This window comes from Capra hircus, chromosome 20 (assembly GCF_001704415.2).
Source record: "Capra hircus breed San Clemente chromosome 20, ASM170441v1, whole genome shotgun sequence".
Taxonomy (NCBI): Eukaryota; Metazoa; Chordata; class Mammalia; order Artiodactyla; family Bovidae; genus Capra; species Capra hircus.
Window position 1 is genome coordinate 35,063,250 of NC_030827.1, and position 144,179 is coordinate 35,207,428.

Here is a 144,179-nt window from a genome sequence, read left to right on the forward strand (position 1 = left end):
ATCCCCCTTCTCCAGTACTTCCAAAATAGCCTGCCCTTTTCACAAGTTCTGAAGAATGTGAAAATGAGGGGAAAAATTTTTTTCTGATGGGTTGGAGCAAGTAATTCCATCTTAGATTCTATCTTGTTAACAGGTGTGCTTCTTAGATAAAGCACCATGTCCTTCTGGAAGACACTGGAAAGGCCTTAGGGAACGTACCTGGATTCTTCAAAATGACTCACTTCACTTATGAAAAGATGTCAGTTTGTAAATGCATTTTACGATCTGTCCATGTGGAAATACCACACAGTTCATTCTCAGAGGGCAACAGCTATGTCTGTAATTCCGTTTCTAGTCAGTGCAATTCTTTTACTAATTTTGAGTTTCTGCCTCTATAAGAATTATCCACAGACCTTTTTCCTCCAGATTACACAGTTCCTCATGATCCCTCCCAGAGTCTCTGAAAATGAGCACCACTGGAGTTGTCTGTTTGTTGGGTTTTTGTTTTCAACACATCTCAGCCATTTAGCAGTCATGGGCTCCTCACTTGAATAGACAATTGATAAACATACTCTTGGCCAAAACGGTAGGCCCCAAGTTACGAAATGACTCTCCTCTGATTGGACTTTGGTACCCAGGAAGCCCAATTCTAAAGAAATCCTGAGCAAAAACAAACAATAATTGTTCCCCAGTCCTTTGCAAATAAGTGTCTTCCAGGAACTGTCTGGCCATTCCGCTCCGGGAGCTATCTCGCTAGTGCAAATGTCTGCCGGCCAGAGGTTCGCCTTTGCGATATGCATTCTAGAAATAAGTCTCCTGAAAGCGGGGCCCACTCCCAGGTGAGTCACTTTTCTTTCTGTCTCTGGAATTTCCCTGCGGGCTTTGCCATTTCTGGGTCTGCTTCTATAGCAGCAAAGTGGGTAAAACTTTTTCACTCACATTAGGATATGGAACCAGAGAATCTAAACTTAGAAAAAAAATGAGAAAAAGCTCAGGTATGTCTTTCAGAGTTTTTTCAGGAGACCTGCTGCCATTCCCAGGGGTTTCTTTTAAACAAGGTTTTTAAATGTTAAGACTGAGATATTCTTCAAATATTGGACTTAAGAAACACAGCTGGTTTTTACTAGGATATAATAAACCTGGGTTTATCAGTTTCTAGGGGGCTTCCTTGGTGGCTCAGTGGTAAAGAATCCGCCTGCAATGCAGGAAATGCAGGTTTGATCCCTGGGTTGGGAAAATTGCCTGGAGGAGGGCATGGCAACCCACTCCAGTATCCTTGCCTAGAGAATCCCATGGACAGAGAAGCCTGGTGGTCTAGTCCACTGGGTCGCAAACGACTAGCACATACGCATGCATCAGTATCTAGGGTCTGAGAAGTTTAAGGAAATAAATCTCTCCCACACTCTGCCTTCACGTCTAACACTCTCAATAATTGGCTACATCCTGCCTTTGCCTCCACATCAGGCAGAGGTTGGCCAGTTTCCTTCTCTTCCTTGACATTCCAAGAGGTATCCAGAGGCACACATTTTGTCCTTAGGTTTAGGGGAGTGTTTTCTTCCATTCGGGGAGAATCACCATGGTGCAGACCTGTAAGCCAGGCTTCCAGCAAAAACACTTTCTCTTCTTTTGCTCTGATGATAACTGGGAACAGGAAGCCGGTTCCAAGCCAATCCAGAAAACCAACCAAACAAGATGTGCTTATTGACTATCTACGTTGTAATTCAGAATGGTTAGAGAATGCACAGTCCTGTGTCGTCTGATACATCATGATCCCATCTGGTGACAGTATTAAAATATCCCACCCTTGACAATACAGCCTGGGGAAATCAACTACACTGTCCCTCTGCCCAATGTGACTGTGACCTGTATTCAGTTTCCCTCAGTCATATGACTCAATGGCATTGTTCAGTCACTCAGTCATGTCCAACTTTTTGCCACCCCATGAACTATAGCCCACCAGACTCTTCTCTCCATAAGATTCTCCAGGCAAGGATACTGGAGTGGGTTGCCAGTTCCTTCTGCAGGAGATCTTCCTGACCCCTGGAGGGATTAAACTCAGGTCCCCTGCATTGGAAAGTGGATTCCTTACCACTGAGCCACCTGGGAAGCCCATTTGACTCTCAGGTTCACCAAATTCCATGTGGGTGCTGGTGCCCATCTCAAGCACATCACTGCCTGCCTCCCAGCTGCTGTGGAGGCTACAGTTCTGTTGGCCCCATCAGGCATGTGAAGTTTGCTCACACGGCTGCATCTTCCAGGAGGGGACACACAGACATGCTACACAGACCAGCCTGGGCTTGGGTGAAGCGCTTCACCAGGCTTTCCTTTATCCCATCACTACCTCTTCCCACATTATCTAAGAAGCATTATTTGCATTTACTAGACATCAGGTACAAAGGGGTTTGAGGAAGCCAGTTACTGAAAGTTGTTTTAGCCCTCTTGTACTTACCCTGACCCTTTCTTAAGTTAAAAAATAATTTAAACAACCCACATTCCTAGATCATGACTCCTGCTGATCAAGAATGAGAGGCTGTTGGGAAGGCTTCCATGGCTTTGAAGTTTGGATCCCGTAGGTTCTCGTCATGCCCTGCAGTTTCAGAGAGGACCAGAAAGGCCCCTTGGCTGCCCCCCAGCTCTAAGCAGCTGCACCACTGGCTGGGGTTGGGCTGTAGTCACTCTCATTGCTATGCCGTCAGGAGGTTGGTGAGGCTGCCCCGTTCCGAACACTGTGCTCAGCCCTTTGATACAGGGTTGAAGTCAAACAGAGTGTTCAGACCAGTCATGGAGTGAGACACATAGTTCAGCCAAAGAAATGTGTTTGCAAACAATTTTAAAATACAAACTTGATCAGAACAGAGCGGTCCTCTGAAGCCAGACTTTTCAAGCTCAAGTTGAGGTGCCATTACTTGCTTAGTAACAATATAACTCTGGGTAACCTTTCTGAACTGTTACTCAACCTCTCTGTACCTTGGTTCCTTCATCTGTAAGATGGTGTGTGTGTGTGCGTGTGTGTGCGTATGTGCACACGCACGTGTGTGTGTTTATTCAGTCATGTCCAACTCTTTGCAACCCCATGGACTGTAGCCTGCCAGGATCCTCTGTCCATGGGGATTTTCCAGGCAAGAATATTGGAGTGGGTTGCCATGCCCTCCTCCAGGGGATCTTCCTGACCCAGGGACCGAACTTGAATCTCTTATGTCTCCTGCATTGGCAGGCAGGTTCTTTACCACTAGCACCACCTGGGAAGCCCCAGTGAAAATAATGGTTCTTATCTAATAAGGCTCGATGTAGACATTAAATCTCTTTACCTGTAATTGACTTACAATATCTGTGCCCAGCATGCTGTAAGAACTCAATAAATGTGAAGTGTTCCTTCAAGTAATAACCTTGGTATTCCTTTCACTTTGATATGCTTTCTGGTTTAGGAGAGGAGGAGAGGGACTTACAGCCAGTATTCAGGGGAGAGACACTGCAGACACTTTATCTGAAGCGATCGCTATTGCAACTGGTGAACCATTGGGGATTTCAATGATCATTTGTTTGCAAACACAATTGCGCCTATGAGGCTAGGTCATCTCACATCATCTCTTGTGACTCCCAAGGTAGACTAGAAATATTTTTAAAAAGCAAAACAACAAAAACCACTGTACAAGTAGGATAACAGCTCATAATGTGGGTTCCAGAGCCAGGCAGCTTGAGTTTGAGGTTTACAGTTCACTAGCTATGTGACCCTCGGCAAATTCCTTAACTTCTCTAAACCTGTTCCTAGCACCTGCACAAGGGAAATGACACTGTGACCTGCTGTGAGAAAGCCGAGATAACAAACGCAATGTGTCTAGCAAAGTGACCAGCATGCAGAGAGTGTGCTACGAGTCTAGCTATTGTTAGTTTCTTCCGTTTCATTTGTAAATAACAAAATATTTACATGGTTCAAATATCAAAAAAATAACAAATAAACACTGAGAAGTGTTGACTTTTCATGAGATTTGTGTTACATATAAAGTACTTAGAACACACCCTGCCTCACCTCACACTTTCCCAACAGGGAACCACCTTTTTAGTTTCCTGTGTGTCCTTCCAGTATGTCTTTATGTGGATTAAAGCATAGAGCTGACTATAATCTTACTCTCTCCCTTTCTTTCATAAAAGGTATCATATCATATACACTATCATGTACTTTGCTTTTCTTCTTTTACATTTTGCAATATATCCTGGAGACTTTTCTGCATCAGTTGAAAGGAACTTCCTCCTCTCACAAATGATTAATTTTCCATTGTATGGATATAGAGTTCAGAGAACTTGTCTTTTATTGACCAACACTTGGGTTGTTTCCAACTTTGTATTATTAATACAAGCTGTGTTGCAATGAATATCCTTATTCATATAGCATTTTTTAAATGGATAATTGCACCTGAGGATTAATTCTCAGAAGTGATATTAATATATATCACTGGGTCAAAAGGTTTTGCTTCAAGATTTTGCTGAAATTGCCACACAGTCCCATGGGTGGGTATTATTTACGATTTTGTCAGCCAAGTATAAAAGTGCTTGTTTCTCTGAAGCTTTGCTGTAGGCCAAGTTTTATATTTGCAGAACTCATAGGTAAAAAATAGTATCCCTGAATAGAATTAATTTGCCTTTCTCTTCATCAGGCTATACATCTTTTCATATGTTTAAAGGCTATATGTATGAATTGTTTTGTTTTCCATTAACTATGTTCTTTGCCCATTTTTCAATTGAGTCTCTTAGAGATTTCTATGATGGCTTTATATATTAGTCGTCATTTATTTCTGGTATGAATAATAAACATCCTTCCCAGTTTTGTCATTCATCTTTTGGCTATATATGTGGCATGTTTCTAGTAGTCATATTTACTTTATTATTCATTTTTCTAACAGTTATGAAATTCTAGACTGGGAGTTAGGAATCCAGAGAGTAGCTGGGTATGGCAGTTCTGGAGATAAATTGCCTGGATTTGAATCCCAGCTCTGCCACCAAGAAGCTTCTACGTAACCTGAGAATAATTACTCATTGTTACTGTGGCTTAGTTTCTTATCTTTCAAGTATGGTGATACTAGTAGAAAATATCTCATAAGGCTGATATAAAAATTAAATGAGATAATGAATATAAAACTTAGAAGAGATTCTGACATAAACTAAGCACTCACAAAAGTTAGCAATTATCATTCAATTTATTTTAATTAAACTTATCAATCTGGAAAAATACCCAAATACTCATTAATAGAAAATTTAGGCCTGACTGTTAAATTGAAACTATCCAAGGAATTCCCCTGTAGTCCAGTGGGTAGGACTCCGTGCTTTCGCTGCAGGGGTTGTGGGGTTAATCCCTGGTTGGAGAACTAAGATCCCATAGACCATGCAGCACAGCAAAAGAAAAACAAAATAGAAAATATCCCAAATCTCCTTGTTTGGTTGTATCCATCTGTGTTTTTAATATCTATATTTAATACAAGTTAATAGATATTTATTTATGAACTATTCTTGGCCAAGTATGGTCTTTTATTTATTCACTCATTTAATACAGGAGTTATTTTTTGACTTTGCAACATGGGCCGGGTGTTGCTCCGGGAGATATAGTATAATACAGAGCCTGTTACTGAAGTCTCTGCCCTCAGTGAGCTTACAGTCTAGTGAGGAATATCAACAAGTAAATGGCAAGAGCAATTCAGCCAAATTCTCTGAGGCCCACAGTGCTAAAGGCAACACATTCCCTGAGCCTAACCGGTCACTTGTGCACTGGCTCCATTTGCTCCAGCCTCACTAAAAACTGCTCCTTTAATTCTGCCCACTCTTCGACATCAACAGTATCTCCCTTTGTACCAAATCGTTCCCATCAGCTTTCAGACGTGTTGAAACATTTCCTTTAAATGTTGTCTCAGTCCTCAGCCTTACTCCAGACACACCACTCACTTCCAGCCTCATGGTGAGAAATGTCACCTAACCTATATTCTGACAACTCTCAAGTTTATATCTAGGATACAGATCTCTTTCCTGAGCCCAATGTCCAATTACTTAGTCAACATCTCTTCTTGAAAATATCACAAGCACCCCAAACTAAACATGTCCAGAACAGACTTACTGATTTCTCCTCCCATCCCCACCCAACCTGCACCACTACTCATTGAGTCATGCTGTCTGCGTTGTGTGAGCTCAGTCACTCAATCATGTCCTGCTCTTTGCAACCTCATGGACTATAGCCCACCAGGCTCCTCTGTCCATGGAATTTTCCAGGCAAGAATATTGAAGTGGGCTGCCATTTCCTACTCTAAGGGACCTTCCCAACCCAGGGATTGAACTTTCATCTCTTGTGTCTCCTGCATTGGCAGGTAGAGTCTTTATAACTGTGCCACCTGGGAAGCCCTACTCGCTGAGTTACTAAGTCAAAACCTGGGAACCATACTTGATTCCTCCATTAGTGTCATTGCTACATGCAATGTAACTGCATGCCTGGTTGGTATTACCTTTAAAATATGCCTCAAATCTGCCCAGTTCTGACTGTCTCTACTGTGACCACATTAGCTCAAATCACTACCCTTTCTGCCCCGCATCCACTCTTGTCCACTCTGCAGTAGTCAAGTACCCATCCAACAACCAGGGAAATCTTTTGAAAACACAAATCTGAGTGTTGCTACTGTTATCATATTCCTCTAAGGATTCCCATCAAGCTAAGGATCAAATGCAACCTCCTCGCCAAAGCCAACAAGCCATGAGCGGCTCCTGCCTGTTTCTCCAGATGCATCTCACTCTCCTTTGTGGTCACTCTGCTCCATAAGCTGTACCTCCAACATGCCATCTCAGGCCCTTTGCACTTGCTCCTTTAGCACAGAACACTCTTCTTCCAGACCCTCACATACTTTCTCTCTGAATTCATTCAGGTATCAAAACAAATAGCAGCTCCTGTTATCATTTTTTTTCTTTACTGTGTAACAAATCCTTACAAAACAGGAGCTTAAACCAATACCAATTATTTCTTTAGCTCGAATTCGGCGTTGACGTGGCTCAGTTGAGTGGTTGTCGCGGATCTCTCATATGGATGTAGGCAAATGTGGTTGGGGCTGGGGTCATCATGACAACTTCACTCATGTTTGTCGCTTGAGCTGGGAAGACCCAAGCAGCAGGGGGATTGGAGCAATTGATTCTCCTTAGAAATCTCTTGTGTGTGTGTGTGTGTGTGTGTGTACACACGTACTTGTGTACTTTCCACATGGTGGGCTTAGGATAGCTGGCCTCATACATATTGGTAAAAAGGCTCCTAGGGCCAGTGTCTTTAGATAAACCAGCAGACCTTGCATGGGCTTCTCTGCTGCTGCTGCTGCTAAGTCGCTTTAGTAGTGTCCGACTCTGTGCGACCCCACAGATGGCAGCCCACCAGGCTCCCCCATCCCTGGGATTCTCCAGGCAAGAACACTGGAGTGGGTTGCCATTTCCTTCTCCAGTGCGTGAAAGTGAAGTCACTCAGTCATCTCCAACCCTCAGCGACCTCATGGACTGCAGCCCACCAGGTTCCTCCATCCATGGGATTTTCCAGGCAAGAGTACTGGAGTGTGGTGCCATTGCCTTCTCCAACCTAGCCTTAAAAGTCATACAGGCTCACTTCCCCTGTGTTCTACTCATCAAAGGCATTGACAAAGACACCACCAGCTTCAAAAGGGGTCACATAGATCCCATCTTTGATAGTCTTAATATGAAATAAATTGTGAATGCATTTGTAAAGCACCACCATGGACAGAGGAGCCTGGTGGGCTCCAGTCCACAGGGTCACAAAGAGTCAGACATGACGGAGTGGCTGAGCACACACACACACCTTCTCTGAGAGGGTTCAGTCACCACCCTCTGCAAGAAACCCGCACCTCCACCCCAGCCTATGGCACTTTTTGTCCTCTTACCCTGGTTTATGTTCCTTCACAGCTCACATCTCTTAACCAATACTGCACATTGCATTTTTAGGATACTCTTTTATTGTATCTCACCCACTGGGACATAGGCTCCACGATGGTCAAGATGTTATCTTGTGGCCCCAGTCACCAGGACAATTCCTGACACAGAGCAGATCCTCCGTAAATATTACTGAATGTTGGCTCATTCATTGGGAGTACATGCGAGAAGCTCTTAACTAAGACTTGGGAAACCAGGAGATGACCTAAAATTTTCGAGTAGTGACCACTGCCGTTATATTTTTTTCTTCGACCTGATGAACCACAGGATATAAACAAGCTGGAGGATCCATGGGTTAAGAATGCAGTCCTGTTAGTTTATATTTCTTCACTCAAAGGAGCCACATTGTCTTATTTATTGACAAAAGGATTCCTTGCTACAGCAGGCGTTTTCTTGCCTGGGCCCACCACAAAGTGTCCTGGGGTGTGAACTACTCTCCTGAGGTTTTCGTTTTCCAAAGCTGGAAACCTCTCTTCATGGCAGGGAGATGCAGCCAGGTGTACATCAGTGGCTCTTCATTTAATGCATTTCTGGTCCAGATTTAGACCCCCTGCCGAGTTGATGTACATCTCTTTGATCTAGGAAATGACTTTCAAGCTGAGATTGAAACACTTGGAAGTAGGCTTTACTTGATAAACACATTTCATCTAAGAGTCCAGAAGACGCATTATAAATACTTCTCCACTCAGCCTAATAGCTCAGCAGGGTGAAAGGCAGGTGGTAGGGTTTGTACAGACACAGTCTTTATGCTACAAAAGATTGTCTGTCTAGTGAGGTAAAGGGTCTCGGGAGGGGGTACCGGGCACAAAAGGAGCTATCCAAGATTACTCACCTTCTTTCTTAGTATTTATGGAGTGCTTTCATTTCAATAACACATTCCTCTTGCATAATCTGTTATTTCCTCCTAATAATTCTCTCAAGCCCTACCTTTATTTTGCCTCTAAATATCCAGGTATCTGGTACAGTGAAGGCAAAACATTCAGGTGTCACACACTTTTCAGTAATTTTCAGTTTTGTTTAATTTGACAACATTTATATATTGGGTTGGCCAAAAAGTTCATCTAGGTGTGAACTTCATGGCTAACCTGAATATAAGCTTTAAAAATACATCCAGGCAAGAACTAGATTGCCTAATTGCTGACATTTACCTAGAGCTGCTGTATTTAAAAAATAAATATATTCTTATTAACTTAATGTATCTCTAAATGTCTAACAATCATCAGACTATTACATCCATAAACTATGGAATAAGCTATGACTCTTCAGATTATTTCAAAGAGGATCTGAGGTGGGGAGAAAAGATAGCATAAGACAGGAAGTGAAAGTGTAGCTGTGGCTCAGTGGCAAAGAATACACTTGCCAATGCAGGAGACGAGGGGTAGATCCCTAGGTGGGGAAAATCCTCTGGAGAAGGAAATGGCAACCCACTCCAGTATTCTTGCCTGGAGAATCTCACAGACAGAGGAGGCTGGGGAGCTATAGTCCATGGGGTCACAAAAGAGCTGGACATGACTTAGCAATTAAATAACAGCAGGAAAGAGTGGCGAGACAGAGATTCTTAACCCAGTTTTGCTACTCACTGTCAAACTTTGAATAAGCAGAATAATTTTCTGTTTTTAGGTTCCTGTCTGTAAAATATAACTGATAACACCTGTAAAATTTACCCTCAGTGGTAAAACAAAAGTTTGGGTTTTTTTTTTTTGAGAAAATAAGCTTTGGAAATGGTCTTAAAAAAGTAGTGGAAAACATAAAATACTGCTTAATCAAAAAACCTTTATTAAGTGTTTTGGGCTGAACTGTGTCCCTCCAAAATTTATATGCTGAAATTCTAACTCAGTACCTCTAACAGTACGTCTGAATGTGACTGCATTGGGGAGTCGTTAGGGCAGGCCCTAATCCACTATAATTAGTGTCTTTATAAGAAGAGTGACTGTGAACACACAAAGGTACCAAGGAAAGATCAAATGAAGACACAGGAAGGAGACCTTCACCTACAAAGCAAGGAGAGAGGCCTCAGAAGAATTCAACATTTATACAGACACCTATACATTTTATGCAGACACCTATACATTTCTGTTGTTTAAGCCTGTGTACTTTCTTATGGCAGTCCTAGCAAACAAAAAAATACGCTGAGCTTGACATTTAGAGGCGTGTAAGTCCTTCTGAGGCAAGAGTGGGATCTGTGAAGACCTACCCATGGGACCAGGTTGGATCATTCAGAGGATGAATTGAAATCACTGTCTAGGAGGGCAATAAAAGATCAAAGGCAAACATCTGGTGCTCTGTTCTAAGTCCAAAGTGTGAGTCAATTAGTGTGCACATTGTTAATGTGGGGCTGCTATTAATGTGAAGGATGTTAGAGAAACTTCTATAGTCAATGCCAGTATCACAGGAGCAGGGTCCTAGTCACTGATGTGTGACATCGTGAACAGTCTTTCTGGTTGGTCCCCAGTACTGACTGCACTCTAGGATTGCCAAACAAAGGACTGTAAGTCACTCTACAGTACTTGCATTGAGTTTTACCTTCCGTTCATAATCCCCAAGTCTGTACCATACTCTCTGAACTAGTTATTCACTGAAGCTGGTCTCAGTAGCAGGTGAGAAAGAGTAAAGTGTCCTGTTGTTCAGTCTCCCAGTTGTGTCCAACTCTTTGTGCCCCGTAGATTGCAGCATGCCAGGCCTCCCTGTCCCTCACCATCCCCTGAAGTTTGCCCAAGTTCATGTCCATTTTATCTGTGATGCCCTCCAGGCATTTCATCCTCTGATGCCCTCTTCTCCTTCTGCCCTCAATCTTTCCCAGCATCAGGGACTTTTCCAATGAGTCAGCTGTTCACATCAGATGACCAAAATACTGGAGCTTTAGCTTCAGCATCAGCCCTTCCAACAAGTATTCAGGGTTGATTTCCCTTAAGATTGACTAGTTTGGTCTCCTTTCTGTCCAAGGGACTTTCAGGAGTCTTCTCCAGCACCACAATGTGCAGGCATCAATTCTGCGCTCTGCCTTCTTTACCATACTGCTCTCACAACTGTACATGACCACTGGGAAGACCATAGCCTTGACTATATGGACATTTGTCAGCAGAATAATGTCTCCACTTTTCAACATAGTATCTAGGTCTGTCATAGCTTTCCTGTCAAGAAGCAATAGCCTTTGATTTCATGGCTTCAGTCACCATCTGCAGGGATTTTAGAGCCCAAGAAGAGGGAATTTGTCACAACTTCCACCTTCTCCCCTTCTATTTGCTGTGAAGTAGTAGGGCTGGATGCCATGATCTTAGTTGTTCCAATATTTAGTTTTAAGCTGACTCTTTCACTCTCCTCCTTCACCCTCATCAAGAGGCTCCTTAGTTCCTCTTCGCTTTCTGCCATTAGAGTGGTATCATCACATATCTGAGATTGTTGATGTTTCTCCCGCCTATCTTGTTTCCAGCTTATAACTCATCCAGCCTGGCATTTCTCATGATGTGCTCAACATATAGGTTAAACAATCAGAGTGACAGCAGACAGCCCTGTTGTTCTCCTTTCTCAATCTTGAACCAATCAGTTGTTCCACACAGGGTTCTAACTGTTGCTTCTTGACCCGCATACAGGTTTCTCAGGAGACAGGTAAGATAGTCTGGTATTCCCATCTCTTTAAGAGCTTTCCACCATTTGTTATGATCCACACAGTCAAAAACTTTAGCATAGTGAATGAAAAAAAGGTGAATGTTTTTCTGGAATTCCCTTGCTTTCTCTATGATCCAGCAAATGTGGCAACTTGATCCTCTGGTTCCTCTGCCTTTTCTAAACCCAGTTTGGACATCTGAAAGTTCTTGGTTCACATAATGCTGAAGCCTAGCATGCCAGATTTTAAGCATGACCTTGCTAGCATGAAAAATGAGTGCAATTGTCCAATAGTTAGAACATTCTTTAGTACTACCCTTCTTAGGAATTGGGATGGGGATTGACCTTTTCCATACTGTGGCCACTGCTGGGTCTTCCAGATTTGCTGACGTATTGGGTGCATAATGTGTCATACCACTGGTATATTTAGGGTGTTATTTCTAAAACCAAGGAATTAATCTCTTTGGGGAAGACACTGAAACAAAATGCTAACATGATATTCTAAGTAAGTGATAAAGACAAAAAAAGACAGGAACAAATAATCCAGTTGAAGGCAGCAGGCCTAACTAATACTAGAAAGGCTAGATTTGTAGATTACAAAGATCCATAAATACATTAGAAGGTAAAGCCTAGAGTGATTCCTAAAACCAGTGATAAACCAGTGCAGTGACTCAGGTCAGTGGTGATCTCGAGTTTGAGTTATGCAGTGTAATGGACACCCCCCTTACACCCAGATTTCATAGATATCCACCAGATCGTGCCAAGCTGTTTTTCTCAACTTCATGTGAATGTGAGAGTAATCTGGGATACTTTTAAAAAACATTGGTGCCTGAAGCCCATCCTTAGAAAGCTTGATTTAATTAGTGTGGAATGGGGGGTTATAATTTTACACAATTCCTATTTTCACTATTGGAGGATTATGATATGCAATCAGTAGTGAGACCTTCCTGTTTCTCTAGGTCATAAAGGCGCATCTGCCATTGCCTCTTGATTAGGGCTGGTCAGTTCCAGACGAGGATTTAGTTTAATGGAAAAGTTCTCGCAGAGAATTTTTCAGCCATGTGGTCTTAAATAGATGTAAATATTCAAACGTGATGAAATCAGGTTCTTTAAGGAGTTTTGGCAGCTTGTCTTAAATGTTTTTAACCTGTACTTTTAGAAGACTGAAGCTTATCAAGTGTCCTGATTTTCTGAGTGATATAGGCGAAGGTCAGACTTACAAAAATGGTATCTTCAGTCATGAAAGCTGCTGAATGACAAGCAAGTCTTGTAAGAATATAATATAAGTGGTTCACCAGGAGATCAGAGGCTAGAGAAACATAGACCTGAGTCTGTCCTAGACCAAAGATCAAGAACTTTCTTCTTCTTCATGTGCTTATTCATTTATTCATTCATAAAACATTTGCTGAGTACCCATTATGTTCCAGACACTTGATACGCAAGCTGAGCAAGACTGAGAATTTCCTTAGCTCACTGATGTTTTTATCTAGGACATAAATTCTGTTAGTTGGAGGATCATGGTTTCTGTTTTATTTTGTTTGGTTGTTTTGGATACCATTGTATCCTTAAAGCCTAGCAAATAGTTGACAATAAATATTTGATGAATGAATAAAAAAGTGAATAGATAAATTGATTAAGTGAAATATATCATTGCAAGGCACTTATGACACATATAGGGAAGAACAAGATGCTATAAGGATATGTACATGAAAAAGTAAATTACATGAAGGGATAGGGGAAGTTCTCTGAGGAAAAAAATCTATGTTGAAAATAAGATTAGTGCGGTGAATAAGAAACAGTAGATTTAAAAGCCTAAAGATTGTGAGAAAATATGCTTATCTTGGGCCTTTCAAGTTCAGTGTGGCTAGAGGGAAAAGTGGAGTTGAAGAATTAGAAGATGGGCCATGTAGAGTGCTCTAAACTACATGTCTTAGTTTCCTATTACAATTATAGCAAATGATCACATATTAGTGGCTTAAAACAACACAGATTTATTATCTTGCAGTTGTATAGGTCAGACGTCTGAATCGGGTCTCACTGGGCTAAAATCAAGGCTCTGGTGGGGCTAGAATCCTCTCTAGAGGCTCTAGGGGAGAATCTATTTCCCTGCATCTTCCAGCTTCCAGGGGCTGCCTGCATTCCTTAGTGAAACTCCTATCTTCAGACCCAGCAACAGTGGGTGGAGTCCTTCTTCATGCTTTGAATTTTTCCTGCCACTCAGACTGCATATCTCTCTGAACCACTCTTCTGCTTTTAAGAGCTCACATGATTGGAATGGGCTCATCCAGATTAAATACAGAATAATCTCCTCTTAATCGCATGCTCAGAGTATCTTTGTGAAGTAACATATTCACTGATTCTGGGGATTAAGACACAGATATCTTTGGGGGTTGTTACTCTGCCTACCGTATCATGTCAAGAAATTCAGACTTTATTTTCAAAACAGAGAGAAACTACTAAAGAGTTTCAGTAGGGGAATGAATGATCAGCTTCGCATTTTAAAAATTTCTCTCCGGATGATTTCCGGAAACAAGATTAGAAAGAAATTGCTGTCATCTAGGAGAGATCAAATATTTTTGTAGACCAGAAAAATGTCTGGAAAAGATGAAGGGTAGAAGGATTTGAAAGTCATTTACAGTGATAAAGAAAATGTTTTAGTGGTTGATTCTATTTGGGGGATGAGGTTCGATAACACAAATACCACTGTAGTCTCTGGTTAGGGTGATTGCGCAAATGGAGGCACTGTTTACCGAGGCAATAAATACAGAGGAACAACCTTGAGAGAAGTGCTAGGTTTGTTTGGAGAAACATTAAGTTCATGGAATCTTCCCTGTAGCTCAGACGGTAAAGAATCTGCTTGCAATGCAGGAGACCTGGGTTGGATCCCTGGGTAGGGAAGATCATCTGGAGAAGGGAATGGCAATCCACTCAAGTATTCTTGCCTGGAGAATCCCATGGACAGAGGAGCCTGGTGGGCTACAGTCCATGGGGTCACAAAGAGTTGGACACACAGAAAACACACACTCTTAAGTTCATGAGCCATGAAGACATTCACATGTAGATCTCCAATTAGGGGTTATATCCAAGGGTTTAAAATTCAGAAGAGGTTTCTGGGCTGCAGACTTATCTCTGGGTGTCCTTAACATATACATGGACACCAAACCCTTGGGGGAAATGTAGAGAGAAAAAGAAATCCAAGGACAGCAACTTGAGAAAAAACAGCATTTCTGAGACTGCCAAAAGACAAGGAATCTGCCCAGGAGAGTAGGAGAAAAGGACAGAGGGGAAAGAAGCAATGAAAGGGGCCTGGTGTCATTCAGTCCAAGGAAAGAGACTATCTTAAAGAGCAAGAGTGGTCAACCTCATTGATGGCTGTGAAGTGGTCAGTGAGGTAAGGACTGAAGGAGACCAAGGGAGAAGGCCTCTTGGAGTCACTGTCGACTTAGGCAAAAGCAATGACCTTAGGACAGGAGAGTTGAGCTGTGACTGGAAGGGAAGGAACAAAATAGTTCAGTTCAGTCGCTCAGTCATGTCCAACTCTTTGCAACCGCATGAATCGTATAGCACACCAGGCCTCCCTGTCCATTATCAACTCCCGGAGTTCACTCAGACTCACGTCCATTGAGTCCATGATGCCATCCAGCCATCTCATCCTCTGTCGCCCCCTTCTCCTCCTGCCCCCAATCCCTCCCAGCATCAGGGTCTTTTCCAATGAGTCAACTCTTTGCATGAGGTGGCCAAAGTACTGGAGTTTCAGCTTTAGCATCATTCCTTCCAAAGAAATCCCAGGGCTGATCTCCTTCAGAATGGACTGGTTGGATCTCCTTGCAGTCCAAGGGACTCTCAAGAGTCTTCTCCAACACCACAGTTCAGAAGCATCAATTCTTCGGTGCTCAGCCTTCTTCACAGTCCAACTCTCACATCCATACATGACCACAGGAAAAACCATAGCCTTGACTAGAGGGACCTTAGTCAGCAAAATAATGTCTCTGCTTTTGAATATGCTATCTAGGTTGGTCATAGCTTTTCTTCCAATACCAGAGTGCAAACTACTTTTTCCAGAAAGCTGGCCGCAAAAAAATGAGAGAATTTGGGAGGTAGTTAAAAGGAGGAACTGAGACATATTATTATTTTAAAACAGAGAGAAACAGAAATATATCTCTAGGAATTGCTTAAAGTGTCATTGCGAAGGCCAGGAGGAAGTGAGAGTAGCTGAAAGGAAAAGTAAGGTTCAGAAAGAGTATTCTATCTGTTCACTCATTTGTTTACATTTAATGTCGAGGACTTGAATACATTCTACTAGAAATGGAAAGGAGCTGGTAGTGAAGGAGAGTTTTTAATGGAGGAAATAGTTAACAAGGGCTCAAAGAGATGCGGACAACTAGAGCTTTGGAGGAGGGATTGGCCTTACCATCCCTCCAAAATAAAAATTAAAAGCTGCATTATGGAAAGCACAGGTGCCACTTCAGGAAAACAGGGCAGGAAGTTTATAGGATTCTTGTTTCATACCTTCTGTTCTTGGTTTTCTTTCGGCCATTGAATAAGATGGTAATTCAAGGTGATGCTTCAACTGGGAGAGCCTGGAATGGTGAACCAAGACAGAAAGAAAAGTTCAAAGCCAGAAAAGCACAGCTAAGAGTGAGAGGGCAGGTTAAAAGTGCCAAAAAATATACACTGAAATTCAAAAAAGATGAGGAATGAGTCCTGACGTGGAGTGTGATGCTGTAAGTTCAGGACATACAAATCGCAGGGGTGGGAGAGCTTGATTTATGAGGTGCTTGCCACAGGAATGGCTGGGTGGACTGGCTTAAATCTGCAAGGGAACAGGGCAACTTGAAGTTGTGCCAGACTCTCTGAGGGGCACAGAGTGAAAGATTGTTCCTAGCTTCAGTGAGTCTGTACACTATTTGAAAAAATAAGACTAATCAGTGAGAAATTCCTGAGCTGGATGACTTACTAGTTTTCTTCACCTTAGGCCGAAGGTTAAATTATAATGCAATACAAGAATTAAACAAAAAAGTTGAGTTGAAAATACAACACAGCATGTGATCAAGTGTCAAATGAAAGATGGAGTAAAAGGATAAGTACTGAGGTTCAAAAGAGAGAAAGAAGTAAATAAATTAATCTGGTTTGTGAAGACTTCTTGGAAACAAGCACGCATAATGGTCATTATTAACAGGTATGTTTTATTATCTTAGTTACAACCCGGAAGAAAGCCATGGCACACCGTTGCCCATAGACTGCAGGATGAGTTCCTGGAGTGAGTGGTCGAAATGTGACCCTTGCCTCAAACAGATGGTAGGTATTCTTTGCCATTCCCCACTGGTGTCCCCAGATGGCAACGGTATTGCCAGGAAAATGACAAAGAGGTAGGAGCCTCATCTCCCCACCCCACCACCACCAGCTGTGTTCTGAACTCAGAATGAAAGGAAACTATCTAAATGGATTAGGCTAACCTTACTCGGAAACCTGAATGCTGCACAGTTGGCTGAACAAATGTCACGAGGAACCATATTCTATACAAGAGCCTGCCAACCACATAAGGTGTTCCTTAAAGCGAGGTCAGGGACTATGTTTCAGGCTTCCATCTTCAAACCTTTGACTCAACTCGAGGGTGGAGGTCTGCAGTGGTGTGGATGCAGTTTTAGATCAGAAGCCTCTTTTGACCTTAGAAACGCTAATATTTCCAGCTGTTTCTGTGCAGTTTCGTTCAAGGAGCATTGAGATCTTTGGACAGTTTAATGGGCGAAGGTGTGTGGACGCTGTGGGAGACCGACGGCAGTGTGTACCCACAGAGGCTTGCGAAGACCCCGAGGATGACTGTGGCAACAATTTTCAGTGTGGTACAGGTAATCCTCCCATGGCCTGGTATGGGTTTCTGTGTGCCTTTATAAGCAAAAAGAAGGAAACGTGCTTCCTGACCCTCATACTTCCAAGTGTGGATACAAAAAAATCCAAATATAGTGTGTGATCACTCCTCTCTAACTTTAAAGGATGTTTGATAACTTCAGAAAGAAAGAAAATTGGCATGAGATACACAGTGTCTTTCTGTCTTTCCTGATTTTGATTGCAGGCAGATGCATAAAGAATCAACTTCTATGTAACGATGACAATGACTGCGGAGACTATTCAGATGAAGATAACTGTGAACGTGATCCTCGTCCCCCTTGCCGCAACAGAGTGGTGGAAGAGTCAGAGCTGGCACGGACGGCAGGATATGGGTCTGTACTCCACATGTATACTTGCAGATGAGGATGAGTGAAAATGATCCCCACCTCTCTTCCCACGCTGGAGTGGTAGATGGTTTGAGCCAGTACAGAGTGGCCTCTGGGTCTGTATTCTGTCTAAATTACATTTGAGCTTGAAAGAAGTTAAGTGCTGAATCAGCATCTCAAGATAATTTGGACAAACTGCCTGGCTTCAGTAGGTGTCTACGGAATAGACTAGACTATCAGGATAATAGGTGATTACTTCTGAGGTCAATAGAAGAGGAGACCCCTTGGTTATCAACCTCTAGAAGATGATAGCAAGATTGAAACTACACATTAACTTTTGAAGTTGAATTGCCAGTATTAGGTCTGGTAATTCGATTCAAATATTTGAATGCCCAGGAAGACTGGAAAAGTTCTGTTGGAACTTCTCTTGGATCTCTACCTGGGTATAAGTTCTCAGGGGGTCCCAGCATTCTGGAGTTTGCCCAAGAGGTAAAGATCAGAGGTAGTTCTGATGCCATGTGGGGCTGGTGTTGAGACTCTGCTTTCCAGTACAGAGCTGAAGTTTCCATACAATTATTGCTTTATGTGGAATCTCTCTCTGAACTAAACAAACAGGCTCCAAGCAGGGCATTACTTGTGTTACAGATTCTCACTTGCAAATCTACACCTGATTTTCTAGGAAAAGGATACAGAAATGGTAGCCCCCTTGGCTGAAAAACAATCATTTACAATCTACAGGTTTCTTTTGTACACAAAGAGAAAATTCATTCTGTGTATCTTCCAGGGAGTTTCCCAAGGAGGCATCCCAGAGAGCAGCCAAGACTCCTTAAATACTTCCTGCCTTACCTTGATCAGGGCTGGTGATGAACATAATACTTTAAATTTTTCCAAATCTTTTTGCACATTCCCTCTCTTAGCTATTCATAATAACCCTGTGAGATAGTTAGGGGTGGCATTATATTCACTTTATAGATAAGAACTAAGTAAAATAAACAAGGCCTTTTGGCATATTAGTTGCTGCTGCTGCTAAGTCGCTTCAGTCGTGTCTGACTCTATGCGACCCCATAGACGGCAGCCCACCAGGCTCCCATGTCCCTGGGATTCTCCAGGCAAGAACACTGGAGTGAGTTGCCATTTCTGTCTCCAATGCAAGAAAGTGAAAAGTGAAAGTGAAGCCGCTCAGTCATGTCTGACTCTGTGTGACCCCATGGACTGCAGCCCACCAGGCTCCTCAGCCCATGGGATTTTCCAGGCAAGAGTACTGGAGAGGGTTGCTATTGCCTTCTCCAATATTAGTTGCTAGCAGAACGAAAACCCAAGTTTCCCTGACTGATAGAAAATTATGTGGTTTTTTTTTCACCATGTCACCTAACCCTCTTTCTTCCCACATTCCCCTCACTACCCACATCACTTCTCCCACATCACTACAAAGCCCAGAAGTCAACTCCCTAACTTCAAAGCATAACTAATCTTAGAAAATGAAACTCCTTAAGTAGTTATTTATTACCCATATATTTGAATTAACACTATAGAGAGTAGTATAAATCAGTAATTAATATTTAACAATCGGTTTGAAAATAGCATGTTTTGTTACATCAGTAATCATGATATTCTTCAATACCATTGATGTTACATATTTATGTATCAATACTATATATCTCCATTATGCTTATATGTGGCTATGGGACTATACTGAAATAGAGATAATAGGAATAAACAAACTAATCATAACTACATGCTTATAAACTCTCCAGTTTGGAAAACCTCACCAAGTCATATCAGTCATATACAGTCAGATTCTTTTACACATGAAAGTCACAAGTACTCATAAATTAATTAAATGTATAGTTGTTTTCATTTGAAGGACTCTCATTTAAATTCTCATGCCAGGAGAATTCACTTGTATCACAAATATTTCAGCCTCTTGGTATCTGAGATTCTTCAGAAGTGTTTCAGGGAAATCCCCAACCCATCTTACAGCCATTGGAAAAAAAAAAAAATCCATACCAGCTGTAAATGATGTCCTATACACAAGGAGTTACTTCTGTGTGTGATCTAAGCATAACACCACTTCTGTGGAGGTAGCCTGCTCTTCGGCTCACCTGGTAAATTGGAACTGCCTTGGGTTTTAGGTGCAGGTGTAAAAACAGCCATCTCCAAGTGCTGCCAAAGAACACATGCTTTTTATTTCCCAAGCGATGACATTCCATCCATGAGAAGTTTTCATGTTACTTGGCAGAAAAAAAATTGGCTCATTCTAAACTAGACTGGCTGTCTCTGTAGTGGTGGAACCAAGTCAAAAGTTTTGAAACATTTCTTCCTTAGTGGTCCTTTAGTCTGTGGATCAGCTTCATTGTAACTTTCCAACTGGGCAATTTGCTGTTCCATAGAACAAAACCCTTCATTGTGGGGTGCAGAAAGACTTTTCAGGGGGGAGATAGGTGAGTTTTACAATAACAGTTTCCCCAACAATTAGTTACTTAACTAATGTAAATAATAATAAAGTCTTTGATTCCTTACATACAGATTTTTAACTGATAAGCTTGAAGATTCAGGATAATTCATTCAGTTGCCAAACCCACTCTCCTGTCTCACCTCTTCTTTCACAATCTAACTCCCACTTCCCAAAAGAAGAGTACATCCCTCACCCATCTCATATGTCCCTATGAGATAGAAAAACCAAGAAACAATTCCAAGTTTTGTACTCAGTTGTACTTAGACTCTAAGGCCTTATAAGTCAAGTGGTCTCCAATTCTTTTTACCAACAGCATTTAAAGATGTCCTAATTAATTTTCAGGTAATTTAACTAAAGACTAGTATGTGTTCTTTTTGTGGCATAAAACTCAGAAGATCGAGGAATTGAGTGACATTGCTATGACAAAATTCCTTCTATTCTTATCTACTTACTTATGTGCATAAAGTTTCTCAGCAGCTACATCTATAAAAATGAAAAGTAGAAATGAAGTCAATACTGAGCCCTATGTTTTTTCTAGCAGTAAGTAATATTTTAACATAGGTATAGTAACCAATCAATTAATTAAAAAGAAGCCCCATTCATTTCACTGAGAGATGCTTTTCCAATAAAAATTTTATGTTTATTAAATATTGCTAAATTTTAATATGTTTAAATGTACTACTAAAAACGGTAACTCAATCCAGAAGAATTTATTAAACACTTAGACCTTATGATCAAAGAATATTTAATGTTTTTAAAACTTCAATTAATATCTTTTGAGTACAGCAAAGTGTGAAAAAGTGATCAATTAAAACTTCCATGCATAAAAATCCATTACATTAGGTTAAAATTCTATAGCAGAAATGAAATAGAAATATAGATTAAAGCATAAAAGGGGGTGGGGGGATATGGGAACTCTATTATCTACTCATTTTGCCATGAACCTAAAAATCCTCTAAGAAATAAAGTTTATTTTTTAAAAACGAAGAATCAAAAGGAATATCATAAAACAACCAGCTGTTAAGGAAATATAAACATTGTCATTACTTGATACCTGCTATCACTACAGAATTTATATGCCATTTATTTTTAAAAGAAGCACAATAATTATATTTTAAAGTGTAAATATTTACAGCATGCTGGGAAACTTATCCTTTAGTTCAGTTCAGTCTCTCAGTCGTGTCTGACTCTTCGTGACCCCCTATACTGCAGCACACCAGCTTCCCTGTCCATCACCAACTCCCAGAGCTTGCTCAAACTCATGTCCATTAAGTTGGTGATGCCATTCAACCATCTCATCCTCTGTCGTCCCCTTCTCCTCCTGCCTTCAATCTTTCCCACCATCAGGGTCTTTTCCAATGAGTCAGTTCTTCACATCAGGTGGCCAAAGTATTGGAGTTTTAGCTTCAGCATCAGTCCTTCCAATGAATATTTAGGACTGATTTCCTTTCGGATTGACTGGTTGGATCTCCTTGCAGTCCAAGGGACTCTCAAGAGTCTTCTCCAACACCACAGTTCAAAAGCATCAGTTCTTTGGTGCTCAGCTTTCTTTTTAGTCCAACTCTCACATCCATACATGACCACTGGAAAAACCATAGTCTTGACTAGACAGACCTTTGTTGGCAAAGTAATGTCTCTGCTTTTTAATATGCCAACTTTTTCACTCTCCTCTTTGACTTTCATCAATGTATCCTTTGCAACTACTTAAACTTAAAAGGAAACAATTTAGATGTCAAACTAAAACCTTACAAGGAGGCATGATTTATTAGATTAGACAACCAGAAAATCTGAAGATTACCACCCCAAAATATGCTATATATATTTCTACCTACAGAACATTTTTAATATTTTAAATGTACTTGGCTGCGGTAGGTCTTAGTTGCAGCACTCTGAGATCTTTAGTTGTGGCACAAGAGCTCTTAGTCGCAGAATGTGGAATCTAGTTCCCTGACCAGGGTTCAAACCCTGGTCATTGCGAATGCAGAGTCTTAGCCACTGGACCCCCAGAGCAGTCCCTCCACTTACAGTATTTTGTACACTCATTCCTTCTGCCCTCCAGACCCCATCTTCAAAACTCAAGTCAAAGCATGATACTCCTTCCGAAACCATTTTTACGGTCCTGCCATGGGGACCTCCTTCTCTTGGGACCTTTGTTCATCCCTTACCTGTACTACCCATTTGGTACATGCACATTCATCCTTGGACTATTGTTTGAAATTGGTAATTGTATCCAACCCCTACCTTGAATATAATTTTAATGAAATCAAAAACTATATTAACTATCTTAATAGTATCCATTGTTTATTACAAACACTACTCTACTCATAGATACAACAGTCAAGAGTACATCACCATTATTGTTGTTGTTCAGTTGCTAAATCGTGTCCTACTGTTTATGAACTGCATGAACTTTGTGAACTCCATGAACTGCAGCATGCCAGACTTCTCTGTTCTTTACTATCTCCTAGAGTTTGCTCAAGTTTATGTCCATTGAATCGGTGATGCTATCTAACTGTCTCATCCCCTGCTGCCCTCTTCTTTTGTCTTCAATATTTCCCAGCATCAGGGTCTTTTCCAATGAGTTGACTCTTTGCATCATTATAAGCCAATTCAATGTCATTATTCATTAAATACAAAGAGGTACAGAGTCATTGTTAATAAGATACATGGAAGACAAGGTCATGACAGAATAAAGTACTTGAGGTCTTGTTTAAGAAACACAGATCACTTATTTCCAGTGTTCTATGTATTTGTATCGAAACTTTAGCAATATTTTAAAAAATATTTATTGTTCACATGTCTGTGAATACAAGGATGGGTGAAAAGCTGAAGTCAAAATTCTAATCTCCCATCCAGTATAAGATGTTTAAGAATGTAAACTAGATATATAGCGTTTCTTTTTTCCTCTCTTCCTTGTTCAACCAAGTCTACTGTTTGGCCCTTTACTAGAAATTTAGGGCCATAGTATTTTTCATGAAAGGTACTTTTGGTGGGGCAAATAGTGAGGAGTTGATTCTAACTATACAATCAGCCTTGAGAAAGATATTACTAAATCATTTCCTTAACTTGCCTTTCATTAAGTTGAGCTATAATGTTCATCTTCTTTGTAGATTCAAAATTTATTAAGAATGTGCTGTTTATATAAAGATGTTGTTTTTAACTAACCCATTGGAAATAGGATACTTTTCCAATTATTTTTCTTGCATTAGCAATGGGTTTACTATCCAAACCCCTTTGACAAATTGCTCTTGAAACCAACATCCAGGTTTGTAATCCAGCTCATTGGACTGAGGGATGTGGTCCAGAGCAATAGCTTTGGCTTAGAGTTTTGCTTAGAGCATATTTATGCTTTTGTGCCAAGCTACATTATGGATATGAGAAGCAAACCTCTATTTTGGCCTGTCTGCCCTGGGGCCATTTATTCCAGATACTGTCTAGACAGCAAGGACTGTTTCACCAATTAGCACTTCACAAAGAATGAACAGTTTCTTGTTCATATATTGATTTTTGGCCTACAAATCAAAGTCAATATTTTTTAGGCTAAACAAGATTCTTATTTCTGAATTAAAATTTGCCAAATAACAATATTTTGCTAGGAGGAAAAAGGAAAACTTTTGAGAACGCCTTGCCGGATGATGACATTTTTGTGTTCCTCTTGGAAAAGTATAATAAGAGTAAAATAATTCTGGAGGGAACAAGGTTTGTGACAATGAGACAGCTGGAGGAAAATGTTTAAATTTAAAGAGAATGGAGAGAGAAAGAGGCCCCATGTTGATTCATAGATTAAAAATCATATGCCTATGTTATACTCCCCCCTGAGATGCTCTGTTCTCAGATAATTTTAAGAGGTGATATTGTAGCATTGGCTTATAGTTCACCAAGGGAGTTTAACTAAGAGTTACATCAGTGAGAATTCAACTCTAACAGCCAGATGGCCCCTTGCTTCCTACTTATTGAATTTCTTTCACTGGGCTCAACAGTGGCCTAATTGCCTAAAAGAGTTTATAAGACCTTCCTAAGGTGTACTTCCCACCCAGACACAGGTAGAGGTGACCAGGCTCTTACTTCTGTTCCTGACTCTATCACACCATCACACGGGTTGTGCGGACACAATGAGCTGAAGCTCTTTTCTCTCAGTTCCTGAGGGCTGCCTGGCACTCGCTCCAGTATCTCCATGACTGACGCTACTCTGTTCACTCTCAGGATCAACATCTTAGGCATGGATCCACTCAGCACCCCCTTTGACAACCAGTACTACAATGGACTCTGTGACCGAGTTAGGGATGGCAACACCTTGACGTACTACCGCAAGCCCTGGAACGTGGCTTCACTGAGCTATGACGTAAGTCTTCCCAGAAGAAAATACATTGTTCAGCTTTAGCTGACCAATTGCTTCCATAAGTTTCATTCTAAATGATGTGAAAAAATCAGTAGAATGAAAATTCAATGTGAACATAAGATTGGCTTAAAGAAGAGGTGTAGCTTGAGTCTCTTTAGATAATATACAGCAGTCTGTGATCAATCCTCAGCAGCATGCAGTTAGTGGTAGAGTTTTGGCAAATACCTCATCTCTGTGAAAAGAATCATCTAAGATTCTGATGAAACTAAAAATTAAATTTCAGTTCAGTTCAGCTACTCAGTCTTGTCTGACTCTTTGCAACCGCATGAATCGCAGCACGCCAGGACTCCCTGTCCATCACCAACTCCAAGAGTTCACTCAGACTCACGTCCATCAAGTCAGTGATGCCATCCAGCCATCTCATCCTCGGTCGTCCCCTTCTCCTCCTGCCCCCAATCCCTCCCAGCATCAGAGTCTTCAGCAATGAGTCAACTCTTCGCATAAGGTGGCCAAAGTACTGGAGTTTCAGCTTTAGCATCATTCCTTCCAAAGAAATCCCAGGGCTGATCTCCTTCAGAATGGACTGGTTGGATCTCCTTGCAGTCCAAGGGACTCTCAAGAGTCTTCTCCAACACCACAGTTCAAAAGCATCAATTCTTCGATGCTCAGCCTTCTTCACAGTCCAACTCTCACATCCATACATGACCACAGGAAAAACCATAGCCTTGACTAGAAGGACCCTAGTCGGCAAAGTAATGTCTCTGCTTTTGAATATACTATCTAGGTTGGTCATAACTTTTCTTCCAAGGAGTAAGTGTCTTTTAATTTCATTGCTGCAGTCACCATCTGCAGTGATTTTGGAGCCCAGAAAAATAAAGTCTGACACTGTTTCCACTGTTTCCCCATCTATTTCCCACGAAGTGATGGGACCGGATGCCATGATCTTCGTTTTATGAATGTTGAGCTTTAGGCCAACTTTTTCACTCTCCTCTTTCACTTTCATCAAGAGGCCTTTTAGTTGCTCTTCACTTTCTGCCATAAGGGTGGTATCATCTGCATATCTGAGGTTATTGATATTTCTCCTGGCAATCTTGATTCCAGCTTTTGTTTCTTCCAGTCCAGCGTTTCTCATGATGTACTCTGCATAGAAGTTAAATAAGCAGGGTGACAATATACAGCCTTGATGTACTCCTTTTCCTATTTGGAACCAGTCTGTTGTTCCATGTCCAGTTCTAACTGTTGCTTCCTGACCTGCATACAGATTTCTCAAGAGGCAGGTCAGGTGGTCTGGTATTCCCATCTCTTTCAGAATTTCCCACAGTTTCTTGTGATCCACACAGTCAAAGGCTTTGGCATAGTCAATAAAGCAGAAATAGATGTTTTTCTGGAAGTCTCTTGCTTTTTCAATGATCCAGTAGATGTTGGCATTTGATCTCTGGTTCCTCTGCCTTTTCTAAAACCAGCTTGAAAATCAGGAAGTTCACAGTTCACGTGTTGCTGAAGTCTGGCTTGGAGAATTTTGAGCATTACTTTTACTAGCGTGTGAGATGAGTGCAATTGTGCGGTAGTTTGAGTATTCTTTGGCATTGCCTTTCTTTGGAATTGGAATGAAAACTGACCTTTTCCAGTCCTGAGGCCACTGCTGCATTTTCCAAATTTGCTGGCATATTAATTTAGTGCTGACTTAAGGACTGAGTACCCTGCTGCCACACTCTTGAGGTCTGGTTTTGGCTAACCTACCAAGAACCTCTCTAGACTTATTTTCCTTCATGTCCCCTTTGTAACACCTGCTTGACTGATGTGAGTGGTTATTCTCACTGACCTCAAAATCCCCCATCCCCAGTTCTAGTGAAATTATCTCCTAGAGTGATTTTTACTCTACAAAATGCCAGCTCAAGCCTACTGCCTTCCTGTAAGTCACCTAAATTCTCTAAAACGATCCACAGACTGTACCTGCCCCCTTTCAAAAGAATAGCATTCATCACTTTTAGAGATTCATTTTTGTTTTAAACAAGATATAAGAATAATAAATAACTTACTCTGATCCAGTAACTACAATAATCTGTTTCTTTAAATGGCTCCGTTAGTGATCCATAAAATTTACTTTATTTTGCAATGACAATGTCCTTTATTATTGCTGTCAATTCCATCAGTTTGAGAAACATATTACTTTTCCATAATTGTAGTTAGTATTCCTTTTATTTCTAACAATGTTGTAAATCAGTCCCTACCCATTGCAACCTGAAGCAAGCATCCTGTCTTGTGAATGTTAAAGATGTTTAAGGTCTCAAATATCTGACTGACATTCTTTCCCTCCTGTGCACGCTGTCATATTTTTGGTACCTGAAAGTCCATAAAAAAATCAGGTTTCCACAAATCTCAGGGAACATTCTGGATTATTGATGTTTCTCATCATGCCAGGTTAACCTTCTTTAAGCATATTTTTTGAAGGGGAGTTTTCATCTTTCTAAGAAGTATTACACATGTTCTACTTTCTTTGAAAGAGTATATCAAAGAAGGGAACCTTTGTCATTGCTGATGCAAGAAGGGTTATTGTGTTTTATTTATTTATTTATTCATTTTAGTTCCCAGGTCTGGACTGTACAGTTTTTCTTTGTCACGATCACCGGCCTCTTAGCTTCCCTGTAAGGTTAGTAACAGGTGTGAGCCAAGAGATGAGGGCCTCTTAACTTCCTATATCTACTCTGGTAGAGTCACTAATTTTCTAGACACGTCCTTAACCTTGTATCCACCAGAACTATGCTGCCTCTGAAATCTGAAACATTTAATGTTTTGTCTCATCACAACTACCCAGTTGCTCAGTTCTCATCCTCCCTTGTGACCACTAATCTAGTCTTAAACCCCATCTAGACACAGTTTTGGGAGAAGGAAATGGCAACCCACTCCAGTGTTCTTGCCTGGAGATTCCCAGTGATGGGGGAACCTGGTGGGCTGCCGTCTCTGGGGTAGTACAGAGTCGGACACGACTGAAGCGACTTAGCAGCAGCAGCAGCAGACCCAGTTTGGGGGCATCTATTTTCCTTCCGGTCTGTTTTGCTCCTCCTATGTTCAGTTTTTTTCCTCTAATCAATCTATATCCATTTTTGACCACTCTTGATAGTATTATCATTGTCCTTGCTTTCTACTCCTTCTAGAAAAACTCCATCTTTGGATGAACCCTATTATTTTTCTATGTAAACTTACCTTGCTGGGCACCATAGAGAAAATCGTGCTAATAATTCAGGAACGGGTAGCATTATAACCACACCCAGGTCTTCCACCCTTCTCAGCAGGTCCACACACCTCCCCGCTCTCCACAGGGTAGTTTAAAATGTTAGACAACCTCCTCCAGCTCTTTATCTTATTGTTCTGCCTACCTTATTAGATGGCAGGAGCTCCAACTGGATAGAGAATATCCAAGCCACAGATAAGAATCTTCTCAGGTTTTTTTTTTTTCCTTCAAAGTTGTACTTATGTACAAACTTATTTGATGCTCAGTTCAACCTCTGTCTCCCTCTCTTAATACATAAATATCTTTAAGATTCTCATTTAAAAAACAAAAACACAGAAAGGATGTCCTCATCTCTACATACTCTTCTCATCTACACTTGCTATCTCAGTTTTTGAGATAGCAAAATTTTGAATTCCCCAACTGGATTTGTTTCCTAGGGCTACCATCACAAAGCATCACAAGTTGGATGGTTTAAGCAGCAGACATTTATTTTCTCACAGTTCTGGAGGCTGAAAGCCTAAGATCAAGATTTGGGGTAATTGAAATCAGGAATTTCAGCACGTGGATTTTGGGGGATCACAGTTCAGCCCATAATACCAAACCTCTGTTATCTTGTTACCAAAACTGTTTTCACCGAAGTTCATCTTAAACTTCATTGAGTTCCCTTTACTTGAAACAGCCCTTAAATATTGCTGCTACCAGTGTTGCTATCTTATTTCACAGTCTGTCTCTACATTGGGTGATTTCATTCCCTCCTGTGGCTTTAGATTTCCCCTCCATCCTGATGGCTTACAAATACTATATTTACAGCCCAGGTCTCCCTCTGAACTAGGTTTCTGTGTAACTCAGTTCAGTCGCTCAGTCGTGTCCAACTCTTTGTGACCCCATGGACTGCACCCCCAGGCTTCCCTGTCCATCACCAACTCCCGGAGCTCACTCAAACTCATGTCCATTGAGTCGGTGATGCCATCCAACCATCTCATCTTCTGTCGTCCCCTTCTCCTCCTGCCTTCAATCTTTCCAAGAATCAGGGTCTTTTCCAAGGAGTTAGTTCTCCACACCAGGTGGCCGAAGTATTGGAGTTTCAACTTCACCATCAGTCCTTCCAATGAATATTCAGGACTGATTTCCTTTAGGATGGACTAGTTTGATCTCCTTGCAGTCCAAGGGACTCTCAAATGTCTTCTCCAACACCACAGTTCAAAAGCATCAATTCTTTAGCACTCAGCTCTCTTTATGGTCCAACTCTCACATCCATACATGACTACTGGAAAAACCATAGCCTTGACTAGATGGACTTTAGTTGGCAAAGTAATGTCTCTGCTTTATAATATGCTGTCTAGGTTGGTCTGTGTTATGGCTCAGCTGGTAAAGAATCCGCCTGCAATGTGGGAGACCTGGGTTCGATCCCTGGGTTGAGAAGACCCCCTGGAAAAGGGAAAGGCTACCCACGCCAGTATTCTGGCCTGGAGAATTCCATGGACTGTATAGTCCATGGGGTCGCAAAGAGTCAGACAGGACTGAGCGGCTTTGACTTTCACTTTCAGGTTGGTCTGTGTAGCTAGTTGACTGCAAACATTATATACAACTCACATATCCAAGCCTTATATCCCATCTTATTCCCAATCCTCTGTTTCTTGCTTTTGAATTCTCTACTTGGCAAGTGAAACAATATCTTCCTAATCATTAAACTCAAAAGTGTGGAAATCTTCCTAAAGACCTCTACAGGTGCATCTCCCTCAAAGCCCACAACATGCAATCAGTCTGCAGGTTCCATTATTTTGTAAAGTTCTTATCTCTGTTTCTTCTTCCCCATTCCCACTGCCATGCCCACTGTGCCTTGGGCTCTCATCATTTCCATCTGGGCTATTAGTCCTCCTATCAGTCTGAGACCTCTAGTTTTGCTCAGTTTCAATTCATTCCACTCACTTCAGTATGAAGATATATGATAAATCTGACCTTATCCCTCTGTTGCTTAAATTTGGTGTTGTCTGCCTATAGCCTTCCAGATAACGATCAATTTCCTTGGCAGGGAGGAAAATGTCATTCTTCATCTGGCTTTTAATGGCCACACCACCTTCAGCTTTCTCCTCTGAACCTTTTATTTTGGTTAGATGCTTCTTTGGCAGATTATCCAATAGCCTTTGCTTTTTCTTTCTGTTCAGGTGTTGATTTTGCTGTATCCCATCTACCTTTAGTTGAGTTTCTAGTCATTTTATTTACCATGGAATCCTGAGAAACTAACACCATATATCAGGCTAAATAAATAATTGTGTGTTCAGTCATTCAGTCATGTTTGACTCTTTGCAACCCCATGGATTATAGCCCACCAGGCTCCTCTGAACATGAGACTTTCCAGATAAGAATAATATTTTCCAGATAAGAATAGTGTAGTGGGTTGCAGTTCCTCCTCCAGGGAAATAAATGATTACTGGATTAGTAAATAAATGCATGCAGAATACTGATACTCTTGCTTTAGAAAGCAAATGTTTTTTTTAAAGGAGGGAATAACCCATATTCAAGTGAACATATAATTGGAATTGCCATTAAAGTTGACAGGTAGTGAAAACAGGCTTAATAAACATTTCAACTACTCTCTCCATAGGCAGTTTGAACCCATTTAGAAAACTTCGCAGTGAACAAATAAAATTTATTATATATTTACATGCTAGTTTATTTGTTATGTATTGATATTCTTGGGAAACAAGTAAGACTATGCCTATAGAAGCTGCAATCTTGAAAGAAACTATAGTCTACAATGAACTTATGGATTCAAATTTGGAGTCATAGGTAGGAGTCAAATTATGAAGATACTCATATGCCATACTAAGTAACTTGGGCATAATCCTGAGGATGTTAAAGGAATCACTAAGGAGCATAACATGGTCTTTGTGTTTTGTGGAGATGAATTTTGAGGAGACAACAACAGAGATAATAACGGAAGAAGGCTATTTTATGGTCCAAGGAGATGATGAAAAACTGAACTGCATCTGTAATACTAGAGGCAGAGAAGGAGATATGAGATGCAGCTCAGTCTTAAGAACTAACAGTTCAGTAATGAATTGGAGACAGTAGAGCATAAGGTCAAGTGCTCAGTTTTGAATAAGACTTCTTGGGTTTGAATTCTGATAAATTCCTTCGCTTACCATCCACATGACTCCAGGCAAATTAATTATCTTTCCTGAATCTCAGTTTCTTATCATAAAGTGGGATAGTAATAATACATACTTCATAGGAATTTGGAAAAGGTTAAATGTGTTAATTGGAGAAGGCAATGGCACCCCACTCCAGTACTCTTGCCTAGAAAGTCCCATGGACAGAGGAGCCTGGTAGGCTGCAGTCCACGGGGTCGCTAGGAGTCGGACACAACTGAGCGACTTCCCTTTCACTTTCCACTTTCATGCATTGGAGAAGGAAATGGCAACCCACTCCAGTGTTCTTGCCTGGAGAATCCCAGAGACAGAGGAGCCTGGTGGGCTGCCGTCTATGGGGTTGCAGAGTTGGACACAACTGACATGACTTAGCAGTACCAGTAGCAAATGTGTTAACATGTGCAGAGTATTTAGAATAGGGTCCAGCATAAAGTAAACTCACCATAGATGAAAAATATGCAGACAGAAAGTCAAAGGAGACCTCCAGTGGATTGTAGGCCATCAGAGAAGACCTGAAATATGTGTGTGTGTGTGTGTGTGTGTGTGTGTGTGTGTGTTAGAAGGGGAGATGGGGAATCTTCCCAAAGAAGAGTTAATTCCAAGAAGATAATGATTGACTTCTGGGTAGAGTTATCTTGCCCAAAATAGATTATATAAAATATATTAATGTGAGGGTGGAGTCTGAACTGGAGATAGAAATTTAGGTACCATCAGCATATACCAGAGCATCACTGAAGTCTTGAGAGTGCTTAAGGCCAATCCAGGAGGTGTATAATGAGAGAGGAAAGAACAGAGAAAATGGAATCCTAGAACATGCCAATATTGAAGATATAGGCAGAGAAGACCTTATGACTATACAGTGGAAATGAGAAATAGATTTAAGGGACTAGTTCTGATAGACAGAGTGCCTGATGAACTATGGACGGAGGTTCGTGACATTGTACAGAAGACAGGAATCAAGACAATCCCCAAGAAAAAGAAATGCAAAATGGCTGTCTGGGGAGGCCTTACAAATAGCTGTGAAAAGAAGGGAAGTGAAAAGCAAAGGAGAAAAGGAAAGATATACCCATTTGAATGCAGAATTCCAAAGAATAGCAAGGAAAGATAAGAAAGCCTTCCTCAGCGATCAATGCAAAGAAATAGAGGCAAACAATAGAAAGGGAAAGACTAGAGATCTCTTCCAGAAAATTAGAGATACCAAGGGAACATTTCATGCAAAAATGGGCTCAATAAAGGAAAGAAAAAGGTAGTGACCTAACAGAAGCAGAAGATATTAAGAAGAGGTGGCAAGAATACACAGAAGAACTGTACAAAAAAGATCTTCATGACCCAGATAATCAGAATGGTGTGATCACTCACCTAGAGCCAGACATCCTGGAATGTGAAGTCAAGTGGGCCTTAGAAAGCATCACTATGAACAAAGCTAAATGGAGGTGATGGAATTCCAGTTGAGGTATTTCAAATCCTGAAAGATGATGCTGTGAAAGTGCTGCATTGAATATGCCAGCAAATTTGGAAAACTCAGCAGTGGTCCCAGGACTGGAAAAGGTCAGTTTTCATTCCAATCCCAAAGAAAGGCAATGCCAAAGAATGCTCAAACTACCACACAATTGCACTCATCTCACACACTAGTAAAGTAATGCTCAAATTCTCCAAGCCAGGCTTCAGCAGTATGTGAACCGTGAACTTCCAGATCTTCAAGCTGGTTTTAGAAAAGGCAGGAGAACCAGAGATCAAATTGCCAACATCTGCTGGATCATCAAAAAAGCAGGAAAGTTCTAGAAAAACATCCATTTCTGCTTTATTGACTATGCCAAAGCCTTTGACTGTGTGGATCACAAGAAACTGTGGAAAATTCTGAAAGAGATGGGATTACCAGACCACCTGACCCTCCTCTTGAGAAACCTGTATGCAGGTCAGGAAGCAACAGTTAGAACTGGACATGGAACAACAGACTGGTTCCAAATGGGGAAAGGAATATGTACAGGCTGTATATTGTCACCCTGCTTATTTAACTTCTATGCAGAGGACATCATGAGAAACGCTGGGCTGGAAGAAGCACAAGCTGGAATCAAGAATTCTGGGAGAGATATCAACAACCTCAGATATGCAGATGATACCACCTTCATGGCAGAAAGTGAAGAACTAAAGAGCCTCTTGATGAAAGTGAAAGAGGAGAGTGAAAAAGTTGGCTTAAAGCTCAACATTCATAAAACTAAGATCATGGCATCCGGTCCCATCACTTCATGGGAAATAGATGGGGAAACAGTGGAAACAGTGTCAAACTTTATTTTTCTGGTCTCCAAAATCACTGAAGATGGTGATTGCAGCATGAAATTAAAAGATGCTTACTCCTTGGAAGGAAAATTATGACCAATCTAGACAGCATATTCAAAGGCAGAGACATTACTTTGCCAAAAAAGGTCCGTCTAGTCAAGGCTATGGTTTTACCAGTGCTCATGTATGGATGTGAGAGTTGGACTATAAAGAAAGCTGAGCACTGAAGAATTGATGCTTTTGAACTGTGGTACTGGAGAAAACTCTTAAGTCTCTTGGACTGCAAGGAGATCCAACCAGTCCATTCTAGAGGAGATGAGTCCTGGGATTTCTTTGGAAGGAATGATGCTAAAGCTGCAACTCCCGTCCTTTGGCCACCTTATGCGAAGAGTTGACTCATTGCTGAAGACTCTGATGCTGGGAGGGATTGGGGGCAAGAGGAGAAGGGGACGACAGAGGATGAGATGGCTGGATGGCATCACGGACTCGATGGACGTGTCTGAGTGAACTCTGGGAGTTGGTGATGGACAGGGAGGCCTGGCGTGCTGCGATTCATGGGGTCGCAAAGAGTCGGACATGACTGAGAGACTGAATTAAACTGAATCTAACTCTTGTCTCTAGGCTTTCTGGAGTGTGACCCAAGCCTCACATTTTCAGGCTTTACTCACTAATACCGTCCTAGCATAGTGAAACAGGCCCGTTCAACATTCTAATTGACACCCTGACTAATATTCCTTTATACCAGCAAGCAGTCCTTCACATTGCTAAGTTGATCCTTGCCCAGAGCCAGTTCCTTTCCAGCCAATTCAGATGTAAGCACAACAGCCTACAAATTACGCCACTCTAACCCTACAACCAATTAGAAGACAATGAACTAGGAAGACGTTAGCTTTCTAGAAGAGTTAGGGAGAGATAGTTTTCTGGTGCCATTTTGTTCATCTTTGGCACTTCTCAGCATGGAAAACTGAGTGGGATTGTCTTCAACTGCTTCTACAAGCTTTAGATTTCAAGGCAATAGAAATTTATTCATTTCTCTCTCTTTTTGTTAATCGAAGTATTGTTGATTAACAATGCTGTGTTAGTTTCTGGTATATAGTAAAGTGATTCAGTTTAATATAACATATAATATTATTGCATAATATATATATGTATTAATTTTTCATGGCCAAATGTTCAAGAAAACCTTTTCCATGAACCTTTTCTTCATTTACCACAGAGAATTTGTCAAGCCCTCTTTGGTAGTGTAACATAAAAATGAACAATTCTGCCCTGGAATCAGACTTCCTGGGTTTCATTGCTGACTGGGCCACTCCCTAGCTGTGTGATCTTGGACGCATTTTTTTAACCTTTATCTTCTTATCAGTAAAATGGGGATAATTTGAGAAATTAAAAGATAGGAAATTAAACATTTATGTAAAATACTTTTAGCAACTATTGACACAGAGTAAGCACTCAATACATACGTTATGTTAGCTATATTGGAGCTGCATATTAAATTTAATAAATTTTTTATTGTCATCCACTTTTCACCAGGCAGTTTACTAAATGGTGAAACTATAGTGGCATGTGGGTAAGATGGGTATAGTCCTTGACTTCTAGGAGTTTACCATCTGAAGGTCTATTAAATAAGCAATTATAAAAGGGAACAGTTTTTCATTTTGTAAGAAGAACAATGAGAGCTGATAGGAAACAGATCTGTTAGTCAGTGGGATGAGGAAACATCTCCCTAAAGAAGTGATGTTTAAGCTCAGACTTGAAATAGTAGTGGGGATTCACCAAACCAAGGGATATATAGTACGTATGTGTGTATGAGTGTGTATAATGTTTGTGTAATGAGAAGGTCGAGGAGGCAGGGGAAGTATAGAAGTGTCCAGAAAGTAAACACAACATAAAAAAGCCCTGTGGTGGGAGGAAACATAGGTGGTAGAAATGGACAGGAGATCAGCGGGCTGGAGTATAGACAGGGAGAGACTAACTTGGAACAAATCTAGTTTAGACTTTATCTCAAAGGCAGGGAAGACAAAGATTTTAAGCAGGGAAGTGACATGATTAGGCTACTCTTCCCCTTTGCATTGAGCACTTTCCTTTAAAGAAAATTATATAGATTTCAATCTTTTCCATTAGATGATAACTTTGAGTTTCTTGTCTTAGTCTTCTTGGGTTGCTGTAATGAAATACCAGGGACCAGGTAGCTTTGAAACAACAGAAATTTGCTGCTCACAGTCCTGGAAGCTGGCATCTCAGATCAAAGTGCTGGCAGGGCCAGGTGAGGGCCCTCTTCTGGGTTACAGACTTCTTGCTGTATCCTCACATGGTTTCCAGGGACTAGGGAATTCTGTGGAGTCACTTTTATAAAAGCACTAACCTTTTCATGAAGGCTCCTTCCACAGGCCCCACCTTCTATTAATAAAGCCATCCCATTGGGCGTTAGGATTTTAACATGTGAATTTAAGGGGAGACATACGCATTCCGACCTTACCATTCACCATGTATAAAAGTCACTCAATGTATGCTACGAAGTCCCATCTGTGTCACTGACTAAAGAGATGAGTGTCTTTTCCCAGACAAGAGTTGCAGCCTGCTTCAGGGGACCTCTGGAAAGAGAGTTTAATTGTCCAGATTAACAGCTCTCCCACTGATGCCTGACAGTAACCAAGTTGGCAAAGAAAGTTTTGTTTTATTGAAGTATAGTCGATTTACAGTGTTATGTTAATTTCTGGTGAACAGAAAGCTGATTCAGATATATATATATATATATTCTTTTTAAAATTCTTTTCTATTATAGATTACAAGATATTAAATATAGTTTCTTGTGCTATACAGTAAGACCTTGTTGATTATCTATTTTACATATAGTAGTGTGTTATCTGTTAAACCCAAGCTCCTAATTTATCCTTCTCCCATCCTTTCCTCTTTGGTAGCCATAAGTTTGTTTTTTATGTCTGTTTTGTGAGTCTGTTTTGTAAATAAGTTCATGTGTTTTAATAGAAAGTTTTAATTAAACAGCTAACTAAACATCTAGGTTGTTTTAGCTAAATTAGTTTTAACTAAACAACCTGGTTGTTTTAACCAAACAACCAGGTTGTTTAGTTCAGTCTTTTTTGTGCAAAAATGAGCGTGGTTAAAAAAATCAAAATGTCCAAACAACATAAAAGATAATGCAAGAAAAAAGCAAGCCTGCCACTACTCCAGAGATCTATCTATTCACAGTTCCCCTTCTCAAGGGTGAACACTCTGTGGGTTGTCTATTTTTCCAGTAATTTTCTATGCAGATAGAAGTTTTTATTTTTATTTATTTATTTATTTATTTTCAATTAGGCAGTGGAGTGAAAAGGTTAAGATGCAGAACAGGGCTCAAGTCTTGAAATTTCTATCTTAAATTAATTAACATATGTAAAATGCTCAAAACACTGCCTGGCATATAAGGCTTCTGAAGGGTTCAGTTCAGTGCAGTAGCTCAGTCGTGTCCAACTCTTTGTGACCCCATGAATCGCAACACACCAGGCCTCTCTGTCCATCACCAACTCCAAGAGTTCACTCAAGCTCACGTCCACTGAGTCGGTGATGCCATCCAGCCATCTCATCCTCTGTCGTCCCCTTCTCCTCCTGCCCTCAATCCCTCCCAGCATCAGGGTCTTTTCCAATGAGTCAACTCTTCGCATAAGGTGGCCAAAGTACTGGAATTTCAGCTTTAGCCTCATTCCTTCCAAAGAAATCCCAGGACTGATCTCCTTCAGAATGGACTGGTTGGATCTCCTTGAAGTTCAAGGGACTCTCAAGAGTCTTCTCCAACACCACAGTTCAAAAGCATCAATTCTTCGGCACTCAGCCTTCTTCACAGTCCAACTCTCACATCCACACATGACTACTGGAAAAAACATAGCCTTGACTAGATGGACCTTAGTCGGCAAAGTAATATCTCTGCTTTTGAATATGCTATCTAGGTTAGCTTTATCATTTTTTTCTTTCTTTTTTTACACAAATGGGAATATATTTTACATATGATCTGTTATGCAACTTGCTTTTTAATTATTAATATGTTAACTTTTGAAAGCTCACTATGTTCTAAGCCCTTCATATGCTTTATTTCATTAATTTCTCATAACAACCTTTGGGCGAGGTGTGGTGAATATCCCTATTTTATAGACTAGGAACCAAACTGGGCACAGAGAGGTTATTGTGTAATGTTCTCCAGGTTATCAAATCTGTATTTAAATATTGGCAGTCTCACTTTTGTGCCTTCACTCTTAACTTCTTTGCTCTACTCTCCTTCAAATAAATTGCCTGATTTTAGTCTTTTTCTATTTATTGTGGGTGGTTTTTTGTATATTTTCTCTTAGACCAAAGCTGACAAGAATTTCAGAACTGAAAATCATGAAGAAGAGATCCAGGTACTCAGAACTATTATTGAAGAGAAGAAATTAAATGTTAATGCAGATTTAACTATAAAATATACACCTGTTGAAGCAATTGAAAAGCACAAATGTATAGATTTAGAACATTCTGACCAAAAAAACATCTCAAGTCCTTCCAAGTTGGCTGCTGAGGCTACGTTTCGATTTACATATTCCAAAGAGGATATTTACAGACTGTTGTCGTCATATTCGGCTAAGAAGGTAAGATCAAACTTTAGTATAGAAAATATAATGGAATATTTTGAAAACTAACCAAGCATCCTTTTTTAAGTTTAATTCTTTAGAAAAGATGGTGCTCATAAGATAAAGAAAAATAATACTCAACAAATCTTCAAATGTGTAGGAAGCTAGAGGGTCTAGAGGAAGAACGTTAACTGGAGAAAAATCCCTTCAATTGAGTAGCAAATGTGAGTGTTTGTGGTTACAAACAGAACAAGCACCTTAAGAATTCAGAGCATACTTTTTGGGACTCTCCTGGTGACACAGTGGTTAAGACTTTGTCCTTCCGCTGTAATGGGCATTGGTTCGATTCCTAGTTAGGGGTAGCTAAGATTCCACATGCCTGTGGTGCAGCCAAAAAAAGAGAGAAGAATTCAGAACATTCTTTTTGACTGAGATTGTGGTAGCAGGCTATTTAATCTCTATTTCTTCAGAATTAAATCATGCTCAGGAATTTTTTGGTAATTCACTGCAATGTCTTAGAACGATGACTACTTACTGTTAAGTGTATTTCTAAAGTAACAATGCCATGAAATTATATACACTGCATATGAAATTGTCTGCTTCCTTTGTAATCATACATTTAATCTGACACTTTGAAAATGTGTTTGTTTTTTAATATTTAATCCAGATTTAGTGGTTTGTTTCATCTCTGGGATAAATATAGAATATACTTTCTGTAATCAGTATGATGCTGGTAAAATGCTCACTCTCCCTTTTCCGATATCACAATCACCTGTTTAGGTATCCTCCTTCCACTTAAAAAATAATACTCCTTCACTGTCAGTATTTATATTATGCCTAATTGTATAATTATTTTTTTAACTTTTGTATTGTGGTATAGCCTATTAACAATGTTGTGATAGCTTCAAGTGAACAGTGAAGGGACTCAACCATACGTATATACATGTATCCATTCTTCCCCAAACTCCCCGCCACATAACTGAACAGAGTTCCATGTGCTATACACTAGGTCCTTGTTGATTATCCGTTTTAAATAGAGCAGTGTATACGTGTCCATCCCAAACTCCCTAACTATCCCTTCCCTCCATCTGCCCCCCAATCCCCAGCAACAATATAACTTTGTTTATAGGTCAATACATTGCCTCTATTCACAAGCACACTCACTCAAAGAGTGCAGTTGGAAAATCCTTGAAGTCATTCAACAACTATTTAATTGTGGACTTACTATGTGGCCAGACACTGTTCTAGGTGCTTAGAATACATTTGTGAACCAAACTAACAAAGATTCTTATTCTCATGGAGCTGAAAGTTTAGCAGGGAAGATAGATTAAAAATAAGCATAACAGCAAAAAAGGGAAGCTATAGACTATTTAAAAAGTGACAGGTGCTATAGAGTAGAATGAAGAGAGTAGAGTAGCATAAGGCAATTAGGAGTCCTGGGCAGATGGCCATATTTAAAAAGAAACTTAGGGGACTCCACTGGTAGTTCAGTGATTAAGCATCTGCCTTCTAATGCAAAAAACTTGGGTTCAATACCTAGTCAAGAAAATAAAATCCACATGCCACTGGGCAGCTAAGTTTGCACACCACAACTACTGATCCTGTGCACAACTGCTGCTGCTGCTGCTGCTAAGTCGCTTCAGTCGTGTCCAACTCTGTGCGACCCCAGAGACAGCAGCCTACTAGGCTCCCCTGTCCCTGGGATTCTCTAAGCAAGAACACTGGATAAGCACATTTACTGCAATGAAAACCCATCTCAGCACAAAAAAATTAAAATAAAAAATTAATAAGTTTAGGATAGGCTTCACTGAGAAGATAAGATCTTAATAAAGATTTGAAGGAGAGGAAATAGTCAAATATAACTGGCAGAAGGATCTATTAAAGACAAGTCCCTAAGATGGGAACATACTTGCACATTGGGCCAAAGTAAAGCAGCAGGAGAAAAAGTTAGTGAGGTTATCTTGAATCAGATAAAAAAAAAAAGGCCTCACAGCCTATGATAAGAGTTCGATTTTTTTCAATGAGTGACATGAGGGACCATTGGAATGTTTTGAATAGAAGATTGACATATTTTAATATATTTTAAATGACTACTCTGGATATTGTTGGGACAACATTATGAAAGTTAGTAGCAAAAGCAAGAAGATTTGTTAAAACCTATTGCAAGAATCTAGGTGAGAGATGATGGCATTTCAGAAAAGGACAGTTGTAGATTCAAACGACTCAGTTTTTGCTCTGAGCAACCAGAAGAATGGAGTTGCTATCAGCTGAGATGGAGAAAACTCCAGGTAGAGCAGGTTTGGAGAAGAAGACCATTAGTTAAGTTTTAGATTATGTTTGAGATGTCTATTTGACATTCCATTGGCGACATAAAGTAGTAAGTTGATGTTATGAGTCTGACATTTCAGAAGGAGGTCTGGAATTAAGCTTTAAGTTTGAGAAAGCGAAAGTTGCTTAGTCATGTCTGACTCTTTGAGAACCCATGGACTACACAGTCCATGAAATTCTCCAGGCCAGAATACTGGAGTGGGTGGCCTTTCCCTTCTCCAGGGGATCTTCCCAACACAGGGATCAAATCCAGGTCTCCCACATTGCAGGCAGATTCTTTACCAGCTGAATCACAAGCTGTTAATAAATAGATGGTGCTTAAAGTCATAGGATTTAATATTGCATAAGGACGAGGAATGTTAGGTCCAATGAATCAAGATAAATTGGACGTGGTCAAACAGAAGAGGACAAGATTGAATATTGACATCTTAGGAATCAGTGAACTAAAATGGATAGGAATGGGCAAATTTAATTCAGATGACCATTATATCTACTACTGTGGACAAGAAGCCCTTAGTAGAAATGAAGTAGACCAAATAGTCAACAAAAGAGTCTGAAATGCAGTACTTGGGTACAATCTCAAAAACAATAGAATAATCTCAGTTTGTTTCAAAGGCAAATCATTCAACATCGCAGTAACCCATGTCTGTGCCCCAACCATTAAGGCCAAAGAAACTGAAGATGACTGGTTCTATGAAGACCTACAATGCCTTCTTAGAACTGATACTTAATGTCAGATGTCCTTTTCATCATCAGTTCAGTTGCTCAGTCATGTCCAACTCTTTGCAACACCATGGGCTGCAGCAGGACAGGCTTCCCTGTCCATCACCAACTCCTGCAACTTGCTCAAACTCATGTCCATTGAGTCAGTGATGCCATCCAACCATCTCATCCTCCGTCATCCCCTTCTCCTCCTGCCTTCAATCTTTCCCACATCAGGTTCTTTTCTAATGAGTCAGTTCTTTGCATCAGTTGGCCAAAGTATTGGAGCTTCAGTTTCAGCATCAGTCTGTCCAATGAATAATTAGGACTGATTTCCTTAAGGATTGTTTGGTTTGATCTCCCTTTCATCATAGGGGTTTAGAAGGCAAAAGTAGGAAGTCAAGAGACATCCAGAAAAACAGGCAAGTTTGGCCTCAGAGTACAAAATGAAGCAGGGCAAAGGCTAACAGAATTTTGTCAAGAGAACACACTGGTCAGAGCAAACACCCTTTTCCAGCAACTCAAGAGATGACTGTACACATGGACATCACCAGATGGTCAGTACCAGATTCAGATTATATTCTTTGCAACAAAAGATAGAGAAGCTCTATGCAATCAGCAAAAATAAGACCTGGAGCTGATTGTGACTCAAATCATGAGTTTCTTATTGCAAAATTCAGGTTTAAATAGAAGAAAGTAGAGAAAACCACTATGTCATTCAGGTATGACCTGAATCCAATCCCTTATGATTATACAGTGGAGGTGATGAATAGATTCAAGGAATTAGATCTGATAGAGTGCCTGAAGAACTATGGATGGAGGCTCATAACACTGTACAGGAGCCAGTGACCAAAATCATTCCAAAGAAAATAAATGCAAGAAGGTGAACTGTTTGTCTGAGGAGGCTTTACAAAGCTGAGGAAAGAAGAGAGGATAGAGGCAAAGGAGAAGGGGAAAGATATATCCAACTGAATGCAGAGTTCCAGAGAATAGTAAGGTGAGCTAAGAAGGCCTTCTTAAGTGAACAATGCAAAGAAATAGAGGAAAACAATAGAATGGGAAAGACTAGAGATCTATTCAGGGAAATTGGAGAAATCAAGGGAACGTTTCATGCAAGGGTGGGCACAATAAAGGACAGAAATGGTTAAGATTTAACAGACAGAAGAGATTAAGAAGAGGTGGCAAGAATACAGAAAAAAACTATACAAAAAAAAGGCCTTAATAACCCAGATGGTGTTGTCACTCATTTAAGGCTGAACATCTTGGAGTGTGAAGTCAAGTGAGATTTAGGAAACATTACTATAAAAAAGCTAGTGGAGGTGATGGAATTCCAGCTGAGCTATTTCAATTCCTAAAAGATGTTGCTGTTAAAGTGCTGCACTCAGTATGTCAGCAAATTCAGGAAACTCAGCAGTGGCCACAGTACTGGAAAATGTCATTTTTCATTCCAATCCCAAAGAAGGACAATGCAAAAGAATGTTCAAACTACTGTAAAATTGCACTCATTTCACATGCTAGCAAGGTTATACTAAAAACCCTTCAAGCTAGGCTTCAGCAGTCCATGAACTGAGAAATTCCAGATGAACAAGCTGTGTTTCAAAGAGGCAGAGGAACCAGAGATCAAATTGCCAGCATCTGTTGGATCATGGAGAAAGCAAGGGAGTTCTAGAAAAACATCTATTTCTCCTTCATTGACTATGCCAAAGCCTTTGACCTTGTAAATCACAGCAAACTGTGGGAAATTCTTATATAGTTGGGAGTACCAGACCACCCTACCCATCTCCTGAGAAACCTGTATATGTGTCAAGCAGCAAGAGTTAGAACTTTACATGGAACAACTGACTGGTTCAAAATTGGGAAAGGAGTACAAAAAGGCTATATATTGCCGCCCTGCTTATTTAACTTATATACAGAGTACATCATGCGAAATGCTGGGCTAGATGACTCACAAGCTGGAATCAAGATTGCTAGGAGAAATATCAACAACCTCAGATACGCAGATGATACCACTGTAAGAGCTGAAAGTGAAGAGGAAATAAAGAGTTTCTTGATGGGGATGAAAAGGAGAGTGAAAAAGCTGGCTTGAAACTCGACGTGAAAAAGCCAAGATCATGGCATCTGGTCCCATCACTGCACGGCAAGTAGAAGGGGAAAAGGAGAAGTGATTATCTTTCCTTGGGCTCCAAAATCACTGCAGAATTTGACTGCAGCCATGAAATTAAAAAACTCTTGCTCCTTAGGAGGAAAACTATGACAAACCTAGACAGCATAGACAGATCACTGTGCTGACAAAAGTCCATATAGTCAAAGTTATGATTTTTCCAGCAGTCACGTATGGATGTGAGAGTTCAACCATAGAGGAGGCTGAGAGCCAAAGAATTGATATTTTGGAATTGTGGTGCTGCAGATGACTCTTGAGACAGCAAGAAGATCAAACCAGTCAATCCTAAAAGAAATCAATCCTGAATATACATTGGAAGGATGGTTAGTAAAGTTGAAGCTCCAATACTTTGGCCAACTGATGAGAAGAGCCCACTCATTTCCCTGACGCTGGGAAATATTGAGTGCAATAGGAGAAGTAGGTGGCAGAGGATGAGATAGCATCCCCAACTCAATGCTCATGAATCTGAGCTAACTGTGGGAGATGGTGGAAGACCGAGGAGTCTGGTGTGCTACAATCCATGGATCCCATAGAGTGAGACACAATTAAGCAACTGAACAACAAAATATATAGATGGTGCTTCAAGTTGCAGGCCTTGGCGAGACCACTAAAAAATTAGTGTGGTTAGAAAAGGGAAGATCAAAGACTAAACTCAAGAAACTTCAATAGAAAGTGGTCTGGGGAATGAGGAGTGGAGGAAAGAAGAGTGTAGCCAGAGTAATGCCACAGAACCTAATTACTCAGAGTGTGTTCTGTGACCAGTAGAAGCAATGTCACTGGGAAGTTAGGATCTCAGACCCTACAACAAAACTACTGAGTCAGAACTGCATTGTGACAAGATTCTCTAGATATTTATACTGTATGGTTTGAGAAGCACTATTCTAGATGGCAAAAAAGAAAAGAGTGATGAACTGTGTCAAATGTACTAATATACGAAAGAGGATATATAGACGTGACCACTGGCTTTAGCATTATAAAGATCACTGGCACCTTCAGAAGAGGTTTTGAGTAAAAGAGAAGTTTTGCTGGGAGTGGAGAGGGCAGCAGCATGACTGGGTTAGATTTAAGAGAAAATGGGAAGAGAAGAAATGGAAACAACCAGACTAGAAAACTCTTTAAAGGAATTTTGCTTCTAACTGGGCTTCCCTGGTAGCTCATCTGGTAAGGAATCTGCCTGCAATGCAGGAGACCCCTGCATTCAGGTCTGAATGCAGGTTCAATTACTGGGTTGGGGAGATTTCCTGGAGAAGGTAGAATACCCACTCCAGTATTCTTGAGCTTCTCTGGTGGCTCAGATGGTAAAGAATCAGCCCACAGTGCTGGAGACCTGGGTTCAATATCTGGATTGGGAAGATCCCTGGAAGAGGGCATGGCAGCCACTCCAGAATTCTTGCCTGGAGAATCCTCATGGACAGAGGAGGCTGATGGTCTACAGTCCATGGAGTCACTAAGAGTCAGACATGACTAAGAAACTAAACACAATGAGGGCAAAGAAATGGATGGCAAGTGATCAGACTAGTAAAACCAAGAAATTATTTTTATTCCCTTAAGATGGAAGAAACAAGAATGGATTTGGATGGGAATGATCTAAGATCTATCTCTAACATAAGATGAACCAAAGAATATAATGTCTTTCTGACAAGATACACCTCTCAATTTCGGCAAATGAAAAGAATTTCAAATATGTTTTGTGCATCTTTGAGATTCTGTTAAGAATGATTATGCAATTCACCAAATAGAAAACATATAAATACGGAATAAGTTTCTTTAAGATTCTTGTTAGATACTGAATCACCCAGTATCAGTTGAAGTTAAGTCCCGCAGTGTAAACAGTTGTGCTTCTAAAACATAAAAAATTTGCTGTGATGTTCATACATACCAAGATTCACCTTTAAAAAAAATAAAATAAAATGTTTTAAACTCCTATGCAATCAACAGGTGTTCACCACAACTACAGCAAGAAAATTTTAAAAGAACCTTCCACAAAATCCTAGGATCTCAATTGTGGTTTAATTTTGCCAAGGACAGTCTATAGCATTGATCACACATAGCTCTTTGTCGCTGCCCCAGTTTTCCTTGGGAAATGTAAGCCATCATCCCTGGGAACATTTAAGTGCTGAGGTGTTTAGATTGACTTTAATACTACTTCTTCAAATATTGTCTGTCTTTCCCTGTTATCAAAGATTCAGAGGACTTAGGAGAAGGCACAGAAAGGCCTGAGACCCAGGTTTTCAGTACCAATCTTTGCCACAGATTTGGGGAAAATAATTTGATACCTTTGTATCCCAATTTCCTTGTATGTAAAATAAGATTGGGCTTCATATATAATGTCTACATATCCTTTTATTGTTAACATTTTAAGTCACCTTGCTGCTAAGTCACTTCAGTCGTGTCCGATTCTGTGCGACCCCATAGACGGCAGCCCACCAGGCTCCCCCGTCCCTGGGATTCTCCAGGCAAGAACACTGGAGTGGGTTGCCATTTCCTTCTCCAATGCCTGAAAGTGAAAAGTGAAAGTGAAGTCGCTCAGTTGTGTCTGACTCTCAGCGACCGCATGGACTGCAGCCCACCAGGCTCCTCCGTCCATGGGATTTTCCAGGCAAGAGTACTGGAGTGGGGTGCCATCGCCTTAGTGAAGTATAATTTACATAAAATAAAATGAAAATATTTTAGCATATAGTTCCATGAGTTTTGACTGTTATATCCACCTTTGTAACCACCTCCTCAAACAAATGCAAAATATTTCCATCACCTCAAGAAAATTCCCTCGTGCCCTTTGAATCAATCCCCTACCACCTAGGAGGCAACTGCTGACCAGATTTCTCTGACCACAGCTTAGTTTCACCTATTCTAGAACTTTATATAAAGACAATAGAGTCATAGAGTATATGGGCTTCCCAGGTGTCACTGGTGGTAAAGAACCCTCCTGCCAACACAGGAGCGTAAGAGACAGGTTCAGTCTCTGGGTTGGGAAGATCCCCTGGAGGAGGGTATGACAACCCACTGCAGTATTCTTGCCTGGAAAACCCCATGGACAGAGGAGCCTTGCAGGCTTTAGTCCATAGGGTTGCAAAGAGCTGGACATGACTGAAACAACCATATACACATGCACACATACAGTATAAACTCTTTGGTGTATATTTCACTCAGGAAAATATTTTTGAGATTTATTTGTATTGTTGCCTGTAACAGTAGTTCGTTCCCTTTTATTGCTAACTAATATTCTTTTGTGTGAATAGACTACAGTTTGTCTATTTACTCTCCTGTCAGTGGACATTTGTCATTTTCCATTTTAAGCTATTCTGCTCAAAGTTGCTATAAAAGCCTCTTACAGATCTTTTTGTGAACTGCTCTTACTGATCTTATGCAGAAATGAATTTGCTGGCCATGGGAGTGTTGACTATTTTTAGAAACTGCCAAACAGTTCTCCAAAGTGATTGTACCATTTACCCTTCCACCAGCAATGCATGAGAGTTCTATTTTCTGTACATCTTCATCAACATTTTGATAGGATTTTAATTTTGTCATTCAAATGGGTTAAAGTGTTACCTTGTTGTCATGGCTAAAAAGCATATTGACAATGGAAATTCTAAATTTTGTGAGTTTTGAATTTGAAATAAGGGTGATAAAATTCATGTTTCTTTTCTTCTGCTCTGCAATAAAGGAAAAAATGTTTCTGCATGTAAAAGGAAAAGTTCACCTGGGAAGATTTGTGATGAGAAGTCGGGATGTCATGCTGCAAACAACTTTCTTGGATTCTATAAATGCTCTGCCGACTGCTTATGAAAAGGGGGAATATTTTGCATTTTTGGAAACCTATGGAACCCACTACAGTAGCTCTGGGTCTCTTGGAGGACTCTATGAACTAATATATGTTTTGGATAAAAAGTCCATGGAGCAGAAAGGTATACTGAGAAATAGAGCTCTAGCTTCCAATGTTGTTTGAATCAACCACTGTCTCTAGCACTAACCTCTTCCAGTGGATAGCGCTAAAAATAGTGGTAGAGTTCTATAACCTGCTTCTTTGAAAAAATTCTTTTCCTGCCTTTTGGCTTCTAAAATCCTATCAAACAGCAAGTTGACTTCCACCTCAAACAAGATCATTTGGCCATGTACTACTCAGCAAGGCTACTGAGAAATGCACAAATTCGTATTGCAGTATAATGTTATTTAGTGATGCTGCTTTTAGTGAAGCACTATTTACAAAGGGCTTCCCAGGTGGGGCTAGTGGTAAAGTACCCACCGCCAATGCAGGAGACCTAAGAGACATGGCTTCTATCCCTGGGTTGGGAATAGACCTAAGGAAGGCATGGCAACCCACTCCAGTATTCTTGCCTAGAGAATCCCAAGAACAGAGGAGCTTGGTGGGCTACAGTCTGTGGGGTCACAAAGAGTCGGACCTGACTGAAGCGACTTAGCACAGTCCACAGCACTATTTACAAGGGAAAAGAAAGTACAAGAGACACCGTTTATATAACCTCTTGCTTAATCTGTAGACTGGTTCAGTTATATGTGTGCCAATTATCTTCAAAGTATTCTTGAGAAGTGGAAAGGAAATGTTATAAAGTTTCTCCCAGAGTGGAAGGAAGAAGCAGTGGTAACAACATATAAGTCTAAAGCAAGAGTGGAAAATTAGTTTTACTTCATATGATGACAGTTCTAACCATAGAGTGGTAGTTGAATTGGGTCCATATTGAGTAGGTTTCTGACCACAGTTGAAATCATAGAAAAGACTCTTATTGATCATCAGTGTCTGCCATATGTACAGAATAGGTCTGTGAGCTACCTAATTAAAATCCTAGCCTAAAGACTTCCTCAAAGCCTTTCAAAAATAAACTAAATGCAAAATTTTCTATGTTAATAAGTTTTAATTATTGATGTTGTGGGTAATTATGGCTAATTACAATACTCTTTAAAGAGGTGATAGATGTCAGCCTATCTCCTTTCTCTGTTCTCAAAGTTTTGGGATGTATCTCTTAGCGAAGGAAATGTTGCCAAAACCACTTCCACAGCTTCTTATCCTTAGCCTCTGGCTGTGTCAAGTGAAAATAAAAGGGGGGTTCAGTTCTGATCCTAAAGCCTGGCCTGTACCCACAGTGGATAAACATTTTGTAGATAAAACAAATGTGAATGGCCAGAACCAATTGCTTTTGATGCCTCAGTCTTGGACCAGTAGAAGCATTGCCAGGGGAAGTGGAGCATGATGTTTCTTGGCTTATACTGCCTCCCAAGGCTGCTCCCGAGAGACGGTATAAATAGGTCTCTAGGAGCCCTGACTGGTAGGCTATATTGATAGATACCATGTGGGGAAGGGGCACAAAAGGGATGTGTCTTAAATAACCTGAAAGTCAGAAGAGAAGTGTGATCAAATCACAAAGAGCCCTTCAGGCTAAGAGTTGCTTTGGTGAAAAACCCTACAGGTTGACATTTTTCATCATGGATAACTCAGAGCCACCTACATACATCTATGTACCTTCTGGCCTTAGTAGACAAAGATGATTAGGTCAACCCTGGGTCTTTGAAGAGCGAATCACTCTTCTTACTTTTCCACTTTGCCGCATCCACTGACCAAGTCCCATTCTCCACCTCAGTGTGGGATGTCCAGACTCTGTCTGGTCATGGAAAGGTCCACAGCTGAGGTAGAGAATCTAAGCTTTGGGTTCACTTAGGTATTTTCATCCTCATCTTAGAATTCTCATGTTTCTTGTGTTAAGGTTGGAAATTTAGTATTCTGAATTTCTAGCATTGCCTTCCATTTTTATTCTCCTTCCTCCTTTCCCTTTGAAAATTCCACAGAGCATTTCTTAAATTCTCACTAATTATGGGTACACCAAAGACACTTGCTGAATGAATGAATGACTAAATACTCCAGATATCTACTTCTAAATCTCACTTTGAGATTCTAATCCACCATGGGATTAACTTAGCCTATCCCTTTCTTTTTTCATAAAGTATTTTGGCTTCCAGGACAAACAACTACATGTTTATATATGTGTGTGTGATCAGAAATGATAAACAAGAGCAAAAACTATAGGGTCAATGATCTGAGGCCTGGGCAGTTACTCTTAAAGAGATAATTTCCTATATACTCAAGTAAATATTAGGATTTTTCTTCCTTATCACTGGAGCATCCACACACCACAGTGAGTCAGCTCCCATGACCAACCAGTGTCTACTAAAGAGTATTCACAGGACTAGGACAAAGTGTCATGTATTTAAATCATCTGCCCAAAGCAGGTTCCTTAACTGTTTCATGATTCTGTACCCTCATCTGTAAAATGAGGATAATGATAAAGCTTACCTCAAGAGGTTAATGTGAGGATTAAGTTAGTCAATTCCACAAAATACTTAGAATGATGCTGGGCACGTAATCATTCAGTACATGTTAGACATTGTCTCCCTTTTATGGTGTTAGAGATAAAGGTCTTCAAATAACCACCCTGGTCTGACTCATGTCCTTTTTTACAAGCAGTAAATATATTTGTCCTTTACCATTAAGTTCACAAGCAAAGTCAAAGGAAACCACTAGATTCTAGTATAAGGGCAAAGTGGGGCAGATGTAACCTTATAGTTGAGTTCAGTAATAATGTCTGGGAATCTAAGTCAGTATGTTTCTTACAAAATAACAACATTGGAATTTATTGATGATATTGATAGATACTATCAAATAATTTCCAACTAAATATATTAAACAGGTATTGAAGTGAGGGACGTACAGAGATGCCTCGGGTTTGATCTGGATTTGTCTCTGAAGGCTGGAGTTGAAGTTACAGGAAATGTTGATTCAAAACTTTGCTCAAAGAAGGGTATGGGTCAAATGGGTAAGTATGACTTAACTTTAGGGTAAAAAGAAGGAAGAAATGTCCATGAGAACTGCCCTGTCATATGAGTCTTCTTTATTGTCTCTCCTCTTTATTTAAAAACAAAACAAAAACCTAAAAGTGTTTAAAGCCATTTTACATTTTTTTTCTTGGCTGAGCCACACTAGCTTGTGGGATCTTAGTTCTCAGGCCAGGGATCGAACGTGGGCCCTTGGTTGTAAAAGCATATGGTTCTCACCACTGGACTGCCAGGAAATTTCCCAAAACTATTTTATCTTTATAGTGTTTCCCAAATGGCTATAAACACAAGTAACCTGGGGACATATATTCAGTGGCTGAGCCCTGAAGTGCACAGCTCTGGTGGTGGTCATTGTAGATTTGTAGATTTACCGTGACAATGGTAGAATACCAATAGTAGAAAAATATCTTGAGGAAAGTTTTCTTTATTTTCCCCTAATTTTAACAAAGCTTCTGAATGGCCTAGAGGAGGTGCTGTCTGTGTCCATCAAGAGAGGAGAAGGCCAAAGCCATCTCCTTAACACCCTAATTTTCCACCTGACTCAAAATCCCTAATTCATCCTCACCCAACTGGTCAAAAAGTACAAACTCCCAGTTATAAGATAAACACATGCTGTGGATGTAATATACAACATGATGACTCTAGTTAACACTGCTGTGTGATATGTTTAAAAGTCACTAAGAGAATAGATCCTAAAAGGTCCCATCATAAGGAAAAAATCATTTTTGTAACCATATGAGGTGATGTGTGTTAACTAAACTTTGTGACAATCATCTTGTTATATATATATATATATATGTCAAGTCATTATGTTGTCCACCTTAAACTTACACAGTGTTTTATGTCAATTATATCTCAATAAAACTGGGTGAAAATGGGAAAATCCCTAATCCATCCTTAACATTAAGTCAGTACATAACTTTTTAAAGAAATATAAATTGCTTGGTATAAATATTACCTATGTTGCTAATCACTGGCAGATTTATAATCAAGAGTGGTACTGGACTTCTCAATTTTTCATTCTGACTAGAAATACTTGAGAACATTCTCAGAAATGCACATGCCTAAGATTCACCTTTAAAGAGTCAGCTGATAGTGGAGAAATAGAGGAGAGGAACACCTAATATTTTTAAAAGCATACCAGTCACAAACATGTGGTCATGAATGGAAACTACTGCCAAAGTGAGAAGAAAGCTGACCTTGCCATCAAATGTCATAATTTCAAAATCTGACCCTGAAGCTTGCTGTGTGGTCTTGGGCTAGTCACTCCATGCCTCTGAGGTTCAGTTTTCTCATCTATAAAAATAAGGAAGGATAAAAATATCATCTTGGAATTAGATTTTTAGTTCAAAAAATTCACAGCTCTAAATGATTCACCCAAATCTTTTTAAAAGTGCTTTGGTCTGGGAGAGACTGAGGGAGAAATATGCAAAAAATGTGGTGGAAAAAATTGTGTTTATTTATTCTTTTTTCATATTCTTTGATATTTTATAATATTAAAATAGTCAATGCAAATTTATATAAAATATAATTATGAAGGTAAGGCTTCAACAAAAAATACATGCAATCCAGGTTCGTGTTGGACTTCCCTGGTGGTCCAGTCCATCCACCCACCAGTGCAGGGGATGTGGGTTCAATTCCTGGTCTGGGAAGACTTCACATGCTGTGGGGCAACTAAGCCTACGCACCACAACTGCTGAAGCCCATGTGCTCTAGAGCCCATTCTCCGCAACAAGAGAAGCCACTGCAATCAGAAGCTCATGCATTGCAACTGGACATTAGCCTCTGCTCATCACAACTAGGGAATGCCCATACAGCAACGAAGACCCAGCGCAGCCAAAAATAAATAATTTTTTTTTAATAAAAACTCATGCCCCCATGTGTGCCCATGCTTAGGTGATGAACTTTAAATTATTGCATTGTGTGTGTTCAGTCATCCAGTCATGTCCAACTCTTTGTGACCCCATGGACTACAGCACACCAGGCTTCCCTGTCCCTCACCATCTCCTGGAGTTTGCCCAAGTTCATCTTCATTTCAATTATTAATGTATCTTAAATATCATTCCATTTATATTTTCTTTAAAAAGATTGAAATCTATAATTTTCTACTAATAAAAATTATCCTTGGATTTCTTCTTGGCCTTTTGGCTAAGATCAAGTGTAAAAATTACCCTTGGAGATTTGGGGTGAACAAATTACCTAAGTAATATTTATAAGTAAAATTCAATAAATGTACTAGAGCTATACCTTGTGAAAGGGTTCAATAAATATTTATCAAATATCACAGAACTATACACACTTTACTTATGTCGTCTTTCTCTTCTCAGAAACGAAGCCAGAGGCTGACCTCTTCGACGATGTTATTACATTCATAAGAGGAGGAACCAGAAAATATGCAACTGAACTGAAAGAGAAACTTCTCAGAGGAGCCAAAATGATTAATGTGACTGACTTTGTAAATTGGGCCTCTTCCTTAAATGATGCTCCGGTGCTCATAAGCCAAAAAGTAAGAAATACTTATTTTCAAATAGAAGATTTTGTCATTTTCTGATTAAATGTAACTTCATCTGAAAGACATGTGAGTATCTGAGTCACTCACTCACACCCCATCCCTGAAAGCAGCAGGGCATAGAAGAAAGGTGCGGGAGGGGCATCAGACCCTCGCCGACTGAGTCTCAGTGTCTGTTCCTCCCTAGATGTGTTGTATTTTCTGACTTCTGCAATGCTGAGTTCTCCAGGGCTCCGTGTTTACTTTGAAGACTTAGTATGATTGCTTATATAGAGACGAGGCACAGATTGGTACAAAATAGTTGCCCAGGAATTGTCAGTTCCCTTCCATCTGCACTGGTTGTTCCTTGCCTTCAGGTGACATCATACCACCCTTTTCAACACAGGAGAATTATATTTATCAAGGGCCTGTGTGAAAGAAAAGGTCATAAGTCCTCAGAAAGTAAGACCAAGGATGAGAAATTCTCATGGTTAGGAAATCCTTTCCTTTTTGTTTCTTGATCATAATAGTCTTCAGTTTATAAACTTTTTGGGACTTTACAGTCTGGTGCTTATTCCTAAGGGGAAAAAATGGCATTATAACTATTAATAAAAAATATAACTGACAATGTTATTTAGCCTCATCATTCTCTCCCCAAGCTAACTAAAAAGGTATGTGTTTTCCTTTACTGCTTATTTTGTTCCTGATATTATTAGAAAGTATTTTTCCTACTTTCTTCTATGAAACTGAAAAGTAAAAGTTTTAGTTGCTCAGTCCTGACTCTTTGCAGCCCCATGGACTGTAACCTGCTAGTCTCCTCTGTCCATGGGATTCTCCAGGTAAGAATACTTGAGTGGGTAGCCATTCCCTTCTCCAGGGAATCTTCCCAACCTAGTAATCAAACCCAGGCCTCCTGCTTTGAAGGCAGATTCTTTACTGTCTGAGCTGTTTTTGCCTGTCAGTTTCACAATTTTCTTCCCTCAGGTCAAATTTATCTTTGATTGACCCATACTTCCATTTTATTAACTTGAGCTATAAACACGTTGACATTTTTGCTAGGACTAGTTATTGGAGAATTGAGTTTCTTCATTCTTCATTACTGCCTTTAAAGGGAATGAAACTACCAAAGCTATCTCATTTATGTGATTGAGAAACTCAGAAACTACAAAATTATGATGGAAATCTATGAAAATCTAGCCAGTTGTAAATGTGCAAACACATCCATGAAAGACATCAAATATTTTGTTCAAAAGCTAGGATAAAGAGAAGAAAAAAGCTAACCAAAATTAAAATCACAAGAGTCCACTTTTATTTTGTCATATTTAAAAAATATTTATACTCATTATCTTGAACCCAGTGAAATAAATCTTTCAGAAGATCTTAAACAGGAAAATAATTGGTTGAGAATTCCCTGGTGATCTAGTAGGTTAGAACTCTGTACTTTCACTGCCAAGGGCCTACGTCTGATCTCTGGTGCAGGAACTAAGATCCTACAAGCTAAGTGCCAAACAAACAAGAAAAGAATTTATTTAGATAGAAGTTTACATTCAGTTCACGCATTCATTCATGCTCAGTCTTGTCTGACTCTGTGACCCTATGGACTGTAGTCCACCAGACTCCACTGTCCATGGAATTCCAGGCAAGAATACTGCAACAAGTTGCCATTTCCTCCTCCAGGGGAACTTCCCAACCCAGGGATCAAACCTGTCTCTTGTGCCTCCTGCATTGGCAGACAAAGTCTTTCCCACTGCGCTACCCTTACATTCAGAAGGACATCAAAAGTGACTTGTCTTCTCATCTCTGCAAAGTTCAACTGTTCTTGTATGGATCCAAGATTGTTCTCTGAGGAGGTCTTAATAATAATTTATCATATTCTATTGTTGTTGTTCAGTCACTGAGTCCTGTCCAACTCTTTGCAACCCTATGGACTGCAGCATGCCAGGCTCCCCTGTCCTCCATTATCTCCTGGAATTTGCTCAGTTTCACGTCCGTTGAGTCAGTGATGCTATCCAACCATCTCATCTTCTACCACCCTCTTCCCGTTCTGCTTTCAATCTTTTCTAGCATCAGGATCTTTCCCAATGAGCTGGCTGATCACATTAGATGACCAAAGTATTGGAGTTACAACATCAGTCCTTCCAGTGAATATTCAGGATTGATTTCCTTCAGGATTGACTGGTTTGATTTCCTTGCTCTCCAAGGGAGTTTCAAGAGTCTTCTCCAGCACCACAGTTTGAAAACATCAATTTTTCAACACTCAGCCTTCTTTATGGTCCAGCTCTCACATCCATACCTGACTACTGGGAAAACCATAGCTTTGACTCTATGGACATTTGTTGGTAAAGTGACGTCTCTGCTTTTTAATATGCTGTCTAGGTTTGTCATAGCTTTCCTTCCAAGGAGCAAGTGTCTTTTAATTTCATGGCTGCAGTCACCATCTGCAGTGATTTTGGAGCCCAAGAAAAGAAAATCTGTCACTGCTTCCACTTTTTCCCCTTCTACTTGCCATTAAGTGATAGGACCAGATGCCATAATCTTAGTTTTTTTCATATTGAGTTTCAAGCCAGCTTTTTTACTCTCCTTTTTTGCTCTCATCAAGAGACTCTCTTAATTGTTCTTCACATTCTGCCATTAGAGTGGTATCATCTGTATATCTGAGGTTGCTGATATTCCCACTGGCAGTCTTGATTCTAGCTTGTGAGTCATCCAGTCTGGTATTTTGCAAGATGTACTCTGCATATAAGTTAAATAAGCAGGATGACACAATACAGTCTTGTCATACTTCTTTACAATATTGAACCAGTCCATTGTTCCATGTCCACTTCTAACTGTTGCTTCTTGACAGGCATACAGGTTTCTCAGAAGACAGGTAAGGTGATCTGGTACTACTAGTTCTTTAAGAATTTTCCAGTTTGTTGTGATCCACACAAAGGCTATACATAGTCAAAGAAGCAGAAGAAGATGTTTTTCTGGAATGCCCTTGCTTTCTACATGATCCAACAAGTGTCAGCAATTTGATCTCTGGTTCCTCTGCCTCTTTGAAATCCAGCTTGCACATCCGGAAGTTCTCACTTCATGTACTGCTGAAGCCTGGCTTGAAGGATTTTGACCATAGCCTTGCTAGCATGTGAGATGAGAGCAATTGCACAGTAGTTTGAACATTTTTTTGCACTACCCTTCTTTGGGTTTGGAATGAAAACTGACCTTTTCTGCTCCTGTGGCCACTGCTGAGTTTTCCAATTTTGCTGACATATTGAGTGCAGCACTTTAACAGCATCATCTTTGGGATTTTAAATAGTTCAGCTGGAATTCCATTATCTCCAATGGCTTTGTTTGTATTAATGCTTCCTAAGGCCTACTTGATATCACGCTCCAGAATATCCTAGAGCTGCTGATTTTTTAAATCTCAAGTCAATAAAGTATCTGCTGAAGACTTACTACTGAATTTACTAGAATTATTCAAAGACATTCATCAGCTCTGTTGGCTCAGTACTACTGGATGCAAAATACAGTTTATTCTATTTTTAAGGACAACTATTGACTCCCATATTTTTAGACTAGTAGGCATTTCATCTTCCTGATAGCTCAGTTGGTAAGGAATCCACCTGCAATGTGGGAGACCTGGATTTGATCACTCGATTGGGAAGATCCCCTGGAGAAGGGAAAAGCTACCCACTCCGGTATTCTGGCCTTGAATATTCCACGGACTGTATAGTCCATGGGGTCGCAAAGAGTCAGACGTGACTGAGTGACTTTCACTTTCACTCAAGCATTTTATCTAAAATATCTGTATGTTTCTTTCTTCAAGAATTGGAAGCTTGGATTTTTCATATTAATGTTCTCCCTAAGAAAAAGTCATCCATAGTGAGTCCACCATGAAACATTTCTTAAATTCATCTTATTAGAGAAGAAATTCACAAAATAGTAAAATAATATGAACTTTTTGACTCTGTATGGCTTTTAAACCTCTAAAGAGACCTGAGATAAAGCTTAATTTAATCTTGAAATAGATTCCATGTTATTTTGCTCTTTTAAATGTAAGGTCCTTTGGTTAACTGGCATTTCCACAAGATAGCTGAACAATCTATAGTCATGGATTTATTCTTTGGTAATTGACAATAGTCTGTGTATTATGACATGTCCAAATACTGGGATGACCATAATAAAATAATTGGCCTTTCTATTCAATTATGCAAAAAATGGAAAAAGCCCCTCCCTACCCATATTAAACTGGTTTATATTTAATTCTCTGTAGGCAGCAGCAGCAGCAGCAATCTACATCAATTATCTAGGTATTTATGTTGCAAAGAGTTTCTCTTGGAGGAAACATGAGGAAGTTACATCAGTCTAAATTAAAAGCTGCTTAAATATGTTACTGAGATTTTCTAAGCAAAGCACTTGGTTTTATTTCTATTTATTTTCCACACTAAAGTAACTATGACCATGCTTATTAAGTATAATACTGTCGCTTTGATTACCCTTTTGTTTGGGTGTGTTTCAGCAGACCCCAGATCACTTCTTGAGGAGTGTCTTGGCCCAGCCCAAGAATTGTCCTTCAGCCCTTCTCTGAAGAGGAGATAAGCTAGGTCACCCTTCCAGTACTGGTTTTGTCATAGTCTTCGGCTTTCATGAAAATATACTATTCCCATTTCCCTCTTGCCTGAACGTTAACATAAACGGCCCTACATTTTGCCTCAATAGAATACCTGAACTTTGGTTTCTTCAGCTTACTGCCGCAAACTAGTTATTAAAATGTCAACTGAGCGAAATTACATTTAGTAAGGATTGCCTGAGAGATATAAAGTTTATGATTTCCTCCAGAGCAGTAGTAGTAGAGATCGATCAGTATAAGTAGCATATAGCATATTGACTTCCTGCAGAGTTTTATTTTTGCATTATAAAAGCTAATTTATGCTTGCTTTATTTACTGAAAGGATATTACATTATACAACGTCCCCTTTATGAGAACTCATGGGAGATATCACTGTTCATTCTCAGTTTCAAGTTCATTTTGTTTCTCTTGGGAATCAAGTGAGCTTTTCTTACATGCATGTAATTTAAAATCCAGTTGTCTTATTCAACTTGCAAAAATATAACCAAATTTATGACTCACCTTGTGCACTGATAGGTCCTCCTGCATGATTTTTGTGCATTTTTGTTGCTTTTGCCTTCACTTGCCTTTGCCATGCATTCTCAATTCTCCTTTCCCTCATTTCCCTCAGCAGCTCTTATCCACCCACATATCAAGTTCTATTAAGCTCTTTCTGGAGCAACTTTGAGTAAGAATGAATTAATTGATCTACCATTTTTGTTTATCATGCAACTCTTAGCATGATGCACCAGATGCTAAAAAACATCAGAAGAATTTTAAAGAGCTGTGGTACCAATGTTCTACACTACAGTCATTACAGTTATAGTGACATCATCCCTGACTCCCTTGTATAGCAGTTTAAAACAGAACACTTTTTCAACAAACTACATTTGGTTCATATAGTTTCATTAAGTGGACATCAAGAAACTTAAGTGTAGTTAATATCAAACTGTATTGTGAATTCATTGTATTTTAAGCATGTCACATGATAGATTACATCTACTGAAAATTCATAATTTTTATGAATTAGCAGTAGGATTCAGATTTTCACTATGACATCTTTACTTGGGAGAAAGAAACTTCTACTGAAAATGATAGAAAGAGAACAGTTAGCTAGTATGGGAGAACAATGAAAACTGTTTTCTTACTTAACAGAAGGCCAAAGTTCATCGGAGGGAAAAAATGCGGCTCTTAAACTTCAAGAAGTGCATTTTCATTGTTCTTTGTCTTCTTTTGGGATTCTTGACTCCAGGGGCTCCTCTGAAACTATTTACCATTGCTCGTCCTTCCTTTTAATCTCTTTGAACACTGTTTACGAATTTCATCCAAACTGTATTTTCTCTGTGACCCTCTAATCCTGTATCTTCAGTTATCTGGCCTTGACTTTCCTTTGAAGGGTAAAAACAAGATGGATTTCTTTTCGTGAAAATCAAAATAACTCCACCACATACTTATGCTGTTTGTGCTAATGTGGCAACACTGTTAAGAGGTTTCTTTCTTCCAATTAAATAAGTCAGAGTTGGAATCTGAATCCTACATGCTAATTCATAAAAGACTCCACTGAGGGACAGTTGTGGGGACTTTGTAGAAGTTCTTCATGTATTCAGGATATGAGCCTATTCTCCTATAACAGTGTTACAGATGTCTTCTTTCATTGGAGGACTTTCACCCTCCAGTGGCATTCTTTTTTGTGAGTTTGTTTTTATTGGCTGTGCCATGTGGCATGTGGGATCTTTGTTCCCCAATCAGGGATCAAACCTGCATTTCCTGCAGTAGAAGCTCGGACCACCAGGGAAGTCCCTTTTCTAGTTTTTTATTTTATTTTTTATTTACTTATTTTGGGCTGTGTCAAGTCTCAATTGCAGCATGCAGGAACTTTCGTTGTGGTATGCGGGCTTCTCTGTAACTGAGGCACAAAAGCTTAGTTGCCCCATGGCATGTGGAATCTTAGTTCCCTGACCAGATATCCAACTCATATCTCCCATATTGCCAGGGATTCTATCAGAGTAGCTTGAGGCTGGAGGTGATTTTATTTTCTTCCAAAGAAAATACATATGTATATTTTTAAAGTTTCTGGGGTACCGACTCAGGATTATGTTTAAACTGGTTGCATTCTTTGCCAGGGCTTCCTCAGTTCCAATTCCCGCTTACTTCTAGGGCTCTGGTCCTTGAGTCTCAGCCAAAAACATAATTTGTTTACCTTTGTTGTTTCTGAATTCCAATCTTTTTCCCAGCCCAGTAACATGCTGCCCTACCTCTTAGCTCCTCTTCCTGATTTAAGAAATGTGTCAAGGAGACTGTTAACCCAAAAGTGCTGATCTCACCTCACTGGACTTCCGCCGCCTCCCTGGTCTTAGCCTAGTCGTATTTTGTTATCTTGTTAGTTCTCCAGGGTCTTCAAGTGGATTTTTTAACTTCACTTTTATTTACTGGTTCAGCTTTTCTCATTGTCCTCAGAAAAAGGATTGGTTACCATTATTTAATCCATCATTACTCTTCTGCAGGAATTTGTGGTATATTTTTTAATCTCATCTTTTTGAGTCTTTAGATTCTAATTTCTTCTAAATTTTGCTATCTCATTTCAAAGTACTATGCCACCAAAGGGTCTCATTTGCAACGCTATGGACTGTAGCCTGCCAGGCTCCTCAGTCCATGGGATTCTCCAGGCAAAATTACTGGAGTGGGTTGTCAGGCTCTCCTCCAGGGAATCTTCCAAATCCAGGGATTGAACCCAAGTCTCTTATGTCTCCTGCATTGGCAAGTGGGTTCTTTACCACTAGTGCCACCTGGGAAGCCCATATATGGTTTATATAGATTTATGAAACATAACTCTATATATTCTATCTGTGTTAGATATGTAACATTACTGTAAGAATTATTTTTTTAAACTCTGCACTATATTACTAGAGTAGTCTTTTTGTCTTTACACCCTCAAATCTCAACTTCATAGTCATTTTCTCAGGAAAGCTTTTCCAAACTACCCTGATTCAATTGTGGCAACTATGTATCTTACTCCAGGAATTTAAGGGTACAAAATAAATCACTTTGCTTCATTTATTTAAGTATGATTAAATTTGACATTTCCACTCTTCCTTCTGCTGGAAAATTCATCGGTCATTCATTTGTTGGATGCGTTCAGGGTGGTTCTTGCTTGTCCAGATGTTTCTTGTCAGGAAATAAGGATATGACATATGTAAGTATTTAGTCCATTGTGGTCACCCTGATGACCTCATGGTTAAAGTTTACAAGCTTATTTGACATCAAGTGGTTTCAAACTTTCCATGCCAAGACTGTGTATTGGAGACACTGACAAATCTGTAGCCTGGTCCCTGATAGCCACCTTCCCTGGGGGCCCTTCAAAGATTTTGCTACTTGCCAAAACAGCTGTTAGAGATCTAGTTATGGTTCCCGCTACTTGAAAATTATGCTAACTCTATCCTCTTCCTAGACTGGAGGAAAGCTCTCCCTCAAAGGTAATAAAATATTCGTGTTTAGGGACATTCTGGACTTGGCATTACACATAAACCTCCTCTTAGACAAGAGATCGCAAGCACTTGTCTACCTTCTGGAAGGGGGAGACAGAAAAAAGGCAGCAAAAAAGATTCATCATAAATATTTCAGTAAATTATCTTGCAGTATCAGTCTCCTTTCCTCAATAATGGGCTTCCCTGGTGGCTCAGATGGTAAAGAATCCACCTGTAATGCAGGAGACCCAGGTTTGATCCATGGATCGGGAAGACCCTCCCAGAGAAGAAAATGGCAACCCACTCCAGTATTGTTGCCTGGAATATCCCATGGACAGAGGAGCCTGGAGGGCTACAGTCCATGGGGGTCACACAGAGTTGGACATGACTGAGTGACTAACACACTTTATCTCTATAATAGGATCTCCATGGTTACAGAGATCATAGCTACTTTTGATCACTAGTATAGGCTTAAAAGCTAACATCATGTTGTTGTCAGTCAGTCAGATGTGTCCAACTCTTTGTGACCCCATCGACCATTGCCTGTCATGCTCCTCCATCCATGGGATATTCCAGGCAAGAATACTGGAGTGGATTGCCATTTACTTCTCCAGGGGATCTACCCAACCCAGGGATTGAACCCAGGTTTCCCGTATTACAGGCAGGCTCTTTACCATCTGAGCCACCAAGTCTTAGAAGCTAACATTATAGCTGGCAATAATAATCATTCAATAAGCCTTTGTTGAATTAATGAATCAAAGAATAAATAATTTAGTCAAAAATATCACATAAACTAAAATATTAGCCAGTAGGAAAAGACCTAAAATTAAACGTTTTTCTGTCTTGCAGCTGGCTCCAATATATGATCTGATTCCAGTGAAAATGAAAGATGCGCACCTCAAGAAACAAAATTTGGAAAGAGCCATTGAAGACTACATCAATGAATTCAGTTCAAGGAAATGCGAACCGTGCCAAAACGGAGGGACTGTGGTTCTGCTGGACGGAGAATGTGTGTGTTCCTGCCTAAAAGAGTTCAAGGGAGTTGCCTGTGAAATAAAAAAATAGAAAATTTCTAAAGGTGAGAACAACCTCTTTAACATCATTAAGGACAAAAATATGCATTTGGGAGTTATTTAATTTGAAAGCTAGTTCTTCAGTTAATTTTCACTAAGCTTCTAGATTAGCCATATAAACAAAAGATAAAAATGGAACGAATAGTGGAAATGGACAAATCAGCCTTTATGCGTCATTTAGCACACAGTTAATCTCTACCTTTTCCTCTAAATAGAGCTATAGACAATAAATTGTAATGATTGCATTATTTTTTAGTTATAAAAATTTTACATAAAGGGAAAAGTTTACAGAAGTATAACAAACATCCAGAAACTCACCATGTGAATGTGTGTGTGTATATGTAAATATATATATGCAATAAATACTTCAGAACCCCTTTATAAGAAAAATAATAGAGTACTTTGTACCACATCATCTCCCTGCAAAAAGCCCAGGTTGATTCTTGTCTCCCACACAACTCAGATACAGTTACTATCTTCTTCCCATTTTATTGATATATAATTGATGTACAGCACTGTATGAATTTGAGTAACATAATCATTTGACTTACATTTCACTTACCTGATTATCACAGTAAGTTAGGTGAACACCCATCATCTCATCTATTAATACAAGATTAAAGAATTAGAAAAAAAATATGCTTTCTTTGTGATGAGAACTCAGGATTTTCTCCATTAACAACTTGCATATAATGTGCAGCAGTATTAATTATATTTACCATGTTGTACCTTATATCCCGAGGTCCTCTCTGTAGCTCAAATGGTAAAGAAGCTGCCTGCAATGCAGGAGACCTGGGTTTGATCCATGGGTCAGGAAGATCCCCTGGAAAAGGAAATGGAAACCCAAAGTAGTTATTTATCTTGTAATTGGAAATTTTTACCTTTTTGACCATCTTCATTCAATTTCCCCTCTTCTTACCCCCCCGTCCTCTGGTTGCCACAAATATGATCTCTTTCCCTATGAGTTTGTTTGTTTGGTTGGTTGGTGTTGAAGTGTAATCAACCTATAACACTCTGTTAGTTCTTGTTACACAACATAGTTATTTGATATTTCTATACATTTCAAAAGAATCACCATGATACGTCTAGTTATCATCAGTCACCATAGAAAGATTAAATAGTTATTGACTACGTTCCTTACACTGTACACTCTGTACCCCTGACTCATACTTTGTACTTCTTAATCTTCCTCACCTTTCCTCGCCTTCTTTTACCCTCCTCCCCTTACAGTCACTTTCGTTAAGTTAGGAGTGTTTCCTTCTGGTCCATATTTTTCACTTTTTCCAAATACATCTGTGCCAATGGGAAAATATCCAATGTTGTTTTGGATGGTTTTTTAATTTCTATAAATGGTATTCACTGAATTTTAATTTTTTTAACTTTACTATCCTCACCAGTGGCTCAGATAGTAGAGTTGGCCTGCAATGCAGGAGACTCAGGTTCAATCCCTGGGTTGGGAAGATTCCCCTGGAGAAGGAAATTTCAACCACTCCAGTATTCTTGCCTGGAGAATCCCATGGACAGAGAAGTCTGGCGGGCTCCAGACCAAGAAAACAGATTCTTCACTTTTTACAGCTAATCATCTGAAATTATATTTCAATATTTTGCTTTTTTCAAGGAAGAACGACTTTAGCCATCTTTCTAAAACTGAGGATTTGCTAGGTCTTTCATTCTGATAGAATTAATTAGAATCCTAATAGATAAGTAAGATTTAGCTAAACTGTTAATTATCACAAGATTAGCTAGTTAGATTAATTTCTTTTGAAAATCATAACTTACTTTTTTATTGAATAAGCAGTTTCCTACAACAAAATGTCTGAAACAATTATTCAGTTTCCTCAAAGATTTCACGGCCTCAAGTTTATCATTCAACCATACTTTCAACAAAGGTCTGTCTAGTCAAAGCTATGGTTGTTCCAGTAGTCATGTATGGTGTGAGAGTTGGACTATAAAGAAGGCTGAGCACCAAAGAATTGATGCTTTTGAACTGTGGTGTTGGAGAAGACTCTTGAGAATCCCTTGGACTGCAAGGAGAACCCACCAGTCCATCCTAAAGGAAATCAGTCCGAATATTCATTGGAAGGACTGATGCTGAAGTTGAAACTCCAATACTTTTGGCCACCTGATGCGAAGAACTGACTCATTTGAAAAGATCCTGATGCTGGGAAAGATTGAAAGCAGGAGGAGAAGGGGATGACAGAGGATAGGATGGTTGGATGGCATCACTGACTCAATGGACGTGAGTTTGAGTAAATGCTGGGAGTTGGTGATGGACAGGGAGGCTGGCGTGCTGCAGTCCATGGAGTCACAAAGAGTCAGACACAACGGAACTGACAGAAATTTTTTTGCATTTACAAAGAAAATTTTAAAAAATTCGTATTACAAGCGTCTTTTGCCCTTCTTAGCAAACACAGAAACTTGAATATGCTGACAACATGCATGTTAATATTTCTCAGAAATTTTAGGATAACTGATTTATCCTATATACTAACTCTGTCTCTCACCTATCTAAAATGTCAATCTTATGTTCTGTATTCCAAGCAGCATTTGTAGCAAAAAATTCATACTCAGGACCTCTGTTTTCTACCTGTTTCTCTATATGTGGAATATTCTTCAGCTTTCTGTAATTTCTTCAGCTCTGTCTTCTAATTTTTCAGTTATTTTTTTTCAGCTACATATAGACTATATCCTATAACCAATGAGCATTTTCTCAAATTTATTTTAATTATAAACTAATTATAATTAATTATAAATAAATTTAATTTCTATTTGTTTGAGTGGTTTTTTTTTTTAAGTCTGTTTTTTTTTCTTTTCTGGCCTACTGGATGCTCCTATTTCTATTTCTTTGAACATGCTGGTGGTGGTTTAGTCACTAAGTCATGTCCAACTCTTGTGACCCCATGGACTATAGTCTGCCAGGCTCCTCTGTCCATGGGATTTTCCAGGCAAGAATACTGGAGTGGGTTGTCATTTCCTACTCCAGAGGATCTTCCCGACCCAGGGATCAAACCTGGATCTCCTGCATTGCAAGCAGAATCTTTACCTAGTAAGCTACCAGGGAAGCCCTTTGAACATGCTAAACATGTTCATATAAAAGTCTCTCTCAGATTGACCTAGAATATATAGTTTCTACACGTGCTCATTCACATGGCATTTTTTTCTTCCTTGAGTATTAATAGTTTTTTTTTATATCAGGCCTGGTCTTCAGTGAAATTTGTTTCCTGTGGGAACCTTGTGTGTTCTGGGTAGAGACGGTAATCCTAGGGTTGTTTGTCTCTAGGGATATCCTGTTGTTGTTATCACTTTGCACCAGTTTTTCGTGTAAATTTCTTGATTTGGAGTCTACGTTTTGTATTCATGGATAATGACAATCAAGGTCCCTCCTCCTGTATATATCACATGCTTGAAAACACTGGTGTCTTCTGGCTGACTTTTCACACCTAACCGTGAGTTCCTCACTGAGACACTAGACCACAGTGAAACCCTTCTTGCTGACTCTTTCCCTCATGGAAGCACTCCTAGGCATCCAGTTTTCTACAGAATGTTCTGTTCCACATTTCCACATACACTGGACTGACCCCCATCATGAGGCTGAAATCCTTAGGATGTCATCTTTCTTTTCGCATACTATTTACTTAGGGTGGAAGACTCTGCAACTTTCTCCCCGTTCAACTAATCCAACCTCCCTCTCCTTATATGTTTCTACTTCTCCCAGACCAATGGTTCTCAATCTAGTTGCTAATTGTATCAATATTAACCTGATATTAACATATTAGCTTTTTCTAAGGGCAAAATAGAAATATAACAAAACAGATATCCACCCCCAAATCAATTAAACTGGAGCCTGTGTGGTGGATCCTGGGTTGCCATGGTTCTTTTTTCCTTCTTCCTCTCCCTCTCTACCTTTGCTTTTCTTTCTCTCTTCTTTTAAATCTTCTGGCTATTCCAATCTATTTAGCCAAGGTTAAAAACCTCTATTCTGGACCCAGGTCAGTTAACACCTCTGATGAAATCTCCTCCAGCATCTCCAGGCACCCGTTCTCTAGCTATGTGTTGAGCAAGTCCCCCCTGCTCTTTTACCGCTAATCACATTTACTCTCCCAACACCAGATGAACATCCCCTCTAGTTTGGAAATCCATCTTATGTCTTAAACCTCACTGTCTTCCCAGCACCTGGACAGTATCTGGTATATCATAGTTCAACAGGATAAAAGGATGAGTAAATTGACAGGTGGTGGATTGACCCAACATTGAAGCTCTATTAATCATTAAGATTTGATAATCCCCTTTGTTTTTCTCTAGGATTGCCGTTGGAAAAAAAAAAAAAATAGAGTTGTTGGTTTCCCTGGGATCATATGGAAAGAAAAACACCAGCACCTTCCAGAGACAGTTCTTGCTGCCAAATGAAAAGCAACATGCTTCATGAAAATCCTATCAACCTCTGAAGTCTCTCTCTTAAATCCACAATGCTTCTTTTTCTCCTTCAATTGCCACGATGTTCCCATTTGTTATTCCCTAATGAGGAGTCAGTAGTGAGGTACACCAGGACTTCTTTCCCACGCAGCTAATGCCAATCTCTGGCTAGCAAAACAAAACTGAATTAAAAAGAGAATATTGGTTAAAAAGACTTTAAAGTAATTGTCACAGTTCTTCATATGATGAATATGTTCTGGCAGTTCCATTACCACTAGTCTGAACCATGCAGTTTTGCTCTTGTTTACATCCCTGTGTCTTGTTCAGGCACTCGTGAATGCGAGCACGCATTCATTCTGCAAATACTTGCCGAACACCTACCGCAAGCACAGAACTCTGCTTTTTAAGTCTTAGCTTTGTGATTTAACTCTACACTTCCAGAGGAAAAAATGTATTTGTAACCAAAAACCATTAACTTTAATCATGTGAAATTGTCTCTATTCAGTCATATTTTACCAAAAACAAAACAAAACCCAGGAATTTCATATGGCCAAACTTAATACATAGCCTTATGAATTGTGTAAGATAAGTCAGCCTACATAATAAGCTAATCAACAGAGCTGATTGTACACTTTTATTCATTAAACAGCATGGTGCTTAAAATCTGAGAGTTTTTAAAAAGTTTTGACAGTCCTTAAGTAAAAAGAAAGAGGAGATGAAGGAAACAAGGAGGAGAAGGAGAAGAAAAAGAAGAAAGGCTCAAACTACAAGGGAAAAATGTGAACTCAAAATTAATAAAATTTTAATTAAAGGTTAATTTAATTACCAAAATGCTAATTTATGATTAATAATATTAAATTTAATTAAATGTCAATTCTTATGTCTTCACTAATTTATATTCTTTTTATTAATAAACTTTTCACACTTTTGTAAATAAATTTAATTTTCCTCATTTAAAAGAAATTCTAAAGAATGTACATGATTATTGAGAGATTACAATACAAATAATTTCAAAAGCAAATTTTTTTCACTGCTTCACTTATTGTTTAATTGGAGGATAATCAACACAATGTTGTGTTCATTTCTACCATACATCAACATGAATCAGCTATTGATACACATACGTCCCTTCCCTCTTGAACCTCCCTCCCACCCCTCTAGGTTGTCACACAGCACCAAATTGAGCTCCCTGCGTTGTACAGCAAATACAGAAAATAGATATGGACGATCTATTTTCCATATGGTAATGTGTATGTTTCAGTGCTACTCTCTCAGTTTGTCCACCCTCTCCTTCCCCCACTTTGTCCAAAGTCTGTTCTCTATGTGTATCTCTCTATTGCTACTCTGCAAATAGGTTCGCCAGTACTATTTTCCTAGATCCCATATAGATGCGTTAATATAAGATATTTATCTTTCTCTTTTTGACTTACTTCACTCTGTATAACAGGCTAAAGATTCACCCACCTCACTAGAACTGACTCAAATTCATCCTTTTTTATGGCTGAGTAATATTCCATTGTATATATTTCTTTGTCCATTTGTCTTTCAAGAGACATCTAGGTTGTTTCCATGTCCTGGATATTGCAAATAGTGCTGCAATGAACATTGTGGTACATGTATCTTTTAGCATTGTGGTTTTCTCAAGGTATATGCCCAGTAGTGGGATTGCTAGGTCCTAGTAGTTTAACTCCTAGTTTTTAAAGAAATCTCCTCACTGTTCTCCACAGTGGCTGTATCATCTTTATTCCCATCAACAGTTCAAGAGGGTCTTCTTTTCTCCACACCCTCTCCAGAATTTATTGTTTGTGGATTTTTTTGATGATGGCCATTCTCACCAGTGTGAAGTGATACCTCATTGCATTTCTCTAATAATAAGCTATTTGAGCATTTTGTCATGTTTTTATTGGCCATCTGTATGCCTTCTTTGGATCTGTTTAGGTTTTCTGTCCATTTTTTGATTGAGTTGTTTGGTTTTTTGATATTGAACTGCATGAGCTGTTTGTATATTTTGGAGATTAATACTTTGTCAGTGGCTTTATTTGCAATTAATTTCTCCCATTCTGAGAGTTGTCTTTTCATCTCAATTATGGTTTCTTTTGCTATGCAAAAGCTTTTAAATTTAATTAGGTCCCATTTGTTTATTTTCATTTTTATTTCCATTACTTGTAAGAGGCAAGTCATAGAGGATCTTGCTGTGATTTATGTCAAAGAGTGTTCTGCCTATGTTTTCCTCTAAGATTTTTATTTTTTCTGATCTTATATTTAGGTCTTTAATCCATTTTGAGTTCATTTTTATGTATGGTGTTCAGTTCAGTTCAGTTCAGTCGCTCAGTCGTGTCCAACTCTTTGCGACCCCATGAATTGCAGCACGCCAGGCCTCCCTGTCCATCACCAATTCCTGGAGTTCACTCAAACTCATATCCATCGAGTCGGTGATGCCATCCGACCATCTCATCCTCTGTCATCCCCTTCTCCTCCTGCCCTCAATCTCTCCCAGCATCAGAGTCTTTTCCAATGAGCCAACTCTTCGCATGAGGTAACCAAAGTATTGGAGTTTCAACTTTAGCATCATTCCTTCCAAAGAAATCCCAGAGCTGATCTTCTTTAGAATGGACTGGTTGGCTCTCCTTGCAGTCCAAGGGACTCTCAAGTGTCTTCTCCAACACCACAGTTCAAAAACATCAATTCTTCGGCGCTCAGCCTTCTTCACAGTCCAATTCTCACATCCATACATGACCACTGGAAAAACCATAGCCTTGACTAGATGGACCTTTGTTGGCAAAGTAATGTCTCTGCTTTTCCGTATGCTATCTAGGTTGGTCATAACTTTTCTTCCAAGGAGTAAGTGTCTTTTAATTTTATGACTGCAGTCACCATCTGCAGTGATTTTGGAGCCCCCCAAAATAAAGTCTGACACATTACCATTGTTTCCCCATCTATTTCCCATGAAGTGATGGGACCGGATGCCATGATCTTAGTTTTCTGAATGTTGAGCTTTAAGCCAACTTTTTCACTCTCTCCTTTCACTTTCATCAAGAGGCTTCTTAGTTCCTCTTCACTTTCTGCCATAAGGGTGGTGTCATCTGCATATCTGAGGTTATTGATATTTCTCTCGGCAATCTTGATTCCAGCTTGTGCTTCATCCAGCCCAGAGTTTCTCATGATGTACTCTGCATATAAGTAAATAAGCAGGGTGACAATATACAGCCTTAACGTACTCCTTTTCCTATTTGGAACCAGTCTGTTGTTCCATGTCTAGTTCTAACTGTTGCTTCCTGACCTTCATATAGGTTTCTCAAGAGGCAGGTCAGGTTGTCTGGTTAGGAAGTGTTTTAATTTCTTTCTTTTACATGTAGAAGTTCAGTTTTCCCAGAACCACTTATTGAAGAGGCTGCCCTTTCTCCATTATGTATTCTTGTATCTTTTGTCAAAGATTAGGTCCCCATAGGGGCATGGTTTTTTCTCTGGGCTTTCTATCTTATTCCATTGGTCTATATTTTTGCTTTGTGTCAGTACCATACTGTCTTAATGATTGTAACTTTGTAGTTAACCTGAAGACAGGAAGATTGATTCCTCTAGCATCATTTTTCTCTCTCAGGATTTTTTTTTTTTCCTATTTGGGGATCTTTAGTGTTTCCACACAAATTGTGATTTTTTAAATTCCAGTTCTGTGGAAAATGCCATTGATAACTTGATAGGGATTGCACTGAATCTGTAGATTATTTGGGTAGTATAGTCATTTTCACAATATTCTTTCAATCCAAGAACATGGTATATCTCTCCATCTGATTATGTTGTCTTTGATTTCTTTCATCAATGTCATAGTTTTGTGTATACAGGTCTTTTGTCTTCTTAGGTAGGTTTATTCCTAGGTATTTTATTCTTTCAGTTGCAATGATGAATTGATTTCTTAATTTCTCTGATTTCTTGTTGTTACTATACAGGAATGCAAGGGAATTCTGTGTATTGATTTTGTATCCTGAAACATTACTAAATTCACTGATAAGCTCTAGTAACTTTTTGATAGCATCTTTAGAATTTTCTATGTATAGTATCATGTTGTCTGCAAACAGTGAGAATTTTACTTCATTATCAATCTGAATTCCTTCTATTTCTTTTTCTTCTCTGATTGTCATCATTAGGACTTCCAAAACTATGTTGAATAATAGTGGCAAGAGTGAGCACCCTTGTCTTGTTCCTGATCTCAGAGGAAATACTTTCAGTTTTTCACCATTGAGAAAATGTTTGCTGTGGGTTTGTTATATATGCCCTTTATTATGTTGAGGTAGGTTCCTTCTATGTCTATTTTCTGAAGAGTTTTTTTTTTTTTTTCATAAATGGGTGCTGAATTTTGTTGAGAGCTTTTTCTGCATCTATTGAGATTTCCATATGATTTTTATCTTTCAATTTATTAATATGAAGTGTCACACCATTTGTGATTGATTTGCAAATATTAAAAAGTCCTTGTATCCCTGGGATAAGCTCAACTTGAACATGCTGTATGATCCTTTTAATGTGTTGTTGGATTCTGTTTGCTAGAATTTTGTGGAGGAGTTTTGCATTTATTTTCATCAGTGATATTGGCCTATAATTTTCTTTTTGTGTGTGTGATGTCTTTAGCTCTGGTATCAGGGTGATGGCAGCCTTATAGAACGAATTTGGATGGGTTCCTGCATCTGCAATTTTTTTTGGAAGTGTTTGAGAGGAACAGGCATTGGCTCTTCTCTAAGGATTCTTTGATAGAATTCTATCAAAAATTATTTGATATAATTTACCTGTGAAGCCCTGGGCTTTTGCTTTGGGGGAGACTTTTTTTCTATCACAGTTTTGATTTCAGTGATTGTGATTGTTTTGTTCAAAATTTCTATTTCTTCCTGATTCAGTCTTGGAAGGTTGAACTTTTCTAAGAATCTGTCCATTTCTTTCTGGTTGTCCATTTTATTGGCATGTAGTTGCTCATAATAGTCTCTTATTTTGTGTTTCTTTATTGTCTATTGTAACTTCTCCTTTTGCATTCCTAACTTTGTTTATTTGAGTCTTCTCTCTTTTCTTCTTCATGAGTCTGGCTAATGGTTTGTCAATTTTTTTTATCTTCTCAGAGAACCAGCTTTTAGATTTATTGATCATTACTATTGCATCTTTCATTTCTTTTTCATTTATTTCTGATCTGATTTTTATGATTTCTTTCCTTCTACTGACTTTGGGGCTTTTTTTGTTCTTTTTTTCAGTTGATTTAGGTGTAAGGTTAGGTTGTCTTTTCAATGTCTTTATTGTTTCTGGAGATAGGATTGTATTACTATAAACTTCCCTCTTAGAACTGCATCCAAAAGGTTTTCAATCATCGTGTTTCATTGTCATTTATTCTAGGTGTTTTTCATCTCCTCTTTGATTTCTTCAGTAACCTGTTGGTTATTTAGGAGTATATTATTTAATCTCCATGTGTCTGTGTTTTTTACAGGTTTTTTTTTTCCTATAATTGATATCTAGTCTCATAGCATTATGGTCAGAAAAGATGCTTGATATGATTTCAGTTTTCTTAAATTTACTGAGACTTGATTTGTGACCCAAGATGTGATCTATCATGGAGAATGTTCCATGTGCATGTGAGAAAAAAAGTGTATTCTTCTGCATTTGGATGTAATATCCTGAAGATATCAACTGGTCCATCTAAGGCAATGTGTCATTTAAGGCTTGTGTTCCCTTATTAATTTCCTGTCTTGATGCTCTGTCCATTGGTGTTAGTGGAGTGTTAAAGTCCCTTACTATTATTGTGTTACTGTCAATTTCCCAGTACTGTCAAATTTGTTACTGTCAAATTTCTCAGTTTCAGTGTGTATGTGTCTCTAGATATGAAGTGGATCTCTTATAGACAGCGTAAATATAGGTCTTACTTTTGTATCCATTCAGCCAGTCTCTGTCTTTTGGTTAGAGTGTTTAACCTATTTACATTTAAAATAATTATTCATATATATGTTCCTATTGGCATTTTCTTAATTATTTTGGATTTGTTTTTGTTAGTCTTTTCCTTCTCTTATGTTTCCTACTTTAAAGATATTCTTTTAGCATCTGTTCTAAAGCTGATTTGATGGTGCTGAATTCCATTAACTTTTACTCGTCTGTAAAGCTTTTGATTCTTCCATCAATTTTGAACGAGATCCTTGCTGAGTAGAGCAATCTTGGTTGTAGATTTTTCCCTTTCATTGTTGTTGTTATTGTTCAGTCACTAAGTCATGTCTGACTCTTTGTCACTCCCTGCAGCACATCCTGCCACTCCTTTCTGGCCCGTAGAGTTTCTGCTGAAAAATCAGCTGTTAAGCTTATGGGGTTTTCCTTGAATGTTACTTGCTGCTTTCCTCTTGCTGCTTTTAATATTTTTTTCTTTGCGTTTAATTTTTGTTAGTTTGATTAATATGTGTCTTAGTTTGTTTCTCCTTGGTTTTATTCTGATGGGACTCTCTGAGCTTCTTGAACTTGATTGACTACTTTCCCATGTTAGGCAAGTTTTCAACTATAATCTCTTCAAATATTTTCTCAGACCCTGTCTTTTCTCTTCTTCTTCTGAGCCCCCTATAATTCTAATGTTGGTGCACTTAATGTTATCCTAGAGGTGGCTGAGACTATCCTCAATATTTTTTATTCATTTTTCTTTATTCTGCTCTTCAGCAGTTATTTTCATCATTCTATCTTCCAGCTCACTTATCCATTCCTCTGCCTCAGTTATTCTGCTCTTGATTCCATCCACAGTATTTTTAATTTCAGTCATTGTGTTGTTCATCACTGTTTGCTTTTTTCTTTATTTCTTCTTGGTCCTTGTTAAATGTATTAAGTATTCTTGCATTTTCTCCATTCTGTTTTCAAGATTTTGGATCTTTACTATTATTACTTTGTGTTCTTTCTCAGGTGGTTTGCCTGTTTCTTTTATTGATCTTGTGGGTTTTTACCTTGTTCCTTCACTTGCACAATACTTCTCTGTCTTGCCATTTTCTTAACTTACTGTTTTAAAGTCTCTTTCCCCAGGCTATAGGGTCATAGTTCCCTTTGGTTTTGCTCTCTGCCCTCAGTGAATGAGGTTGGTCCAGTGGCTTAAGAAGGCTTCATGTTGGGAGGGACTTGTGTCTGCGTTCTGGTGGGAAGAGGTGAGTTTATCCCCCTCTGATGGGCAGGGTTGTGTGAGGTGGTATGTTTTGGGACATCTGTTGATGATTGATTGAGTTTGTGTTCTTATATTGCTTGTTGTTTGGGTGAAGCATCTTGAGGTGGGTGCTGCCAGCAATTGGGGTGGTGCCAGGTCTTGGATACAGATGAAAGTCTTTGTGGGAGTTCTCATTGATTAATACTCCTTGAGGTCAGTATTTCTTCAGAAGCCTAGTGTCCTGAACTCAGTGCTCCCATCCCAGAGTCTCAAGCTCAACCTCTGGTCAGAGAATGAAGACCCAACAAGCCATTTGTTATGGCAATAAAGGGCATTAAAACAAAAAAGAACCCAGCAAGCCATTTGTTATGGCAATAAAGGGCATTAAAACAAACAAAAAACCCAACAAGCCATTTGTTATGGCAATAAAGGGCATTAAAACAAACAAAAAACTAATAAACAAAATAACAAGAAACAAAAAACAAACCCCAGACAAATGGTAATAGCAAATTCAGACAAATAATAACAAAAACAAAGGAACATACACACACACACACAAACAAAACCAAAACATACCAAAGAAAACAAAGTACCAGAGAGTGACCCAGTGAGCAAAGGAAACCAAAAATATCAAACAATTAAAAATGAACTGAAACAGAAAAAAGACCAGAGCAGAAAGCCAGGTAAGGAATAAAGCAAAGGAAAGAAAAGAAACAAACATAGTGAAAAAAAGAAAAGTGGAAAAGCAAAGTTAAATAAAAGTATATTCAAAAGATCTATATGTGATATATATATTATTAATATATTAAAATATATTTTATATATAATATTTATATAAATATAAAATTATATTGTATGTTTTTATATATAAATATATTATATATATATATATAATAACAACAAGGAAAGAACAGGAACAAAATCAAAAGAAACATAAAAATGCAGAACTGTAGAAAGCCAAAGTTGAACTAGAAATATATAAAGGAAATAAAAAGTGTGCTTAAAAAAAAAAGAAAAAAGAAAAAGCTCTCAAATGCCCAAATAGAGATAATAGTAATAAATCAGCAATCACAGCAACAGAGAAAAAAATCCAGAACTACAGACAAATCAAAACATAAGAATACTAATAATTGTCTTTTATGTGTTCCATAAAAGGACAGTCTGTGTCCTTTTCCCTGCTGTGAGCCATAGCACACTGCCGTCTATCTAGGAAGCCCTCCAAAATGGCATTGGTGGTCTAGTCTTTGGACCTGCTGTGGGACTAATTAGCTCAAACTAATCTGACCCTACTCCTGCGTGTTCTAACCTCCAATGTCCACAGCTGCCAGAGCTAGAGTGCTTTCTTCTCTGGAAATGCTCGTTATCCTTATATATATGACATAGACACAGAGTCTGCCTAGGTGATTGTGTGGATTTAATCTTCAGCTTGTACAGCTGGTGGAAAGGTTTTCAAACCTCTTCCTTAGCCATTCCATCCCTGGATCTCAATCGTGGGGGTGCTTCCCTCATGGATCAGACAGTAACGAATCTACCTGCAACGCAGGAGACTCAGGTTTGATTCCTGGGTTATCAAAATCCCTGGAGAAGAGAATGGCAACCCACACCAGTATTCTAACCTGGAAAATTCCATGGAAAGAGGAGCCTGTAGGGCTATAGTCCATGGGGTTGCAAAGACTCAGACCAACTGGGCAACTAACACTTTTACTTTCCCTTTCTATGTGTGGGTCATCCACAGAAGTTTGCTCCTGAGGCTGCCCTGGAGGACTTGGGTCTGCTCCAGTGAGGACCGGTTGTGAAGGTGGCGTGGCTGCTTGTATAGTGGGGATCCCAGTGGCACCAAGTGCTCAGGGAGGCGAGCAACCACAGGCACAGGAGATATGGTGCTATAAGGATTCTTTTCTAGCCTCTGGCAGCTCTACCCCAGTGAAGACCTAGCGTGGAGGTGGTGCCACTGCTTGTATTGCAGGGACCCCAGTAGCTCTAGGTGTATAGGGAAGCCATCAGTTACAAGTGCAGAAGATATGGCACTATTAGAATTCTCTTTTAGTCTCTGGTAGGTGGTGTTCAAAGGGCCTCCCTAACTGGTCCTGACTGCTCAGCACAGGAGGCACTCAAAAGGCACCTCTGGCTGGGGTGCTTTACTTTTGCTCAGCGAGTTAGGCATTCAAAGGGCCACCCTTGCTGAGGTCTTTTCCTATTGGTCGCTAGTGTGTGGGGAGAGAGAGGTGACCATGATGGCTCCACCCCTTGCAATGACTCAACACCCTGCCTCCATAGCTGCCCAGCACTCCTCCAAAGGCACTCCTCACCACCGACTTCCTCGCTCCCATCCCCTCTGGCCATCTTTCCACAGTCAACAGCTGTCCTTGCCTTGGGATCGCTCTCCAATCCCCATGCTCCTGCTCCCAGCCACGGTGCATTTCAGTGGACTTGTCTCCCTGTTCAGGGTACGTAGGACCACAACATGAATTGTTTCTATGATTCTCAGTCCATTCAGACTGTCACAAATCAGCTGCTTCACTCTCTGACACCCTCAAATGTTTCCCTTTCTGTCCCAACTGATTGACCTGCATGCAGGTGTCTCTCCTGCTTCAGCTCACCCACCCGCTAGGTACAGATCCGGTGCCACTCACTCTTCTCCCTGCCCCCTGCTTCCTTCCTTCATCCTGCCAAGTTTTGCATGAAACTCTATTTTCCTTTCTGATGATCAGGGACTCCTGCCAGTACTCAGCTGGTTCTCTGTGAGATCCTCTGCATCTGAAGATATATTCCTGACATCTTTGTGGAGAGAGATGTACTCGGTTTCTACCTACTCCTCTGCCATCTTGTCTCCCCTCAAAAGAAAAATTTAAGAAGCAATTTTCAAGTGTTTTTTTTTTTCCTAGCAAAGAAAAAACCTGTTGGATATGACATGTATTTTAATATTAGGTAGGACACAGAGATGGTGTTCTAAAAATAACAATGTCCAACCCTTTAGGGTATAAAATAGCATTGGCACTCAAGAGAGTACCTATTTCCTTCCCCCAGAAGTCTGAGTCAATCAGAAAGAATTAGGATGTTCAATGCATAGAAATACTACACTCTCTTCCTAGACAATCCACTGTTGAAAGAATTTCTAATGTAGAGCCTTTGAATCAAGGAAGAGTTACCATACTAACTACTGAGAATTCCTTGCATCCTTGTGAATTATAAATGTCAAACAAGAAAAGAGCTGAGGCTTGATGAGATCCCTGAGGGTCAGCATAATGATTTATCAGAATCCCTTTACTGGAAATGGGGGGAACAGTGTAGGTTGACTGACTGTTGACAATGAGACTCTCCAACTTGCTCCAGAGGTGATGTATCTGGTAGAGCATTTCCAGCAGGGTGCACCATTGAGACACCAGAAACTGCCCAACAGGAATCAGCACAGAGGATGAATCACCAGAAACTGGGGGAAAGGAAGACCTCTGGAGGCTAAGGCTTACATGGTTCACCTTGGATTGAGGTTTCCTAAGAAGCGAAGTCCTCACTTGGTCCTGCCAGACTGAACGCAGTATAACCGGCCCTCTGAGAGGCCACCCCACAAATTCAAAGAGAAGGCTGTGTGGGGGAGTAGTCCTCTGACACTCAGGCTTTACATTCAGTTCATTTTATTGAGCTCCAGCCATTACCAAAGGACCTGGGAAAGCTGGATGGACATTCATGTTTCCTTGGGCCTAATGGGAAAGAAAGCTTAGAGAATCACTACATTTTTATTGTTTTCCTTTTTCATACTTAAAACTTTGGTTGCTTATTTACTCTACTTATGACACAATAGACATATACCTATATCACTGCCAAGAGATATCTTGTTTTATATCATTGTCTCCCCAAGGCCTTTTGAGTAGGTATTTGATTGTAAACACAGCAGAATACTGCATCCAAAACCCCACAAGAGCAGCTCCTGAGTTAGTGTCTCGATATTTATGAAAAACTGTCCAAAATGGTGACTCATTTTGGACAGCTTAAGTTTAGACTCAGCTTAAGTTTAGTTTAAAAGAAAATAAAAATTTTTGTCTCTCTGTCTCTGTTTGTGGATGTGTCTCTCTCTCATACACAAACACACACAAGTAATTTATAGAACAACCGTCTATCCTTCTGTTCACCAGCCCCCTCCCAGCCCCTCCACCCTCACCTCATGTTCATTACCAACTACTATACTGAGAGCAGTGAAATGGTTCAAGAGAATGGAATGGTGTGGCTTTTTAATAGTAGACAAGTTACTGAACTCTTAAACTCCGAGACACACCACAGGATAATAATATCTCCTTCATAGAATTGTTAGGTTGATTCATTGAGATAGTGCATATAAAGACCTTGGCACCAAAGAGCAATAAGTGGTTGCTGTTGTTATGTTATCATGCAAGGCTATTGACATAAATCTTTTCAAATTTGACTCTAATGTATGTGACATTAGGCAGCCAAGAGGATTAAACCTGAAAATGAAGGATAACAATATATGATAGAGTGGCTTGGTACTCTCCTTTATCTAATTGGTGGATTCGGTGATTTTTTTTTTTTTAAGGGAGGCTTTTGTGTGTGTGTGAGGCAAAATATACATTATATAAAATTTACCATTTGATCAATTTTTAACAATACAGTTTAGTGGCGTTAAGTACATTCATATTGTGCAACCATCACCACTATTCATCTGCAGACATTTTTCATCATCCCAAACTGAAACTCTCATTAAACAGTATCTTTCCATTCCCTGCCACCCCAACCATGGTAGCCACTATTTTACTTTCTATCTCTGTGACTTTGACTTGTTTTAAAATAATAGCCATCCTAGTATGGTATGAAGTGGTATCTCATTGTGGTTTCAATTTACACGGCCCTAATTAATTATTAATGATGTTGAGCATCTCTTCATGTGGTTATTGATCTTTAGTATATTTTCTTTGGAGAAATTTCTGTTTAAGTCCTTTGCCTGTTTGCTGGTATCATCACTGTTGGGTTGTATGAGTTCTTTATATATTCTGGAAAGTGATTCCTTATCAGATACATGCTTTGCAAGAAGTTTTTAAAGTTGAAGTCTTATTCACCTACTTTTCCTTTTGTTGCCTGTGCTTTCCGTGTCATTGAATCCAAAGTCAATGTCACATGAAGCTTTCCCCTATGTTTTCTTCTGAGAGTCTTATACTTTATTAGTTCTTATGTTTAGGTCTTTGATTCATTTTGAGTTAATTTTTGTATATGGTGAGAGTCCCTTGGACTGCAAGGAGATCCAACCAGTCCATTCTGAAGGAGATCAGCCCTGGGATTTCTTTGGAAGGGCTGATGCTAAAGCTGAAACTCCAGTACTTTGGCCACCTCATGTGAAGAGTTGACTCACTGGAAAAGACTCTGATGCTGGCAGGGATTGGGGGCAGGAGGAGAAGGGGACGACAGAGGATGAGATGGCTGGATGGCATCACGGACTCGATGGACGTGGGTCTGAGTGAATTCCAGGAGCTGGTGATGGACAGGGAGGCCTGGCGTGCTGCGATTCATGGGGTCACAAAGAGACACGACTGAGCGACAGAACTGAACTGAACTGAAAGGTTCCAATTTCATTCTTTTGCAATGTGAATATCCCACTATCATTTGTTGATCAATGATTTTTTTTTTTTTAACCATGTGCTAGCCTACTAAAGTCAATCTGCTTGGAAAGGACAAGAGAAAAGAGGATCAGGATGACACGGAATCATTTCACACATTGTGTTCTACTATGTTTGTTTTCATAGCTATGTTATAGATATTTCTACATCCTCCATATAGCATTATGAAGTAGTAGTATTTTGTTCCAAAAAGTACTATAGAATTGAAAATAGAAATATTACTATTCTTCTGACCAAAAAGAAAATTATCACTAGTTTAACTCAGGTATGGCCAATTTTGTATTGTCATAAATAATTTTGTATTTAGGAAGATTTCTTGACTGACAAATCTTGATTTGAGCAATAGGGTGCAAAAAAGACTAAGGTTGAGTAATCTTTCAAATGGAGAGAATAGAGTAATTCTAAAGTTTAAAAAGGAGAAAAGAAGGAAACTCAAGGAAAAATGTATAAACTGGAGATTCTATTAAATTAACTATTATAAACAAATTTGAAATGTATTCTAAGAGTGTACACAAAAAAAAAAGCTGTATGGCTTCATCATTATTTATCCCATACTAAAATGGAAATATTTCTATTTTAAAATTGAACAGGGAGGATGCAAGGGAGGCTCAAAAGGGAGGGGATAAATGTATACTTGTGGCTGATTCATGTTGTTATATGGCAGAAAGCAACACAATATTGTAAAGCAATTATCCTCCAATTAAAAATAAATTTAAAAAGTTAAACAACAGACTAAGAAAATGAGAATATTCACACCTGCAGTTAATCGACAGTGGGACAGGATAACAACTCTAGAATGGGATAGTGACCCATTTTCCCCTTTGTCATCATCTCTGAGTCTATTCATTCCCAAAGCCCATCAACTTATTTTCCAAATCTTCCTGGCTTCACTTTTCTGTTTGGAAGGAAAATGGAAACAAATGAATGAATGGGGAAAGACAAAAAGGAAAACAGATCTATTTTCATGTAGGACCTTTTCTTTCTTTTATTCATTAAACTGCAATTGTCATTAACACATTTTCAAAGATAATGATCAACCCAATGAAGGTGTATATTTTGATGGTGCCAGTTAAATGTTTTCTTAGAGACCCAGTGAGATAAAAGGATTACAAGACTCAGCAGAATCCTACAGAGCTGTGTATTTGTTAGTTGCTTAGTTGTGTCCAACTCTTTGTGACCCCACGGACTGTAGCCCACCAGGCTCCTCTGTCCATGGAATTCTCCTGGCAAGAATCCTAGAGTGGGTTGTTTCATTTTCCGGGGGATCCTCCTGACCCAGAGATCGAACCCGGGTGTCTCACGTTGCAGGCAGATTCTTTACCATCTGAACCGCCAAGGAAGCCCCTGAAAAACTTTAGGAGTTCCCAAATTTCAGGAGAGGGTAAAATACAAATTATACGCAAAATAGGAAAGTCGTAAGTAAATTTTAATATACAACATAGAATTCTTCCAGGGGCTTCCCCGGTGGCACTAGTGATAAAGAACCCACCTGCCAATGAAGGAGAGCTAAGAGGTGCAAGTTCGACCCTGGGTTGGGCAGTTCCCCTGGAGGAGGGCGTGGCATCACACTCTAGGATTCTAATCTGGAGAATCCCATGGACAGAGAAGCCTGGCAGGACAGGAAGCTTGGTGTGCCGCAGTCCATGGGGTCACACAGAGTCGGACACGACTGAAGCGACTTAGCATGCTGTATGACTTTCTTGACAGAAGAGAAGGGATTTTCTGCCTTAACCATTTTGTGCTCTAAGCTTGGTCACAATGTTTGTCCTTGAGCAGGTCTCAGTAATTAATGATCTTAAGGGAACAAAAGAATGCAGTTCAGTGGGAGTCTTTCACTGGGAGTGGTAAAGATCAGCCTGAAGCCCTCCACCACCAGATCATCATTGGATGATGATGCTGTAGCTGTATTCATTGGAAGGACTGATGCTGAAGCTCCAATAATTTGGCCACCTGATGCGGAGTCAACTCATGGGTAAAGACTCTGATGCTGGGAAAGATTTAAGGCAGGAGCAGAGGGGGATGACAGAGGATGAGATAGTTGGATGGCATCACTTATTCAATGGACATGAGTTTGAACAAACTCCAAGAGATTGTGAAGGACAGGGAAGCCTGGCGTGCTGCAGTCCTTGGGGTTGCAAAGAGTTGGACATGACTGGTCGACGGAACAACAATAAGAGATGATGATGTTGACCTTTGATGACTCTCATGACTTCAGCCAACTAAAGCGTGGACTGTTAACTGTCCAAGCCACTTCATGAATATGTATATACCCTTAACTTAAAACTTCTCCAGTGTTGCTGTTCCAGCTGATACTGCTTTGGGAAAGATCCCTAATGTTCTCCTTGTTGCAAGTAAAAAATCCTTCTTTCTCCTATGCTTTGGCTTGGTGTGTCTTTTGGCTTGACACTTACCAAGAGGCAAACCCAGTTTTCAGGTAATGATCCTATTGAAATATAAGATTTCTCTTTCTATTGAAAGAGAAATTGATTTTTCACTGGTGCAACATGTTATTTCTTCCCAGTGCATGGATATTCTGAAAGGGTTAAGGCCTCCTTTCATCAAAAATAGAAAGTACAAGAGTGAAAAAAAAAAAATTTATTTTCAAAACAAAAAGTGAAAGAGAAATAAACCAAATCAAGGAGCTACCCATTTCCTCCTGCACAATTTTTTAAAGCACGCTTATTCTTATCCTGCTTTTTTCCTGTTACTTTTCATTTGGCTACTCCATATCTCCACACACAGGGAGACTTGAACTTCCTTGAATTTCTTTGAATCTATTTTGTAAGTTTGAGTTGTTCTTTCCTGGCAAGGTTCGAATGCGTGTTGATAAAAGGATACAAGTTTACAAAATAATGAAGTTTCGGCTGACCAGTTCCTTAATTTGGAAATTTAAGGGATCACTGAACATTTCTGTGCTTTCATTTCATCATCGAAAAGCACCAATATAGTGATTACCTCCTAGTATTTGAAGATATTTTAGCCAAGAGTTCTCCTACAGCTTCCCAGAAATGATGGGCTTCAAGGAAGGCTGTGCACATGCATAATTAGTGTGCAAACTATATACTGCTTTTATCAGATTCTGAAAGGAACCCATAAGCCAAAAAAGCTTTAAAAAGAGTAAAAGCTACTCTCTGCTCTTAGGGTGACAGAAGGAAGTACAAAAATTAATTCACACTGGAAGAATTTCAGAACTGGTTAGAGAGCCAAACTTAATGCGGCCAATACAATGGGAGCGCCATAAAAGGCAAACATATCAGAGAGCTTCATTTCCAGGTTCACTCTGCAGGAATCCAGGAAAAAGGGGAGATGAATGAGCCAGCAGCAGAAAAAGCTTCCTGGAAGAGGTGAGACTCAACACCCTCTTGTTCTATCTCAGGGGTCTCGTCCAGTCCTGTGAATGTTGAGCACGTAAAGTGGATGGTCATTTGTTTCTTTTCTAAAATGTTAGCCATTCAGGTTACAAAGCTGAAATCAATCATGTAAGAGTTTCTAAGTATTTCTTACCCTCTATGCTAACAACTTCAACCATGCTCCTTTTAAAACCTGATAGATACAACAACGACAGTGTTTTTAAATAAGGAGCATAAGCAGTGTGACTTACATTGTTATTAGTGGTCCCTGCCTCCATCTTGTAAACTGACTTAAAAAAAATGAAGCTGGATTTGCCAGCCCCTCCACCCCCGACTTTGTCTCTGAGCCTCACAGTCTCCATCTAGCTGTCACTTTGTACCAGGGAGACAGCTTAATTTTACCACTGCCTGAACATAAATAGTTCTCCAGAATGCAAATTTATGAAAAGAGATTTGAAGAATTATAACCACATTTGCATTCTCTAAGGTACTTCACCCTTCTGCTAGCAGGAATAATTTCAGTGCCTATACCACAAAAAAAAAAAAAAAAACCTTTATCTTCTTCAGATGGTATCACTATATTGTGTCAGCTTTCTTGCATTTCCTGTTTCATCTTCCTGCTCAAGAATTTGCATACTTAATTGACTTCACAGGAAATGTACTCACATAGGTGATAATTGAAATACATGTGTTTTGAAGTAAAATGATTATGCTCAAAAACTAAAAACGTATTGGTGGATTATGAGTTATGGATGGGAGCTTTAGCCTGTTTCTTCTTAGCCAAAATACCTTTCTTAAATATACTACATTTAGAAATATTAAATAAACACAAACTGAAATGGAACTCAAATGAATAAATTGAAACTCAGTGTTCATTTAACCAGAGACTTGTACTACACTGTGAATGGAGATTGCTCAGTTTTTGTTTATCATGTGATTTTTGTACAATTGACTGGCCCAGAGAGAAAAGTCATGGAATGATCAAGAAAAAATAATTATTATGTAGTGCATGGTGAAAATAGGTTGATAAACTTAGTAGTAAACAGTGTCAGGGGTATCAGGATTATTTCCACCGGCAAATCTTGCCTGCTAATCTGTTTGTCATCTCCCTAGTATGTCACTTGCTCCTCCTTTTAGAGCCCAGGCTTGCCTGTACCTTGAAACTACCTGGGGAACTGTATTAAAAAACACTGATGCCTGAGGCTCAAAACTAGAGATCTTTATTTAATGGTCTCAGGTTAAACCTGAAAACTTGGATTTTTTAAAATTTCCCAGATGATTTTAATGGGCTGCCAGGTGAAAAGCTTCTGCTTTAGAACCTAATTTGTAGTGTTTCAACAGATAGTGGATGAGAGGCTTCCTGGTTATGCTAAAGAATGTCTCCATTTCAAGGTCTTCTGGCAATGTCTTATTGTCTAAAAAAAAATGCTTAGTTTTCTCATACCTGTCTTGCCTTGATCTTCCTCCTCTATTCATTCATTGAGTACTTACGATGTGCCAGAGACAGTATAATTTCTGACTACTCTCCTAGCTCCTGAGTATCCTCAAGCCCCATTTTAAAAATACCTACAGTTTCAAGGCAATCTCAAATTCCTTTCTACCTCTGGGAACTGACCCCTGCTCTGCCTTTCTGTCTTGTCCTAGCAATGGTTCTATCCATATTTCTACCCACATCTCAATTTTGAAAAACATTTTTGTTTAATAAATAAATAAAAGGAAATATCCACTTACTAAAGAATTTTTATTGTCATGATAGTAATTAGTATTAGTTCAGGATCAAACAAAAAAAATGGACGCCCCTCTTCTAGGTTAATGTGATAATATACACAAGATCTAGAAATTTGCAACCCCAAATTAAGATGTCAGTTGCTAACAAATATTACCAAAAAATTAACGCATGAACCTAGACTGTTATGTACTTTATGTTTTTAATGAAATGAATAACATCCTATGATAAGGTTAAAACATGTTCTGCATTTAAATATTGATGAGATAGATTTAAATGCATTGAAATTGATGATTAAAATTATCGTTATCATTTTGTTCTTTTTAAGATTATAGTTCTGTTTTAAACAAGTATTATATACTCAAAATTGAAAAGTCAAAAAGTCAGCAAAGTACAAAACAAGGATTATTTATAATAATAAATATTATTATTTATTCGCCACCGAAGTCAACCACTGTTAACATGTTAATATGAATCCTCTACAAACTCATTTTATATGTAAAATGGGTTAATAACATACACAGAATTTACTATTCAGACACTTTAAAAAACTTCTGTGTCCATCTTTAAGACTTCAAAGCTCTACCTGTAGCTGTTTTCGTATCAGTAAGGCATAGTAACTGGATAAACCTGGCCAGTTACACAAATGTTCTGAGGGCTGAGATAACATGCAAATAAACCTTATATATCAATGTGTGAAAACTGGACAGACCACAGCATTCAAAAAAGGAAGTGCCGTCTGCATAGCTAACTTGCACATTCACTGTCCGAGTTACAGCATCTTCGGAGTCGCTGTGTGCCACGCACATCAACTCTTTCATAAAAAAATGGTAAGTAATAGATTTTATGACTCTCCTTGGTCTCCTAGCAAACATCTGATCTTTTCTACATAGAGCAGAGAGGGCCGGGTGTGCCTTACGGGCAGGTCCTGTGAGCCTCTGGAATTTTTGCTTATCTCATCTTCGTTCCCTTTGTTAATAAAGTTGCTAAGGCATTATTATACCAGTTGAGAGCCTGTGGCCGCAGGAGTTCCCTTTTCTGATTCTAGCCTCTGAACAGGGGAAGAGTTATGCCTTAAAGAAAGAAAAGCTACATTCTTTGTCTTTGCTTCTTAAGATGGTTGGTTTAGAACCACAGTGCAATCAAGTTTCCTTTCATGAGCACTTTAGAAACCTGAAGAAAACTCCAGCGATATACATTGGGCAATATCGCTGAAGACGAGGGTAGTTTTGACAACATAGTGAAGTTTTACAAGAGGAGTTCTTTTGTTTAGAAAAATGCAGTTTAGGGGATTTCTCTGGTGGTCCAGTTGTAAAGACTACGTACTTCTAGGTGCACGTTCAATCCCTGGTCTGGGAACGAAGAGCCACATGCTCCTACAACATGGACAAAAACTAAAATTTAAAAAAAGAAAGAGAAAAAAAAATGAATTTTATTATTTTAGTTAAGAGAAGCAAACAAAATCCACATAGTCCAAATCTTAGGGACAGTTTGTGTTCCAAAGTTAATAGGAAATCCTTATGTGGAGCACACTTAAAATCATGACTGGGTTCCCAGTGTACTATAAAAACTAGCTTAACCCATAGTGAACCTAAACAATAGCATTAATATTCTGCTAGTTTCCTATTATTTCTCTGTGTAATTGACTGTGTTCTCATACATGTGGTGTTCTTAGATGCCCAAAGTCCAGAAGAGAGATAACTTTTTAATTCCACATGACTTTCCCCAACTCTCCAGCTCGTACAAGACTAGAAATTTGTTACCCCTTCTCTCCTTATGGAGAAGGAAACAGCAACCCACTCCGGTATTCTTGCCTAGAGAATTCCATGGACAGAGGAGCCTGGTGGGCTACAGTCCATGGGATCAGAGTCGAGCATGACTTTGTGACTGAGAAATCTCTCCTTATAGAGAAGATGACGGCCTTTGCCACCTCCCAGTGGGAAAATGGGGACAAGGCGATGATCCCTACAGGTACTTAGTGGGGGTAGAGAGTGCACTCTGTAGGCATTGGAATGAACAGGGTAAAGAATTCATGGCATGAGTTTGTAGTCTGAAATCTTATGAGCCAAAATGGGGAAAGTACAGAGGTGGCTCAGATGATAACGAATCTGCCTGCAATGCAAGAGACCTGGGTTTGATCCCTGGGGAGGGAAGATCCTCTCAAGAAGAGAATGGCTACCCACTTCAGTATTCTTGCCTGGGAAATGCTATGGACAGAGGAGCCTGGTGGGCTTCTGTCCATGGGGTTGCAAAGAGTCGGATACTACTGAATGACTATCACTAATGTTTCCAAACTCCGCCTGCAGATCTAGGATTCTTAGAAAAGATCTTGATGTTAATTGCCATATTCTCTTGAAAAATAAGTGAGGGCATTGTGATTTACAGGGTTATTTGAATTTTCTTAGGGAACACAAGACAGCAATAGAAGAAAAAAAGAAAGGTTTAATTGGATAGAGTGTTTAATGTCCTACATAATGTTTTCTTAAGAGAGCACAATCTTATTGTAGAAGTAACACATTATTAAAGAAAATTTCTTAGAAATATAGACATGCGGAAATGATACAATACATATTTTCTATAGTTCTATCACCTGGGGCAATCATTGCTAAATTAGTATAGATCCTTCTAGAATTTTGTCATTTAAAATGTATTTTATAAATATAATTTTCTATAAGTACTATCATACTTTATAAACCATTCCCTTATCTGCTTTCTAATTTAAAATATCTTGAATAATATCTGAGTTATGAAACCATTTTTAATAATGAATCATTTTTAGTGACTGCATTGTATTCTGTAATTTATTTTAATCGGTTCCATATAGTTGGACATTGAGATTGTTTTTTGCTTTATTCTACTTTCTTTACAGTCATACAGATAACACTATCACAAACATTCATTTACATTTGTTGCCTAATTATTTTCCATTGCAAGAAATGCTAAAAGAATAGGTAGATTAAAAATATATATATATTTCTACTTTTAACCAAGTTACCCTCTTGTAAAACAACATATTTTAATTTTACCTACTATATAGTGAGGGCTTCCCTAGTGACTCAGTGGTAAAGAATCTGCCTGCCAATGCTGGAGATGCAGGTTCAATCCCTGGGTCAGGAAGATCCCCTGTAGAAGGAAATGGCAATCCACTCCAGTATTCTTGCCTGGGAAATCCCATGGACAGAGCAACCTGATGGGCTACAGTCCATGGAGCTGCAAACGAGTTGGACACAACTTAGCAACTAAACAACAAAACTATATAGTGTCATGGAGCACGAATTTCCCAGTTGCAATAAGCTATATGATGCCTATCTTTGTAGCTTATCAAGGTTATACTTAAAAAGGAAGTAGATTTCCTTTAGTTTCTCTCTCCCTAACATTACCTCTGACATTCTATAACAAGTTGCAGAAAGGCAGGTAGCATATAAAAGGAAGGAAAAAACTCTTCTACTTTTTCCCCTTGGGAGACGTCATAGATCAGTCAAAGACTGTATTTCTATCTACTCATTCTCTGCTTGCTAGTTGCATGGTTTTTTCATAAGTCACTTGAGCTCTGAGTTTGTTTCCTTATCCAAAAATGATGAAGATGATTATGATAGTATCTTGAAAAGTTGTTTTGAAGAGTAAATAAGATTGTAATTATAAAGCAACCATTAAAGTGCAGGCAGCCGCCAGACACTGAACGAATGTTGGATTCTTTCTTTCCAGCCCCAAATAAATGATTTCCTAAGGAGGTATAACAACTCCTAGTGAACACAGGAAGATAATAATAATGGCTATTAACATTTGTGAGCCTTGGCATGAAAAAGTAGTGAAAGCGTTAGTCACTCAGTCATGTCCAACTCTTTGTGACCCCATAGACTATAGCCCACCAGGCTCCTCTGCCCATGGATTTCTGCAGGCAAGAATACTGGAGTTGGTTGCCATTCCCTTCTCCAGGGGATCTTCCCAACCCAGGGATCAAATACAGGTCTCCTGCATTGCAGCTAGATGCTTTACCATCTGAGCCACCAGGGAAGCCCGCCTTGGCATCCACCATCTCATTAAATCCCTAACAGTTCAGTTCAGTTCAGTTGCTCAGTCGTGTCCGACTCTTTGTAACCCAATAGACTGCAGCATGCCAGGCCTCCCTGTCCATCACCATTTCCTGGAGTTTACTCAAACTCTTGTCCATTGAGTTGGTGATGCCATCCAACCATCTCATCCTCTATCCTCCCCTTCTCCTCCCGCCTTCAATCTTTCCCAGCATCAAGGCCTTTTCAAATGAGTCAGTTCTTCATATCAGGTAGCCAAAGTATTGGAGTTTCAGCTTTAGCATCAGTCCTTCCAATGAATATTCAGGACTGATTTCCTTTAGGATGGACTGGTTGGATCTCCTTGCAGTCCAAGGGACTCTCAAGAGTCTTCTCCAACACCACAGTTCAAAAGCATCAATACTTCAGTCCTCAGCTTTCTTTATTGTCCAATTCTCATATCCATACATGACCATAGGAAAAACCATAGCCTTGACTAGACGGACCTTTGTTCGCAAAGTAATATCTCTGCTTTTGAATATGCTGTCTAAGTTGGTTATAACTTTCCTTCCAAGGAGCAAGCGCCTTTTAATTTCATGGCTGCAGTCATCATCTGCAGTGACTTTGGAGCCCCCCAAAATAAAGTCTGACACTATTTCCACTGTTTCCCCATCTATTTGCCATGAAGTGATGGGACCAGATGCCATGATCTTAGTTTTCTGAATGTTGAGTTTTAAGCCAACTTTTTCACTCTCCTCTCTCACTTTCATCAAGAGGCTCTTTAGTTCTTCTTCACTTTCTGCCATAAAATCCCTATCACCTCCTTGCAAACAGTTACTGCTATTGTTCCTGTTCTCTATCTGAGAAAACTGACTCTTGGGAAGCGTAACTCCCTTACTCACAGCCACACAGCTGCTGAATACTGGGACTGGAATTTGAGCACAATTCTGTCTGCTCTCAAGGCCTGAGCTTTTCTGTATTATGCTGCTGAGGGAAAGTAGGTATCAAGGAAGACAGTGGTTTAAGAAAAGCCCGGGATTGGTTTTTAGGAGTGCCAAGGACCTTTTCTGAGGCTGGTGACCACGTCTGTTAGATCTGGGAGGCATTGCTTGTAACTTCTGCTAGTACCATTATGAATTATCCTATTTTCAGAATGATCACTTTACAGAAATCTTGTAGAGCTGTTGGGGTGGGAGACTGAAAGGGTCACTGGCTTTGCGGCTCTCCACCCCAGGGCTCAGAAAAAGGGATTCAATTATCAAATACTTAGCCTTTCTCTAAGCTCTCTGTTACTGGTGTAACTAAGCCTACCTCTTCCAGGTTGAGTGCCGGAAGTGGGTATTAGAAAGTGGAACCACACGGTGGCCCATGTGGTTATTGAGAAATTCACCTGTTATCACCCTCTTCCTATAACTTATTTGTAGAGGAACTGTAGAAACTTATGGGAATTAGGTGGGAAAATACATGGGGTTTTGTGAGGACAAGGACATAAGCTATAATGAATGATGGATTTCAGCTACCTGGTGGCAAGGAGTGCTGGCTTTGCAGTGGGATCTTGACTTGGTCTTGCCAGCTCTTTCTCAAGTTGCTTAGTAAGAGTAGAGGATTGGCTATGGCTTCCTTGATGTTCTTTATGATATGATTCTACATTTTAGAAGCAGAAGGACAAAAAAGTAAGATTCTACTTCTCAAATATCTGATCTTGTGGAAATTAACTTAATCTGAAACTTTAAACAAATTATCTCACTTCACAGCCTGAAATGGGAATAATAGAATGATAACTGTCCACATGACAAATACTTTTAGGCACATTTCAAGTTGTAGATTTCCTGAAAAAGAATGAGGAGAAAATAGTGAATCATGAACAGATTTTTGTATGTTCACAGTCAGTGAGGGGAAACATCTTTTACCAATAAACCTTAGAATGTTTAAGAAATGAAGTATAAAATTGGTTTGAGGGTTTTATTAGTTTGTTTTGCTCCTTTCAGTCAGCTTGCAATTTGCATGTGAGCTACTTACAGAAGAAATGTGTCATCACTCTGTATTTAATGAAGGCTTATTGAGCCCTTGTTCCTTGTTGGGCTCTGCTGGACAAGAATGCAGGGCGAAAAAGATGGTGAGGGCCTGACTTCTTGGAGCTCACACTGAATGTGGTGGATATAACTTTAACACACATCTGAATATCCTGAAGGGTCAGAGATGGAGCCTGGAAATTTGCATTTCTAGGTGATATTTTCAGGTGATGCTGATGCTGCTAATTCAGGGACCACATTTGGAGGACCACTGTTCCCTGAAAGATGGAAAGCTAATTCAAGTAAAGTCAAGTGAAAATGTTAGTTGCTCAGTCGTTTCTGACTCTTTGTGACCCCATAGACTGTAGCCTACCAGGCTCCTCTGTCCATGGAATTCTCCAGGCAAGAATACTGGAGTGAGTAGTCATTCCAGGGGATCTTCTCGACCCAGGGATCAAACCCAGGTCTCCTGCATTGCAGACAGATTCTTTACCATCTGAGCCGCCAATTAGAGTAAACATGTAAGTAAAATACCAGGTAGTGAGCTCTGAAGGAGGTAAATAAGGAGCTGAGACAGAACATAAGAAGGAAACATCCTCTTTAGACACCAGTCTGGTCTTTGATGCAGTGACGTTTAAAATAAAGCCCTGGTTCTCAATCCTGGTTGTACATTGAAATCACGTGAGTACCTTATAAATCATACCTATTCTCAAGGCCCCAGCCTAGACTGGTTAAATCACAACCTTAATGTATAAAGTGGGGCCTGGTACAGGTTGAGAATTATGGCACCAAAGACTGAGAATAAGCTGGGCACAGGGAATGTGGCAATAAAGACCATTTCAGGCACAGGGAATGGCAGGTACAAAAGACAAGAGGCAGGGGAGAGCTTGGATCTGCAAGAATACATGAGGCAGGAGGAGAGGAGAGGGGCAAAGAGGTGGCTTCTAGAAAGAGGCAACTGTCACATGTTGCTGGGTTTCCAGGGCCATGACAATGAATTTGATCATATTTTGTTCCCCTCCGGCAGCCACTGAAGACTCCCAAGCAAAGGAGTCCGTGTCATTGTCCAATTCACACTTGGAGAGGAGGGCTTTTTCTGAACCGATGCACATCCTTTCCGGATGTCCTTGACCATGACAGGGGGCTTCATTAATTTAACTTTTTGAATTGACTTCAAAAAGTCAATACTGACTTTTTCTCCTTCATCCTTTAAAACTGTGAGCCCCAGATTTAAACACAAACAAGAGTTTAAATTGTGAAGGATTTCTGAGGGGAATTAGTTTGTGACCCCACAAATAATTTGAGGGGCTACAATGGAGGCTCAGTTGAGAGCCGGTATCCCAGGCAAATTAGACAATGAAATCTGAGCTACAAAAATCCCTCTGGGAACTAGGGTTCCTACCCAGTTCTTTCATGGAGAGGGAGAGCAGTGGTTCTTGTCTTTATCATGTAAGTTGGAGGGGGTCACTCACGGTTCTGAATGACAGGCTACTGTCCCCAAATAGAAGTCCACATATCTCCACACACTCCCTTCACATGCACGCCTACTCTCTACTCTTGATCTGTATATCCTCTGCTTCTGCAAAACGGACTACCTCCCTTTTGCTGCAAGATCTGTACCAATGTGTTAAAAAAAAAAAAAAAAAAAACTCCTCTGTTATGACAAGCAAGTTTTGAGCCAAGACTGAAAAGTTCAAATTATATGAGATCTCATTCATGCACAGGTCAATGCACAGAGGAGGAAATGAGAGGCACTTTAGAGCACATTTGCGCAGACGCTAAATGCTCAGCAGCCTTGCTCTTGAAGCAAATGGGTGGGGGCTCCAGCTCCGGGTTTGGTAGCTTCAATATAATCTCATTTCCCTAATTCTTGGAGATGCATTTCATCTGACCTTTCTTTCCTCCTGTACCCTTCTCTTCTTAAAATACTGTAGCATGTTAGCAAACAGCGTGACAAATGTTCGCATACTCACACCCAGAGTTCATGCATATTATTGTACCATTTTGTCACATTATTGCCATTTTGCCATCTTTTCAAAAAATAAAAAAGGCAAAGTTGAAGCCCTCATTTCACCCTCCCCAGTTCCATGCCCCTCCCTCTACAGGTAGAGGAATGTCGACTCTGAGAGTGACACCTCACCTTCCCTGACATGTTTTTATATTTTTATTTAATCTGCCTGTATCCATAAGATACCATATAAGAGTGATTGCCCACTTTGCTTTTCTATGATTTCTGCATTTGCATTCTTTTATCTTGACATTGGTATGTTTTCAGCATATATGCATTTGGACACATGCAGCTCTAGTTCCACCTATTTTATTTCTGTATAATTATATTATTTATTTAGCTATCTATTATCCAATGTTGAATTTGTTGTCATTATTTTCCATCTCAAACACTACTAGAATAAATATTCTTTTGCATAAGGGATCTGGGCACCTTTAAATTTACTGAATTTAGCAAATTTTTCTCTGAAATCATTGTAACAATTTATCTCTTGCTCATCTTTTATGAGATTTCCCATTTCTCTACATCATCCCTAAAACTTGGTATTGCCAGATTTACTGATAAAGTTTTGAGAATGTATTATTATATGCAAAACGTTATTCATTTAAAAATTTTTAAATTGAACTGTACTTGATTTACAATACTGTTGTTTCAGGTGTGCAGCACAGTGATATATCTATATATAGTCTTTTTCAGATTGCTTTACACTATAGGTCATCTCAAGATATTGCATATAGTTCCCTGTGCTATATGGTAAATCCTTATTGTCTATCAATTTTATACATAGTGGTGTATATCTGTTCATCCCAAACTCCTAGTTTATTTCTTCCCCTCCTTTCCCCTTATGGTAACCATAAATTTGCTTTCTATGTCTGTGAGGATGTTTTGTAAATAAGTTGATTTGCATTATTTTTTTAGATTTCACATGTAAGTGACATCATATAATAATTGCCTTTCTTTCGCTGACTTACTTCACTTAGTATAATAATCTCTAGGTCCATCCATGTAAAATGGCATGTAAATGGCATTGTTTAATTCTTTTTTGTTACTAATATTCTATTAAATATAAATACAGATATATCACATCTTCATTGTTGACTCATCTGTCCATGGACATTTATGCTGTTCCCATGTCTTGACTATTGCAAATAGTGCTACTAAGAACATTGGTTTTCATGCATGCTTTTTTTTTCTTTTGTTTAAGTCTTTGATTTATATAATTATATAAAAATGTATATAATTCTCTTATTCAGTTTTCTATTTGACTCTTAAGATAGCCTCAAAGAAAACCGATACATGTGACCTCTGAAAGCTGATTGAAAGTGTTGACCGTTTAACCAGATCTCAGGGTTGTATTCTAATTTGGGTGCTTTTTTAAAATATATATATTTTTTAATTTAAATGTATTTATTTTAATTGAAGGCTAATTACTTTACAATAGTGTATCGGTTATGCGTGCTTTTTTAATTAGCGTTTTTGTCTTTTCTGGATATTTGCCCAGGAATGGGGCTGCTGGACAATATGGTAACTCTATTTTTCGTTTTTAAAGAAAACTCCATACTGTTTTTCATAGTGGCAGCACCAGCAGTGTAGGAGGGTTTGCTTTTCTCCACCCCCTTTCCAGCCTGCTTTATTTGTAGACCCTTTTTCTTTCTTTTTATTTATTTATCCTGGCTGTGCTCTGTCGTCGTTGCTATGTGCAGGCTTTCTCTATTTGTGGTGCACATACCTCTCTAGTTTTGTCTCTCAGGCTTAGCCGCCCTGTGGTATGTGAGATCTTAGATCCCTGACCAGGAATCAAACTTGTGTCTCCTGCATTAGAAGGTGGATTCTCAACCACTGGACCACCAGAGAACTCCTCTGTAGACTTGATGATGGCCATTCTGATCAGTATGAGGTGATTCCTCATTATAGTTTTGATATGCATTTCTTTAATAATCATTGATATTGAGCATCTTTTCACATGCTTGTTGGTCATCTGAATATCTTCTTTGGAGAAATGTCTGTTTAGGCCTTCTGCTCGTTTTTTGATTGAATTGTTCATTTTTTTATACTGACTTGTATGAGTTGTCTGTATATTTTGGAAAGTAAACTCTTGTTGGCATAGCAAAACTCATTTTTGTTTCAATTTTCCTGATTACTACCAAGATGGAACATGTTTTTGTAAGTATATTGACCATTCATGTAACCTATTCTGTAAATTCTCATGTGCTTTGTTCATTTCCTATGGATTATCTTTTCATGTTGATTTATAGCAATTCCTTATATATTCTAGGCATTAACTCTATGTCATTTATGAAGGGAACATGTTAGTCACGCAGTCATGTCCAACTCTTTGCAAACCCACTGACTCACTGTAGCCTGCCAGGCTCCTCTGTCCATGGACTCTCCCAGGCAAAAATACTGGAGTAGGTTGCCATTTCCTTCTCCAGGAGATCTTCCCAACCCAGGTGTTTGGTCTCCTGTATTGCAGGCAGATTCTTTACCATCTGAGCGACCAGGGAAGCTCATGTCAGTTACATGCATTGCGAATTTTATGCTTTGAATCCATGGCTTTTTTATTTTATTTTTAGTGTCGCTGTTTTATATGCAAATTTTAAATCTAATGCTGTCAAATTTTAAAATAAGTCTATCGTTTCTGCTTTGACGTCAGTTTTAAACAGTTATTCCCTACTCTCAAATATTAAAGCTATTTTCCTCACCTTTCCTCTAAATATTTTAAAGATTTTATTTTCACCTTTAGGTCTTAATAATCAGGTCTTTATACCTGTGGATAACTGATTATCAAGTACTATCTAGTTCAGTCTCTTTTTTCACCTACTTCCTTCTGTTGCTTCCTTTGTCCTATGTCCAGTTCCCATATATGTGTGACTCTGTTTCTAAGCTCTTAACTCTCATATATTGTTCGATCTGTATACTTCATAAAACTCCATATATAGCATTATTCCTCACTTCTTACTCTTGGGCTCTGGATTCATATATCTTCTTACCCAAGTACACTTGCTCTTACTTATTGTTTAACAATTTCTACTGCTATTTAGTATTTCTGTTATTATTCTCTCAAACACAACAAAATCTTAATACAGTGCAATTACCCATTGAATATAAACTTCCAATCCAATTCCTAGTTCTTAACACTTTTACTTGGAAGAAATGTACTCCACTTTTACTCACATTTAATCAGCCAGAATAAACTGCATAGTCATGCCTCAGCTAAAAAGGATAGAGATGTAGGGATGTATAATGTTTATGCATTCAGGGTAATGGCAGTAATACCCATTTGAAAGAGGAATAATATTATATACTACAATGTATATTGAGTTTTGTATGACTGAAAACTGTTTCATTTAAATTTCAATCTTAAATGATAGCTTCAGTTCAGTTCAGTTCAGTTCAGTCGCTCAGTCGTGTCCAACTCTTTGCGACCCCATGAATCGCAGCCATACATAAATATTCTAAATTGATATTACTTTTCCTCAGCACTTTACAGACTTACCTCACTGACTTCCAGTGTTGCTAAATCATGTGCTGCTGCTGCTGCTGCTAAGTCGCTTCAGTCGTGTCCGACTCTGTGTGACCCCATAGACGGCAGCCCACCAGGCTCCCCTGTCCCTGGGGATTCTCCAGGCAAGAACACTGGAGTGGCTTGCCATTTCCTTCTCCAATGCATGAAAGTGAAAAGTGAAAGTGAAGTCGATCAATCGTGTCTGACTCTTAGAGACCCCATGGACTGCAGCCTACCGGGCTCCTCCATCCATGGGATTTTCCAGACAAGAGCACTGGAGTGGGGTGCCATTGCCTTCTCCGGAATCATGTGCTATATAAGTCTAATTGTCTTACCCTGTAGGTAAAATTCTGTCATTCCTTTCAAGACGTTTCTTTGTCTTTATGTTTCATAGCTTTACTGTGCTTCGTAGACATGTGAATTGATTTTTATTTATCCTTCCTGATACTCAGAGTTGCAAGTTAGGGCAAGGATCTACAATATTTCTGTGAAGAGCGAACAGTAAATATTTTTAGGTTTTGTGGTCTCTGTTTCAACTACTCAGCTCTATCATTGTAGCATGAAAGCAGCTGAAGACAATGCATAAACAAATGACTGGCTGCATTCCAGTAAAACTTTATTCACAAACATTGGTGGCAGGCTGGCTTTGGTCCATGGGCTATAGTTGTCAACCCCTGATGCAAAGCCTAATGATTTTCTTTAACTCTATAAGATTCTAACCTATTATTTCTTCAAAAACTATTACTCTATCATTTCCTCCTTCCTAGTTTTTTTTTTTTTTTTTCTCTAGCATCCCTGTTACTCTAGTGAAAGCTGGATAGATTCAATCTGTCCTATGTGATTATAACTGCTCTTTCACATTTTTTTTTTTTTATCTCTATGCCTCTGTGATGAATCCTGAATCAGTTTATCAACTTCTTCCCATTCACTTCATCTATGTCTGGGGTGACCAAGTCTCAGTTTGCCCAGCACTTTTCCAGTTTTAGCACTGAAGTCCCATGTTCCAGAAACCTCTCAGTCCCAGACAGACCAAGATACTTGTTCACTTTACCTGTGTCCAAGCCATAGTTGATCCCATATATTGAATTTATGTTTCAATGGTTAAGTTTTTAGTTCTAATTTTTTAAATTGGTTCTTTTTGGTAATCACCTGTTCTTACCTAATCTCTGCCCATTTTTGTTTCAAGTATTCTCATACTTTCCTACAGATATTATTCATTTATTTTTTACTTGATGTATCCTTAAGGTCACTTTCAAATTGTCCTATTATTTTAGCTTAAACTGAGGCAAATCCATCTTTCAATTGTTGATTTTGTTGCATTTTTATTTTTTGTTTATAGTCATCTTTCTGTATTTTGGAAGTATGTGGTAACCCATTTGAGATGGTTTTGTTGGTAGATTGCTTAGTTTTTGCTTTCTATTTGCTGTCTCCAATGTTGTGCTTACTTCTACATCTTCCTGAGGTTCCTCCAGCCCAGAAACAAGTCTATATTGATAGCTTATTCAGGCCCCCAATAATTTTTCACATTTAGTATGTTCATTACTAAGTCAACTGGCCTCTTGGCCCAGATTCTGGTTCTAGGACTGTGTCTAGCCCAGCATTTCTCAACTTAGCAATGTTGTACATTGCACGATGTTTAGCAGCATCTCTGGTCCCAGCCCACTAACTCTAGCAGCACCCCTGTCCCCCTCATTGTGACAACACAAAGCATTTCCAGATATTACAAAACATGCTTCCTGCTCCCCTTACCAAGCTCACATCCCCAGGTGAGCACTGCTGGTCTATCCTCAGGCAGTTCTTAGCATTGATCATTTGGTCATCTTTCGTGGCGCTGAGGATGGGAAGAAGCATATCTGTCCCCGCTCTTGCTTTCAAAGATCAGACATAGCTCAGACTCTCAGATTACCTATAAGAGCTGAATTAATAAATACTTCTGTACCCTAAACCAACAGCCCACCTGACCACCCCTCCAGTCTTGCTCTCACTCAGTTCTGTTCTGTTTCTGACACAGAAAGGAGCATTTCTTTTTGAGGGTTGCTATTGTTAAATTTTCTCATTTCATATTCTGTCATTGACATGTGTTTAGGCCAGTAATTCCTCTTCTCTATCTTATGTCCCTCGCTTCCCTTTAGGGTCATATCTTTCCTTCTTCTTTTTTCTCTCATCGTCAATCAATGTGATTACGTAAATCAACAAACTAGAGGAAATGTGTCAGCATCAGGGTTGATGAGATGCTTGAAGAATTAGTCCAGTTTCTTCTAGGTCTCTATTACCACCCTTATCCCTGTCCCAACTTATTAACACAGTATTTTTCAAAATGTGATCATTAAACCAGCAACATCAACTTCATTGAACTGGATTCTTAATGAAAATTCTTGGGTGGAGCCCAAGACTGACAGAATATGTTCTGGGAGTTGGACCCAGCCACTTGTACATTAAACACACCCTCCATGTGCTGCTGATGCCTGCTCAAATTTGAGATTCCCTATAGTAAGATGGCTAGAAACTTGAACCAGTGGCTCTCAACATGGCCGCACATTGGAACTGGCTGTTTAACTTTAAAATACACCGATGTCTGAGCGCCACCCCCCAGAGATACTGATTCAGCTGGTCTGGTCTTGGGCTCAAGTACTTTTTTCTTTTAAGCTCCCCCAAAAGATTCACACATCCGAAGTTTGCTTTAGTTATTTATTTACTGCTTAACCCATTTTGATGATCATGTACACCAAGCCTAACCCAGTGTATCAGGAACCCTAAGTGAAAATTGGTAAATTTTTAGTGAATAGAGTTTAAAGTGAGTCTGGTTTGGAATTGGACTTTTTGGATTTGAATCTCAGTGCTGCCCATTTTCAGCCATGTGATTTTGATCAGCTTACCCTCTCTGCGCCTAAGTTTCCCCGGGTGTAAAAAGAGATGAATTACTATACCTACTACTTATTAAGGTTGTTATAAGGCTTATGTAGTTTTACATATGAATGTTTTCAGAGTAATGCCTGTTGCATAACGAAAGCTATACAAAATTTTTCTAAAAAGATTATTTGTCTCATAAGCAAAATGTGCAAAGAATTTGCAAAACAAAATTCAGTCAAAATCAGTGTTTTGAGAATGGGAATTTTTAAAGCATTCAATTTTTTTCTTTTTTTTTTTCATAATAGGATCTTCTACTTTATATGACTAATTTTCCCAAAAAAATGCTATATGCTCTTTAAAATATTAATTCAGTAAAAACTAATTTTATTAAAATTTTTCAGAATTTTACTATATGCCTTTTAAAACCAGCTAGTGGAACTGTAAAACCAGAGCTCAGAATTGCTAGTTTCTAGTCAGATTTTAACTACAAAAACTGATAAGCCAACAATAAATTGAATCCTTATGTAAGTACTGGCAGAGATCAAAAGAAGTTGAAATAAACATCTGCTGAATTTGATCTATAACAGACATTTAGTTGAAAGAATTCATGTGAAATCTAGTAAAAAGTCTCTAATGCGAGGTTTAGGAGGCTTAATTTACATTAATACATTTTGGTTTGTCAGTGTACAGGCATACTCCAAAAGAACTACTGGCAATTTTATTCATCATAACTTTGAAAGTAGTTGAGTTGACTTTATCACAAAAGGACATTCACCCGAAAGAACCTAATTTTATCACATGTACTCACAACTGCATGAGACAGCATTTCAGGCCTGGGTGGATTCTTTTTAATAGCAGAACTAGCTATCCCAACACAGTAAGGCTGAGATACACACTGTTTAATAAGCTAGTTCCCTAAGGGATGGGGTTGGGGGAGGGGTGAGTTTCCAAACTATCTGTCCTTAATTATCAAGCAAACAAAGGAAAGACTGTGAAGGCGAATTTGTTGCACCTTCTGATTTCTAAGCAAAGTCCACCTGTAGCTACCGCACAAATGAAAAGTAGATGGTTTCAATTCTCCATAGATGTAGAAGTTAGCTAAGTTGAGCAAACATTGATTGAATTTGATAAGCAGGGCAAGGAGAGAGGAAGTTTCAGAAAGCAGGCGAAATAACCACATCTAGGTGGCTAGTGGACATGAAAAAGCAGGCATAATATCTATACATCCTGACCCTCCTACAGCCCCATTTTTCTCCCCTTCCACGCAGTAACTCCTGCTATTTAATTTGCAAGCCACACAGACCAAAAAGAAAGAAAAAAATAAATCTGCAGGTACATTCCTGAGGAATGACGCTACATTTACCCTTTGATCAGTGAGAAAACTGGTTGTTCTCTTCTGGTTCATTACGGATACACAGACAGGTAGTTAATCCACCAGAGATGAAGGAATATTCCCTTCTTGGGCAAGCAATGTGGAAAAACTAGAAATATATCACATCTTTACATGTGTAATATGTGTGTTACTGTTTGCACTGTTAAGATCTGTATTTAACTGTAGGCTATAAAGTCTGCATCCGTAAGTAATTTTAATTAAAAGAAGATTCTACTTAACAGTGTACTCTTTCAGTTAGTCTAACAAATATGTTTCTTTAAGTGTGCTAGACCCACAGAGGAGACAAAAAGAGCTGTGGTTAAAATGCCGGGCCGTTAAACTGTAGGCTGAGGCTGGGAGTCTTGCCCCAGGGTCAATTCTGTTTTCTCAAGCTCCCTGGGTTGTTCTGTTTCTCCTTGTTGCTTCCCCACAATGAGTCTCCATTACCAAATCCACTGGATTATTTTACAGGAGACACCCACTTTTTAAGCTACCTGCTTAATTCCTGGAAACATTGGAGTTGGTGACCCCAGATCAGATAGTTTCCTTTCTGGCTTTAATATTCTATGAGTTGAATAAATTCCATAGTTCTGGGTATATAGAATCAGGGTAAAGTTTGGTAAATGGTCTTCTGTGTAGGCAGCAGATACGGGATGTGTTTGGATTGGAAGCAGTATCTAGATAAGGGAAGTGCGATCAGATTTCAGTGCATAACAACCAGCTGAAAGGTTCTGGACTAGTGTGTGTGTGTACAGAGGAAACTGGTGAGTGGTTAAAATTTAGTATCAAAGAGGGTATTGATGTCTGCAACTCACTTTGAAATGCATCCAAAAAAAAAAAAAAAAAAAGATGAATGGATAAATAAATAGAAAGCAAAAACAAGAGTGGAAAAATGCTAACAAATGTAGACTCTGAGGAGAGGGGGTGTATTTTAGTATTCACTTTCAAAAAACTTTCAGACATGGTTGTAATATTTTATAATGAAAAGTGGGGTAAAAAGTTTAAGTGTCAAATAGACTGAGTAAACAGAGCTGGGAATTTTAATACTCCACGTCCTATATTCTTAACCAGTGTGTTTATTTATACAGCTTCCATTTATCTACTGAGATATCAGCAAAAAGTATTTTCCCCTCTAAATGTATATAGCCTTATTGTTCTCCCCTCTTATAAAAAAGATACACATGATGATGAATATCTTTCAAAAATATGAGAAAGTAAAATGTATAGACAGTAATAGTTCTACTCTCTGAAGAAAATCACAGTTAACATTTTAGTAATAATTTTTCAAGACATACCCCTAGAGAGTGTTTAAGATCTTCTATACATGCCTCTTATAGCTAAGCTGTTGCTACTTCTCCGTTTTCTTCTCTGCCCACCCAGCTCTGACCCTTCCTTTAATGCATGGCTCTAATTTTTTTCCTTTAGGAAACCTTCCACTTTTCACCCTTGCCCTACTCTTACACCCCCTTGACTTGCCATGTCCTACCTTCAGTATTTCTCTTGTCAATGCCTTGAAATTCTCATCAAGCACCTCTAATATTCAAATGCGTTTTCTCCCCAGTTATTTTGTATCCTACCATGTTATCTTGCATACCTCAAGCTGCCGATACATGTTTGCTGTCAGACTCATAATTTTACTGGAGCTTAATCTGATTAAGGCAAACTGTCCTCCTGATTTAATGAGTAACTTCGTAGTTTAAAACAAAATTCTCACTTGATTCAAAAATAAGGATATCTGTGCCAATCCATTTCAGCTAAATCATGGAAAACACAGAAATTATAACACATAGAATTATTTCAGAAAATATAAGCCAACCTCTCTGCAAGTTTTACCTTAGATTTTGTCATTGACATTTCCCAAGGGCTCATAATAAATGATTTGGTACAGTCTCTAACAGAGCAGGGGAAGGTTCAGGCTCCCTAGATGGGTATTGGCAGTTTTTATGGCTATTTTTATTTCATGGAAATAAAACTAGATTTTTGATTCTTTAAGAGCAAAAAGAAATATTCTTTTCTCATATTTGAAAATTGTCTTTAGTAAATCTACTTCAACGAGTTTCCTTGAGTTCACCTTTTTGCACTATAAATTTTTAAATGGTGTCCTATTTTATAGAAACATCTTAATCCTATTAAAAACTTTCAGGGAATCTCAAATAATAGATTAATAGGCGAGATAGTCTGGGTGATAAAAAGTATACTTTTCTTTAGAACTCAAAAATAGGTTTTTTTTCTATCTCCTTCCTTTTAATATAGCACTGTCTTGAGCTATATGGATATTTGAATCACTTTTCAAACTTTGTACTAAGGAAATAAGGAACATAATAACACTGGCTAACATTTTCCTAAGTGCTTCCTATATACCAGACAATGGTATGTTTTAAAAATATCAATTCAGTAAATTCTTACAATTCTGTGAGATATACTACTTTACCCCATTTTATGGATCTGGAAACCAAAGGCTAAATAACTCACAATCAGTAAATGAGTGGTGGAACTAAGGTCCAAACCCAGACTTTCTCCAGAGCCTCTGCTTGAACCATTCCACTTGGCTGACTCTAGACTATAAAGAAATGGCACTAGAACAGCCTAGAGGTAGGGCATGATGGAACTTATCATTTCATAAATTAAAATCAGGTTAGCTTTCTCTAGGTGGGTATTACTCGGTTAGTATCAGATTACTAGTTAACTGTGCTAAATGGATGCTGTGAGCCCTTCTTTTAAGACATATGCTTTAACTTTCTATTAAAAAATGCTTTAACCTTTTATGAAAAACATCAAGTTGACTTCTGCTTCCTTCCCTCTTCTGTGCACAACAGATTTTTTTTCTTTTTGTGTCTGTTAAGCAAAATATATTAAAGGAAATTCGAAAAGAAAAATAATCCACAGTCAAAACTATTTCCCTCATGTTGTATGACCATTCATTCTTTATCTACAAGTAAATATATAAATATTTTAATATAATTTTCAGAGCATTTTTTCACCTAAGTTTAATTCATGAGCATTCTTCCATGCTGTTACCTGCTGCTCATAGTTCTTTTAATGATTTAAGTTAAGATATCATAATTGATTTAGACATTTTGTTTGCTGCCAGGAATTTTCCCAATTAGAAAACTGTAATAAACATTTTCTTGCATATAATAATGTCGGTTGTTTTCGTAATTAATTTTTTGGTAGTTTATGGATATAGAAACACTGAAAGAATAAGAGTCAATTTTTTCACATTAATTACTTAATAGTGACTAGTCCGTTTTGTGGTCTTTTGACACACTGTTTTTATAATTTGCATCACTGGTTAATTAGTTGATATTTAAAATTCTTTGATGATTTCTCTGTGGTTTCATGCTTGATTTCTTTCTGAATATCTGTAAAAGAACAGTTCTGTATGTTCTCCTTGCTGTTGGAGTTCTCTGACTGTGTCTGCTTTCATGATTGGTTTTGATTTCCTGTCTCATCCTGTTGTCTGCTTAGTTGTCCTCAATCCAGACCCCCGCTCCGCCGCTCCCAAGGCTGTAGTTTACCCATCCATCTCCCCTCCCCCGTCCCCCTACTAGCTCTGGTCATAGCCCTGCTGTGGTCCACAGCGTGTGTCCCCTCAGTCAGGTTTGTGCTTTGTCTTCATGTCTCATTAAATGGTGTTTTTCCCCCATAGCAGTAAGTTGAATTGGTGCATCACTATGCAGTTACAGGAGAAGGCAATGGCAACCCACTCCAGTACTCTTGCCTGGAAAATCCCATGGACGGAGGAGCCTGGTCGGCTGCAGTCCACGGGGTCGCACAGAGTCAGACAAGACTGAAGCGACTTAGCAGCAGTAGCAGCAGCAAGGCAATATTAAAGAACCATTTTAAATAAATTTTCTTTACTTGCTGTTGAACACTTTCAATTACATTAGGTTACTATTTCCTCTCACAGAGGATTTATGGATGTACAGGGAGTGAAGGGCTATCTATTGACATTTAATGATATCTTCATATTTAAATTCTTTAAAATATATTATTTGGGCAAATAATTTATATATTTTGTTTTCTATTTATTTTATTGCTGTTGTCTATTGTCACATGGCAGGTTTATCTCCTTTATGAGCTGGTCTCCTCTGCTGTAAATTTTCTCGAAGTCAACACCTTTCTGGATAAAAACTGTAATCGATGCTCTGCTGATTTTCCTTGTAACTCTACTCTCTATTTGCAATCTACTATGACTTAGAGACAAAATTCAGTGTGAAGTTAAAATAATATTTATGTGGATATTCTATTTCCCTGTTTTTGTTATTTGGATATTCTATTTCCCTGTTTTTATTATTTTTAGATTATGGCATATTATGGCTTTCTTTTGAGCCATCCATATCTATGCTTGTATTATTATACCTTTTCAATTATTGTTGTATAATATATTCTGATATCTAATAGAGCTAATCTCCTTTAATCTCCTTTACTCATTGATGTTTATACCCATGTATTTTTCTAAGTAAAGTTTATAATTAAGTTCTTCAAACATTACTATTGTGATTCTGTCACTCTTTCAGTATCAAAAAAAAAAAATAGTGTACAGTATCCAGCTTTCCTTTTCAATGTAGTTCTGTATAGAGTTCAATTTACTTTTCATATATCACACTTTAGAGATGTTCTTGTCTATTCAAGTAGCCCCACATATTCTTAGAATGACTTTTCAGTTCAGGGCAGAGTCTTGCCAAAGAATAGAGAGCAGTCTAAACAGAAAAAAGTTAGCCATCAGTAAAACTCTAGTGCTAGATAAGACTGTACTCCAGGGACTTTCCTGATGATCCAGTGGTTAGGACTCAGCACTTCCACTGCAGCGAGTAGGCATGGGTTCCATCTTTGGTCAAGGAACTAAGATCCTGCAAGCTGCCTAATGCAACCTAAAAAAAAAATGATGAAACTGTATTTCCGTCTACCCAGTGAGCCAACTAGTCACTGGTGATGAAGAGGCTCCTTCTTTTATTTGCATTGTTATTGTTATTATTATTGTATTATTGTCATTCCACTTCACTTTTCCCTTGCTGAGAGGTAAAAGTCATTTAAAGCGAAGAGAAATGTGTGTTCCTTAGATTTTCATGCTCTTTAAAGCAATTCCTTCAGGAACAAATACCAACTCGTATTCTCTCATGAAATACTCTTAATAACCACAGCATGTTTTTGTCAGTTTTTCCATATTTTAAGACAAAATTTTAAACAACAAATCATGCAAAGCTTGAGTGAGTTATATTCATCCACTAGGCATGCAAAATATTTTCCTAATATAAACCTCTTTGAGGTGGCTATAAATCATCATTTGACACTCCTCCATTGAAGGGGTGACTAATTCTTTGACCATTAAATTGTGAAATGGAGCACTCCCAAATCATATGATTCTGTCTTAAAACTGTTATTTCATTTTAAAATTATTATTATATGTACCATGTGTTTATTACATAAAACTCCAGGGTCCCTTGTGAACACACACATGCACGCACACACACACACACACATGAAAACCAAGAACATGGGAAGTTACAGCTATTATCCCGCTTAATCATCTTTAAAAGGAGTTTCCTTATTATTGGGGTTAATAAGAAATAAGATATATTGGATTGGGATTTTCCCATAACATCTTATGGAAAACCCAAAATGAAATTTTTGGCCAACCTAATATATCTTATTTCTGAAATCTATTCTGGAAAGCGCTCGAAAAATGACTCCCTAGTTGCCAAACGGAATCTTTTTAATCTTCTCAATAGCACTTGAAAGTCTTCCTTTGATTTCTGCAGTACCATCCTTCCCTGGTTTTCCTCCCTGTGCCAGTAACAATTCTTTCTCAATTCCCTTTGAACGTGTCTTCCATTTTGGTAACACTCAAGGTACCATCATTTGCAAGCACTCTGCCTGCCCTACCTCCTAGGTATTTTCTGTCACTTTCAAAGCTTCAGCTACTACCCTCTGCTAATGACTCACATGTGTGGCATCTCAAATGCCACCTGACCCAGTCTGAAGTCATCAGTTCCAGTTCCAGTTCAGTCGCTCAGTCGTGTCCAACTCTTTGCGACCCCATGAATTGCACCTTTCCCCAAATCTGTTCTTCTTCTTATATTGTACAATTTGGTGCAGCCAAGACGGTGTACCACCATCTGCTTAACCACCCTGCCTTTATTTCTGCTGTTTAATATCTCTCCATTGCCACCTAACTTAAAAGCGCATGCACATTCCCTTCTCTCCAACCATAGTCCATAGGCTGCATTCGGAATTCAGGCCCTTATCCTTTCGGACCGGACTATTAGTCTTGCACCTCACACTCCTTAAGCCCTTCTTTACTCTGCTGCTAGAATGGTCTTTCTAAAGCACACATCTCATTATGCAACTCTCTGGCTTCAAACCCTTCAGGGGGTTTCCTAATGCCGTAGTGCAGGGTCAGCAAACTGTGCTCTGTGGGCTGAATACAGCTCATTTTCAGTTTTCACAGATCAAGTGTTATGGGAACATGGTCACACTCGTTCATTTCTACATTGACTGTGGTTGATCTCAGGCGACAACAGTAGAGTTATACAGCTTCAACAAATACGATGTGGTCCCAGGAGCCAAGAATATTTACAATCTGGCCCTTTACAGAAAATTTTGCTCATGCCTAACCCAGTGGTTACAGACTGAACTCTGAGATATGACACGTGAGACCTCCATCTTTTACCTGCAACCCCTACCTCCAGGCTTAGCTCTTGCCACACACCCCTTAAAACTGACCCTCCAACAGTGCCTGTGTGCTCACAGTTTCCCAGCACTGAAAGTTGACATTTCTGCAGTGATGGAGACATTTCTGTGGTGACGGCAGGTGTGCCTGCATTGTCCAGTGTGATAACCACTAGCCACGTGTGGGTATTGAGTGCTTAAAATGTGGCTAGGGAAACTAAAGAACTAAATGTTACACTGTATTCCACTGTAATCAATGTAAGTTTAAGCAAAGCCACATGTGACTAGTGTCTACTACGTCAGACAGAGTTATTCTAGACAATGTCACCGGCAGTATCTTTGGTCACTCTAACGGGAATATTTAAAATACTTAGAATACCCTGTCTATCTGGGAGACACATTTCAACAGTGAATTAAGGCTCACCTTTTCTGAGGAGGCATTTCTGACTTCTAAGCCCTGGTCTCTTCACAAAGAACTGAGGGTTTGTACTGTGTCCTCATATTTTTTCATATGATCAGGAAAAAAAAATTTTTTAACTCTAATCTATCTCCTCTAACAGAGTAACAGTCCCTGAATGCAGGACCTGGCGCAACTCATCTTTGTCTGCTTAAAAAGCCCTTAATCCAATGGCTAGTGTGTGCCAGAAACTTAATTAATACTGGTCAAATAGATTAATTCCACATTCAAACTTCTTTTTCAACATGTCAGTCTCTTTTCTTCATTGATAGCTCTTTGACAAATGAAGAATGGCTGTTTGTGCAAGTGCTAAAATATCCTAGTAACCCCTCCCCCCTCCATGACATGTTGACTTCTTTCTGGGAAAAATGGCTGACTACAATCCCCTCAGCCACCTGGCTTTGTTTACACATTTTAAATTTCACTTTCATAATAGCATCTTTGAGACTTAGAGTCAGAAATGCCACATTTTTCTAAAAGCAGTAATGAACAATCCATGACCAATCCGCCAACCTACTTGTTTGACCTCTATGACATCTGTTCACTGGGCCTTTTTTGAGAACACACGGGTTGCCTGTGGCTTCTGTGACCCCTAGCTACTGTAGCTAACCGGTTTTTTATTTAGTCGTAGCAAATTTTAACATGATCTAAACTAAGGATGTCAAGAAACTTTAGAGTTTGAATTTTCTACCTATATGAGCCCAGTGTGTTGAGTTGTGCGTGTGACACAAAAGACGTGACATTCAACAGTCCTTAAGAGGAGCAGCCAAAAAATGTCAGTGTCGGTTCTGAGAGTGTTGGAGAATGTAGCCCAGACAGGTGGATTTCAAAGTCAGCCAAAAATCTACAACTCAGCACATTCGCAGTGTTCAGAATATCAAAGCAAAGCTTCCACACACTTCGTTTTGAAGTTCCACCATAAATACTGACAATTTTAGGAACTCCTTTTGGCTTGTGTAGAAATAAGAACACTTTAAGACAAATTACTTCAAGGTGCTTTACACTTTCTCAACACTGATGTGTTTTCATTTGTTGAGGTTTAAAATCAAATGCTTTTTAAGGTTCTACTATCTTTTTTATAGTCTAATGTCTTATCTCCGTAGGATCAAGAATATAGAGAAAAAGGATAAAGTAATGCATGATGATGGTGCGGTTTGTTTAGCAGATCACTTCTCTTTTTATTCTCTCACCAAGTAGTCAGTGTTGCCCATACGCACTCCTAGGAATCATCTGCCTCCTGGATCAGCACAGTGAATGGTCTCCAGGGCCAGACAGTCTGTGTACAAATCCAAGCGGTACCTTCTGCTACCTCCTTCCCCTTTTCAAACTGCTTCAGCCTCAATGGTCCAGTTTCACCTTCTGTAAAACAGTGGCAAAGATAGCCTTCTCTCTGGATGCCAGTTCATTCGCAACAGATGCGACTGTTCAGATGCTAGTCCGACTCTCTGTGACCCGATGAATCGCAGCACGCGAGGCCTCCCTGTCCATCACCAACTCCCGGTGTTCACTCAGACTCACATTCATTGAGTCAGTGATGCCATCCAGCCATCTCATCCTCTGTCGTCCCCTTCTCCTCTTGCCCTCAAGCCCTCCCAGCATCAGAGTCTTTTCCAATGAGTCAACTCTTCACATAAGGTGGCCAAAGTACTTGAGCTTCAGCTTTAGCCTCATTCCTTCCAAAGAAATCCTAGGGCTGATCTCCTTCAGAATGGACTGGTTGGATCTCCTTGCAGTCCAAGGGACTGTCAAGAGTCTTCTCCAACACCACAGTTCAAAAGCATCAATTCTTCGGCACTCAGCTTTCTTCACAGTCCAACTCTCACATCCATACATGACCACAGGAAAAACCATAGCCTTGACTAGACAGACCTTAGTCGGCAAAGTTAATGTCTCTGCTTTTCAACATGCTATCTCGGTTGGCCAAAACTTTTCATCCAAGGAGTAAGCGTCTTTTACTTTCATGGCTGCAGTCACCATCTGCAGTGATTCTGGAGCCCCCAAAAATAAAGTCTGACACTGTTTCCACTGTTTCCCCATCTATTTCCCATGAAGTGATGGGACCGAATGCCATGATCTTCATTTTCTGAATGTTGAGCTTTAAGCCAACTTTTTCACTCTCCTCTTTCACTTTCATCAAGTGGATGCCAGTGAACATCAAATAAGCAAACACCACAAAAGCTCTTAGCACTGAGCCTACCCCCGAATGGGCGCTTATGGGATGTTTGATATTTTGTCTTGTTTAAAATGCTTCACACCTCAAATGCAAATACTTTCACAACCTTAAAGTCAGAAAGTTCTTGATTCCCTTCAAAATGGTTTTGAAGGTTCAAAATTCTTATTAAAAAGATCGGTAGCATACTTTCTATTAATGCTCAGAAAACAGCTGGGATTTCTTGGAGGATGGGGAAGACAGAACCAAATATTATCAGTGAACTTGAGTAGGAGGCTTTGAGTTTTACAAAATGAATTATTGCCGTGGCATGTTTCTCCTTGACTCCTGATCTACCCAGAGAGTGGCCGCAGAGTAGGGACCCCCTTAAACAGGAACAATTTTCCCCCTGTTACACAGGAGCTACCAAAGAGGTATGCTTTGACTACTTCTAAGTTGCCAGATCAAATTCCCAAAACCTCAGAAGAGGGACGATAGCCTCTCTGAAAAAATATAGAAAAGTACACCCAGAGCTTAGAAAAGGACACATTGCTAGTGGATCAAACGTTCAAATGTTTCTAAATACTCTTTGAGACCCTATGGACTGTAGCACATCAGGCTTCTCTGTCTATGGGATTTTCCAGGCAAGAATACTGCGGTGGGTTGCCATTTCCTTCCCCAGGGGATCTTCCCGACCCAGGGATCAAACTCAGGTCTCCTGCAAGCAGACTCTACTATCTGAGCCACCAGGGAATCCCAAGAACAAACTTTACTAAAAGCACAGTATTACTCTAGCATATGTGATATGTGCTAAGTCACTTCAGTCATGTCCAACTCTTTGTGACCCTAAGGACTGTAACCCTCCAGGCTCCTCTGTCCATGGGATTCTCCAGACAATGGAGAATGGAGTGGGTTGCCATTCCCTTCTCCGGAGGTTCTTTCCGACACAGGGATTGAACCCGGGTCTCTTGCACTACAGGCAGATTCTTTACCATCTTAGCCACCAGGGAACCCTGTAGCATCTTTTTAATAGGCAAATAATATTCCTTTATCTCGATAATACTATATGTTGTTTAACCTTTTCCCTCTATGTGGATTTTTGAATTCTATTTTTTTCACTATTTTTAACTCTCAGAACAATTGCCTGCATGACATAAGAGAGGAAACAAGTGAAAAGAGTATGTGGACAGTGTAACTTGGAGCTCTCCTAGGAGGAAATGATATTTTGTGTGACAGGAACTTAGCAGGGTTAGAATATTGATGTGGAAAAATTCCCTGATCATTTGAAGTTATCATTATGATAAAAATGAAATTGGCAGACCTGAGCTGATTTGTAATCATACAATTATGTTTATTATACACTATATTCCCACACATTTATTTGGTTATCATACAAGGGGAAAGATAGTTCTTATACTTAGACAATTTGGGGGAATTCTCTGGTGGTCCAGTGGTTAGGACTCTGTGCTCTCACTGTCAAGGGTCCAGGTTCAATCCCTAGTCAAGGAACTAAGGAAGAAGCCACGCAGCACAGCCAGGAAAGAAAGAGAAACAAAAACGACAGCTTTGTGATTTGGGAGACACAGTCGTGTGCTCATAGAACAGTTCTGCGGTTAAGGTCTCTCCTTCCCATAGGAATCCTTTTCCATTTGCCTTTATGCTCCATCCTTTAATTTAGGGTTTTCTAATGCTTATTCTCTGAGCCACCTGTCCACCCCAAAGAGAGGTACACCACTGTATTTTTTCTCTGTATATTAGGTATGGACAAAACAAAACAGAGGGGAAAAATATTTTCTTTATCCCTTTGACATACAGAGTTGCTGTGAAATTTCTAAAGAAGAAATTAAAATTCTAGTGGAAGTAAATAAAACGGCCCCCTCTGAGTCTTACATGCGGTGTTCTTTGAAGAAGGATAGTCTAGGAGCTAAGAACCTTGCTTGTCAAGCTGTACAAAAGCCCATCCCTCCTCCTGCTGGGATGTCCCATTCAAGGAAGCCTCTTCTCTTAGGAGTTCCTAAATGCAACTCCAAGCTCTGCTGTCTCTGGTCTAAGGGGCTGTTGCAGGGGACTTCCCTTGTGGCCCAGTGGTTAAGACCACCAGGGTCTGATCCTTAGTGGTTGGGAAGCTAAGATCCCATAACCCTTGCAGCACAGCCAAAAATATAAGGAGCTGGTGGGTCATGTGAGACCATAAAGAACTCTCAGCTAGAGCTCTCAAAAATTCACAGGAATAATCGTCTAACCATCATCTTATTCTTGCTTCTTTCTCAAAAAAACCTGATAAATTACGTTTTCCATCTCCTTCACCTCACTCTTCCAAATACACACACATACACACACATACACACACACACACACACACACACACACAAAAACACTGACAAATATAATTACTAACAAATTTAGTGCAGAAATTTATAGCTATTATGATCACATGTCTCATTTTGAGTTGGGAAAATATTCTGTACAAATTAGATGCATCCCCTCCCCCACTTCATGCACACACATTACCTTTTTAAAAAATTAATTTTTAAGGAAATTAACTCTGGATTCCAGCATTTGACAGCTTTGAAAAAATTGTTGAAGTCTATTGAAAAGAAAAACTTTGGGGCAACCTAGGAGAGTTGGGATTATTTGAACCACAGTGGGGTGAAAAGCCAACAAGGAAATGACTTAACAATTTCTGGAGTACAAAAAACAACATGTAAGCGTCCTGAAGGATGTTAGCAGCATAGCCTCAGGATGACTAAAAAAGTAGGGGACTAGGGGTGAATTACAGCCAAGAGGGAGCATAATGCAAAATTCCTGGCCTGATAAAACTTCCTTTGGGGTTTTAATGTAAATTTACAAGAGAACTGCACTTTAAATAACATTCTCTGAACAGAATTATTAACAGATACCCTCCAGCAATTAAATGTAGAAGAAACAAATCAGATGAGCCAAAATGTTTCTTTTTCATTCTCAATGGCAAGTGCTTCGCGTTGCATGCCACACTATGAATGGTGCTCCCTGAGGTTGTGCAGAGCACAATCAGCTCAACTATACCTGGTGCTTTGCCTGCACAAAGCCACGCTTGGAAATGAGAGAAAACGGAAAGAAGGTGGAAACCCTACCGAACTTCATTTCCCTTCCTTTCTACCACCTCTTCATCACTCTAGCAGCAGCAGTAGCAGCAGCAGCATTCTAGGTTTTGAGGAACAAGAGTAAAGGGGAAGTGGAAGAGAACGAGGTGGAAATAAATAGGAAATAGGAGAGATGGCAACCCACTCCAGTATTCTTGCCTAGAGAATCCCGTGGACAGAGAAGCCTGGTGGGCTGCTGTCCATAGGGTCGCATAGAGTCGGACATGACTGAAGCATGCATGCATGCATGCATGCATCGGAGAAGGAGATGGCAACCCACTCCAGTGTTCTTGCCTGGAGAATCCCAGGGACGGGGGAGGCTGGTGGGCTGCCGTCTCTGGGGTCGCGCAGAGTCAGACACGGCTGTAGACATTAAACACAGATAATTACAGGGCTTGAGAACTCTTTTTTTTTCTCTTCCTGAGCCCTGTTAAGAGTTCTGTGTCTGACCACAGAGACAGCATTGTCCTTGTCCAGCTTTCTGCTCACACAATAGCTGCTTTTTATTGGCCTTTCTTCAGGAGGCAGGTGGACTGGCCCACAGTAGTGATGCGAACAAGTTGCTGCCGCTGCTGCTGCTGATTAGCTTCAGTCATATCTGACTCTTTGTGATCTGTGGCCTGCAGACCACCAGACTCCTCTGTACATGGGATTCTCTAGGCAAGAACACTGGAGTGGGTTGCCATGCCCTCCTCCAGAGGATCTTCTCGACCTGGGATTGAACCTAGGTCTCCTGCATTGCAGGCAGGTTCTTTTACCTCTGAGTCACCAGGGAGGCCCTGCAAACAAATTGATCTTGGCTTAATTAAATATTGTGATCTTTGTCAAATTAGGAGTGACTTATTTAAAGGAGATCCAAAGGAAGAAACTAAAACATTTACCTAGCAAACGGCAAAGCATTCTCATTTTCTTCTAAGGCTTCCTTATGACTTACCTTCCCCACCCCACCCCCAACCACAGTAATTTTATATGTATACATACAGTTAAGTAGCATCAAGTACATTTGCATTGTTGGGTGTACTTGTTTTATTTTTATCTCCTTAGTTTAGGGTCAACAAATCATTCCAAATCTTGATTTTATCAACCACTGTTTTTAGCTAGTTCTCCCATATTTGTATGATTTGTAAATAGCAGAATCCTTCCATATCTGTGCCTAACATGAAAATTAAAATAAATAATAGAACAAACCTAAAGACAATGGAGATTGAGACAAGTTGATAGCAAACTATTAATTCACATCAATGAGTAGGGTTTTAAACAAATGCAGTTGACTACATGCCATGATCAATTGCATTTGGTTAAAATCCTACTCAGAGGATGTCAATTAATGGTTTGCTATCAACCTGTTTCAATCTCCTTTGTCTTTCAGTTCAGTTGCTTTGTCTTTGAAAATGAAAGTGAAAGTAAAGTCACTCAGTCTTTGTGACCCCATGGACTGTAGCCTACCAGGCTCCTCCGTCCATAGGATTCTCCAGGCAAGAGTACTGGAGTGGGTTGCCATTTTCCTTCTCCAGGGGATCTTCCCGACCCAGGGATTGAACCCTAGTCTCCCGCATTCCAGGCAGATGCTTTAACCTCTGAGCTGTTTTTAGGTCCATTCTATCAATGCAGTTGACTATATTCCATTTGGAGAAGGCAATGACACCCTACTCCAGTACTCTTGCCTGGAAAATCCTATGGATGGAGGGGCCTGGTAGGCTGCAGTCCATGGGGTCACTAAGAGTCAGACACGACTGAGCGACTTCACTTTCACTTTTCACTTTCATGCATTGGGGAAGGAAATGGCAACCCACTCCAGTGTTCTTGCCTGGAGAATCCCAGGGACAGGGGAGCCTGGTGGGCTGCCGTCTATGGGGTCGCACAGAGTCGGACACGACTGAAGTGACTTAGCTTAGCTTAGCTTAGCTTATATTCCGTTATCAATGAGGGCTTTCCTGGTGGCTCAGTCTTTAAAGAATCTGCCTGCAATTCAAGAGACCTGGGTTTGATCCCTGGTTTGGGAAGATCCTCTGGAGAAGAAAAATGGCAACCCATTCTAATATTCTTGCCTGTTGACAGAGCCTAGTGGGCTACAGTCCACAGGGTCGCAAAAGTCAGACACAACTTAGTGACTAAAGCACCACTACATTATCAATTCAAATAATTTCTGTCTGTAAGATAGATCTCAGGACTTCCCTGGGAGTCCAGTGATTAAGATTCTGTGCTTCCACTGCCTGGAGCATGGGTTCAATCCCTGGTGGAGGAAATAAGATCCCATATGCTGTGCTGTGTGGCCAAAAAAAAAAAAAAAAAGATGTCTCATCTTTGTTCTAACCCTGTTTTCCCAACAACCTATTCACACAAATGTTTCACATGCACAGCCCTTGAAATACTCAAAACAAACTTCTCTAAACCAGTTCCCTTCCCTACTTATGCCATTTTCATCAACACCTCCCCATCTTGTCTTGGAGAATGGAAAGAGCTATAGTCATTTTAACTCTCTCTTCCCTTCTTTTCCTATATCCTGACTGGCACTAAGCATTTTAGTTCAGAAATTTGTATGTCATGTCCCACACAAGAAATGACGATGCTAGATTGGTTGGGTAAACATAAGAGGCTGCTTGTGCCTGAAATTTATTGCCTGCTGATGGATAAGGGGTGCCCCACAGCCCCCAAGGCTTTGTGCACCAGTATCTCAACTGACCTGTAACACCTGGGCACATACAGCTAGGAAGTTCAAATTTAGTCCATTCTTTCTTCTAAATGTCTCATATTTGCTCTTTTACTTCCATTTCTGCAGCTACCATCTTGGTCAGTCCAGGTCGTTATCTCACACTTGGATTATTGTTAACATCCTCTTAACTGCTCTCCTTGCCTTTCCCACAGGTTCGTCATTGGTGGTGTCACTGACTAATCTATTTCCCCACTGCTTCTGGCATGAACCTGTAATTGTTTCCCATCACCAACGACAGTCAAACTTAAATTCTTTTGTCAATATTTCATTAAGGAAGAGAAATTATTTAGGCCCATCTTACCTGTTAAACTTATCTCTTACAAATTCTTCCAACAACCTCAGTTCAAGTTAAATTCACACATTCACTGCCTATCACCAACAGCATCAGATTTCTTATATTTGTTCTACCTCCAGAAGATCCTGGTGGTAGTAGTGAATTCATAATTCTTTTAGTAGTCTGATAGTCTTGAGGACCTACTATGTGTTGGGACCTGTGCCATCTTTCACAGCAGTCTTTCCTGTTAGCTAAAATTTTTTCAATTTTTTAAAGAAGAAAGTTGAAACATAATCAACTTGGTCAAAAAGAAAAATTGATCATTAAGTGAGGAGCTAAGCCTTCAAATCTCAGCCTAACTTCAGGTAACACCCTCTTTCTACTGCCTTTCTCCAATGTGAGTTTAGCTTGCGCTGAACTCACATTTCTTTCCAGACTCCCAATTGGGCAGTTAAAATTTTGCTATCATGTGATAATCTTTTGACTGTTTTTTGTTAGTCTCTGATTCTTACAATTTTATGTAGCTGCTTGCCTGTTTGTCTTCTGTCATCTGTCCAACTGTGCTGACAAACTTTGCAAAACCTGGACCCCTAATAGATCTTAGGTGTCACTTGTCTCTGTGGATATGACATCTCAATTTCTAAATTTTTGCCAAAACATCATAGTACCTTTGGCCCGCCTATGCTATGTAACACTGTGTTCAAGTAATTGAATTTACATTAATAGCCTTTATTTTCTGCATTTGCCTTTATTCTTTTGCCCAGTTATTTGATAGCTTAATTTTTCAGATCATAGATTATAATATCAAAAAGCCCCCATGCTTCCTTTAGCTTATGATAGTCCAGGCTGTCTGGCAGATTTTCCAAGAAAATTGGTCACTTTAAATAAGAGATCTAGTTCCATAAATCTTCTAATAATTATTTCCAAATCTATTCTTAACTTCTGAGCAAAGTAAGTAGTAAGCTAAGTTCTCATTAACCCAGATTTGGGCCTTAATAAAATATGACTAATATAATTTCATATAAAAGTATCTTTTAAAATTCCACTACATGCCCAGAATTCATGATGCTGAGAGGTTTAGAAAACAAAAGTATGGTGTGTGATTCTGGCCCTCTAGAATGGTGCTACCCAATTTTGTAGCCACTAGCCACACGTGAAAGCGGCTCAGTCGTGTCCGACTTTTTGCGACCCCACGGACTATACAGTCCATGGAATTCTCCAGGCCAGAATACTGGAGTGGGTAGCCTTTCCCTTCTCCAGGGGATCTTCCCAACCCCAGGATCAAACCCTGGTCTCCCACATTGCAGGCGGATTCTTTACCAGCTGAGCCACAAGGGAAAGCCTTTATCTGTGTGGAACACAATAAACTGTGGAAAATTCTGAAAGAGATGGGAATACCAGACCACCTGACTGGCCTCTTGAGAAACCTATATGCAGGTCAGGAAGCAACAGTTAGAACTGGACAAGGAACAACAGACTGGTTCCAAATAGGAAAAGGAGTACATCAAGGCTGTATATTGTCACCCTGCTTATTTAACTTCTATGCAGAGTACATCATGAGAAACGCTGGGCTGGAAGAAGCACAAGCTAGAATCAAGATTGCCAGGAGAAATATCAACAATCTCAGATATGCAAATAACACCACCCTTATAGCAGAAAGTGAAGAGGAACTAAAAAGCCTCTTGATGAAAGTGAAAGAGGAGAGTGAAAAAGTTGGCTTAAAGCTCAACATTCAGAAAACAAAGATCATGGCATCTGGTCCCATCACTTCATGGGAAATAGATGGGGAAACAGTGGAAACAGTGGCTGACTTTATTTTGGGGGGCTCCAAAATCACTGCAGATGGTGATTGTAGCTGTGAAATTAAAAAACGCTTACTCCTTGGAAGGAAAGTTATGACCAACCTAGATAGCATATTCAAAAGCAGAGACATTACTTTGTCAACAAAGGTCCATCTAGTCAAGGCTATGGTTTTTCCTATGGTCATGTATGGATGTGAGAGTTGGACTGTGAAGAAGACTGAGCACCAAGGAATTGATGCTTTTGAACTGTGGTGTTGGAGAAGATTCTTGAGAGTCCCTTGGACTGCAAGGAGATCCAACCAGTCCATTCTAAAGGAGATCAGCCCTAGGTGTTCTTTGAAAGGAATGACACTAAAGCTGAAACTCCAGTACTTTGGCCACCTCATGCAAAGAGTTGACTCATTGGAAAAGACTCTGATGCTGGGAGGGATTGGGGGCAAGAGGAGAAGGGGACAACAGAGGATGAGATGGCTGGATGGCATCACCGACTCAATGGACATGAGTTTGAGTGAACTCCGGAGTTGGTGTTGAACAGGGAGGTCTGGCGTGCTGCAGTTCATGGGGTCACGAAGAGTCAGACATGACTGAGTGACTGAACTGAACTGAACTGAGCCACATGTGGCTATTTAAATTTTATTAATGAGATGTAAATAAAATTTAAAATTCAGTTCCTCAGCTGTACTAGCCACATTTCAGCGCTCAGTAGTGGAATATGGTTAATGGCTACACATAAGATAGCACAGATATAGAGCATTTATACATTACAAAAAAACCTGTTAGACAGCACTGCTCTAAAAATTTATAAGTAGTTCTGTTGAAAAATATATGTTTGATGCAATTCATACCAACTGATGATATATTATGGAGAAGGAAATGGCAACCCACTTCAGTATTCTTGCCTGGAGAATCCCAGGGACGGGGGAGTCTGGTAGGCTGTCATCTATGGGGTTGCACAAGGTAGGACATGACTGAAGCGACTTAGCAGCAGCAGCAGCAACAAATCATATATTAACTACAAGTTCTGGCAAATAAGAAGCTAATTTAGGGTTTTATTCAACACTTGGTGCTTAATAAGTGCTCAGAAATGTTTAACAAGTGTGTGTAGAATAAACATGGCAGCTCCTATAGGGACACTCAGTTGTCTGCCACAAAAATATTTTTTAAAAAAACAACTAAATATTTAAGCAGTGTATGAGGAAGCAAGCTTTTCTATACGCAAATAATCTACATTTCATGAATTCTGCCAAATTCTAAATACAGATTTGTGGCAAATTGTTGACAATCCCTGTGCCCCTACTTGGACAGCTGTAAATGACATCTGCATCAAATCACCCAGGAGTTATTTATTTTCGAAATGTGCACTGAGCCACTTCTAAGCCCAAAGGGTAGAAATGTCACCTTTGTTCACTTCTCAAGAAAAACATTTTTAAGATCCAGCGCTGACTGGGAAAGTAAAAGCTATTCTTTGGGGTCTTATCCATAATTCCCTCTTCATTTCAAGCTTTCTGACAGTCATCACTTCTTGCCTCCATTCCTAGTCATAAATCAAACAGGAAAGCAATTCCATTGCTTCACCAGCCAATTGGCCTCTTTTCTGCCATAAAATTTAAATTGATTATTCAATTTGTGTTTATGAACTCTGTGGTTTGGTTATTACTTTTTCATATTTCAAGGACTGTGAGCTTCTTGGCACAATAGGACTGTTTGATTCAGTTTTATAATCCCATTTCCTGGGACAAGGTCCCACAGGAGATAACCATTAAGTTTGTTTGCTTATCAATAACTATTTTAAAATACATAAACTAAACTAATACATGTGCTAATTATCAAATGTATCTAAGATTATATTTCTCCTTACCTGAAATTAAGTCTGACAATCATATTAATAATAAAACATAACTAATTAAAAACAAAACAAACTCTATGAGTGACCTTTTTTCAAATTCCTCCTTAGTTCAGTTCAGTTCAGTTGTTCAGTCATGTCCAACTCTTTATGACCCCACTGACTGCAGTAGGCCAGGCTTCCCTGTCCATCACCAACTCCCGCAGCTTACTCAAACTCATGTCCATTGAGTCAGTGCTGCCATCCAACCATCTTATCCTCTGTCCTCCCCTTCTCCTCCCACCTTCAATCTTTCCCAGCATTGGGGTATTTTCCAATGAGTCAGTTCTTCACATCAGGTGGCCAAACTATTGGAGTTTCAGCTTCAGCATCAGTCCTTCCAATGAACATTCAGGACTGATTTCCCAGGGATGGACTGGCTGGATCTCCGTGCAGTCCAAGGGACTCTCAAGAGTCTTCTCCAAAACCACAGTTCAAAAGCATCAATACTTCAGCACCCAGCTTTCTTTATAGTCCAACTCTCACATCCATACATGACTACTGGAAAAACCATAGCCTTGACTAGACAGATCTTTGTTGACAAAGTAATGTCTCTGCGTTTAATATGATGTCTAGGTTGGTCAAAGCTTTTCTTCCAAGGAGTAAATGTCTTTTAATTTCATGGCTGCAGTCATCATCTGCAGTGGTTTTGGAGCTCCCAAAAATAAAGTCTCTCACTGTTTCCCCATCTATTTGTCATGAAGTGATAGGACCAGATGCCATGATCTTAGTTTTCTGAAAGTTGAGTTTTAAGCCAACTTTTTCACTCTCCTCTTTCACTTTCATCAAGAGGCTCTTTAGTTCTTCTTCACTTTCTGCCATAAGGGTGGTTCCATCTGCATATCTGAGATAATTGATATTTCTCCTGGGAATCTTGATTCCAGCTTGTGCTTCATTGATCACTGGATCATTCAATCCAATCCAGCGTTTCTCATGATGTACTCTGCATATAAGTTAAATAAGCAGGGTGACAATATACAGTCTTGACGTACTCCTTTCCCTATTTGGAACCAGTCTGTTGTTCCATGTCCAGTTCTAACTGTTGCTTCTTGACCTGCATACAGATTTCTCAGGAGCCAGGTCAGGTAGTCTGGTATTCCCATCTCTTTCAGAATTTTCAATAGTTTGTCATGATCCACCCAGTCAAAGGCTTTGGCATATTTAATTAAGCAGAAGTAGATGCTTTTCTGGAACTCTCTTGCTTCATCAATGATCCAACAGATGTTGGCAATTTGACCTCTGCCTTTTCTAAATCCAGCTTGAACATCTGGAAGTTCATAGTTCACATACTGTTGAAGCCTGGCTTGGAGAATTTTGAGCATTACTTTGCTAGCATGTGAGATGTGTGCAATTGTGTGGTAGTTTGAGAATTCTTTGGCATTGCCTTTCTTTGGGATTGGAATGAAAACTGACCTTTTCCAATCCTGGGACCACTGCTGAGTTTTCCAAATTTGCTGGCATATTGAGTGCCGCACTTTCACAGCATCATCTTTTAGAAGTTGAAATAGTTCAACTGGAATCCTATCACCTCTGCTAGCTTTGTTCGTAGTGATGCTTCCTAAAGCCCACTTGACTTCACATTCCAAGATGTCTGGCTCTAGGTGAGTGATCACATGATTGTGATTATCTGGGTCATGAAGACCTTTTTTGTATATTTCTTCCATGTTTTCTTGCCACCTCTTCTTAACATCTTCCGCTTCTGTTAGGTCCATACCATTTCTGTCCTTTATTGTGCCCATCTTTGCATGAAATGTTCCCTTGGTATCTCTAATTTTCTTGAAGAGATCTCTAGTCTTTACCATTCTATTGTTTTCCTCTATTTTTTTCTTTCTTCCCCTTCTCCAGGGGATCTTCCCAACCCAGGCATCAAACCCAGATCTCCCACATTGTAGATGGATTCTTTACCAGCTGAGCCACAGGGGAAGCCCATAATTGAAAGTTGCTCAGTCATGTCTGACTCTTTGCAACCCCACAGACTATAGAGTCGATGGAATTCTCTAGGCCAGAATACTGGAGTGGGTAGCCTTTCCTTTCTCCAGGGGATCTTCCCAACCCAGGGATCAAACCCAGGTCTCCCGCATTGCAAGCAGATTCTTTACCAACTGAGCCACAAGGGAAGCCCAAGAATACTGGGATGGATAGCCCATTGTTCCTCCAGCATATCTTCCCAACCCAGGAACCGGGGTCTACAGGGTCGCACAGAGTCGGACACGACTGAAGCGACTTAGCAGCAGCAGCAGCTCCTACATTGCAGGCAGATTCTTTACCAACTGAGCTATCAGGGAAGCCCAAGATTCCTCCTAGCTCCCTGCAAAATCAGACTATCTGACATACGTGTGCTGTGATCATGGGGCCTTTATAATGGAACTAGGTAGAAGATTCTGTTAGAATACCTAGAAACATGCCAGGAAGGCTGAATATCATACATTTGAAGTGTCTACTTAGTTAACCTGAAGAATCATCTATAGATAACAGGAAACCCCAAGTCCCCTGGAAATACATCTGCCCCACATAAAGCCAGAGAAAGGCTAGAGCAGAGATTCTCAATGTGTGGTCTGAAGACCCCCTGGGAATCACCAACTCCTTTTCATGGATTGGACAGGATTGATGCTATCTACATAATACTATTAAGATGTTATTTGCCTTTTTTATTATCATTCTCTCATGAATGTTCAGTGGAATTTTTCAGAGACCCCAAAATTATATGAAAAAGCTAATGTTATACTTCCCTCTTCCAGATACATATATGTATGAGGCCATATAGCACATATTTCACCCCCCCCCCCAAAAAAAGAATGTCACCACAGATTGAATGTAGACCAAATAGGAGAATATAGCTGTTTTCTACTACCCCATACATTGAAGACATTTACAAAAATGTAAAACAGTGCTATGCTTCTCATTAAATTTTTTGTTTTAGAAAACATATTTTTCATAAAAGTATTATCCATGCTAATATGTAATAATTTACTACTGTCATTTTAAATGAATTAATAAATGAAAATGTTCTCAGCTACTATCCACATTCGTGAAAACTATTTAGGATCTTCCAATATTTCTTTTTTTTTAAAGTATAGTTGATTTACAATGTTGTATTACTTTCATATATATGAGCTCAGTGCTTCAGCTGTGTGTGTATATATATGTATATTCTTTTTCAGATTCTTTTCTTTTATAGGTTATTACAAAATATTAAGTACAGTTCTCTGTGCTGTGCTGTAGGTCCTTGTTGGTTATCTATTTTATATATAGTGTGTAGTATGTATGTGTTAGTCCCAAACTCCCAGTTTATCCCTATTCACCCCTTTCCTCCTGGTAACCATAAGTTTGTTTTCTATGTCTGTGGGTTTATTTCTGTTTTGTAAACAGGTTCATTTGTATATATACATATGTATATATATTTAGATTCCACATATATGTGGTATCATATGACATTTGTCTCATTTGTCTTTCCCTGGCTTACTTCACTGAGTATGATAATCTCTGTGTCCATCTGTGTTGCTGAAAATGGCATTATTTCATTTTATTTTATGGTTGAGTCGTATTCCATTATATATATGTACCACAGTTTTATCCATTATCCACTCATCTGTTGATGGACATTTGGGTTGCTTCCATGTCTTAAGTATTGTAAATAGTGTTGCAATGAACATTTTTAGGTGTGCAATGTAGTTTTGAAATCAAAAGCTTGAGAATCTTTATATTAGAATATGGTGAGTATAAACAAAATTAATGGCCTTTGGATAATGATTAACTGAAGAAAGAAAAGAGCAAATTGAACCCTGTTTCTAAGCTTGACCAGAAAACTTTGCTAAAAATGCTGACCACTGTTATTTATTCAATCAACTCATTATCCATAGCTCTTTGGAGACTGCATCTAAGTCTTTACTCTTTTCTCATAAATCAAACCATTTATTTGACAAATAGTTGCCAACTCTTTTCAGTTGCATACAAATTGTTTTATTTCATAAAATATTTAAAATGTCATATCTACAATGGTTTTCAATTACAGTTCAGTTTTTAAATTGATTTTTATTGGAGTGTAGTTGATTTATAATGAAGTGTTACTTTCTGCTATATAATAAAGTGAATCAGTTATACATATACATATATTCATTCTTTTTAACATTCTTTTTCCATATAGATCATTACAGAGTACTGAGTAGAGTCCCCTGTGACTTAACAATTCAACATTAATTTGAGAACATGGCATGTCTGTTGGCAACTTGGGCTGAGTGTGGTCACAGCATATGGTTGCTACTTGTGAGACTTGCTGCCACTGTGAGTTATTGCAAAGAGAATGGATAGACTGATGTCCAAATTAACGCTGGCTATCTTTCCAATGGCTTATTAGTCTGTTCAGCTTCACAGGATGTACTTTTAGGTAATATAGGCTATTAGGGACATTCGTATTAAATTGATCACTTTTATACAAGAATGCAATGTTCATTTTAATAAAAACTGACTATTGAAGAGCACTGGTATTCATCTACATGTGCCTGTGTGTGCATGTGTGTGCATGCACGCGTATGTGTATGTGTGTGTATGTTCTCAAATATCTTTCAGACTCCTTCTTTCAATCAGTCTTATCTTAGGCTCAGACAAGGTTTGCCACTGCTAATTGCTCTGCACTAATCCATGTCCCTGGCCTTCCCTGGTGGCTCAGACGGTAAAGTGTCTGCCTGCAATGTGGTAGACGTGGGTTCAATTCCTGAGTCAGGAAGATCCCCTGGAGAAGGAAATGGCAATCCACTCCAACACTCTTGCCTGGAAATCCCATGGACGAAGGAACCTGATAGGCTACAGTCCATGGGGTCGCAAAGAGTCACACATGACTGAGTGACTTCACTTTCACTTTCACTTAATCCATGTCCCAAGATTCCAGACTAAATCAAACTGTTTGATGATGTACTTCTCTGCTTCCTAAAGCTTGTCTTCTGGCTTGTCTCCTGCTTATAACCACTTTTCAAGTCTTATCACCTAAGTAAAAAGTCTGTTATTATTCTGGTGATCCAACCTTGCCTTACCCGCCTTCAAAGACCACATCAACAGTTATGTGGTTTAATGACTGTCACCCAGTCGGACAGGGTGCAGCTGGGAATTGCTGACTCTGTGAGACTATAGACTTCTCTGTCTCAGTTTCCCGCTCAGTGAAGAGAAATACTTATCTGTTTGTCTGTTCATCTCCCAGAATTATGTAGCCTCTGAGATCCTCCTTATTAGCATGCTTTCTCCTATTGTTTCCACCATTCTCACCTTTCACCCCACCAAACCCTCCCCGCTCCTCAGGCAGTATTTCAGGATCACTCCAAGTGCACAATAATTTTTCTTGTCTGGACTTCTTATTTGGTGCTTAAAATACACTGCCTGTAACAATCATTATACTACAAATTTTCAAAAAAAATGTGTTGTTCTTCCCCAAACAGCCTTGAGTTTCTTGAGAGTGGAGATTTTGCCTTATTCGTCTTTGATTATAGAATGCCTTGTCACCTAAAAAGTACTCAGTACAGATGCAAAAGATTGATCCAACATTTAGTCCACACATTCCATGTGCCAAGCACCATGCTAAGTGCTTTTGCAAAAATCATCTAATTTAATCCTTGAACTTGAGGCTCAAAATTAAGAAAGGACACATCCAAGATAACACAGAAGTCCAAGCGCAACAACAGTTGTGTCTGGAAACTAGAGCTGTTTGGCTCTGAGCCAAACACCATTGTCTATTTCATCACACTGTCTCCCTTAGTAAATATTTCTTGATTAATAGCTCTCACTCCTCCTCATCTTTATCTTCCTCCTCTCCCTAATCAATATCAATCAATATCATGATATCAAATGAGTATATTTTCCTCTTAAAATGAAAATATATTTGTACAAGATTATGTTGCATTCTTAGTATGACTAGCCTGGGGCCAGCAGGAATCCCTGTCCCTCTACTAACACTATAGCAAAGTAATTTCGGATTGCTCTAAGGAGTCTTAGGAATTTCAAGGAGATGAATCCATAAGTTGGGGTAGGAGAAATGAGTTTCTGACACCCCAGCCTCTACTAGAGTGATTTTAACTTATGTCTACTATTAACACAAATTTCATTTTTAAAAAAGTCTTCTACAGCTTTTAAAACTTTTAAAATCAGCTATAGTCCAATCTCAGACCTTGGGTGCTGTGCTGTTACACCAATCCAAGAAAGTGGTCAAAATATGGCCTAATCATTGCTAGGTGTCCCATGCTGTAGAAGTCAGAGCAAACACTGATCTAGGCAGGACTACCCCAGAGCCAGCCATATAGCTGTGAACGGCAAATTCACTTCACCAACTTTATAGCTTGAAAGATGCTACAGAAATTGACATTAGCCAAAATATTTCTGCATTAGATCAGCAATGGCTGTATCTGAATGCTTACCGACAGGGCCTGAAAGTAAAAGTCACTCAGTTGTGTCTGACTCTCCAACCCATGGACAATACAGTCCATGGAATTCTCCAGGCCAGATTACTGGAATAGGTAACCTTTCCCTTCTCCAGGGGATCTTCCCAACCCAGGGAATGAACCCAGGTCTCCCACATTGCAGGCGGATTTTTTGCCGGTTGAGCCACAAGGGAAGCCCTTGAGATATCACCTTGAGTTATTACCTATATACCTGTTTGGAGAGGATCTCTTCAGCCCTTAGATCACTCACTTTGTATTTCTAAACCTGAGTGCTCTTATCTGTAAGATCAACGTAATAAGCATCCTTGCACTCATGCTCAGTCGTGTCTTGACTCTGTGCAATCCTATGAACTATAGCCTGCAAGGCTCCTCTGTCCATGGGATTCTCCAGGCAAGAATACCTGGCGTAGGCTGCCATTTCCCTCTCCAGGGGATCATCCCAACCTGGGGATCTAACCCATGTCGCCTGCACTGCAGGTGGATTCTTTACCTGCTGAGCCATCAGGGAAGACGTAGCAGTCATGTGAGGACTAAATTAGATAATATATAGGAAGTCTCATCTACCTTGCCTGAAACATGTTAATCCTCAATAAAGCATAGCCATAATTATCAATTTTACGGAGCAGGCCAAATTATATTGCTAACTGATGGAAAATATAAATTTAAAAGATGAATCTCCAAGAATATACCTCAAACTCACTCCTCTTCATCAGACTTTAAAGAGTTTTGGGTTCCAACTGATTCTGCTGAGATTGCCTGTAAACTGATAGGAGAGTTCATAGTTTCTGGTGTCCTTTCATTTGGTTCCGGGTGATGGCTGGTTTCTCCTTGGGCTTTCTCCATTCACACTGCAGAGCCTAGGGGACAAATCAGCTTAGCATCTTGTGCACACATCCAGCCGTCCCATGTGGGAAAGCGTAAACTCAGGCCCGTCCCAATAGGGCTCATTGTCCTACTAGTGTTTTAAGTTCTGCCATTAGTAAAAGAGTATCAGCCTCCATCTTCTAAAAGACTCAGCTCCCCGTGCCTGGCATCCTAAACCCCAGATTATTTCCATCAGCCCCAGCCACATATGAGCCCATGAAGCAGGATATTCAGCTGGAACTGAGCCCAGTCTTGTGTGGCAGCCATACCCTCCCTCACAGAGAGATGGGACCCTCTGCATGACGTCACCACAAGATAAAACCTTTTTACTATCCTGCTTTATTTTCATGCATTACTAAGGATGAGAATGGGCCAAAAGAACCTACCTAATTTCATAGTGAGAAAAGGAGGTATTTAGCTAAAATCCCTAGAGACTCGTCAATTGTAGTACTAAAACTGTGTTTTTAAATTTTATTAGCTTCCAAAATCAAAAAAGAGGGTAGATTACATCATAATGGGGGGATCTTGCTTTATTAGCTTCCAGAGTCAGAAAAAAGAAAAGGGAAATTATATCACACATAAGAAAGATCTCACGCATTTTCTGCCTTGTATTTTCCTTTCATAACCTCTTTATTTAACTGCTGGGAAATTAAGGGGAAACTCACCATATCAAAAAACATTGACCCTAGTGACTTAAAATTAAAATCTGTGGTTTTTCATCTTCAGGAAAATGAGAGCTTATACTTCTGCTTTCTTCAGTTCTGTAGGCAACAACAGTTCCTAAGTTTTCATGTCCAGGACATGGGACACTTTCGGGAGGTAGAAGTAATATTTTGCTTTGTTTATTTTTGAGAAATATTTAAAATGGGGGAGGGGGCACAAAGAAGTATACAACAAACACCAATGGATCCATAACCAAGACTTTTGTTGCATTTGCTTGAAGTCTTTTTTAATATGTAAAGAGTAAACTGTATACAGAAAGTTTAAATCAGACATCGTTCCTCCTCAGGCCAATTTCCCACCATGGCGTCCCAAAGACAGTCTCCATCATGATTTCACTGTGATTCTCTACCCACCAAGGTCAGTGCTGGTTTGTCCTGACTCGTGTGGCCAGGATCCCAAATCTCAGAAGATGGAGATGATAACTGCTCCAGTTAAGAGTCACCCACTGCTGCTCACTGGATCTTTCACCTCATATACCGATCTGGTCACTCTAGGCTCTGTGTGTATCAAGAACAGACACAGCCTACATGGCAAGCCCTAGCCTTCTGTTCCCTAGTTCCCATTTGGCCTCCTCAAGGTGAAAGGTGAAAGCTTTCCCCAACAAAAGACACTTAAGGTCAGTCTTGTTGGATTTAAGAGACACAACCCTGCAAGAGAATCCAGGAGGAGAACTTCAAGAGTTCTTGACCTCCATCTCATGAATTGCAAATAAAATGCCTCCTCTGGCTAGGGAGGTGATTTTAATGATCTAAGTATGCATGCCTGCATGATAAGTCACTTCAGTCATGACTGATTCTTTGTGACCCTATGGTCAGTAGACCGCCAGGCTCCACAGTCCATGGGATTCTCCAGGCAAGAGTACTGGAGTGGGTTGCCATGCCCTTCTCCAGGGGATCTTCCCAACCCAAGGATAAAGCCTGGATCTCCTCCATTACAGGCAGATTCTTTACCACTGAACTACCAGGGAAGCCTCCTAAGTATAGTTCTAGCAAGTCATAGAGGCTCAGTGAAACTTCAGTTAATTTTTGAATCAGGTTTTCAGACTTTTCAAGGAAAGCCATAAATCTGAATAATTACGTGAAATCACTCTAGTTTTTACATGTTCCCCTTTTTTTTAAGTTTTACATCTACAGAAAAGCTTAAGCAATACTACAGCAAACAACTGTATTCCCTTCAGCTAGACTCACCCAGTTGTTAACTTTTTGCCATGTTTTATGTATATATATGCTACCTCCCACATAGCTCAGATGATAAAGCATCTATCAGCAGTGTGGGAGACTTGGGTTCAATTCTTGGGTCAGGGAGTTCCCCTGGAGAAGGAAATGGCAACCCACTCCAGTATTCTTGCCTGGAGAATTCCATGGACAGAGGAGCCTGGTAAGCTACAGTTCATAGGATTGCAAGACTCGGACATGACTTAGCACTATCTTTCTTTCTTTCTATGTATATGTGTAAATGATTTCCTGAACCAACGAAAGTAAGTTATGCAAATCATGAGAATTCATCTCTAGAAATTTAACCATATACTTCCTAAGAATAAGCACCTTCTCCATTTTTAACTATAATGCCATTATCACACCTAAGAAAAGTAGCAATTTCTTTATCATTCAACTGCCCATATGAAAATTTCTCCAATTACCCCTGCATTATTTTATACATGTTTTCGTTCAAATCAGAATCCAGTCAAGATTTACATATTTCATTTCATTGTTATGTCTCTTTGGTATTTTTAATCTAGAAGAGTTCTCCTACCCTCTTTTTTTTTTTTAATTTTTACTGGAGGATAGTTGCTTTACAATGTTTTGTTACTTTCTGAACACTCTTGGATGTAAATTGCAGCAAGATCTTTTTTGACTCACCTCCTAGAGTAATGAAAATAAAAACAAAAATAAACAAATGGGACCTAATTAAACCTAAAAGCTTTTACACAGCAAAGGAAACTGTAAACAAGATAAGACAACCCTCTGAATGGGAGAAAATATATGCAAATGATAAGGGATTAATTTCCAAAATAAACAAACACTTCATGCAGCTTAATATCGGGAGCTTCCCCAGTGGCTCAGTAGTAAAGACTCTGCCTGTAAAGCGGGATACCAGGGTTGAATCCCTGGGTCAGGAAGATCCCCTGGAGGAGGCCAAACCCATTCCAGTACTCTTGCCTAGAAAATCCCATGGATTGAGGAGCCTGGCAGGCTACAGTCCTTAGGTTCATAGGACACGACTGAAGCGACTTAGCATGCACACATGCACAGCTCAATATCAAAAATACAAACAACCCAATCCAAAAAATGGGTGGAAGACCTAAATAGGTACTTCTCCAAAGAAGACAGACAGATGGCTAAGAGGCACATGAGAAGATCCTCTTGTGTTTTTTAAACTGTTTTTAATTGTTAGTAATAAAGATGATTTATATAAATTTGTATATGTGTGTGTACATACACACACACTCACTCACAGGCAACAAAAGCAGGTCCACAGGTCAGCTTCATACTGTGTGTGTGTGTGTGGTGGGGGGGCGGGGTGCATCTCTGTACCCAGGTATAGTCTGTCAAAGGTCCCACTTCCAAAAGCAGAGTCAATATGGTCTGTCTTGGCCCATATTATGGGCCTCCCTGGTGGCTCAGTGGTTAAGTATCTGCATGCAATACACGAGACTCAGATTTGATCCCTGGGTTGGGAAGATCCCTTGGAGAAGGGAATGGCAACCCACCCCAGCATTCTTGCCTGGGAAATCCCATGGACAGAGGAGCCTGGCGGGCTACAGTCCATGGGTTGCCAAGAGTCAGACACGTCTGAGGGACTAACACTGGCCCATATTAGTGCATTTGATTATCAGGGATGGAAAGACAAAAGAAGGAAGTAGAATTCTTTTTCTCACTGCTATTAATGGAAAGTCTTAGCTCCTCCTCTGTGCGAAACTCTGAGGAGGAGGTGGATGAGAAACCTCCTCCTTGGAAGAAGAATCTAGTTGCAAATGCTTATGGCTGGGCTCTACCCCAAACCTACTCAGTCTGGAATTGCACTTATTTTAAAAACACCTCCAGCTGTTAGTCTGAATATTAAAGTGTGAGAACTACTATTCTAAGGACCCACAGACAAATTAAGAATTGGGCCCTAGCCCTGGCAAATTTTAGTGAAACCAAACCATAAAATGTTATCACTGACACAATAAATCCTCTTGAAGCCCAGAAGGAAGATCAGAGAAGGCTTCATCGGGGGACGTAGATTCTGAGTGGAGTTCAGTGATGATATGGGTTAACCAATGAAGAAGGAGAGGGAAACCTATGGAAATGAGAGAAGCAGATGCTCTGCCATGTGACGTCCTGAAGATTTGGCAAAGAGGATGAAGGAGAGTCTCATCGCATCCGTGGTGAAGTGTTTCCATTTTTATTTTTTTTCTGAAGGATTGGAGAGCCACTGAAGGGCCTTAAGCAACCATGATCCAGTGGAGCAAAGGAAGAGCATGCTCGGCAGGCCTGAGAAGAGAGGATTGGAGGCAGAGCAGTTCCATAAGAGACCCCTGAAGCTACAGAGGCAGGAAGTGAGGGCGGCAATGCACTGGGGCAGGAGCTGAAGTGCAGGATAGAGAAGCACCAGGATGTTCGGGGAGATGTGGACCTGGGAGGCAAAGAAAGGAGGCTAAAGCTGCTTCTGGGCTCTCAGTTCAGTCTCCTGTGAATCGGTGACTGCGGTGCCTATTGGACATTTAGGTAATAACGTTCCTTAGGTGGTTACCTGGTCAGGAGGGCCATGGTGAGAGCCTCAGACCCAGGAAAGGCAATGTAGTGAGCTCAGAATGGGGTGAGGAGATGGCTGTGGATCAGACAGAGGGCGTGGCTGGATTTGCCTGTTAAAGAAAGCAAGCGGTTAACCCATTTGAATGGGTGGAACCAACCACAGGGGATGCGGGTTTTGTTGCTGCTCTGGGTCCTTTGCCAACATCCTCTCTCCAGTGGTCTCTCTCCTCTTCTCCAGTGGTCTCTTAAGTGGAGGACCCTCCAAAGGAGGGTTCAAGACAGTTTGTTGAAGATGAAGAGAAATTGTTATAGATTTACTATACTTTTTTTAAATATCATCTTTTTTATTTTTGTTTACATTTCATAACGGACAAAGTGTATTCCCAAAGTAATATAGATGGATGGATGGATACATACATAGATAGATAGATATCACTAATAAATACCCAGATATTAGGAGCACATGCTCAAATATATATTTTTTGCTACCTACAACAGTGAAAAGTCTTGAATGACCACTGTTCTGCATGACAAAGCTCAGGAAAGGACTCAAGAAGGAGATGAGGGAACACGGGTAAAGGTCTTGCAGGCCCACTGCTCAGAGATCACTTGCCTTTTAAACGGTTCTGCTCACTGATAGAACCCCAAGTGACAGAAAATTTGGAAGGTGTTCAAGTCCCCTGCCTTTTCCTGTTTTGAACACATGTTTAGAATCTTAAGACACTCAGTATTGGAAGAATCTTTGAGGTTGATTAACTCATTTTCTGCTTTTCTGAGAAGCAAAAAGAAAAAGGCAGGTTTGAGAAGAAATTTGGGGTCTGAGGGAGAAAAAGGGGAAGAAAGTGGAGAAAAGCCACCCTTTCTTCACACATTAACCTGGAACTGGTCCTGAATCTTGCAGGTTATATTGTTTTTCTGGTTCTCCGACTTGTGTGCAGGTGTTTTGGGGGGCGGGGAGGAAGGGTGGGGTTGAGAGTTAGCTGTTAAAGGCAAGAAAAATAAGCAGAACCTGTTTCTTGACTTGCCTGCTATGGGATCCACTCTCATCCTAACTGCCAGTGTGTCTGGAGTAGACTGGTTTCTGACGGCAGGCGATGAAGTCACTCCAGGAATACCCACCTTTGGCCACCTTTGGCCACCTGTGATCGTACGGCATGGGCTCCGAGACAGAACTCCTGATGCCCAGGCATATGTTGTCAGCAGCGCAGCCCCGAGCTCTGGACCCATTTGTGCTTCATCTTGCGCTCCTCAGGGTGGAGCAGGGCGAGGCTCGGGCTCTCCTGCCAAAGGCACTCGCGTGCTGAGCGAGCAGAAGGCAGAAGCCTGTGCCATCTGTCTTCACTCTACACCCAGACCCTCCTGGGAAAGGAAGCCTTGGGATTGTGCGAAGGCACAGCTTCAGGCCAAATCATTTTCACTCCCAAACACGTTCTGACTTGTGTTCTGAGTAAATCTCAAGAGGCTTTACAAGGCACAGCAGAGTCAACGCAGCCACCAGAACCAGAATACCTCTCCTTGAGACACAGCAGGACTGGCTCTTAGCTTTGTGTCACTCACTCCCCTCAGAACTAGACTGTAGAGTTCATCATTTTCTATTTATTTTTATTTATTTTTAATTGGAGGATAATTGCTTTATAATGTTGCATTGGTTTATACTGTGAAAAGTGAAAGTGTTAGTCATTTAGTCATGTCCGATTCTTTGCAATACCATGGACTCTACCTCTGTTCATGGGATTCTCCAGGCAAGAATACTGGAGTGGATTGCCATTTCCTTCTCCAGAGAATCTTTCCTGAGCCAGGGATCGAACCCAGGTCTCCTGCATTGCAGGCAGATTCTTTACTGTCTGAGCCATTTTTATTAATCCCACACAAAAACATGAATCAGTCATAACTATATATATATATGCCCTCTCTCTCTATAGCCTCCCACCCTCCTCCCATCCCACCGCTCTAGGTCATCACAGAGCATCAGGCTGGGCTCCCTATATTAAACAGCAGATTCCCACTGGCTATCTATTTTACAGATGACAATGTATATATGTCAGTGTTACTCTCTCAATTAGTCCTAACCTCTCTTTCCCCATGTCCATAGTCCATTCTCTACGTCTACATCTCTATTCTTTCCCTACAAATAAGTTCATCAGTATTATTTAATATACGATACATCATCTTTTTTAATTGAGGGACAATAAGAGTCATAACTGCTTAAGTGTAACAACAATAATACACACAATATTTTAATTTAGGGGACTTCCCTGGTGGCTCAGTGGTAAAGAATCCGCCTGCCAAAACAGGAAACATGGGCCCCATCCCTGGGTTGGGGAGGTACCCTGGAGAAGGAAATGATAACCCACTCCAATCTTCTTGCCTGGGAAATCCCATGGACAGAAGAGCCTGGCAGGCTACAGTTCATGGGGTCTCAAAACAGTCAGACATGACTTAGCAACCAAACAACAACAAAAACATTTTATTTTTTATTTTTTTAATATCAATTTATTTATTTTAATTGGAGATTAATTACTTTACAATATTGTATTGGTTTTGCCATACATCAACAGGAATCCGCCACACGTGTTCCCCATCCTGAACCCCCCTCCCTCCTCCCTCCCCGTACCATCCCTCTGGGTTGTCTCAGTGCACCAGACCCAAGCATCCAGTATCATGCCAGTCCAGGTTCGATGCAAAAACATTTTAATTTAGAATCAGAAAAGCAAGTTTGCTCACAGGCTATACGTATAAACAGGCCAGTGCTATAGGTTGTAATTACCAAATGGAGATGGGGTAAGATTGCTCAGCCTAGGGTAGAGGTGAGGATGGGATGAGATAAGGATAGTATAAGAATGTGCCTGGATTACAAAGACAGAAATTCTGATATCCTAACTAGGTACTGCTGCTGCTGCTGCTGCTGCTTCTAAGTTGCTTCAGTTGCGTGTGACTCTGTGCAACCCCATAGATGGCAGCCCACCAGGCTCCTCTGTCCCTGGGATTCTCCAGGCAAGAATACTGCAGTGGGTTGCCATTTCCTTCTCTGAACTAGGTACTGCTACTAGAAATAATGAGTTGAGAAAGCTGAATTCCTCCGTTCTCATCACATTACCTCCCAACTCACTAATTTTCCTCCTGTAGTATTTTATTTCCTTGTGTTGCACAACAAAATTGCCCAGGATGAGGAAGAAAAAGCCTGGTATTCAAGTGTACAAAGAATGAGCTATTCATTGAATCCTTCATCATTTGCTTAGAATTGTTCTTGCTGGGGGAGGAGCAGAGCGCTAAACATTTATTATAACATCCAGAAGCACTGAGGTGTTAGCCATGATTCTGTAGCAGATGTAATGTAAGATCAAACATATGGTTTAAGAAAATTTTAAATTATTGTAATTTATGGAAAGCTGTAGGGGGTAGGTACAAAAATAAGGAAAAATAGATATTCAAATACAAACCCCATGTTACCTTACTGATTTCTTTTTTTTTTTTAGTTTAGTTTTATTTATTTATTTTTAATAGATGGATAATTGCTTTACAGTATTGTGCTGGTTTATGCCAAACATCAACATTTCATTGTTGGTTTCTTAAAAAAAAGATAATTGTACAACGAATTCTTTCCAGCTCTACCTTCTGTTAATGACATCTCAAGAAGGACTATATGTGAAGAAAAATAGGCCCCTCTTATCTTGTATTCTTTCCTCTAAATGAAGAGGAAAAATACTACCGCTATATGATGTCTTGAAAGCCTTATATTAATTTTCTGGCTCAGAAAATTAGTTACATATACCAAGAGCATATGGTAAAAGAGGTTTACACCAAAAACAGTGGGTTTTGCTTTTGCACTTATTGATTACAACCTACATAAGACAGAGGGGGAAAGGGAGACGCAAATAACATTTTTATCATTATTATTATGTTATCGTTGTCAAATAATAATATATTCTTGCACATATTTTCCTTTATAAAAACTTTATAAAAATAAGGGGGAAATTGAGTGTTTATTATTACATAATGATAAGATCATCTCAAGTAAGATAGATTTGGGTAAGTATCTATACTTCCCTTGATTTCAGGAACAAATCATCATGTTTCTAAACTGACTTCATGGCTTTTTATTATTAAATCTTCAAACCTATTCAGACACTATCAGCAAGCACAGTTACCCTCCAAATCCAATTAAACATTCAATTTTTAAAATATAATCTTTCTAAGTGTGCAATTTCTTCTCATTTGGAAAGCTAAATTTATGTCTACCCCTCAGAGGCAGACACTGCTACACATCTTTTCCTGAGATAAATGCATTTAAAAAGCATCCTCCCCAAGAAGCCATCCTTGGCCTCTAATAAATTAATTCATTTCACAATATTTATAAAGTGCCTTCTGTGTGACGGACGCATATGTACCAGAAGCTTGGATTCAAAGACAAAGAAGCCACAGTCCACCCTCAAAGAGCTCAAGGTCTAGAGGGAGAAACAGATTCCAACAGCTAAAAGCTCTGAAGACCGAGGGAAGCCAACCACCTTCGCTGGTCTTTAGGGACTGAGGTTAGACGTGATAAATCTACACTGGGCTTTGGAGCACCAGCAGGAGTGAACCAGGTGAAAGAAAAGAGAGGGAGTATCTTCCAGGAAGACAGGGCATATTCTGGGTCATGGCAGATTTTGTTTTGTTTTGCATATCAGGAAGAAGTTGTTGGGGAGAGGAAACATAAGACTGACTTCTAAAAGTTAACATTTTGGGAGACTTCCCAGGTGGCCCAGCAATTAAGACTCTGCACTTCCAAGGCAGGGGACTTATGTTTGATCCCTGGTCAGGGAACATGGCATGATCCCCCATGCCATGCAGTGCAGCTCAAAATAGATAAATTAATTAAAAAGTTCACATTTTTCTCCTCTCTCTTTCTCTCCTTCGTAACCAGCCAGTAAAATCCAGGGATGGTCAAGGTGCTCCCTGGTGCCAGGGTCCAGCCTCCTTCCACCTCTGACTCTGCCATTGCTAGGGCATTAATAAGCCCTAGTTATCAATGAACCTGAGCTGCTTAGGCCTGCACAGCCTTCTAGGAGAGAAAAGCATCACAGGCCCAGCTTAAGAGCACTAGGCAGAAGCTCTACAGATCTCTCCCACCTTGACCCCCTTGGCCCGAACTCAGTCACATGGCCACAGCTAGTGTCAAGAGGGGCTGGAAAATATCCTATTTGGTGTAGTTGTATGCCTGGCTGAAAAGCAAGAAATCTCTTCCTATAGAACGGGTGTTGGCAAACTTTTTCTGCAAAGGGCCAAATAGTAAATATTTCAGACCACACACAGTCTTTGTCAGAGCTTCCCTGATGACTCAGATGGTAAAAAATCTGCCTGCAATGCAGGAGATAGGTGTTCCATCCCTAGGTGGGGGAGATCCCCTGGAGAAGGAAATGGCAACCCACTCCAGTATTCTTGCCTGGAGAATTCCATGGACAGAGGAGCCTGGCGGACTACGGTCCATAGGGTTGCAAAGAGTCAGACACGACTGAGCAGCTTATCACTCACTCACTCACAGTCTTTGTCATGGATTATTGTTGTTCTTCTGCATTTTTGTTTTTCTTACAACTCTTTAAAAATGTGAAACCCATTCTTAGTTTGAGGCTCTGTAAAACAGGTCATAAGTCAGATTGGGCACACAAAGTGTGTCAAGCCTATGGAAGAAAAGAAAATTATTTAAGCAGAAAAGTGCCCATTCCCAGCATGAACTCTACAAGATTATGAACCACTTGGAGGAAGAGATTTGCCTCATTCACCTTTCGAGGCTAGCACAGTGCTTGGTCCGCAGAGTAGATGCTTAATGTGGATGAGTGAGGAATGAATGAATGAATGAATGAATGGAGGATAGGGGAGATTAATAGCTACCATTTCTTATAATCCCATATTGTACCAATGATAGTCTCTTAACATAGATTGTCATTTGAAGACCCCATTTTCTCCAGAGCTTGAAAAAAACTCTAGCCAAGAGCAGACGAGTGAATCTGCTGGGTTTTCCACCTGCTTCACCCCCTTAGCTTCCTAGAGTCAAGCAGCCCACTTCACCTCCCAACCACAGATGCAATTGGGTCCCAAATATTAGGGAGAGGACCTCCTTAATCACAGCTCCCCGTCCTTGACTTCCACTGCAGGCAGACAATCCTGGGAGTGCAAGGAGGTTACGGAACCAAAGGCCTTCCAGGTTCCTCCCTTTGACAGCCATAGGGGCAGCAGGAGAGCCTTGACTTGGTTTCACCCTTTTAAATATCACATGCTTGGCGGGAATGTCAGCAGAAGCCTTCAGGCTGAGTAGACACTTTTTAGTTCCCCTCTTCCTCCTCCTTCTTACTCAATATCCTGAGGGCATAAGAGGACTTTTCTTGTCTAAATCAGCCTGGTAGGGTGGGGTGGGGGGAAGCGTGGATCACTCAACCGTTCCCCTGGACGTCTCCTTGCCAGGGCTCAGAAAGTGCCAGAGGGCTTGGACTCTCCTTCCTGAGCAGACACAACAGCCCAAAGTAAGGAGTGGTCCTGTCCCTGGCCCCTGGAAGACCTCCTCAGTGAGACCACCCTCCCACTTCATTCTGCAGGAGTCAGGTAACAGCTCTGCCCAGGTTTCCTCTTTCAAATCAACACGGGATTTTTTTTTTTTTTTCTTCCCAGCAGGAAAATGTACCGCCTCCAAATTCTGGCAGCACAGATTGTGCTGGCTGGAATCATTGACAGAAAGGCATGTTTTGTTGGCAAACAGCAGAAGAGGTGGCCATCAGACACCACAGCTCAGTTTCATTGTAGCCAGAGGGTGATAAGCAGATAAAAATGTGTCTGTCATTTGCTCTAGATGGGGCTTCTCACACACGGCTCTTCCAAAGTCTGCTGTTGCTAGCATTAAATGAAGTCTTGCAACAAAACCGGAACCACACTCCTAATTGAGCGCAGATGATTGATGTCAGTCTTGGCTCCTGACAAGCCTGGTCTTACACTTTTGATGAAGAGCAAATTTCATTTTTTTCCCCAAAGCTTAAGAGCTAACAGGAAGTGGGGATTCATGTGAAATTCCTACACAGACTAGAGAAAGGGGGCTATGCTACCATCAACCTTGCCTTCTCAAAAGGAATTCTGGCAAAGTGGGACCAATGACAAGGGCTACAAGTCATCTGAGGAAATCCGAAATTTAGTTGGTGCCTTCGGCCCTCTTGTATGAATTGGGGTCTCTCATGAAAATATCACAGTGCTTTTTCCCCACTCCCTTTAACTAAACTTACAATGAGGTAATTAAAATGGACCTACCAACAGCATGACTCTGGGCCAGTCGCCTAACCTCTCTGTGCCTCAGCTTCCTCTGCTAAAACAATGAGAATAATAATAGTACTTACCTCCTAGGTTTGTTGTGAGCATAAAATTATACATACTTATTGGGTATTAATAGTAATAAATATTATTAAAGATTTAATATTTATTAATATTTTCATATTTTAACATTAGAGATTACTCTGTGTAGAAAAATAGATGGGTTTATGAACATAAGGCCAAATCATGCCTTTGCTTTTATGTACAGGCTGAGAGACTGTTGGGAAGGATTTTAGGTTGATCGAAACAAGTATATACAAGGCAGGACACAAACTTTAGATATTTTGATGCTCCTAGAAATTAATGATAAATGAGGGACAGGAGGACTAGATGGTTCCTTTCAATAAAACTATATCTTTTAAAATGCTCCATTAAAGATGATCATGAATATCAATGGAATTTTAGTGTAAATTCATGAGACACACTGAAGAAGTTAGGCTTCTGTTTCAAACAGAAATGTCTGGGAAGGACTCCATTTATCTTGGAAAATTATGTTAAAAGTTCAAATCCATGCTTTCTGTTTGTTATTTCCATCCATTTAACTACCGGCTCACTTCTAAGGCTTCCCAGCTCCTGCAGGAATCCAGAGGCCCCTGCTCTAGACTCAGCGTTTAGTAAAGCCTGTTTGGGGGGAAAATTCTAAAAGCTCCGGCATTCTAAAAGCAGTCTCATTGAGTAGTCACACCGCCACCTAGTGGCGCAAAGGCTAAATACGTGCAAGCGATTGCCTTGAAGCATGTTCTCGCCTTGGTGCTGCTGCTGCTGCTTGGTCGCGTCTGACTCTGTGCGACCCCGTGGACTGTAGCCCGCCAGGCTCCTCTGTCTATGGGGATTCTTCAGGCAAGACTACTGGGGTGGGATGCCATGCTCTCCTGCAGGGGCAGGACCCAGGGATCGAACCCAGGTCTCCCTCATGGGAAGCAGATTCTTGACCGCTGAGCCACCAGGGAAGCCCTCTAGCCTTACTGTCGCTTAAAAATCATGTTTTCTTTCTACTATTGGAATCGCATGTTAAGGAGAGAAGTGAGGTGGGGTGAGGGAGAAAAAGAGAAGGAGAGAAAATCAGGGGAAGTAGACAGATCTTTCATTGGTCTGAGGCGTTAGTAGCGGCTGCTTCTGGGTGAAAATGTGGAAGAGGACTGTGGTTCACTGGCAAAGTTAAAATTGTGGTCCCAGGGGTTTTGGTTAAGACCATGGTTCCAGAATCAAGAAACGAGCTTGAATGGGGCCTCTGCCATTCACCGGCTATGGACCTTGAGTGAATTACTGAACTGCCCCATGCCTTGGTTTCTTTGTCTATACAATGGGGATAACAATAACTTCTTTGTGGTTTATTATGAGCTCCTAGCAAAGAAGGCAATCCATAGCATTATCTATTGTCATGACTGTTTTTAAGAGGAAGATGCTCCAGAAACTGCTCTCAAAGATCAGGCGGTGCAGCACAGTGCGCCCAATGGTTGAGCAAACGGGACAACCAGATTCTGATTCTGCCCAAAAGTAGCTGTGTGACCTTGGGCGGATCACATATCCTGTTTCCTTTCCTGCAAAATGAAGAGCTTGAATTCATTGATCATTAAGGTTATTTTTTCTTTCTCAAACACTGTAAATCTAAGGCAAGTCTTCCCATTAAAACTGGCCCACCTTTAAGGTTCATTTTGATCTTTCTTTTTACCAAAGCCCAGAGTCAAGCGTCTCCCAGGCATTTATTTCTACAACTTCTGGCAGATGAGAAATAGCCAGCAACTATAGCTACAACTACTGATACAGTTTTCACTGTATCAGTCACAAGGAATAAACCAAGTATATATTTGGTCAGGATGAGAACCCAACGGAAAGTCCTAGAAACTGAAGAATATTCCCCCGTCAGAAGCTGATCTAGGATTTCTCATACATTTGAAGAGTTCAGAACGTGTTTTGTTTTGTTTTTTATCTCTGCTAACTAGCCTCCTTAACATGACAGGAAACCAACAAAACCTTTGAGCTGTACAAATTCAATATATACTTTATTAGTAGTGTTGCTAAGTCTGTGCCACCCATGTTGATTAAACTAGTAACTGATCTTGCTTCCAAGAGCCTGTAAATGCCACTGAAACTCACCTACTGCATATAAGTATTAATAATTCTCTATTCTGTTGTTCCAAGCCAGGGACCATTCCACTAGAGACACCTTGCTCTGAGATGATAACTATGGTGGCCCAGAAACAGTGCTTCCTGCCCTTCATCCTAAACAGCACCCATGCAGGTGCTCAGACATTTAGAGTAATCAGAACAAAGGCATCCTGGATCTTTGTGAGGGTGGGTGTACTAACTCCTTGTGGATCCTGTAACAAATCACAAACTAGGTGACGACCAACAATATAAACTTATTCTCTTAGAGTTTTGGAGGTTGAAGTTTTAAAATCAGGGTGTCCACAAGGCTACATTGTCCCCAAAAGCTCTAGAGGAAAATCCAGTTTTTGCCTTTTCCAACTTCTGGCAACTTCTGGGGCTTCCCTAGTGGCTCAGATGATAAAGAATCTGCCCACAGTAGAGAAGACCAGAATTCAATCTCTGGGTCAGGAAGATCCCCTGGAGAAGAGAATGGCTACCCACTCCATTATTCTTGCCTAGAGAATTCCATGTACAGAGGAGCCCAGCAGGCTACAGTTCAGAGTTGCAAAGAGTCAAACACAACTGAGTCACACACACACACACACACACACACACACACACACACCATTTCTGGCAGCCTCCAGCATTCTTTGGCCTGTGGGTGCATCGCTCCAAGCCTGCCTCCTCCTTCACAGGGCATTCTCGTCCTCTCTGGTCTTTTCCTCCTTGTATCTTATCTTACAGGGACACGAGTCCTTGGATCTAGTGCCACCTGGTAAATCAGGATGATCTCCTCATCTGATCCTAATTATACACAACCTTCTGTTTCAAATAAGGTCACATGCACAGGTTCTGAGACATGGACATATATTTTGAGGTTGCTACCATTGAAACGACTCAGTTGAGTAGAGAAGACAGGGCAGAAATTTAAAAAGACAAGCAGTCAGCCTCTGCATCTCAGTTCCATTCACCCATGCTGAATCAGTGAAAAAAAGGGAAAGTCACTCAGTCATGTCCGACGGTTTGCAAGCCCATGGACGCTAGCCCACCAGGCTCTTGTGTCCCTGGAATTCTCCAGGCAAGAACACTGGAGTGGGTTGCCATTCCCTTCTTCAGAGGATATTCCTGACCCAGGGATCAAACCTGGGTTTCCTGCATTATAGGCAGTTACTTTACCATCTGGGCTACCAGGGAAGCCCATGCTGAATCACGGTAGCCCCCAAAGACATTCCAGTCCTTGCCACGGAATTTCGGCAACTCAATAAACGTGTGAGGATAAGAGCAAGAGAGATCCAAGGTCCCAATGGTTTTGAATCATTTTGTGCCCAAATACACCAGGTGATGTCACACCTTCCCATTTGTACTGGCTGGGCTGGTCAGTCTCCATTAAGAAATCTTTGAAGAAACAAAACAGGATGCATTGGGACATTTAACATGTGCAGCTTGAAAAAATCCCCAGGGTGATTCCGCCACACCCTGTGCCTCTTTCCTTGTCTTAACCTCAAAGTAGACCATTCAAAATATCAGTATTTACTCTATCAGTCAAAAAATAACTTCAGTCAGTGACAATGTGCTTATACTTCTCAAGTCGATTTTGTTTTTATTCATATTAGAAATTTGACACGGGTCCACTGTTATGTGTTAGTCACCCTTACATGTGTCATTTAAAATATTCTAGAAGTTAAAAAAAATTTTGAGTCGAAATTTCATCTGAACAGTAAGATGTTTACATATAAGCTTGATATTATTGAAATACCATTTTTCCTCCCTTTTGAGACATTTTCTTTTTTTTAATTGAAGTATACTTGGAGAAGGCAATGGCACTCCACTCCAGTACTCTTGCCTGGAAAATCCCACAGAAGGAGGAGCCTGGTAGGCTGCACTCCATGGGGTCGCTTAGAGTCAGACATGACTGAGCGACTTCACTTTCACTTTTCACTTTCATGCACTGGAGAAGGAAATGGCAACCCACTCCAGTGTTCTTGCCTGGAGAATCCCAGAGACGGGGGAGCCTGGTGGGCTGCCGTCTATGGGGTCGCACAGAGTCGGACACGACTGAAGCGACTTAGCAATAGCAGTATACTTGATTTACAATACTGTGTTAGTTTCAGGTGTAAAGCAAATTGATTCAGGTATATATATATGTACATATAAATATATAATTTTTCATTACAGTTTATTATAAGACATTGGATATAGTTCCCTGTGCTCTATGGTACAGCCTTGTTGTTTATCTGTTTTGTACATAGTAGTGCGTATCTGTTAATCCCATTGTTGTTGCTTACTCGCAAAGTCAGGTCCAACTATTTTGTGACCCTGTGGACTGTAGCCCACCAGGTTCCTCTGTCCATGGGATTTTCCAGGCAAGAATACTGGAGCGGGTTGCCATTCCCTTCTTCAGGGGATCTTCCTGACCCAGGGATCAAACCCCCTCTCTTGCATTAACAGGCAGATTCTTTACCACTGAGCCACCAGGAGAGCCTGTACTCTTAACTTATCTCTTTTCCCTCTTTCTCCTTTGGTAACCATGAATTTGTTTTCTATGTTCGTGAGTTTGTTTCTGTTCTACAAATAAGTTCATTTTTATTATTTTTTAGATTCCATCTATAGGCACTATCATATGATATTTGACTGACCTCACTCAGTATAAGAATCTCTAGATCCATCCATGTTGCTGCAAATGGCATTATCTTATTCTTTCTTATGGCTAAGCTATATTCCATTGTGCATATATTGGAATATATATATATATTGATATATACAGATATAGCTATATATATATCACATCTTCTTTATCCATTCATCTGTTAATGGGCACTCAGGTTGCTTCCACATCTTGCCTATTATAAATAGCATTGCAGTGAACACCAAGGTGCTTGTATTTCAAATTAAGAGTTGTCATCTTTTCCAGATATTTGCCCAGGTGTGGATTTGGAGGATCATATGGTAATTCTATTTTTTGCTTGTTAAGAAACCTCCACACTGTTCTTCATATTGGCTGCACCAAATTACATTCCGACCAACAGTGTGGGAGGATTCCTTTTTCTCTCCATCCATTCCAGTATTTCTTATTTGTAAACTTTTTAATAACGGTCATTTCAACAGGTATGAAGTGATACTTCACTGTAGTTTTGATTCGTATTTCTCTAATAGTGATCTTGAGCACCTTTTCATGTACCTGTTGGCCATCTGTATGTCTTCTTTGGAGAAATATCTATTTAGGTCTTTTGATTGGGTTTTTTGTTTTTGTTTTTTGTTTTTTTTTAGTTGTATGAACTGTTTGCATATTTTGGAGGGTTTCCCTGGTGGCTCAGTGGTAAAGAATTCCTGCCAATGCAGGAGATCCAGATTCCATTCCTATGTTGGAAAGATCTCCTGGAGAAGGGAATGGCTACTCACTCCAGTATTCTTGCCTGGAGAATTCCATGGACAGAGGAGTCTGGCAGGCTACAGTCCATGGGGTCACAAAGGGTCGGACACAACTAAGCAACTAACACTTTTCTTTCTTTTCATCTTATATTTAAGTCTTCAAGCCATTTTGAATTTATTTTTGTGTCTGGTGTGAGGGATGGAGTCATTTTGATTTTGCTCTTTCAATCACTATAACTTAGATAAAAAGAAAAAAATATCTCACCGTGTGAAAATATAAAAGCAATTTTTTTCATATTGGTTCACATCCTTCTTCAACTTCCCTCTGGTAGTAAACTTGAAGTTTCAGTCAGCTGAACAATCAACACTAGCCCCAGAGGACAACAGATAAACCAGAATGGTGCTCCAGACCCTAAACCGAGAGTTACAGGACTCACGTCACTGACTGTAGGGAACAGCTCTTTGAGGGGAAAGAGATCTAATATAGTTATCTACTTAAACCCCAACTCCTACACCAGACACACTTAGACCCAACATCAAAAAAAGCAGGCACCATTGTTTGTCTTCTCTTAGCTGTTTCCCCTTCCCAGGTGACCTGTGATGTTGCAAAACCAGTCAGAATATTCTGGCCGGAGACCTACGTCCCCTATGTCACATTCTGTCTCCTTGTTGATGTCAGGGTATTGATAGAACAGATGTTAGCACATCATCTGCAATGATGAGGGGTTCTTGAACTGAAGGTAAATTACTAGGGTCTGGTGGGAACTTTTTTGGATTAGAATAAGAAACAGAAAGTTCTGCATGTGAGCTGAGACTCTAAACTCCAAATACAAACTGCACAAGAAGGAAAGAAAGTCATGATTCTATGATGTAAGGAGAACATGAGACGTAGAAAATCTGGGTTTGGATCTCCGTTCTACCATGTGCTTGAACTCCATATACCTTTCTGCAACAAGAAGAATTTACCAGGCTTTGGGAGGATCAACTGAGATATTACACGTGGAATTTTTGTTTTTAAGTGTGATTATTAGTTCTGATAATAGCATTAGTAATGGATATAAAATACCAAACTCCAAAATGTTTTTTGCCGTATAGACAAGCAAACAAAGAAAAATATTGAG

General features: G+C 39.8%; 2 protein-coding genes across 3 annotated transcripts in view; both read left to right on the forward strand.

Moving 5' to 3' along the window:
• On the forward strand, positions 675-66,080 carry C9 (complement C9). Its single transcript, XM_005694773.3, is given in 12 exon segments — positions 675-818; positions 16,737-16,836; positions 17,243-17,387; positions 17,612-17,759; positions 24,412-24,550; positions 37,549-37,824; positions 46,662-46,902; positions 49,693-49,818; positions 52,165-52,343; positions 61,230-61,341; positions 61,344-61,458; positions 65,756-66,080. Coding segments are annotated over 11 exon segments (1,632 nt in total). The 5' UTR covers positions 675-741; the 3' UTR covers positions 61,433-61,458; positions 65,756-66,080.
• The window catches only part of FYB (FYN binding protein), a 172,368-nt gene continuing 112,592 nt past the window's right edge, over positions 84,404-144,179 (forward strand). Inside the window, exon 1 of one of the 2 annotated variants that reach the window (XM_005694771.3) lies at positions 84,404-84,525. In XM_005694771.3, coding sequence (XP_005694828.2) covers positions 84,523-84,525 — 3 coding nt within the window. In that variant the 5' untranslated portion in view covers positions 84,404-84,522. The remainder of the gene's footprint in view (positions 84,526-144,179) is intronic. The other variant, XM_005694772.3, reaches the window with a different exon arrangement.